At 36.2% G+C, this 111,139-nt stretch overlaps 5 protein-coding genes across 9 annotated transcripts; 2 read left to right on the top strand and 3 right to left on the bottom strand.

The window, feature by feature from the left end:
* Positions 1–18,523: 18,523 nt before the first annotated feature.
* On the top strand, positions 18,524–43,084 carry LOC101889546 (trifunctional purine biosynthetic protein adenosine-3). The gene is made up of 10 exons (XM_005187817.4): positions 18,524–19,022; positions 36,930–37,177; positions 37,242–37,891; positions 39,433–39,655; positions 39,752–39,914; positions 39,982–40,240; positions 40,310–40,561; positions 40,637–41,434; positions 41,494–42,602; positions 42,681–43,084. The coding sequence occupies exons 1-10, from the start codon at positions 18,843–18,845 to the stop codon at positions 42,858–42,860; spliced, it is 4,062 nt and encodes a 1,353-aa protein (XP_005187874.1). The 5' UTR covers positions 18,524–18,842; the 3' UTR covers positions 42,861–43,084.
* On the bottom strand, positions 24,866–25,952 carry LOC101889372 (pupal cuticle protein). The gene is made up of 2 exons (XM_005187816.4): positions 25,797–25,952; positions 24,866–25,652 (listed from the first exon to the last, which is right to left on the bottom strand). The coding sequence occupies exons 1-2, from the start codon at positions 25,806–25,808 to the stop codon at positions 25,047–25,049; spliced, it is 618 nt and encodes a 205-aa protein (XP_005187873.1). The 5' UTR covers positions 25,809–25,952; the 3' UTR covers positions 24,866–25,046.
* Positions 42,882–44,281, bottom strand: LOC101889196 (dnaJ homolog subfamily C member 28). Its single transcript, XM_005187815.4, has 2 exons — positions 44,088–44,281; positions 42,882–44,026 (listed from the first exon to the last, which is right to left on the bottom strand). The coding sequence occupies exons 1-2, from the start codon at positions 44,166–44,168 to the stop codon at positions 43,049–43,051; spliced, it is 1,059 nt and encodes a 352-aa protein (XP_005187872.1). The 5' UTR covers positions 44,169–44,281; the 3' UTR covers positions 42,882–43,048.
* A 2,897-nt stretch (positions 44,282–47,178) lies between these two features.
* On the top strand, positions 47,179–65,581 carry LOC101889712 (translocation protein SEC62). 4 transcript variants are annotated; one of them, XM_005187820.4, is made up of 4 exons: positions 47,179–47,347; positions 58,278–59,120; positions 59,179–59,456; positions 64,985–65,581. In XM_005187820.4, the coding sequence occupies exons 1-4, from the start codon at positions 47,315–47,317 to the stop codon at positions 65,064–65,066; spliced, it is 1,236 nt and encodes a 411-aa protein (XP_005187877.1). In that variant the 5' UTR covers positions 47,179–47,314; the 3' UTR covers positions 65,067–65,581. The 4 variants fall into 4 exon arrangements, with proteins under 4 accessions (XP_005187877.1, XP_019893857.1, XP_005187876.1 ...); XM_020038298.2 differs by lacking the exons at positions 47,179–47,347; positions 64,985–65,581 and adding exons at positions 54,579–54,831; positions 59,554–59,769; XM_005187819.4 differs by lacking the exon at positions 47,179–47,347 and adding an exon at positions 54,580–54,831.
* Positions 65,582–70,517: 4,936 nt separating this feature from the next.
* Positions 70,518–85,420, bottom strand: LOC101890207 (sodium channel protein Nach-like). 2 transcript variants are annotated; one of them, XM_005187822.3, is made up of 10 exons: positions 85,130–85,420; positions 84,557–85,066; positions 81,044–81,241; positions 76,304–76,769; positions 76,130–76,248; positions 75,913–76,067; positions 73,323–73,385; positions 73,131–73,240; positions 71,017–71,131; positions 70,519–70,941 (listed from the first exon to the last, which is right to left on the bottom strand). In XM_005187822.3, exons 2-10 carry the CDS (start codon positions 84,676–84,678, stop codon positions 70,817–70,819), a joined length of 1,473 nt encoding a protein of 490 aa, XP_005187879.1. In that variant the 5' UTR covers positions 84,679–85,066; positions 85,130–85,420; the 3' UTR covers positions 70,519–70,816. The 2 variants fall into 2 exon arrangements, with proteins under 2 accessions (XP_058986065.1, XP_005187879.1); XM_059130082.1 differs by lacking the exons at positions 84,557–85,066; positions 85,130–85,420 and having other exon boundaries at positions 70,518–70,941; positions 81,040–81,207.
* Positions 85,421–111,139: the final 25,719 nt, after the last annotated feature.

Genomic DNA, 111,139 nt, shown 5'->3' with positions numbered 1-111,139 from the left:
TAAATTTTATTGAATGAAAGGAAAAAATGTCGGAAATAGCATCAAATTTTAGAATAAGTTTAGATTTGTTCGAATTACTCACCTTTGGCATGAAATATGGCCATCAAACAGTCAATGAAACCGTCACACGCTGCCCGAAAGTTGCGCTGTGGTATTTTGGTTTATTCCTGGCAAAGCGCTTGCTTGAGGTGATCGAAAATTTGGTGTTTTTTAGTGCCAACCTTGCTTTCCAAAATACTCCAGACACAATAGACCAACGGATTGGTATCCGGAGATTATGGTGGCTGGAAATGAAGCAAGGAATCTCATTTTGTAACCGTTTGTTTGTTTACAAACTGCTGGACAACGAATGTTTTCTCATCGGAGAAAACCAAATTCGGCAATTCATCACTTTCGACCAAGGGAAGCAACTCTTTAGCTTTTTTGAGCCTATTTTCTTTCTGTTACGGCTGTTTACCCCGAGCTCATTTTTCAATATGAAATATTGCGATATGTTCAGCTCACGAGCGATTTTTCGGCCACTGTAACGCGGGTTTCGATCAAGTCGCTTCTTTACTTTTTGAACCATTTCTGCTGATGTTACTGTTTTCTTCCGTCCACTTCCTTGACGTCGGGCTACGCTACCAGTATCACGGTAACGAGCGATGGTACGAGACACAAAAGATTTATTCACATTTAAATGCTGGAGTGTAGAGTAGAATGGAGATTACGAGATTTTAAAGTTGAACAATTTCAACATTGACAATTGAATAATTTCTTATTTTTGTGTAAAATAGAAATGAATAATACATAATGTTTGTAATTGGAAAATTAAACATTTGTTCAATTTGTACAACATTTAGTTTGTTCCAGAACGGGAAGTATAGCTCTGTTCCAGAACTCCAAGAATGTAAAACTTTTTAATACGATACTCTATTTTTCCATAAGATATCGAAAAAAAAATGCAAAACTAGTAGATTCTTACAGGTTCTGGTACAGAACACTCATTAGTTGGTAGATGTTACGATATAGACCTGGCATATTTGGTTGGCACGGACGTAGGTAACGCTGTCAAAAATAAAATATATGGCACTACTTTCTTAATTATAGGTTTCGTCGACTCGGAAACAATTAAAATTTGAGAATTATTTTAAATAAAAAGATAAAAATTGTACATTTATATGTGTATTTCTTATAAAAACACAATTTGTATAATTTCCGGAGGCCAATTACGGAATTTATTCCACTTTCAATTGGAATTCGTTCCTGTGACATGCCTGTAAATTTAAAAAAAGGACTCTGAAGCTGGATTCTTGCAGCTTCAAATTATCTAAAACAAATGCTAAACGTTGTTTTTTTATTTCATGTCTATTTCAGGCATATCACAGGTAAGGATTCGGTAGGAAGTGATTTCAATTTCGTATCTAGCTTCTTCAGAAATCGTAAAACGCAATTTTTTTAATTTTTGCAAGTGAAATTGTATTTTTATGGAAACTTGTGACTTCAAAACTCTTTCAAAATACTTTTAAGTAATAAAGATTAATGACAAATACACAATTAAATTTATAATTTTTATATTTTTATTTAAAATAATTTCCAAGTTTTAATGGTTTCTTAATTGACGAAGTCAATAAAGTTAATAAAGTGCTGCCACATCATTTTTTTTTTTTTTGAAAATCAGAACTTAATTTATTCATCTGTAAAAAACCAAAACAAAAAGAACACTCAAAAAAGAATTTTGTACAAAAAATTATGTAATTATTTTAAAATATGTGAAATATGTATTGTGGAATGTTTAACCAATTTCTATTTGTAATTTTGAAATGCCATAACTTATTTTTTCGATAAATGCTCTCATTTCTTAGGGATGGAACACATTTCATCGTAATTCTGAGAGTGATTTGAATGGAACAAATAACAAAAATCTTTGTTCGCTCAGAACTATTTGCGTCGGGAATCAAGTAGATATTCACGGTAGAAGAATATAGATAGATGCATCAACGCATGCGAACATTGATATGTCAAAATTTTTAAAATGTTTTGCCAAAAATAAGTAGGTTTTTATATGTTTTCTTATACAACGCAAATCGGAGCGTGTAATGTTATGTATTTTTCAACAATTTTTACAAATGTAAATGATTTTTCATTCAAGATTTTCAATTTCAAAATTGGTATGACAGTTCATTGTCCCAGCAGCTGTGTCGATGTGACTACCTGTATTCTTCTACCATGTAGATATTTCATAATTAATTGTCGAAAAACGAATAGAGAGCGAGTCACGTGCCATATGAACTTAGCATTAGAAAACACTGTAGAATTGGAATTATGAAAAATATTCTGTTTAATGTGGCGTTTCCACTGCACTTGATTCGCTCTCTATTCGTTGTTTGGCCCTTAACCATGAAAAAACTATCTAATTCTTCTCACAAAATTTCCTGAGCGAACACTCATATTTGTACGTTGTTCAAATCAAATCACTCTCAGAACAACGAAAAATATGTCCCATCCCTAACAAATGAGAGCATTTATCGAAAAAATAAATTATGACATTTACAAATTAAAAATAGGAAAATTTAATGCAATTTTAAAATTTTTTGGGAAGATTGAAAATTATGAATGAAAACTACAATGTTGTACATACATTCAAACGAAAGTACATTTTGTTTTCTCTCTCATCATTGCGCACCATTTTGTCCACGAGTTGAAATTTCCACAGAAAACTGGAAACAAAAGATGCAATATTTTCAAAATGTTTGTGTCGGCAGAAAAAAAGTTTAACAAGTGTCTCTCCAGCAGAATTTGAAAGTAGAAAAATACTAAAATATGTCCAAAATGTCAACATTTACACAAAAAGTTGAAAACATGAATGAAAATTGTAAAATTAATGATATAATAAATCTTTGGGAGGAAAACAATAATTCTTCTATTCATATTAGTGTGAATTTAATGTATTTTCGTATAAATTCCCATTTAAATTAAACAAACAAAATTTTTGAAAAAAGGAATTATTTTACTATGAATTACGAATCGTGCCGTATGAACGGGTTAATTCGTGTACGTGATTCTGAGAGCAAACAACGTCATTCAGTTTATCGTGTGAACATGCTATAAAAGAAAGTTTTTTTGTGCGAAAATAAATTTAATTTTGTTAATTTTTACGCACAATACATGGTAAAATTAAGAAGGTAAAGTCATGCAATCATATGTTTACAATTTTTTTCTTCAAAATTATTCATTTAACAATATCTCATTGTCAACATTTATATTTATAATTCCATTGTATATACATCAATCCATGGTAGAAGAATATAGGTAGACGCATCGACGCAGCTGCTGGGAGAATGAACTGTCATACCAATTTTGGAATTGGAAATGTTGAATAAAAAATTATTTAAATTTGGAAAAATTGTTTAAAAACGCTTTTTATTAAAACCTCCGAATGACGTCGTATAAGAAAACATATATAAATCTACTTATATTTGAAAAAAAATTAAAATTTTTGACATATTGATATTTCGAAGCGTTGATGCATCTACCTGTATTTTTTTACCATGCATCAATCAGAGATGGAAACCTTTTTTTTCTAGGCTGTAAGATTTGACAAGGTAGATTTCAGAAAATGCAGAAATGGATGTACTTATTTGAAATGACTTTACCTTCGTAATATTACCACGGCACAATGTTGAAATTGATTCCCCAATTTCACTGCGCCCATATTTTTGGAAAGGATTACTCTCATTTTTTCACCACGTTCCACGTCTTTTCCAGCCAATCTTTGTTGGGTGGTTTGGAAAGGACTACTCTCATTTTTTCACCACGTTCCACGTCTTTTCCAGCCAATCTTTGTTGGGTGGTTTCGAGGAATTTAGTTCTTGGGCAAACTGTGAAATTAGTCACAATTCTGCAACAACAAAATTAAAATAAAAATAGATTTTGTCAACTGAGAAACAATTAAAATTTGAAAAATATTTTAAATAAAAATGTTTCTTATAAAAACATCATTTTTAACATTTTAAAGTTTTTCTAGAAACGTTTCAAAATCACAAGTTTCCATGAAAAAATAATTCTACTTGCAGATCTAAAGTGGTTTCATTCCGAATAAAACTTCGTTTTAGAGGAAACAGTTTACGGAATTAATTTCACTTTCGATCGGAATTCGATACTATAACATGCGAACTGTTTTACTCCGTATTATATCATGGTAGCATGCATGGTACAATGAAGTAAAGGTAACCTCATTTCAAATAAGTATTCCCAAATCTGTATTTTCTATAATTTACCTTGTTAAATTTCATTGCATAGAAAACAGTTCCCATCTCCGATTTTGTGTATATGCTATGAATTTATGAATATGGATTTTGGCAAAGGAAAAAAATTGAAAAAATTGTAAACATATGATTGCATGTCTTTACCTTCTTAGTTCTACCATGCTACCATGTATGGGTTCACGTTTTAGTATATCTCCCAAATAACGGTACTTTCCGATATTAAGTCAGTTTTTACAATTAAATTGTCTAAAATGTTCGTAATGGGACCAGAGATGGTCTGTTTGACAGTTTTATAGGGTTTCGACTGTCGAAAAGTATAAAAAAGTACAAAACGTCGTAAACTTCTAAAACATCCAATAATCCCACATAATTCGTCCCAAGTTGGTTGATAAACTTTTAGGTCGTATAATGGAAACCTCTCTTATTTTAATTAGAATAGTTTCCCTGTGCAAGTCTCCCAAATCCAGCAAAGTTACTTTAGAGAGCTTAAAACCTGAGGCTGGCGTTTTGTTCCAAACACATAAAACTGTAAAGATTGAACAAAATGCATATTATCTTTTAATGTCTTAAGCAGGCTGACGGCATGGTAAAAATCCATCAGCAAATTTATAGGAATATGTTATTCCGATATCGCGAAAAAATAACATTAAACTGTGGAGAAAAGCAACAAATATGATAAATATGGGTTCAAATGTGTATATAAAAACCAGTGAAAATCCTATTAAAGTGTCCCCTATGTTACATTCATAATAGAAGAATATAGGTAGACGCATCGACACAGCTGTGGGACAATGAACAGCCAAACCAATTTTGGAATTGAAAATGTTGAATGAAAAATGATTTAAATTTGTAAAAAAATTATATTTGAAAGAACATTTAAAAATTTTTGATATATCAATGTTCCCAAGCGCTGGTGCATCTACCTGCACCGAAGAGTACTTGCAAGTCTCTCTCATTAAAAAAGTGCATAAAGAGAAAAATCATTGCTCGCTTATAATTCGGGAAGGAGGACAAAGTGAGAAATCTCACTTCATGTTGATATTTATTCCATTTCGATCATGACCACTCGATTCCAGAGTTAAAAATGGATTTAGAACTATTTTTCTTCGAGGATTGTCTAAACTGTTGTATTATTAGTTTCCATTTCACTTCATATTGTTACCGGCGCAATGACATCAATGCATCCAATAAAAAATCTGTTCCGATTGCTATATTCGATGTAAAAATTCTTATCATATCTTCGCAAATATTTTTCTGGTGGTCATTGATATTTTCAAGATTTTTCGTTGTTTTTCCAAGCAAACAACTTCACATACATAGTTAATTTTTTCAGTCTATAATCAATACGAGAATTTATGGCAATATTTTTCAGACCCCCAATCAACCAAAAAGTAAAGGTTATCAGTTTAAAAAATACGTCCATAGAGATAGACTGCAATTATATTTGCAAATAAATGCATAATTACATCAATCAATGTAAAAATATTTGTTTTTTTTATTGAAACTACTATGTTTTTGTAAAAAATTTGTAAGAAAATAATAATAATTTTAATTAAGCCTTATTTATAGCGATTTTTCATAAAACGCCTTATTTGGATTTGCCAATTTTTCGCAAAACTCGTATTTAGGTGTCGGTGTAAACCAGACATTGCATTTACCTACTTTACCAAAAGTCTCTTTAGGGTTTCCCACAATTTATTACTGTTCTCCTAATCTAAAAATAGTTTTTATTTTTTTATAAATTACTTAATATTATTTATACGCATCTCCATACGTATGTAAATATGTTTTTTGTTATGCTTTATCTTTTCGTAATTACACAAAAGTCCATATAATATGGTATATTATCAAAATGTATAATTTCCTTTTCTTTCACTGCAAGGTTTTGCGAGAGTATGACGTCGAGAGATTCTCTATGTAAAATATCAAAACAGTGTGAGAGGCCAGACACTCTGTACATAATTTAGCATAAATCAAGATTAACATGTGTAGGGAAATTGTTGTTGTTACATAGCGCAACCAGCTCTTGCACTCCATTTTCAAGAGAGAGAGCCTATAAACTACACATGTTTTTTTTACACTGGCGAACAAAAGTGGTGAAATATAAAATAAAATATGATACAAAAAGTATAAATTGAAATATTTTGAACTTAGCCAAACAAGTTAAAAACTTTTGCAGAAATAAATGAGCCCAAAGAATTTAAGTTTGTATAAAAAATAATTGGTGTCTTTAATAAAGAAGTCCATTAGAAAAGTTTTATTAAATGTACCGAATTCCGACCATGGGATTCAAAAAACGAAATAATATAGGTTACAACATATTTATATTTGGGTTTTCGCATGATTGGCTCCATTATAATCCGGAAAGTAATAAGGTGTTGAGTTCGATCAGGCAAAAATTTTAAAATCCTCCACCATGGTAAAACATAATTATCCCCCCACCTTGAAAAGGATGGTATATTAACATTTTGTTTCCGTTTGTTACATTCCTAAATATTCGTCGTATACCTCATAAAGTATATATATTCGTGATCAGAATACAATTCTAAGTCGATTTAACCATGGTACAATAAAAAGGTAAGGTAGAGCTAACAGCTGATTACAATTTTTTTTAAGTGTGCCCGACTTCTGTCAATTTTGTGTATGTATTTATTATTTTGAAAAATTAAGAAAAAAATATTTTCACAACCAATGATTGGAAGACACATGAATTGCGGCTCGCGCTTTAAAGCTATTAGCCAGTATAGCCATGAAATTGAAAGATTGAACAGTTAGGATCATGTTTTTGAGAGAGAAATCCAGACATTGCATTCATTTTTCGCTATTTAACTCATTTTAAAAATGAGGAAAAATATGAAAAAAATGAAAACAATAATTTTGAATGAGTCTGACAGAAAGCGGGCAAAGCCTCAGGGCTGTATTTTTGTAGTTATACGAAGCTGTTCTACCTCCTTATTGTACCATGGATTTAACAATGTCCTTCTGTCTGTTGAAATCACGATACAGACCACATTATTTGATGTAGAGCTTCAAAGTTTAGCAGAACAATTTATATAGTGTCGAGGATGGTTGGTATTGAAAATGAGATATATCGGTCCACGTTTTGGTATAACCGCCATATTTTCCACGGATTTCTCTAAAAATTGGTATATGTAGGTCATTATGGGTTTTAACTCCAGTGGCGGAACATTATATGCACAGGGTGAGATGAAAAAACTGCAACCAAATTCAGACTGCCGTCATTTCTAAGCCACTCGCCCTACAGCTGTTAAAATTATTCTAGCGACAGCTCATTATATTGTTTACAAGCGTACAAAAGCAATTTGGTGATTAGAGTGATAGTGTGATTTCTTTATATTTGGCTAGAAAACCACAAGTGCTATCGTCAGAGCACTCCAGCGTTTAAATGTTACCGTGTTACTCGTTACCGTGATACTGGTAGCGTAGCCGACGTCAAGGAAGTGGACGGAAGGAAACAGCAACATCAGCAGAAATGGTTCGAAAAATAAAGAAGTGAATTGATCGAAACACGCGTCGCAGTGGCCGAAAAATGTCTCGTGAACTGAACATATCGCAATGTTACATTCGACAAATATTGAAAAATAAGCTCGGGATAAAGCCATTGAAATTCCAAGAAGTGCAAGAACTTACACCGCAACAGAAAGAAAATAGACTCAAAGGAGCTAAAAAAAAAGCAAACAAAATGATCGTGTTTACTTGCCATAGAGGTCAGCTGAAAATGTGCACCTTCGGTTGGCCACCAGAACTCAAGCGCCAGCCATTCTTATGCCGTGGGCCGCCATAAGAGCCGCTAGTCGCTCTCCGCTCGTATAAATCGACCGTGGCATCAGAATAAATGTCGAATATTATCGCGAAAATATCCCGGAGAGTGTATTAAAGACTTGGGCACGAAAACCTTTTTGGCCGCAGACCTTGGACATTCCAACTGTTATGATAGTAGGATCTAGTGCGATTCAATCCAAACACATAAATTTGAACTGACACTTAGTATCCAAATTAATTTCCTTCCAAGCACATGAACTTGAAGGAAGCCGCCTAGATAGTAATTAAAACTCTTAGTTTAGTCACTACAAAAGACGACTGAATTTTCTTTATTTCTGGCTGTCTTTATATACAAAATTTCTTAACATAATTAATTAAAAAATGCTATTGATAAATGCTGATATAAATTAATTGTAATGTAGGTCGGATACTAGTAGACATTAAATGCTATGTAAGCAAAATAAATAAATGTGTTAAAGAAACTTAAAAACATTGCAAAAGTGAATGAACCAATGGCCAATGAACTAAAATAAAGAAAATTAACTGTAACAATAAAATAGTCCAAATATGTGATATAATAATGCTGTATAAGCAGTTTTAAAACTTATAAATATGTAGGTGTGTTTGATTTTTGTATTTATTGTTTGTTTTGGTAATTAAATCTAAAGTATGTTTATAGAACAATAAAAAAAAATATTTATGTATGTTTTAACATTCTCCGCCGCGTTGACATTGTTCAATGATTGCGCCTGGGTTGGATGCATGTGGGAATGACTCCATTGTAACATCGATTGTTGATTGATGAGATCTTATAGCTGGTGTAGGTATGAATTGAGATGGCTTCTTAAATTTTGTGTGGATCCTCCAACTCAGCAGGCCAAGTAAAATAAGAATGCAGCAAGCTAAAGATGCGTAGCTAAACTGCTTGATGATGTTGATTTGATGAGTGAATTAATTGTGGTAGGTGTTTTAGAGTTGATTCATGCAACTGTTTTTGTATATTATCCAATTCTTCTTGATGAATCTTGTAAGAGGTGGTATTGGTATTTGTTGAAACCTTTTCAATTTCCTCTTGTCGACTTATATATTGAATGCCTTTCAATCTTACATAGGATGTATGTAAACTACTGGAAGCTGCAAAATGTCCATGTATCGTAACAAATTTGTTTTTTATTACGCAGGTAGGACCAATTTCCATTATTCCGGAATTTTTAATGATGATGAGGTTGGTTTCAGATCCGCATACCATTGAAGATTCAATATCGGCTGTAGTAGCAAAGATCCATTTATTTTGATGATGTAATTGACTCCAAACTGCTGTTCCAGTAATTTTGTGAAGACGGCAATTGCTAGTTGATTGGTTATTGAAGATATTGATCTCGCAAGGGTTAACAAGTGCATTTTTCTTGAGCTTTGACTGCTGATTTCTGCAAATATATTCATCATCGTTTGGTTTGAGGCAGCTTGAAATATCCTCTGATTTGACAAGAATATATTCTTCTCTATGTGCATCGGTAGATATGTATTCCGTTTCTGGTTGAATGGCGATTAAGGTGTCATTTTGTATTGTTGGAACTGCAACTATTTTGAACAACTCAAAAAACTGTTGGTTAACTAAGGGTATCTTCACTTCAAAAATGATTTCATATTTTGTAACTGCCCCTTTGACACTCATAAGCTTATAAAGTTGAATCAAATTGTCACCTGATGTTGGCAACGCATGTGAAATTGGAAGATTAGCCTTAATGACACTAATTTCTTCTTTCAATTGTTGAGGAGCCAATAACAGGGGACTTATTTTTCCATGATGAGTATCCGTAAGTACATTAATGATTTCGGCCTGTGTTCTCTGTAGCTTTATTGCGGATAACATCAAATGCGTTGATAGAAGTCCAAACAGTTGAGAATTGTTGAATTGGGCGGATTCTTCAGCTATATCGTTATTGTGTTTGTCAATCATTTTCAAAATCTCCCGTATTTTTTGATGAGTGTTAATCTCATCTCTTTTTATAACATTAATAGTTGAATCAATTATTGAAGTCTGATTTTTCAATAGACTGATTATGTGGTCCTGTTCGCCTTTTGCCTGGTTGATAGTCTTTGACATTTCTTCCGCATAGTCCGTATCGAGAACGCCAAAAAGTGAGTGCGCAATATTCCCAATTATGTTGAATGGAGATCTTTTTACACGTTTGTTGATGAATAATTCTTTGTCTTGTAGTAATTCATTTTTCGTCTGCTTCAGGTTGTTTACAAAAATGTTGCACATCTCATGCTGATGCATTACATGGCACATTTGCTGCAACGTTTGTAAGCCGGATGCCAATGACTCTATTTCCGAAACAAAGGGCTTTAAGTCATAATATACTAACATCTTCCATTCTGCTGTATTCAATTTCATTGTTCCTAACCCTTCAAAATACAATCCTGGATCATTATGAAATTGTGTAACTTTCAAATTGTTGCACAGGACCATAGGTATTAGGAACAATGTTAATAATACTGATAGTATTATAGGACTGTTTGCAATTCTCACTCTTTTTGCCGGAATGACATCTCTTCCATGTTCATCTGTTACCGATTTTTTCTTGTGGGAAATTGTGCTTTCTTGAGTTGTATCTTTGTCAATTATAGCATTATCATGATCTTCTGGAAACAGTGGTGCTAGTCGATGGATGGCCCGCTTGAATACCCCGGTTTGGGTTTTTATTTCAGCAACTCTTACAGCTCCGTCATCACCGAAAAATACGTTAAGAACTCTCCCTAATGGCCACTTCATTGGAGGTAGATTGTCTTCCTTTATAATGACCATATCTCCTTTTCTAAGATTGGGCATCTTTTGCCTCCATTTGTTACGTTGCTGGAGTTCTTGTAGGTACTCTTCCGACCACCTTTTCCAGAATTGGTGCTTAATATGCGAAATTAACTTCCAGTGTGTTATTCTGGATGTTTTCGAAGTTTCTGCTCTACTATCTACCTGCGAAGTTAGAGCTTCGCCGATTAGAAAATGTCCCGGCGTCAATGCATCAAGGCACTCTGGATCGTTTGAAAGAGGTGTGAGCGGACGCGAATTTAAAATAGCTTCGATTTCTATTATTATTGTCTCTAATTCTTCATGAGTAAGTGTTTCCGTTGAAACACTACGGACCAAGAGACGTTTTGCGGACTTTACTGCAGCTTCCCATAAGCCTCCGAAATGCGGAGCTCTTGGTGGAATGAAATGGAACTGTATGCCCTTGGAACTTGCAGCTGATAAAAGTAGCTCTTGCGCCTTGTCCGAATATAAGGTTTCAGATAATTCCTCTAAACTATTTTTGGCTCCAACAAAGTTTGTAGCGTTATCGCAATATATATTTTGGCAGTGACCTCTGCGAGCTATAAATCGTTTAAGAGCGCCAATGAATGATTCGGTTGATAGGTCCGATACGAGCTCCAAATGAACAGCCTTTGTTGCAAAGCAGCAGAATACAGCGACATAAGCCTTTGTTGGTCGCTTGCCCCTGACTTTGTAATGGATCCAAAATGGCCCACAGTAGTCGACCCCAGAGTTGATAAATGGTCGAGCAGGAACTACCCTTGTTGCTGGTAAATTTCCCATTATTTGTTGATACAGTTGTGGTCGCGCTCTATTACATTTTATGCATCTTTGAACGGTAGACCTTGCTGTTATCTTGCCTTTTATTGGCCAGAATCGCTGTCTTATTGCGTTTAACAAGGCTTGAGCTCCACAATGTTTATTTTCTTCATGAACTGTCTTAAATAGCAATTTCACCAAAGGATCATTATAAGGCAATATCATTTGGTGTTTCGCATCCATTTGTAGCATAGCATGCTCCAACCTTCCACCAACCCGAAGAATGCCTTCATCATCCAAAAACGGTGATAAACTGCATAGCGAGCTATGCTTATTAATCTGCTTTTCAGCCTTCAACGCGTTGATATCAGCTGCAAATTCAGATGATTGTACGGCTTGAATTATTCGACGAAGGGAGTCGTCTAATTCTTTGGAAGACACTGCTATATGTTGAGGCCGGTGTGCCTTTTGCATACGTGCATTGCTGGTGAATCTAAGCACGTATGCCAAAATTCTTTGTAACTTCCTGAATGAATTTTTGTGCTCGATCATATGTATTAGATGCATGTCAGAAGTTACTATTGACGTCGTAGCTGAAGTCTTTAACTCCATGCTATTTGTTATATCCTCCTGCGGAGAGAATTTGGTCGGCCATAGTTCTTCCTTTCCATGAAGAAAAACTGGACCATGAAACCATAATCGGCATTTAGAAAGATCAGCTGGCGAGAGTCCTCGGGATAAAATGTCGGCAGGATTTTCTTTTGACTTAACGTGGTTCCATTGTTCTGGCAATGTTAAGTTTTGTATGGTGGATACCCTATTAGCCACAAAAGTCTTATATACGTTGGACCTTGATTTTATCCAGGCGAGTACTATTTCAGAATCAGTCCATAAAAACATCGGATTATTCTGAAGCCTTAGGTCATTTTTCACCCTGGTAGCCAGTTGAGCTGCTACCACTGCGGCACATAGCTCTAATCGTGGTAGAGTTTGTTTTTTCAAAGGAGCTACCCTGGATTTAGCACAGATCAGACGTACGACGACTCGTCCATCTTTTCCAATAAAACGAATATAAATAGCCGCGCCAAAAGCTCTTTCCGATGCATCGGCAAACACATGCAACTGGGTTTTCGTCGGGATCTCTCCACAGAATACATGTCGCGGTATCTTAAAGTTGTTGAGACCTTCCAATTCCCTTCGAAATGTTTTCCAAGTGGCACAAAGTTTTTCGGGTAATGCTTCGTCCCAATCTAATGTATGTTGCCACAGCTGCTGAATAAATATTTTTGCCTTCACCACAATCGGTGCAAGTAGGCCAAGCGGATCAAATAATTTTGCTAGTTCAGACGTAACTACTCGTTTTGATATGATTTCATTATGATCAATGTTCGTTTTTACACAAAATTGATCTGCTTGCGGCATCCAATATAATCCCAACGTCTTTATTGTTTGTGATTCGTTGAGATCCAGGTTCACTTCTCGATCGCTATGTGGTATGTCCTTCAGCAATCTTGGTGTATTGGATGACCATTTCCTTAGAATGAAGCCGTGTTGTTTCAAGATTGTTATTAACTCCTTTTGTATTTCAATAGCTGTACTTAGGCTATCTGCACCGCCGAGACCGTCATCCATATAAAAATTATCTTTCAGCATTTGTGAGCCTAATGGATAACGCTCCATGTTCTCGTTTGCAATCTTTTGTAAGCATTTTGTAGCCAGATACGGTGCTGAACGTGTCCCATATGTGACCGTATTAAGTTTGTAATAACTGACTGGATGGGATGGATCCTCTCTCCAGATAATTAGCTGATACCTTTGATCATCGGGATGCATTAAAATTTGCCTGTACATCTTTTCAATATCGGTTGTGAAGACGAATTTTGGCAATCGAAACCTCAGCAAAATAGAAAACAATTCACTTTGTACGATTGGTCCTGTATACATTAGATCATTTAACGATTGACCTGATGAAGTTTTCGCTGATGCGTCAAATACAACCCTAAGTTTTGTTGTTGTACTATCGGGCTTGAGAACACAATGATGCGGAATAAAATATTTAGGATTTGATACGGTACACACGTCAATCTTTTGCATGTGTCCTAATTGTTCATATTCTCGCATAAATTTAATGTACTGACTTCGGATATCTTCCTTCCGTAGAAGTCGGCGTTCAAGGCTCATAAATCGGTTATAAGCCATTGCATGTGATTTCCCCAATGCTGTTGGAGATTCTTGAAACGGAAAGCTGACGATGAAACGACCATTCTGATCCGTCTTAACATGTTGATTGAAGTGAGATTCGCAAAGGGTTTCTAATGGAGACATGACCTTTTCAGTTGATTCCACTTCCTCAAGTTTCCATAATTTTTCGATAGCTTGTTCCAGTGATGTTTCACTAAAAATTGCGCATGTTAGCGCTGCTGATGTGTCGTCCGTTGACGATTGTTGAACTAAACCACCTACAATCCAGCCAAGCGCAGTATTTTGGAGTATGGGTTGATGACCATTTAGTTTTATTGTGCCTGGTTGCATTAAACTGAAGTAAAACTCAGCTCCGAGTAAAATGTCAATTTTTCCTTGAACGTTAAAATTAGGGTCTGCTAATCTAATATTCTTGGGAATTTGCCAGTTTTGTATATCCAAATCATGATTTGGTTGCGGAGGTATAATTGTGGGCAAAACAAATGCTTCCAAATTTGTGGAAAATTCAGAATTGCTTGATAACATTTGTATGTTTACCCGATGATAAGCCTTCTTCTGAATCCTTCCGACTCCGGAAATAGATAAAGAGGCATCTGCTGTTCTAAGTGACAATTTTTGTATGAGTCTTTCCGTCACAATGTTCACTTGCGAACCCGAGTCTAACACCGCTCTAAATTCGCCTGACATACCGTTAGTCGCTTTGATGATGACTCTAGCCGTTGCTAGAATAACATTTTTCTGATCTTCCGCTGATGCCGAAGAAACTGCAGTAACGTTGACTGGTGCGATATCGATTTTTGTTGGTGGTGATTGATTTGAGGCCTTCGGCGACGGTTGAGATTTTTTTTGGCAAATGTAGCAATGTATTGTGCTTATTACTACATATTTTGCAGTTGCCAGAAAAACAAGTTTTTGCTGCATGGTCCGATTTGAAACAATTTACACACAATTTATGTTGCTGTATCCATTTCAATCGCTCACCTTCTGTCATTGCCAAGAACTTCTTACAATGATAAATTGGATGGGAGTCGTTCTTGCATAGTTTACAACTCCTGTGATCCTCCACTGATGTTACGGACGAAACAGTTTTGGTTAAACCCTTGTGCGTAGATGCCGCTTTTCCAATCGATTCCATTGATTCGAATTGAAGTTCCAAAAATGAAAACAGCTCTTTCATAGTAGGAACTTCCTTCGGATTCGCCAGTGATTGCATGAATCGTATGTACAGAGCGTGATCCAATTTCTTTGTGATCAATTGAATCAATAGAGCATCCCAAGACGTTGTGTCGATTTGAAGATTGTTGAGGGCTAGCATGCATTCCCTTGTAGTGTCATGCAGAGCCTTGATGGAGGCCGTTGATGAAGTTCCATTTGGTTGACTCAAAATCCGTTCTACTAGAGTGGAAACAAGAACCCGCTTATTGTTATAACGTTCTTGCAGCAACATCCATGCCGTTTTGTAATTATCCTCTGTCAAGGATAGATGACTGATTAGTTTGCCAGCCTCGCCAGACAAATTGGTTTTGAGATACCACATTTTTTGAACACTTGGAAGAGACTGTTTGTCTACCATCTCCAAGAAAAGTTCATAGAACTGACGCCACTTCAAACAATCCCCATTGAATTGAGGAATTGTTACCTTTGGTAGTGGGAGTGAACTGTGTGCTATAATGTCACTCCCTAATTGAGGTGCAATGGTCACGGTTTCGCTGCATTTGTCTTTCAAGACTGCAAGTTTTATTAAGTTGTCTTGTACCGAATCTTCCAGCATATCGTAGTTTTCTTGACTTAATCCAATTTTCGATGGATCTTCAATCTGCTGCAATATTTCATCGTAGAGCTCCGTTATTTGATTCCATAGCTTTTTTATAGTATCTTCTTTGATGCTATAAAATTGCTTCGGCTGTTCCGCTTCGATTGTGCCCAAGCCTTGCAAGTGACGACTAAGGGCACTCATTCGAGCATTTATCATTCTGACAAGCCCATCAACACGGGAAGGTATTTTGTCTCCTGCGACAACTTCAGTCGATTTCTCTCTCAAGGTGGGAACTGGCTTACTTTTGGCTGACCTCAGTTTCTTTATTTCCGCGTCTATATATTCCATTGTTGAGCTGAACTTCTCTCCAATCGTTCTATATAGATTCCGAGCAATATACGGATCATCCTCTGACAATGATGGATCATCGCGAATTCTGTTTTCTGCCTTCTCAAAATTCTGCCATAACAGCCTTAGTTCATCAAGTTTGCTCTTGTAGAACTCTTCCGTTCTCCTTTCAAGAGGTGCCTTCTTTATAGTAGAGACGAATTTTTCGAAATTGCTGCCTCTTTCTTCTTGCTGAGAAATAAGCTCTTGAACGTTTGCCATTATTGTTTGTTGATTTATCAGCGAGTAGCAGCAGTTGTTGTATGATGATTAGTTACCGGCAATTTCCTCCTGGTTTTCCTCCAGAGCTCCAAAAGGGGGTTTTTGAAATTGGTACACCTTGTGGATAACGTCACCAAAAAATGTTTCGGTTTAGTTATCGTCAGGATCACGTCTTACGATTCAAATCCTTTACCACTTGTGGGGCAAAAGGATGTGTGTAAACGATCACGTCTTACGATTCAAATCCTTTACCACTTGTGGGGCAAAAGGATGTGTGTAAACGATCTCGCCGGGGCCTCCAAAAAAAAAAAAAAAAAAAAATGTTTTGATCGGGGTCACCAAAAAATGTTATGATAGTAGGATCTAGTGCGATTCAATCCAAACACATAAATTTGAACTGACACTTAGTATCCAAATTAATTTCCTTCCAAGCACATGAACTTGAAGGAAGCCGCCTAGATAGTAATTAAAACTCTTAGTTTAGTCACTACAAAAGACGACTGAATTTTCTTTATTTCTGGCTGTCTTTATATACAAAATTTCTTAACATAATTAATTAAAAAATGCTATTGATAAATGCTGATATAAATTAATTGTAATGTAGGTCGGATACTAGTAGACATTAAATGCTATGTAAGCAAAATAAATAAATGTGTTAAAGAAACTTAAAAACATTGCAAAAGTGAATGAACCAATGGCCAATGAACTAAAATAAAGAAAATTAACTGTAACAATAAAATAGTCCAAATATGTGATATAATAATGCTGTATAAGCAGTTTTAAAACTTATAAATATGTAGGTGTGTTTGATTTTTGTATTTATTGTTTGTTTTGGTAATTAAATCTAAAGTATGTTTATAGAACAATAAAAAAAAATATTTATGTATGTTTTAACACCAACAGGACAAGATAAAAAATACTTTTTAAATTTTATTTAAAATTTTATTAAATGAAAGCTTAGATTTGTTCGAATTGGTCACCTTTGGCACAAATTATGGCCTTCCAACGGCCAGTGAAACCGTCCCACGTTGCCCAAATGTTGCTCTGTGGTATTTTGGCACATTCCCGCTTGCTTGAGGTGATCGACACTTTGGCATTTTGTAAGGCCAACTTTGCTTTCCACAATACTCCAGACACAATAGTCAAACAGATTGGTATTCGGAGATTTTGGTGGCCATTGGGCGCTGGAAATGAAGCGAGGAACCTGATTTTGTAACCATTCTTGGGTGGTGCGATGTTGCTGAGTCCTGTTGGAATGTCCAAGGTCTGCGGCCAAAATGTTTGGGTACCCAAGGCTTTAATACACCCTCCAGAATATTTCCGCGATAATATTCGGAAATTATTCTGATGCCACGGTCGATGAATACGAGCGTAGAGCACTCATCGGCTGCTATGGCGGCCCACACCATCACACAGGCCGGCGCTTGAGTTCTGGTGGCCAACCGAAGGTGCACATTTTCAGCTGACCTATTTGGCAAGTTAACACGATAATTTTGTTTGTTTACAAACTGTTGGACAACGAATGTTTTCTCATCGGAGAAACCTAATTTGGCTGTTCACCACTTTTGGCCAAGCGAAGCAACTCTTTAGCTCTTTTGAGTCTATTTTCTTTCTATTGCGGTGTAAGTTTTTGCACTTTTTGGAATTTCAATGACTTAACCCTGAGCTCATTTTTCAATATTTGCCGAATGGAATATTGTGATATGTTCAGCTCGCGAGCCATTTTTCGGTGGTTCTCAGCGGTTTGATGAAACAGTCAGACCAGCCATAAGGTATTATGTCAAAAAGACTCTCATCGAAGAAGCTCGCAGAAATCGGTTGCAAGATATCTATCTAAGGCTTTCTGCCCGGCTATCTCTAGAAGAAGCATCAGTTCCTTTCCTTGTCTTCGATATAATAAAGAGACAATCGATTATCGTAGTAAAAGCTTTTACATTCTTGCAGTTCTGGAACAGATCACATGTTTGTAACCACATTTTATTTCATTTTTTTATTCCTTTAATAATATTTATAAAAAAAATACATGTGACACAAATAGCTCAGCATAATTTTGCTCGCTACTATAGTTTGCTTTTCATGTTGTTATCAGCTGCTGCCTTTGTGTGTACAGTCGTTGTTGTTGACAACATTTCCATTGGAGCGATCAGCAACAACAAGCATCTCCAACAAGTGTAACTTGAAATGTTATTTTTGTATTTGTCTCCCCGATCGGCCGATTGTCAATCAGCCGTGGGTTTATTGGTTTTACTGTATGTGCGTACATATGTGTTCACTGTCTGTCTGTCTGGCAGTGTTCCTAACAGAACTGCTACCAGCGATTTGTATGGTTAATTGACTCCCTTAGAATTTAATAAAATTTAGTAGAAATTTGAGCATTGCTCAAACCGGTACTCTCGTGCGCTGAACATATTTTTTTTGGAAACGTTTTCCCCCATTTGAAAGCGAACAAACGCAAGCAGGCAAAAACGTGTGTATCTTTTGCGTCGAGACATTTGTGTTGTGTTCAATTTTTCGAAAAGATAAGCACGTGGGTTGGTTGTTTTAGAAGCAAGCCGGTTGGGTTTTTCGTTGTTTCCAAAAGGAGTTGTGCCAAACGAATATATATTTCGTAGTTGAAAACTAAAAGAAAAAATCTAAAATTCTTTAAAAAAATCGAATAGAAAAACAGAAAATGCCTGCTCTTGGTAAACAAGTTTTGGTTATTGGCAGTGGCGGCCGGGAACATGCCATATGCTGGAAATTGTCGCAAAGTCCATTGGTTTCTAAGATCTATGCCTTGCCCGGTAGTTTTGGCATTGATAGTCTGGACATTTGTCAGAATTTGGAGGGCGTTGATGCCAAAGATTTTAAGGTAAGTTTTGTTGTTTTCAAATATGTTAGTATAGAGTCTAGACGTCCCTACAAGACTTTTATTTATTATTTGTTTTTGTGTGGCCATGCGACCATGCCAAACCGTCTGGGTGACTCTCTCTCCCTCTTCATTCAAAAAAGAACCGGTTTTCTCTATGCCCGTTATTGTTGTAAGAAATATGTCTCGCAGAACGTTATGAGAGTGTTACGCATATCCCACCTACCGGTCTCATTGAGTAACAATATTTTTTGCTAATATGTGGGCTCCGACTGACTGACTTATTTTCTTGTTGTTATTGTTATTCGATTCGTCTCGATATTATGCCCAATTTTGAAGGTCGTCTTAATGGATTCAATAATCATTTCTTTTCTGAAACTTTTATGGAGTGTTTAAATAATTTGTATCTTTATTTATATGATCGTAAATAATCTTAATAAAAATACTAAAGGTTACAATTCCAAAGTCAGTGTAAAAATAGCTGGCCTTAAATGTGTATTTATTGATTGACTTCCAAATATTAGCATTGACATCTGTTTAGGTACATTTCCATAAAAAGGGAATAAATACCTAACAGTTTGTTTACATTTTACCGGATTTAAATAAATGCGCGCATAGAGGAGATTGACCCGGCAAAAACTCTAATGTAAACATAACACACATAAGTCTTTAAATAACCCAATAATCATCGTTGCATTTTTCCCGAGGTGTATGAACAATGTGTCGCGGTAAGGCCAGCCACTATCTTTATTTGCCATCAAAACATAATTCTTTTTAATTAAACGCCAGAGAAGAATGTGACCTGAGTTCGGTTCCTATGTGACCTTTTTAAATTTGCCTTGTATGTATTTTGCGAAGAAACATATCATGGTAGAATCAAAGAGATAGTATCAATCATGGTAGAAGAATATTGTTAGATGTATCAACGCTTGGGAACATTGATGTCAAATTTTTTTTAAATGTTTTAACAAAATTAAGTAGATTTTTAATTTTTTTATACGACGCAAATCTGAGGTTGTTATAATATGCACTTTTCAACAATTTTTACAAATTTTAATAATTTTTCATTCAACATTTTCAACTTCAAAATCAGTTGGACAGTTCATTGTCCCAGCAGCTGTGTCGATGCGACTACCTGTATTCATAAAATAAATATTTTTTTATGTAATTGTCAAAATTAAAATTTTAAGTCCCTCCTAAGATATGAGCTTGCAAGCAATTTACATTTATTGCCAACGAACTATTTATTCCTTGTACCGGGAGGATTTTCTCTCTTTCGAGCAAATTTTGCGAACAGTAAAATCTAGCACGAAAATAGCTGTTTCGCAAAATGTATTCGTTGCACTTTTAACCTGTTGAGAATACCAAATAAAAATTACAATTTTTATAATGCAATGGTATTATACAACGTTGAATTCATGGTAAAATTATCAAGGTAGTCTCATGTAATCATACGATTGCAATTTTTTTTTTGATGTCCCTTCATTGTCAAATTTATATTTTATGGTTCTTTCTTAAATATATAAGTACAGCTGTAAAGATATTTACAGTATTTTGCTGCAGGTAGGAAAAGTATGAAAATGGACAATATCGCGACTTGTTTTTGTTTTATAATGCTGGAAAAATTCATTACTGGAAATTGTCAGCATAAAGGTGCAGATGCATAGAAGAATTATTTCTTAATGCTTTTTTGTAAAAGTGGAATTGATGTTAACATCGCGTTCAGATACAACGTTTTAAATATTAAATACATAATTAATTTAACCATACAAAAATAGATCTCACGACCAGATTTATTTTAAATCCATTGCGGAATCTACACACTAACCATGCTACAATAAGGAGGAAAAACAGCTTCGTAAAACTACAGAAATACAGCCCTGAGGCTATGACTGCTTCCTGTCAGACTCATTCAAAATGATACACAACAAGTTGTTTTCATTTATTCAATATTTTTTTCTCATTTTTAAAATCAGTTAAACGGCGCGAAAACGTATGAAATGTCTGGATTTTCTTTGAAAAATATGATCTAAATGGTTCGATCTTTCAAATACATGACAAAACTCGCATTCCGCAATGTATGCGTCTTCCAATCATGATTTTAAAAATATTTTGTTTTTATTTTTCAAAACAATAAATACATTCACATTAGTTGTGTTCCAGAACCTGCAAATTAGTACTAATTAGCTCTAATTCTGCTACAACGCGTTCCCGTACTCCAAAAACTAGCAAAACTTGCAGCTCTCTCGAGAAAAAAATGGCGCTGAGTGGTGCACATTTCTGCTTGTTTTACCTACATGAATTTGGCCGAGCAGAAATGTGCATATTGTAAATTTGACATTTAATTGGCAGGGCTAACAAGGTTGAAAAATGTATTGATACGTTTCAATAAAGAAAATGATCAAGTTGAAAATTAAAGGAAAAACTAAAAAAAAAAAAAAACTAAAAACAAAAAGAGAAAATATGGAGCAACTGATGTATATTCACTTTTGGATGATTCCAGCAGTGAAGAGGACTGGCTGAATGAGGAATCAGATTATTAATTATTATTATAAATTATTAATTTTAACTTATCGTCTTCAATACTCATTTTTTAAATGTTGGCGCTCTTTTCAGTAAGGTTTCACCAGTCCGATTTAGGCTGTTTACTTTTGGAATTTTGAATTTTGACGTTTTATCGCATTTCTGCTAATTTTCCGTTCCCTTATTTTTTGAGCAAACCTAAATGAGAATGACATTTCGAACTGTTCTCTCTTCTGCTAGTTTTACTACTAAAAAAGTACTGGAACACAACTATAATTGGCAGAAGTTGGGCACACTTAGAAAAAAATTGTAATCAGCTGGAAGCTCTACCTTACCTTTTTATTGTACCATGGTTCCAACATCCAACTTGACATTCAAAACACTAAACACATATGGTCTGCTCCAGAACTGCAAGAATGTAAAAGTTTTTACTACGATAACCGATTTTCCCTTTATGATATCGAAGAAAATTGCAAATCTAGTAGATTCTTGCAGGTTCTGGAACAGATCAATAAACTGGCAGGCAATAAAAGTGAGTTTTAAAGAAATAACGGAAATCCCTGAATGCAAAAATGTATGCGCAATCAGACCCTTCGGAGAATCCTTCAGTGACCTCACTGACATTTCTCCAAATAGAAATTGGTTTGGGCTCACTATGGCAAAATGGTCAAAGATACACTTTTGTGGTGTACATATCTGGAAATAGCATCGAAAATTCTATTATACCGCTTTTTTTCAATTCAAATTTATTGAGTCTTTTTTTAACACGAAAATTTACAATTTTGAAGTGAAGAAAGAAATGCTTAAAACTATAATGTTTTGTTTTAATGACTAAAGCGTATTTTCAGCGTCTGGCTTTACTAAAATTTGTAATTAAACTAAGTTTGTATATCGTGCTTGCTTCCGGCACTACAATGTTTGAGAGCATGTCTCATATTATTTACCTTAAAACTAACTTAACCTAAACCTAACCTACACTTAATCAACAGAGATGATCAATCGAAAGATTGTTCATCCAAGTTGTTAACTAGCCCCTGTGAATTCCACGAGAGGTGCTAACGTAAAATTCTGGACACTGAATATCTTCCAGAGACATGTACAAGTTAATACCCAACGGTGAGACGTAATTAGTATTTTCAAACGTGAAATTAGATTCCTTATTAACACATTCCTGAATAAGCAAGTTTGAATGCATAAAAGCCCTGTTGGTGTAGTTTTTAATTAAACGAATAGCATATACTGATATTGGGGTATATATACCGATTTGAGAAACGCTTATTATGGTACTGAAAAATTTTTCCAACGCAGAGACGAAGTATTGTTCTTTCGAATATCTCAAACTCTTTCATTACCGTTGGAGAGATTGGGAACCATATAGGTAGTGCGTACACCAGTACAGGCCTAATGCTAGTTTTGTAAAGCATTATCTTTGTTTTCGCCGGTAATACCATATGCCTTACCTAAGTATTCATATAGCCACTCTAATGTGAAATTGGCTTGGAACCACTGTGGGAAAATGGTTAAGGATGCACGTTGGAAAGAGCATCGATATTGCTATTAGTTCACCTATTTTTCGCATAGTGGGCCCAAACCAATTTCTCCTGAGAGTAGCCATATGAAATATAAGTCTGGCCAATGTGCAATTTCCAGATGGGTTTGGTTAGTAGCATTTTTGATGCTCTTTTCAAAAATGGAGACCACAAGTCCGCATCCTTAACTACTTTCTAACAGTGGACCCAATCCAATTTCTCCTGTGTAGGTGATAAAAAAAATCAAACTCCATAATTTTTACATTTTTTTTTTAATTTTGTTGAATGAAAGCAAAAAAATGTCGGAAATAGCATAAAATTCTGGAATAATTTTAGATTGGTCAACTTTGGTAGGAATTATGGCCTTCAAACGGCCAATTAAACCGTAACACGTTACACGAATGTTGTTCTGCGGTATTTTGGCCCATTCCCGGCGAAACGCTTGCTTGAGGTGATTTTGGTGGCCATTGTGCGCTGGAAATGAAGCGAGGAACCTCATTTTGTAACCATTCTTGGGAGGCGCGTGCTAAGTGCGATGGTGCTGAGTTCTGTTGGAATGTCCAAGGTCTGCGGCAAAAATGTTTGCGTGCCCAAGGCAGAATATTTTCGCGATAATATTCAGTATTTATTTTGATGCCACGGTCGATTAATATGAGCGGAGAGCGACCATCGGCTATTATGGCAGCCCATAATATCACCATGGCCGGCACTTGAGTTCTGGTGATCAATCGAAGGTGCACATTTTCAGCTGACTTCTTTGGCAAGTAAACACGATCATTTTGTTTGTTTACAAACTGCTGGAAAACGAATGTTAGCTCATCGGAGAAAACCAAATTCGGCAGTTTACCACTTTCGGCCAAGCAAAGTAGCTCTTTAGCTCTTTTGAGATCATTTTCTTTCTGTTGCACTTTTCGGAATTTCAATGACTGTACCCCGAGCTAATTTTCAATATTTTCCGAATGGAATATTGCGATATGTTGAGTTTACGAGCCATTTTTCGGCCACTGCGACGCTGGTTTCGATCAAGTCGCTTCTTTACTTTTCGAACCATTTCTGCTGATGTTTCTGTCTTCTTCCGTCTACTTCCTTGACGTCGGGCTACGCTACCAATATCACGGTAACGAGGGATGGTACGAGACACAAAACATGTATTCACATTTAAATGCTGGAGTGCTCTAACGATAGACACTTGTGGTTTTCCAGCCAAATATAAAGAAATCACACTATCACGCTTGAATTCCATCACGAATAACATTTTTTCTGGAAAATTCTCACCAAATTTTGTACGCTTGTAAACAATATAACGAGCTGTCACTGGAATAATTTTAACAGCTGTCGGACGAGTGGCTTAGAAATGACAGCAGTCTTAAGTTGGCTGCAGTTTTTTCATCTCACCCTGTATATGGGAGCTATATCTAAATTTTAACCGATTCTCACCAATTTCAATAGGGTTCGTCCTTGGGCCAAACAAATATTGTTTAACTCAGAAAGTGATTCTATGAAGATTCTCAAACGTAACTAGCTTCCTTCTCCATGTTACAAACAAATGTCATAATACCCTTACCACTATGTGCTGTAGGGTATAAAAACAGGGTTTGATTTTATTTTTTTAATTGACCTCAAGCCTAAATAAATGTAAAGAAAATTTTGAAAACTTTTTTGATTTAACATTGTGGATCTTTTCAAGAATCTTCCCTGATTATTATATCTTGGTTGCACATTTGTCGGTAAACCTACTGATATTTCCAAATTTGGTCACTTAGGGCTTGAGATAAAATATTTTATTAATATTACTTTTTTTTTTTCAAAATACTGTTTATTTTTTATTAAGAAACAGACATAAAAAATTTACATTATTTTGCACATTAAAAAAAATTAAAATAATTACATTAATCGCTCGTTTTGCTTTGCATTATGAGTATTTACAGGGCTTCGCCAAATATTTACAAGACTCACTGGACTACGCACAACCAGTTTAGAAATTATATCTATTATTCGATTGATATTGTTGTTGATGACGAGGTGGCAGAACTTTTTCGAAATTATTGAATGAAGCCTGTTTCAGTTCACCCGTATAGTAGTCCTTCTCAACATAAGGATGGGTACGAATATATTCCAGGGAACGTAAAATGTAGTCCGGAATCTTGGGAATATGATCACCAACGGGATGATAACCAGTTTCATCGGCTACATAGGTGGTCTTGATTTCAATACCCTCGGGTGAAATATAGGAACTGGAACCCTGTTTGGTACCATCGGCCGAACCTTGTTCGGCTTGTTTAATGCCATTTGTGGTTTCGAATTCGTAGAAATAACTGCCATCGGCTTTGATGTCACTATCACTGTGCACAATTTCGGCATCCTTGTCGGAATTGGAGGAGTAGCTAGAGGTCTTGTAATTGTTGGTCTGGTAGTTGTTGTTGTTGCCAAAACCATTGTTGTTACCAAAACCATTATTGTTGTAGGGAGAACGTTGACGACGTTGATAATTTTTGTTAGCAGCTTCAACCATATCCTCAAAATATTTTGGTCTTGCCGAATAGGCTGAGACCAGAGCCAAGCTGGACAATAAAATCAGGCACTTTATGTTGACACATGCACATGAAAAAGACAATAATTTGTTATTATATTTCAATGATTTTAATTTTCTTATTTTTTTAAGTCTCTCTTTGGCACTTCACTAATTTAACTTTTTTCCATTTTGCAATTTTTTTTAAACACTTACAAAAGCTTTCATTTTAATTTTCTCAAACGCAACGATTCCACAAATTTAATTTTAATTATTAAAGTCTTGTTGTTTCTGGTTCCGCATCCACAGTGATACTGGATTGCATATTCTAAAGTGTTAAGGTTTTATATCACACAACACCTAGTTGGCGGCAGATCATATCGATTCACTCATTCCTCCGTGGCATTCCATCCATTTGGTGGTTTATTCGTCAACATCTTCTTTTTTTTTGCCGGCCATAAATAACAGCCAATTTTTATTGTTGTTGTACTGTGATTTGGGTAGGAGGGAGTCTTTTCTTGGCAAAATTTCTTCTCGCTTAACAATTTATTTGTTTTGTAGCAGCCTTACCAAAAACTCAACCACTTTTCTGCGTCAAAAGTTGTTACTGCTTTCTGCCATTTTTTGATCTGTTCTATTCTAAATGGTCGAATGACTGACCGGGCATTTCTAAATTTGCATATAAAACTCATCGGATGTGAGGAATTATTATATCCATAACGGTAAGAGAACAGCAAAACATACATGCCACAACTAACCAATAAAGGTGTTGTTGTTTCGTAGCCGGTTTCAATTTCCCCGCAAAAAACAACAGCTAAACCACAAATTCTCAAAATGCCTAAGAATCTCACCCGCACTTTTTCTCCAACTGGAGTGATGTGAATGATCACACAATTCAATGTCACGTCGAGCACTAGGCTAGTTAAGATAAATGGAGGTAGATGTTATGCTGATGCTGATTAGATGCTTATTGTGCTTTACCTCTCTATTAGTCACAGGGGAATTAAGGAACGTCTGGAATGTTGTATGGGGGTACACTGAGGATAAATTAAAAAAATATATCATTTTCTATACGAAAATTTGTTCGATAACAATATTTCTATACGAAAATTTATTCGATAAAAAATTTATTCGTTGTTCGATAATAAATTTTCTATGCAAAAAGTTGTCCGATAACCACTTTTCTATACGAAAAGTTGTCCGATAACAACTTTTCTATATGAAGAGTTGTTCGATAACAACTTTTCTATACGGAAAGTTGTCCGATAACAACTTTCCTATATGAAAAGTTGTCTGATAACAACTTTTCTATACGAAAAGTTGTCCGATAACAACTTTTTTATACGAAAACTTGTTCGATAACAACTTTTCTATACGAAAATTTGTTCGATAACAACTTCTCTATACGAAAAGTTGTCCGATAACAACTTTTCTATACGAAAAGTTGTCCGATAACAACTTTTCTATACGAAAAGTTGTCCGATAACAACTTTTCTATACGAAAAGTTGTCCGATAACAACTTTTCTATACGAAACGTTGTCCGATAACAACTTTTCTATACGAAAAGTTGTCCGATAACTACTTTTCTATACGAAAAGTTGTCCGATAACAACTTTTCTATACGAAAAGTTGTTCGATAACAACTTTTCTACACGGAAAGTTGTCCGATAACAACTTTTCTATACGAAAAGTTGTCCGATAACAACTTTTCTACACGAAAAGTTGTCCGATATCAACTTTTCTATACGAAAGGTTGTTCGATAACAACTTTTCTATACGAAAAGTTGTCCGATAACAACTTTTCTATACGAAAAGTTGTTCGATAACAACTTTTCTATACGAAAAGTTGTCCGATAACAACTTTTCTATACGAAAAGTTCTTCGATAACAACTTTGCTATACGAAAGGTTGTTGGATAACAACTTTTCTATACGAAAGGTTGTTCGATAACAACTTTTCTATACGAAAAGTTGTTCGATAACAACTTTTCTATACGAAAAGTTGTTCGATAACAACTTTTCTATACGAAAAGTTCCTTGACAACAACTTTTCTACACGAAACCTTGTTCGATAACAGCTTTTCTACACGATACGTTGTTACATAACAACTTTTCTATACGAAAAGCTGTTCGATAATAACTTTTCTATACGAAAAGCTGTTCGATAACAAATTTTCTATGCAAAACGCTGTTCGATAACAACTTTTCTATGCAAAACGCTGTTCGATAACAACTTTTCTATGCAAAAAGCTGTTCGATAACAACTTTTCTAACGAGAAGTTGTCCGATAACAGCTTTTCTATACGAAAAGTTGTCCGATAACAGCTTTTCTATACGAAAAGTTGTCCGATAACAGCTTTTCTATACGAAAAGTTGTCCGATAACAGCTTTTCTATACGAAAAGTTGTCCGATAACAACTTTTCTATACCAAAAGCTGTTCAATAACAAGTTTGCTATACGAAAAGCTGTTCGATAACAACTTTTCTATGCGAAAAGTTTTCCGATAATAATGTTTTTTATACGAAAGGCTGTTCTATAACAACTATACTATAGAAAAAATTGTTCAACACGATAGAAATTTTTCTACTCGAAAAGTTGTTCGATAACAATATTGGATTAAAAAACTGTTTGATAACCTCTTACCGATAAAAAAAAAATTATTATGACAAACACTTTTGTGTGTGACAATTTTTACGATAACAACTTTTCTATACGAAAAGTGGCTCGATAACAACTTTTCAATACGAAAAGTTGTCCGATAATAACTTGTCTATGTTTCTATGTTATCGAACGACTTTGTGGTGGTTTGATAACAAATTGTCTATACGAAAATTAGTTCGAGAACAACCTTTCTATACGAATTTAAAATCTACATACTATTTCTTCAAGTGTATTCATTTCATTTATTAACTTTGTTGTTCTTGATATGCTCTTTTGTTGTATTCTTTTGGGTTATGATATCAAACAAATGTTGTTAACATTTAACATTTCATTAGGCGCTCCTTTTGTGTACGTAAATGTTTTTTTTTTTTAAATAAATTTGGTAATTAGTTTAATGTTCGTGTTTCAGAATAAGCTGGAATTTGAAATTCATTTAAACGGTTCATGTTCACATCACAAACATGAGATACAAAAACATACTTGTTTAAAAGATACATTCAGAGTGATTGATAGGTAATGTGGCAGGGGATGGATATCTGTCAATCATTAGTAATGTCTAAAGCCTGAATTCCTTTTCGTATAAAAAACAATTAAATCAACTGCGCCTTTAAGTCTCTAAAATAAAAGTTTAGGCTTTGTTCAATGTGAGAGATCAGTATATAGGTTTCAGGGGAACAGATTGGATAGCTCTTTCGTATGCTTCCGTAAGAGGTTTTTAGAAGTGTTTGTAGGACAAATATTTTTTCGGATTTCTTAAAGACTGATGTCAATTGTTTCCTGCTCCAATATTCCTCAGCCCGATTCGTGTGTTTCATGTTCTAAATGTGGCTCCCAGAATAATGTGACATCCTCTCTTATTTGAAAAATAATTAGAGTTTTGGCGCCCAATCTACTATTTTTGAACATAAGATGCAAACGTTTCGTTTTCACGCAGTAAATGGATGGGAATGAAAATTCTTCTAAATCTTCATCTTAAGCTAACAACTTGCATTTTGTGAACGTGTTTCATCCAATATATGGCATTTATGTTTGATGATCCTCTTCTTTGGATATATTTCGGTTGCCTATTTTTTGGAAGGTATCATAATCAACTTAAGATGGATTCAGCGGCTGTTCTGTTTGTAACTTCGATTTCCCGCAGTAAATGGGTGGAAATTATAAGTCTCCTGAATCTTCGTCCAAAACTAAATCGCCCGGTGCAAGGTCAACAAAGTTGCTGAATATTTCCTGGTTTCGTTATCTAACAAAGTATCCCTTTCTACTGGATTGACCATATCTTCTGTGTTTTTATTTGGTGCTTGTGATCTCAAAATCGTTTGTATGTTGTTAACGACTTGTAGATGCAATACAATTTGCAGCTTCTTCATTGGTGAATCTATCTGTCCTATCCGAATTAATGATTATGTTGATATATGTCTATGGATAATTTGCAGTTTTGATTACTTTTACCTTAATTCACTGGCTGTTAAGGTTTGGAATAAAGGGGGACCTAGCAGACGAATCATAGACAGAACTTTATTTTACTTATGTTCCCGGTCAAATGGAATCTAAATCCTTATAAAATCCTACAGCTATCGCCGTATTGAATAAAATTTCCAGTTTTCGTTCAAAATATTACGAGTATTTACATTTTTAGAAGATTTTTAGGATTTTTTAGTTGCGTTCCACATCCTAAGGAATTCATATTCCTTATATGTCTAAAGAAGCTTATCATTTCTTGGACATCTGCTATTAAATCTTTTTAGCTAAAGCGAGCTATTTTTAAATATGTTTCTTTATAGGTTTCATTTTTTCCGCAGCATGATAATACCTCTGAATCTTCGTGCAGAGTTAAATCGAAAGTTCCTCAACAAAAGTTGTAGCAATATTGTCTATGGTCTCGTTATCTAACAAATTTTCCGTTTCCACTAGATTGCGATACATGTCTGCTTCGAATTCCTTTACAGTCGATGACATAAGGCAGTAAAAAACTCTTTTTGTACATGCACCTTTGTGCTTTTTTATATTGTGGCAACCGAATATCGCAGCATTTTTTATCTTCTTTGCTAATCAATGATATGTGCATAGGTGTATAAAGTTTGTTCTCTGTCTCCTCTCCTTATCAATGATTCTTACATTATCGAAGTCTGCATAATATCCCCACTGTTTCATATGCTGATATAAAGCTATGTTTGCTTTCCCTTTTTTAACATCTGTTTCATTTTATTTATTCTCACACACAACATCCTCTTCGTTGTCCCCACGTACCCTCTATTGAATGTCTCTTTTTCACTCTCCTCTGTCTACTTCGACAGCATCACTTTCTTTATATTTCTCTATTTTCTTTTGTCGAGAGAACACTTGTTGTAATGTGTGTTTTGATAATTTCATCTCAAAAATGAGTTCCTGCACTACTACGAAAAGCCAATGTTCAGAACAGGGAGGATAAATTGCAATGGCCAACTATATTCTAAAGAAACCTTAAGGGGGAGAAGGGCTTATATTGCTGCAGATTACAGGACTTATAAGGCATGTTTGAGACTGTTTCGTTATGTCATACTGATGTACCCAGCTTCTGAGAAATTCGCTCTTTGGAAGTAACCAGAAATATTTTGGATGGGTTTGTATGCAGACCAGTCGGTTCAGCAAGAGATCTTTAAATTTGTTACAATATGCTTTGTTAAAACTTCTAACTATCGTCGGAACCATGTAGTGAATATGTTTATTTACAACTTTGATTTTTTCCACTTTATCTTCGGCATATGACTTTTTTTACATTATATTCTAAATATCACTGGAGTCTTTCTAATCGATTACTTCGAGCGCTACGAAAGTTTATTTTTTGACTACATGGTTCTTGCCCAAAATAAAGAATTTTTAATAGAAGGCCCAGAATAGATAACATTTTTTACACACATAGAGAATATAAACTTGGATTTTCGATCCGGTGGAAATTGAGTCTTTGCTGGATAAAGAACGCATAGAAAATATTGCAACAACATTTATTGACCTTGCAACAGGCAAAAGCAGAGGACTGCTGGATTTAGCTCTGAACGAAGAGTTATCATTACCACCAATTTACTGTCAAAAAATCAGAGTTATACAGAAACAAAAATAGAAGACCAGAAGACCACGAAGATTCAGAAGAATTGTAATTCCCATCCATTTATTACGGGAAAATATAAAAAATAAAAAAGCATTCAAAAAAAGCTCCCTCCCAAAAAAAGAATATTTAACAGAATATGTCCAAGAATAAATAAACCTCTTTACACATATAAGGAATATGAATTTCTGGGAAACGCATTACCTAGTTCCTCCTAAATATCTTCTTAAAATTCGAATATTGCTTGTTATATTTTGAACGAAAAATTTGTAACTTCATTCAAACGACAGCGGCTATAAAATTTAATAAGGATAAGAATTGAGAATCCAGTGTTGACCTTGCACCGGGCGATGAGAGAAGATCACTAGAGTTGGCTCTGGACGAAGATTCAGAAGAATTATCATGTCCACCCATTTACTGCGGTAAAATGATATTATAAAGAAACATGTTGAAAAATAACAGAAGATGTCCAACAATAAATAAACCTCTCTACACATATAAGAAATATGAACTTCTTTAAATAAAAACGAAATTCCTAGTTGCTTTATAGACGTATGTAAATTCGTATGCTGCTTGTATTATTTTAAACGAAGATTTTGTTTGTAACTTTATTCAACACGACGACAGCTATAGGATTTTATCATGGTACAATAAGGAGGTAGAACAGCTTCGTATAACTATAGAAATACAGCCCTAAGACTATGCCCGCTTCCTGTCAGAATTATATAAAATAATAGGCAACAAGTTTTCATTTATTTGATATTATTTGTTTATTTTTAAAATGAGTTAAATAGCGCGAAAGATGAATGAAATCCCTGAATGTTCTCTCAAAAACATGATCCTGAGTGTTCAAATATTTAAATTTCATGGCAAATCTGTTTAATATTATTAATGCGCGTCCCGAAATTTAAGTTTCTTGCAATAATTGATTTTGAAAATATTTTGTTTTTATTTTTCAAAACAACAAATACATACACAAAATTGGCAGAAGTCGGGCACCCTTAGAAAAAAATTGTAATCAGCTGGGAGCTCTACCTTACCTTTTTATTGTACCATGGGATTTTATAAGGACTTAGATTCGCTTTGTTCGGGAAGATATGGTCAATCCAGTGAAAATGGATACTTTGCTGTTTGACCTTGCACTGGACGATGGCAGAGGACCAATTGATTTATCTCTGGACGAAGATTCAGAAGAATTATCGTATGCTGCTTGTAATATTGTGAACACATATTTTGTTTGTAATTCAACACGGCGACAGCTATAGTATTTTATACGGATTTAGATCCCTTTGTCCGGGAACATGAGAATAACAAATGATCCGTCAGTTAGAACTTCCCACTTTTTTCGTAACATTAACAACCCCTGAATCAAGGTCAAGTTGATTGTGATATTTGCTATCAAAGTAAGCTACGAAAATATATCCAAAGAAGCGGAAAATGTCAGTACTAAGGGAACATTTTAATTCATAAGAATAGACCATGCTTGGAATAAGTTGACAAAAAGTAAGACATCTTTTAAAATTATTCAAAAGAAAAGGTACTATCTTTAGTTGTTTGATGTTAAATAATATTATTGGCGTTAAGAATTTCAACATAGGGAAGCATCACACATAGATTTCATGTATTCAGATTCAGAAGAATTATCATTTGTCCCCATTATCATTTGTCCATTCAAAAGCGAAGGAGCTATCTTCGATTATTATGCTGTTGAAAAATATTACATTATTTTTCCCAATTTGAATACTGGTGAATTTTCTATATTTAATACCAGACACGAATCACTTAATATGCATGAATACCGAGAGAAGACCAGCTGAGAGCCACTTTACTCTCTATTGTTTCCTCTCTCCCTATTCAATTTGCTTTATTTCTGTGATAGACTTCCGTGAACAATATTTCATTTAGTCTGGGTTTTATCTTTGCCCATTACGTAGTCTTCGTTACAAAATGATAGTCGTAAACCTATTTTGTTTCTCTTCTACGAAAAATAAAAACAAACATTAATAAAAATTATTTGACAGATTGATGATGATGATGTGATGAATATTTTCGAGTTGAAAATAATTTTGCGTTGATTGATCTCTTTTGGAATTTGGGAGTGGAAGGAACGAACGTAACATATATACCTATTTGATTTACAAACCTTTTTTGCAATTCACAAATATCTTGGGGTTCAATCTGATTTATGTCCACATAATAACTATAACATTTTTGCGGAAACAAAAATACATAGTTTAGAGAGAGAGGGATAAAATATGAAAAAACCAACGCAAGACCAATGAACTTTTTATTTGTGGCAACGCCAAAAGATTTATAGTTCAAGCATAACAAATTACACGTTTTAAAAAAGATTTGCTTCCATTCAAAAAAACGAAAATAGTCCAGACCCTGAACTTGAAATAAAAGTCATATTTGCATAATTTGGATATAATTCTTTTTATTTTGTGTTTCGTTTGCATTAGTTTCAATTTGTTTTTAATTTAAAATAACTTTCTACAACTTTCAATTCTAGTTTTGAAATAATCGGCTTATCTTAAGTTTATTTTTAATGTTCAACATTCCAAAATTTAATTTCTTAAAGTATTTCTGGGATGATTTCATTCATTGTTTTTTGTTTGTCATCGCCGCCGCAATGCTCTACTAGTAGTCTCATAAAATTAAACTGTTGATGACAAAGTGTCATAAAATGTCTACTTTTTGCGATTGTTTTAATTTTGGAATTCCCAATGCAATTTAGCGTGGTAAGACAAATTCATGTTGGATGTACCAGTCAATCATTAAAATAAAATATCTCTCAATTTACCGTTCGCAACCCGTCCATTTTTGTATAGATTTAAATAAAATTATTTAGCACCAATTGTTTCTGTGTGTTTCTCATCAAAAAAAATATGATGTTTATTAGAACAAATTAGCGATATAAGAAAATATATTAAAACAATTTTTGCGCGTGGGAATATTTTTATATTCTTTTGTTTCAGACCAAGGGTTCAGACCAATGTATTGCGAAGGTAAATTTTTATTACTAAATTAAGGAGAATAATGAATTTACATTAGTTTTATTCATTAATAGTATATCTGACCAAAAATGCTCATAAAATAAGAAAACAAGGGGCCCTGTTCCAGAACCTGCAAGAATCTACTATTTTTGGAATCATTGTTTTCCAGGGTCTAGCTAGAATTCCTATTAAGCTTATAGACCTAAGTTTTTATTAAGCTTATAGACCTACGTTTTGTAAATAAAACCAGTAAAGAAAGTCCTAAAGTCTGGCGGGGCCTATTTTATGATACCCTACACCACTTAGCTAATTTACTTGAGCTCCACATAACAATTAAAAGTTTTTATGGGAGAATTCATGATTATAATTATAATTTAAAATTCAAAGGACAAAATATGCCGAAGCATTTGTATCTTTTAAATTCGGACTTGTATTGCCCATTTGGTGCAAAATTAATTTGAAATCAGATAAAGGTATATATGAGAGCTATATCCAAATCTGAACCGATCTCGATGAAATTTGACAAAGATATTTCTGAGCTGTATTTGATATATTTCCCTGAATATCGTTGTTACGGAGTGCATATTACAGCTGTGGGTAACAAATACAACAAATCGGATGAACAATATATATGGGAGCTATAGCTATATCTGAACCGATTTCGATCAAATTTGGCATACTTATTTTCAGGCTTAATTTGGTTGTATGTGCAAAATTCCATACTATTCGGGCTGATATTACACGTTTGGTGCACAATAAAAGGCAAATCGGACGAAGATATACATATATGGGAGCTATATGTAAATTTTTACCGATTATCTCCAACTTCTTGGGCCAAACAAATGTTGTTTGGAAAATTTCATCTCAATCGGATAATAAATGTGACCTGCATTTTGTTCACATGAATACATGGACAGACGGACGGACAGACAGACGGACTTACATGCATAAATCAAATCAGAAAGTGATTCTATGCAGATCATCAAAAGGAACTATGGGTCTATCTCGTTTCCTTTTGCCTTTTACAAACAAATGCACAAATACATAATACCCTGACCACCTTGTGGTGTAGGGTATAAAAATGTTTTTGGGTGATTTTTGTTGACTTCATCCGGGGTTGCGAATATACAAGGTGAGATAAAAAACTGCAACAAAGTCAAACACCATAATTTTTACATTTTTTTTTTTAATTTTATTGAATGAAAGCAGAAAATGTCGGAAATAGCATTAAATTTTAGAATAAGTTTAGATTTTTTCGAATTGGTTACCTTTGGCACAAATTATGGGCTCCAAACTATCAATGAAACCGTCACCCGCTGCCTGAATGTTGCTCTGCTGTATTTTGGCCCATTCCCGGCGAAGCGCTTGCTTGAGGTGATCGACACATTGGTATGTTTTAGTGCCAACCTTGCTTTCCAAAATACTCTAGACGCAATAGTCCAACGGATTGGTATCCGGAGATTTTGGTGGCCATTGTGCGCTGGAAATGAAGCGAGGAACCTCATTTTGTAAAAATTCTTGGGTGGCGCGTGCCGAGTGCAATAGTGCTGAGTCCTGTTGGAATGTCCAAGGTCTGCGGCTAAAATGTTTGCGTGCCCAAGGCTTTAATACCCCCTCCAGAATATTTTCGCGATAATATTCGGCATTTATTCTGATGGGTCGATTGATACGAGCGGAGAGCGACTATCGGCTGTTATGGCGTCCCTCACCATCACCATGACCGGTGTTTGAGTTCTGGCGGCCAACCGAAGGTGCACATTTTCAGCTGACCTCTTTGGGAAGTAAACACGATCATTTTGTTTGTTTACAAACTGCTGGACAACGAATGTTTTCTCATCGGAGAAACCCAAATCGGAGAAACCCAAGCGAAGCAACTCTGGGAATTTCAATGGCTTTACCCCGAGCACATATGTTCAGCTCACGAGTGATCGTGTCGCTTCTTTACTTTTAGAACCATTTCTGCCGATGTTCCTTTTTTCTTCCGTCTACTTCCTTGAAGTCGGGCTACGCTACCAGTATCACTGTAACGAGCGATGGTATGAAAAAGATTTATTCACATTTAAATGCTGGAGTATTCGTGGCTATTGTTAGAACACTCCAGCATTTAAATGTGTGGCTTTCCAGCCTAATATAAACAAATCAGACTGTCACGCTTGAATTCCATCACGAATAACTTTTTCTGAAAAATTCCCAAAATGCTTTTGTACGCTTGTAAACAATATATTGAGCTGTCGTTTAGAAATGACAGCAGTCTGAAGTTGGTTGCGGTTTTTTCATCTTACCCTGTATATACCTATCGGATGATGGGGATAATAGTAACTTATTTTCATACCTTGCGAAAATAAGAAATGGGATGGTTTTCTTATGAAATTTGGTATTGGTCTTAGTTTATGGTACCCTATATTTTCAGGGCTTGTACCCTGCACCCGGAAAATTTCTGTTTGCTGTAGTGATGTTGAAATATATCCTATATATTTTAATTTAGTTTCTTAGATCTAGGGCATCCCATTTTCTTACTTCCTTTGAAATCTCAGCAATGGCAGAGATATTGAGCTACGTCTAGCCAAATTAATTAATATTAATATTGTATTTTATTTCCTCAATTCCAGGCCATCGCAAAATGGTGTAAGGAAAATAAAATCGATATGGTTGTCGTTGGTCCCGAAGATCCCTTGGCCAATGGTTTGGGTGATGTTTTACAAAGTGCTGGCATAGCCTGCTTTGGCCCCGGTAAAAAGGGAGCACAAATTGAAGCTGATAAGAAATGGGCCAAAGATTTCATGATACGCAACAATATACCCACAGCACGCTATGAATCTTTTACCGATTGTGCCAAGGCCAAAGAGTTCATCAAGACGTAAGTCCTACAAAATACAAATATACCAAAAGATGTGGGTGTAAGATTGCATTTTATTTTCCAGTGCCCCCTACAAAGCTTTGGTTGTTAAGGCCGCCGGTTTGGCTGCTGGCAAGGGTGTGGTGGTGGCTGCCAATGCCGAGGAAGCCTGCCAAGCTGTCGATGAAATATTGGGTAGCAAAAAATACGGTTCAGCTGGCGAAACATTGGTTATCGAGGAATTGCTGAGCGGTGAGGAGGTATCCGTCTTGGCTTTTGTCGACAATCATGGTGTACAGGCAATGCTACCCGCTCAAGATCACAAGCGTCTGAAGGAAAAGGATGAGGGACCCAATACCGGTGGCATGGGTGCCTATTGTCCCTGCCCTCTGATCACACCAGATGCTTTGGAATTGGTGCGGACAAAAGTTTTACAACAGGCGGTCGATGGTCTACGCTCAGAGGGTATTGATTATAAAGGTGTTCTTTATGCTGGCATGATGTTGACACCAGATGGTCCCAGAGTTTTGGAATTCAATTGCCGTTTCGGAGATCCTGAGACACAAGTTATTCTACCCCTATTGGATTGTGATTTGTATGAAGTGATGATAGCATGTTGCCAAAACAAATTGAAGGATGTCAATTTGAAATGGCGCACGGGTGTAAGTGCTGTTGGTGTGGTCATGGCCAGTGCCGGCTATCCGGAGACTTCGACCAAAGGATGTGTAATTGAAGGTAAGAGAATGTGATCTCACGTATTTCAATACTACTGTGGCTAGATGTTATGAAACTACAGAATTTTTTTTCAAATTTAGGCCAAGGGAAACTAAATAAAATCATGTGTGTCAGTTTGCTAGTGAGAGCAACATATAAATCTCTCTCCTCTCAACAACATCTCCAACCCAAACCCCACAATTTTGGATTTTATTATAGACTGTTTTCATTATGGAACACTTCCAAGTTTTACAGCTAGTGAGGACCCTTCCAAGCACTTGCATTTCTTATGGACCTTCTAACAAGACTCCATTTTTATACCCTACACCACACAGTGGTGCATTTGTTTGTTACATGGAGAAGAAAACGAGATAGACTCATAGTTACTCTTGAGGTCTTGAGTCTATTTATGCATGTCAGTCCGTCTGTCCGTCCATGTATTCTTCTGAAGTTGCAAGTCTCATTTATTATCTGATTGCGTTGAAATTTTCCAAACAATATTTGTTAGGCCCAAGGACGAACCCTATTGAAATTGGTGATAATCGGATTTCGGGTTCAACCGATTTCGGGTTAATTGTGCACCAAATGGCCAATATCTGTCCAAAAGTCCTAAATTTTGGTATATCTGACCGAATTGAGAAGAGAAGCAAGTACATCGAATTCAGAGAAAATCGGTTCAGATATAGCTATAGCTCCCATATATATGTTTTATCCGATTTGGGGTTTTAAATCCCTCACATGCGTAATTTGCACTCCACAAGAATGTGTTTTGGTACCGAACATCAGATACTGCTCGAAAATACCTCTGCTAAATTTTATGGAGATCGGTTTAGAATAGGATATAGCTTCCATATATATCTTTATCCGATATCCGGTTTATTGTGCACCAAATGGCTAATATCAGCCCAAATGGACTGAATTTCGGCAATTACGACTGAATTCATCCTAGAAACCAGTACTTCAAATTTGGTGTAAATCGGTTCAGATATAACTAAAGCTCCCATGTTTATGTTTTATCCGATTTGGGGTTTAAAGTCCCTCACAAGCGTAATATGCATTGCACAACAATGATATTTTGTACCAGATATCAGATACAGCTCCGAAATAAGTGTATCAAATTTTGTAAAGATCGGTTCAGATTCGGATATAGTTCCCATATATATCCTCAACCGATTTCGGGTTAATTGTGCATAAAATGGCCAATATCTGTCAAAAAGTCCTGCATGTTTGGTACATCCGACAGAATCCAGTTTATCAAAACTGGCTGGAACGAGAGAATTTAATAATCATGATTTTTCGTAGTATTCCAAAACAATATCGGTGACCCAATTTATGGCACTTTACCTTGTATAGCCTGATGGAAGAAATCATCCTCCTATCTGAGATAAGGAGTTCTCCTCTGGTACCCTTTAATTGCTCATAAAGAAAGCCTCCAAATTTGTTAGGGTAATGTCTATTACCACCTTTACTCTGTTTTGAATGAAAATTGCAACACCCCTCCAATCCATAATGTTTCCCCTATATAATCCGTAATACTTTCCCTTTTTTATTCCTCTTTACAGGCATTCCAGCCAATACGGCCGATCAAATTATATTCCACAGCGGTGTGGGTGTAAATGCTGATGGGAAATTCGTCACCAACGGTGGACGTGTTTTGATTGCTGTAACACTTCGTAAGGACCTTAAACTAGCCGCTCAAGATTCTACTAATATTTGCCAGAATATAACATTTTCCGGCGCCGGTGCCCAGTTCCGTACTGATATTGCCGAAAAAGCCTTTAAATTGTAATTATTGCACAATGAATTAAAAAAAAGAAATAAAATTTTGTACTCACTTTTATAATAAATTCTCAATTCTTTTTCATTTCATGCAAAATTAAGACAAAAATCTTCCCAACCTTCTCTGTCCTACAAGGATAGCGGTGTGGACATAGATGCGGGTGATGATTTGGTTCAACGTATCAAACCATTGTCACGCGGCACTCAGAGGCCAGGTGTTATTGGGGGCTTGGGTGGTTTTGGTGGTCTGTTTCGTTTGAAGGAGGTAATATGGGGGAGCTTTCATATTCTTTTTGGTCCTTTTTGTTAATTTTTAATTCTGACATTTCTAGTTGGACTACAAAAACCCCGTAATATGTGAAGCCACCAATGGTGTGGGTTCAAAGATACAGCTGTCCCTTGCCTTGGGTACCTATGAGAATTTGGGTTATGATCTCTTTGCCATGTGTGCCAATGATATTTTGGAATCAGGTGCTGAACCAGTAGCATTTTTGGATTACATTGCTTGTGGTAAACTGCAGGTGCCAGTGGCTGCCCAAATTGTCAAGGGTATATCTGAGGGTTGTCGTGCTGCCAAGTGTGCCTTAGTGGGTGAGTTGGCCTCTCATTATTTAGGTTGCAAATAGATTTTTTATCTGTGTTTTCTTTTTCTGGAAAAAGGCGGTGAAACTGCTGAAATGCCTTCGGTTTATGAGGTGGGAAAATATGATATTGCCGGCTACTGTGTTGGTATTGTGGAAAAGGGCAAGGAATTACCAAAATATGAACTCTATGAAGAAGGGGATTTGTTAATCTCATTGCCTTCCTCTGGTCTCCATTGTGGTGGCTATAATGCTGTTCTATCAAGTTTACAAAATCAAGGTGTTGATCTGACGGAAAAGTCGGAATTCGGTGATAAACAAAAGACACTAGGTAAGCAAAGCTAGGGGGCTACAAAACTGAACATGATTTTCAAACTAATACGTTTCTCCTCTTCCCAACAAAAAGGTGAAAATCTGGCTGAACCCTCCCTTCTCTATGTCCAAGAAGTCTTACAAATGTTGCGCAGTGAGACTGTGAAAGCTGTAGCCCACATAACATCAGGTTTAATTCCAAACGTTGCCAGAATTTTACCCTCCAAATATGAAATTGCTTTGGATTTCGGCGATCTGACTGTACCCGAGGTATATGTTTGGTTGGCAGCCAAACTCAAGTTGTCAGAGGATACGCTTTTGCAAACGCTTAACTGCGGTATCGGTCTGGTGATGATTGTCCACAAAGGTTCAACAGCTTGGAAATCCATTAAGGGTGCCAAAGTCTTGGGTGTTGTAAAGCGTCGACTCAACTCTTGTCCAAAAACTCCACAAATTGAAGTCAAGAATTTCGTTCAGGCTTTGGAAAAACACAAAAAAAATTGGATTGACATGGGTGATGGTGAGCTGTCCGAGCCAAACTATCACGAGTTGCAGGGCCAGTTGATTGTCAATGCCGAAAAGCGTCCAGAATCTTTTGTAGCACAAAATGGCAGACGTTTGACCGAAGTTCCCAAGACATTTAAAGATCCCATTTTGATTATGGGTACCGATGGTGTGGGTACAAAGATTAAAATTGCCCAACAGACGGGACGCAATGGTACTGTGGGTATTGATTTGGTGGCCATGTGTGTCAATGATATTCTATGCAATGGTGCAGAGCCTTTTACATTTGCCAGCTATTATGCATGTGGTCAGTTGGATGAAGAGTTGGCCGAGGAAATTGTTGATGGTGTGATTGAGGGGGCCCGTCAATCAGGGGCAAGTTTAGTGGGTAAGTAAGAATTGTCCTTGAAAAAAAAAATAGAAAATTATAGCTTCTCTTCTGTACAGAATCTCATATCTCGGAAGTACCCGTATTGTACAAACCCAAAGTTTACGATTTGGCTGGATTCTCCTTGGGCATTGCGGAATATGAACGCATTTTACCTTTAACCGATAAAATCCAACCAGGCGATGTTCTGATTGGCTTACCCTCCTCTGGTGTCCACAGCAATGGTTTTAGTTTGGTACATGCTGTCATGAAATTGGCTGGAGTAACCTTTGACGACAAAGCCCCCTTTAGCAATCTCACATTTGGCGAAGAATTCCTGAGACCCACAAAAATCTATGTGAATGCCTTGAAACCTCTCATACAAAAGGGATTGGTCAAGGCGATGGCTCACATTACAGGTGGTGGACTGACAGAAAATATTCCTCGGGTCTTAAGAAAGGACTTGGCTGTACAATTAAATGCTGAAAAATTCACCATACCACCAGTTTTTGCCTGGCTTGCCCAAGAGGGTAATGTCAAACCAGAAGAAATGCAACGCACCTATAACTGTGGTTTGGGCATGGTTTTGGTTGTGGATCCAAAACACGAACGTCAAGTTATGGAACTAATAGAGTTTTCTGAAAGAGCTGCCAAAGTGGGAGTTGTTAAGCGCCGAGAAACAGTTGTCTCACCACAGGTGCAGGTGGATAATTTTGAAAAATGTTTAGAGCACACAAAACGTGTTATATCAGCTCCACGTAAACGTGTGGCAGTCTTAATATCTGGTTCGGGAACTAATCTACAAGCCTTGATCGATGCCAGCAGAGATACATCACAAGGTCTAAATTCAGACATTGTTTTGGTAATATCGAATAAGTCCGGTGTTAAGGGTATTGAGCGGGCGCAAAAAGCCGGTATACCAAGCATAATTATTAGCCACAGAGATTTCAAGACCCGCGAAGCATTCGATGAAGAAATGTCCAAGCATTTGTTGCAAATGAAAATAGACATTGTTTGTTTGGCTGGATTTATGCGGGTCTTGAGTGAACCATTTGTTAAGCTGTGGAGAGGTAAATTGTTGAACATACATCCCTCGCTTTTACCCAAACATCCAGGACTACATGTACAGAAGAAGGCTCTGGAGGCCGGCGACAAGGAATCCGGTTGTACAGTACATTTTGTTGATGAGGTAAGGCTAATGTTTGTTTTTTTTTTCTCTTTATTTCATTTTACTAATGTTTCTAATCTGAAATTTTGGCGTTTCCAGGGTGTTGATACCGGTGCCATAGTCGTGCAATCCTCTGTGCCCATCTTACCAGGAGATACCGAGGAAACTCTAACAGAGCGTATCCATTATGCCGAATACTTTGCCTTCCCGAAGGCCTTGCGTTTGGTGGCCAATGGCTTGGCCCGTTTAAACAAAGATGGCAAAGTGATATTTGCCTAAAGAAAGACAATACAAAAAAGATGTGTTAATATAAATTAAGATGTTATTTTTACAACAATTATAATAATAATAAAGAACAATTGTTTATATTTTCGAATTAAGAAAGAAAAGTAAAATATCACAAACTACATTCAAATGTAGGTACAACTATCACATTTGTAATTCCTTCAGGTGTATTTGGACTCGTTTCAAAACCATGAACCAATAAATGAGAAAAAATCCGATTTGCCATGGTTACTGGTATTACTGGCTGATTCTGGGCGGGCTTGAGGTCTTTTTTGATTACATGGCACAGAGGGGTCCTTGAGTATTGCTTCACCAATTCTCTGTAAATTTACACGAAAGAATTGATGATCAAATATCGGTACAATTAAATTGTATTTATCAATATTCTTGTTAATTTGTTTCACATCGTAGGCAAAGTTTTTCAAAAACTCCTGCCATTGATTTTCCTCCATTTCATTTAGCGGATATTCTCCATAATAGATTCGTTCCTTTTTGATTTTGCTTTTCATGTCATCCAAAGCCTCACGTATATCCCGCTGTAACATAATCCATTCGGGAGTGAAACCATTATCGATGAGAATTTTATTCAGTTTATGTGTTGTAAAATCCAAATAGGGATTTTGGGTTTGAGCCTGGGTCAACGGTTTACCGGCACAACTTAAATTATTGAAATCACCACGTGACATAGCCTCTTGAATGTAATCCTCAACCAAACGATCGAAGCCATATTTAGTCTTGATGGCATGTTTCTTGAAGAATGTACCCTTTTTCATGACCGTCTTTTCATCGGCCTGCGACTTGTCGATGCGATGTTTGAGTACACGTTCCTGTGCCTTCATGGCCTTAATTTGTTGATATTGTTTCTGGCGTTGAAAAGGATTACCAACACCGAGACCATCAAAGGTTAAGTATTGGCGATGTTGGGGAGCAGTGTGGCGAATATCAGGCACCTCTTCCTCCTCATCTTCATATATGCCACGACGATTTTTGGCAAACTTTTCCTGCAGCACCTTAAAGGCTTCATCGACTTCTTGGAAACGTTCAGCGGAAGCTTCGGGTAGACCCGAATCGGGATGGACTTTTTTTACCAATTCTATGTAGGCTCTGCGGACTGTATTCTGGTCTGCTGTCTCTTCGACGCCCAGGATGAAGCAACATTTCTTTGGATTCAGAAAATACGTTTTTAAATATGAATTGTAATAAGTAAAGAGCAGTGCTTACCCTGTAGAGCTCTGCTCTTTTGATATGCATATGCCTCAGTTGTTGGCCCATTCTAGGGAATAGTGCTAGCTTTGCAAACATTGGAAACGTTTTTGTAATTGCTTTTATAATATTAATTAAATTTTTGAAAAATTGTATTATTATTTAATTCAAGAACAACAAAAACAAAACACGACTGCCGAAGGGTTCTAAAAATCGAAAAACCTCTTCTGCAGGGTTCTAGATATCGAGAAAATCCTTCAACAGGGATCTAAAGGAATGAAAACAATTGTTCAACAGGGATCCAGAAACAGATTTTTTTAATAAAAAACTAGTAACGGTTAAAATTTTATAGCATGTTTCCATTGGAAACCGAACAACGTTGTTCGCTCTCAGAATTACGTACACGAATTAACCCGTTCATACGGCACGATTCGTAATTCATAGTAAAATAAATCCTTTTTTCAAAAATTTTGTTTTTTGATTTTAATGGGAATTTATACGAAAATACATGAAATTCTCACTAATATGAATAGAAGAAATTATTGTTTTCCTCCCAAATATTTATTATATCATTAATTTTACAATTTTCATTCACGATTTCAACTTTTTGTGTAAATGTTGACATTTTGAACACATTTTTGTGTTTTTCCATTTTTAAATTCTGCTGGAGAGACACTTGTCAAATATTTTTTCTGTTGATAGAAACATTTTGAAAATGTTGCCTCTTTTGTTTGCGTTTTCTGTGGAAATTTTAACTCGTGGACAAAATGCGTACCTCGAATGAGAGAGAAAACAAAATTTACTTTCGTTTGAATGTACATACGCCATTCAACATTCTAGTTTTCATTCATAATTTTCAGTCTTCCCAAAATTTTTTAAAATTTCATCAAATTTTTCTATTTTTAATTTTTAAATGTCATAATTTATTTTTTCGATAAATGCTCTTATTTGTTAGGGATGGGACATATTTTTTCGTTGTTCTGAGAGTGATTTGATTTGAACAACGTACAAATATGAGTGTTCGCTCAGGAAATTTTGTGTGAAGAATTAGGTAGTTTTTTCATAGTTAAGGGTCAAACAACGAATAGAGAGCGAATCAAGTGCAGTGGAAACGCCACATTAAGGCCTGTAGGAAAGTTAACAACTAAAAAACATTAAATCAGCAGTGCTCAAGAAGAAATATCTCTTTTCAGTCAAATTTCTCTTTGCTTATTTAAATCAAGAACAAAACAGTGTTAAATCATTATTTATACAAATATTTTTTATCCATTTGCTTTATAAATTATTTTGGCAAACATTCTTGTTTAAAAACAATTAAATAGAACCGTAAAATATAAAAAAAAACAGAATTTAATTTTCTCTTAAATTATCTCTTTTTTCTCTTCATGTTCTAGAACACGGTTTTGAGCACCACTGCATTAAGTACATCCGAAAGAAATTCGCTAAAGAAAACATTTTTATATAAAAGTATCTGAATTTAAACGTGTTCCACTTTAAAATACAAATACCAGTATTACCGTTTGGATAATGCAGTTAAAATTTTCAATGAGTGGGTGAGGCCATTATATGGGGGCCATACCCAAACGGGAACCCATATAAAAATACTTATTGCGAGTCTTATGTGCGTCATATGTGCGATATAGAAAACCCCATTATGAACTACAAATGCCAAATTTTGGGCCAATCCGCAAAAAAATTGACTAAAACCATCAAAATACTGAAAATCGAGAGGTAACGTTATATGGAGGCTATACGAAAACATGGACCTATATGTACAATATTCCGCCACCGGAGCTGGAAACCATTACGAACTACAAATGCTATTTTTCAGACAAATCTGTGAAAAAATGTGGTAAAAAGGTTCAAAATACAGAATATCGGAAGGTACCATTACATTTGGCTATACAAAAACGTGTACCGATATATCTGATTTTCAATACCAATTATTTTTGACACACTGCCAATTTTTGTGCCAAATGCTCTTCTCTCATATAATGTGGGCTGCATCTTGATTTCAACAGACAGACGGACTTCGTTAAGACGACTTAGAATTTTTTTACATGGAACCATGGTACAATGAATTCAAGGTAGGGCAGAACTACCATATGATTTAAATTTTATGGCTTAATATGTCAACTTCATTTGTTTATGTGTGTGTCTTCTTTTCAATAATAAGAAATTGTTCAGAAAATATTCAAATTCGGGTGTATTCAAAATGCTTATTGCAACGAATGCATCGACAAAATCTACAGTTTTTGTCGCGAAATAAACCATAAGAGATATATAGAACATGATATTGAAAAGAAATTTTGACCATTCATTCAGTTTTCGCGGTTTTAAATTATTTATTCAAAATCAATACAACAAGTTCTTTGCTTTTTTATTGTTTTGATAGTAATTCTGACATTACAAGCCAAACAGGTAGACCTCTATACATGCAATTTTTTCAAAGTTGGCCTACCTTCTCTTCATTGTACCATGCATGGAACAATGAAAAGAAGGTAGGCTATTTTGAAAAATGTTGAAAGTAAACTTGATGCACTGATTTTGAATAAATAACCAAAAATCACGAAAATTGAATGAAAAATCAAAATTTCTTTTCAAAATCATTTTCTATATTTTCTTAAGATTTCTTCAAGTTCTGGTTCAGCGTAGGTGTTGATGGTTTAATGTGCAATTATTTTAAATTTGGTGTAAAATTCAGTTACATTAGCCTGAATAGCCTTTTTAACGGAGCACGTATTTTGATAATAAATTGCAACCAGTTTCAGGTGTAAGACAGTTTGATTGAACCAGTTTTTTTTAAAGAGAAAAGGCTACTTCACTTTAATTCCAAATGTAAATGTTTCTTTGTTATAGATAGCTCCACTAAATAGGCAGATCGGTGTGTGTCCCTGGTCCCGCCCGACTTCTCCCCTTTTCAAATAACGCTGTTTATTTTTTCAAATACGATTTCCCGTAACACCAAAATAAAAAAAACGTCCCAAACGAAAACGCAATCAGCTGGAATTTACGTTACGTTGTACAGTAATCCTCCCCACACAAATGTCGATAGCATCCAATAAGAATGCATGTTATCGATTAAGTGCAGTGCAGCGGTAATCACCAATACATCAAGACCCCTCAAAACTACATAAAAACACGAAACAGAAACACGCAGTGTAAAAATTTGTTAAAAAAACTTATAAAACAATTTTAAAATAATTTTTAAACCATAAATATTGCTGAATTGAAACATTTGAACAATGTCGGAGAAGAAACGTTCCCGTAAACGAAAGGTAAAGCTAGGAGCAAGTGAACATTGTGAACACTGATCGGAGTGGAAAAATATGTTACAGAATTTCTTTCTACGAATGAGAAATTTTTGGATTTTGTCGGAGATGTGGGGGGGAAATTTTCGGTGTTTATCAATTAACATGGAATATGGAATTGATGACGGTGCCAAAATAACAAATTTGTTGTTGTTATTTTTGTTTTAATTGGCATTGCGGCAGTGTGTTTTTGTTTTTTAATAATTGCAAAAGATAAATAATATAAAATTTGATATATTTTCCATTGGAAAAAAGACGGGAAAGCAAAGGGGGAAAGTTTTTCCCTAACCGATTTTTCTAAAACAAGAGCAACGTAAATGGAGGGCATCATTTTAACAACGAAAAATTGTCTTTAATTTGTTGTTATGGTTGGATGCCGCCGCTTAATGTTTTGCTGCTGGGGGGTTTCATTAACAAAACAAAAACAACAACACTTAACGCATGTGGTCTTGCAGTGGCTATGTCACTGTGTGCGTGAAACCTGAAGTTTACTTTTTTATTTTGCTTTTGATTTTCTTTGTTTGGATCCTGGCCACCAGCAGACAGTCTGCATCCCCGCCCGCTTGCCTGCCTGCCAACTATTTGTTCCCCATAAATGAAAACTAATTAAGGCTTCTTTGTTTGAGATGACACTGAATTTTGGGGTCATCATGTTTATATTTAGAAAGTATTACCTATACCATGCCTTTGCACGAAAGAAATTAAGGTCTGATTTAAATATTTTTATAAAGGCCGATGGTGTGGTATTTAATGAGTTGTAGGTATAGAATAGCTGCTGACGTTGAAGAAGAATATGGATATGGGGATATGTTTTTGTAATGACACAATGGGAGATAGTTGTGGAAAGTGCATGTGCATATCAGCATTTCAATGCTTTAATTTGAAAATGAGTTGCTCTATTCGAAGACCTCCCTGTCTACTGTAATCCTTCTGCGGGGTATACTTCAGAAAAAAAATGAATAGAGAGGGTTATTGCTGTTTTTGTACATTTGGATTTTATGTTCGAACTCTGAAAAGTTGGAAATAGAACCTCAGTGAATTGAAAATGGCAGTCATGGATGAAATGTGGATGGTCCCCAAGAGGCGTATTTTATATGGAACTCTACCATTGTAGAAAGCCTCCCTGCTGACTAGGAGATCTTTACGCAGGTCTGGGAACATGTTCAATTTTTTTATAACTCATTTTACATCTTCCTTTTCTTGACTGGGAGGAATACGGGGTGAGATAAAAAACTGTAACAAAGCCAAAAGCTATAATTTTTACATTTTTTAAATTTTATTGAATGAAAGCTAAAAATGTCGGAAATAGCATCAAATTTTAGAATAATTTGAATGTTGCTCTGCGGTATTTTGGCTCATTCTTGGCGAAGCGCTTGCTTGAGGTGATCGACACTTTGGTATTTTTTCCAAAATACTGCAGACACAATAGTCCAACGGATTGGTATCCGGAGATTTTGGTGGTCATTGTGCGCTGGAAATGAAGCGACGAATCTTATTTTGTAACCATTTTTGGTTGGCGCGTGCTGAGTGCGATGGTGCTGAGTTCTGTTGGAATGTCTAAGATCTGAGGCATTTATTCTGATTCTATTCCACCAGTAAAAGCGGAGCACAACCATGGCCGGCGCTGAGTTCTGGTGGCCAACCGAAGGTTCACATATTCAGCAGTTGTCTTTGGCAGGTAAACACGATCATTTTTTTGCTGAACAACGAATGTTTTCTCATCGGAGAAAACCAAATTCGACAGTTCACCACACTCGGCCAAGCGAAGCAATTTTTTAGCTGTTTTGAGTCTATTTTCTTAATGTTGCGGTGTAAGTTCTTGCACTTTTTGGAATTTCAATTGCTTTACCCCGACCTTTACCTCATTTTTCAATATTTCCCAAATGGAATGTTGCGATATTTTCAGCTCACGACGTTGCTGTCTACTTCCGTCCACTTCCTTGACGTTGGGCTACGCTACCAGTATCACGGTAACGATCGATAGTACGAGACACAAAAGATTTATTCACATTTAAATCCTGGAGCGCTCTAACGATAGACGGGGATCCGAATTGAAGTTGAGAGTTCGGTTGGATCACCCCTGTGCCACTTGTTTCGTACGATACCCAAACACAACTCCGGGAGATTCCAACAAAAATGGTTACTTGAGGGGGATGTAATGTCCCTTACCAAATCTAGTCTATAATCTCAGAGAGGAGAACAAGATCGCCCATCTCTATGGCGAAGTATGACCTAAAACTTGTGTGTGTATCATCACAGATCACTGTAGCTTGAAAGCCATGCCTTTTAAATAGATTAGCGACTTGTCAAGATGAGGAAGAAATTGTGACAGCCGAACATTCGCTCTGCCACTGACTAAACTCTCTTCAATGTGAGGTACAGGCTTGTGGGAGAACAAATAACACACGATCTGTTTTCATTGTCTAACACAGAGCCCTTTAACCTAATCTAGGTGAGGTTAGGTTGAATAGAGGTGCGAAACAATCGCCACATGTCCTGGTGGACATACATCACAAGGCTTATGGTGCCTTGACAAAATTTCTTAACTGTTTTACTTCATTTACCATGATCTGGTTAAGCTCTGGTACGGAGTCGTTCCCTAAATATTGGGATCTAATATTTGCAAATGCTGGGCATTGGCAGAGAAAATGCTCCAATGTTTCGTCATCTTCCTCGCATGCCCTGCATATGCTGTTTGCTGCACATCCAATTTTATACAGATGTGCTTGTAGGCCCAGATGCCCCGTAAGGATGTATGTTTCCCCGCTAATCCCTTTCTTACCTAGTAATAAAAAATTAATCGTTTTTGTCTCATTGGTCTCGCCCCAAAGAATTTTTGTGGTTTTCTGTAAGCCTTCACTATTCCATAGGGATATGTGGGCGTTTTTTGCCCTAAACTAAGTCATTAGTTTTATTCCTAATTATTTGTCTCTTATAAACACTAGCATCTGAAAATAACATAGAAATAGCTCTCGATTGATGGGTAAGTGGACTTTGATCTCAAACAGGAATGCATCTAATTTAAAATGTTCCATTTTTAGCTTAGTATTTTTTAGCAGATTTCGAATTTTGTTTGGCGTTATCAAAAAAATATGGTAATTCAAACACTGAATTATACTTCCGAATAAATGAAATTGATAAAACGAAAGTAATATTCTTCGTATAGAATATTTAATGATAGTCAATCAAGTTGTTGTGATGTGTGTGCGCGACTGACACATAGTACAACAAATAAATATGTGCAGATATATGAAGAAATTGATTGATAATTAAGTCATTTGCTATCTCAGACCGCTGGATGATACAAAAATGAAATCAAACTAAAGGTCACAAGAAGTAAAAGTTAAATTTTAGTGTTCGAGGAGGGCATACATGTCGATGCTTTTTTGGTGGGGTGATGAATGATTGATTTATGAAACCGTGGATCACCAAGGTTGAGTAGTTTTATACTCCCAGTTTCAATTTTAAAAGAAAATATGATTAATCGTTGAAAAGTACATTTGTAGTTAATATATTTTTTGGAAGATTTCTTATTTATTAATTATTTTGCTGTTTAATAATTTATTGTTGTTGCTGTAGTAATGGTTTCCCCATTAGGTTATATTTCAATTCAATTTGATAACTTTCATGTCCATTGTGTTGAAATAATAAACACGAAATAAATAAAAGAAAATAGAAAATATAAATAGTTTTCGAAAGTGGTTGATTTGACAAGTGGATAACATTCTTAAGTACCACCATCTTACAAACAAAACTTATTACCAGAGTGCATTTTCTAACCACTTTTTGACAGTCGTAAAAGTATAGTCAATTTCCAGCCATTGAATCTTCTGCATCAGTTTAGCGCAGCAAGGAGTACACTGAGACTATAAGAAGTGGAATAATGGTACTTTTTCGCGTTCTGGTCATGCATGAATGTTGAACATATGAATAAATCGAATATCGCGAAAAGGTGATTGAATAAATGATTATGTCCAAATCTAATTACATACACGTAATGATATATCTAATAGCCGCTTAGCTTTTAAATTTACAGAGCAAGTGCCATCAAATAGAGAGGCATTTTTGATTGCAATATAGCGTTAAGGCAATGTGAGACTTCATTAAACTTTGGTGGCTCGAAAATGAAACCGTCACACGCTGCCCGAATGTTGCTCTGCTGTATTTTGGCCCATTCCCGGCGAAGAACTTGCTTGAGGTGATCGACACTTTAGTACCAACGGATTGGTATCCGGAGATTTTGGTGGCCATTGCGAGCTGGAAATGAAGCGAGGAACCTCATTTTGTAACCATTCTTGGGTGGCGCGTGTTGAGTGGGATGGTGCTGAGTCCTGTTAGAATGTCTAAGGTCTGCGGCCAAAATTTTTGTGTGCACAAGGCTTTAATACACCCTCCAGAACATTTTCGCGATAATATTCGGCATTTATTCTTATGCCACGGTTGATTAAAACGGGCGAAGAACGACCATGGGTTGTTAAGGTGGCCCACACCATCACCATGGCCCACACCATCTGCTGACCTCTTTGGCAAGTAAACACGATCATTTTGTTTGTTTACAAACAGTTGGACAACAAATGTTTTCTGATCGGAGAAAACCAAATTCGGCAGTTCACCACTTTCGGGCAAGCGAAGCAACTTTTAACTTTAGCTCTTTTGAGTTTATTTTCATTCCTAACCATTATATGGTGGGCAGAACTTCGCCACCCAGACTTGTAAGGAACGATGTGGGTGATCTAGAAAGAAAGATCCAACGATAAAAGAGAGTGCCTCTAGAACAAAAAGCCAATCAGGCAGGTCTGGATAGCATTCGTACTGATGCAGTCGCTGATGTAGTTAACAATTACAATAAAAGTGTCATCCTCCAGATTAGTTCTGGCGCAATTACGTTCAGGATGACGTAGTCGTCTAGATTCGTATTTGGCACGAATTGATGAATATGTGCGGAACGTCTACGCAATGGTGAGACAAAGGCCCGCACAATACGCTGTCAAACCTACCCCACTCGCTCCTGATAATCTTTGGTTACAACACGCGAAAGCAGCCAAATTTTTGAATCTGGAGTTGGAACCGGATCAGCAGAAATCAAACAAAACATGTGTAGCTTTTAGAACAGATGGAGTCATGGGGAGGCACCTATTGCAGTTCTCTGTTTTGAAGTACACTTCTTGGATATGAGAATAGTAAGCTTTTTGCGGTTTTGAGGGGAGTCTTGGGTTAAATACCCGATCTCGATGCTCTTTAGACTGTCGATTTTTCAGAGGCCCTTAGTTATCCAAACTTCTCCATATTAGTCCCCACATAAAAAGGATCCCCTTATGCGGGGGCTACGCCACCTCGTGCCCATCAGTATTTTAGGTTTACAGTCAATGTACCGACTGTATTCCAACGGAGCTTCGTTGATATCTGGACACCTCAACGAATAATAGGTTTAGTAACCGACCTCTGTCCGTCCAAAAGTCGATGACGCATAAAAACCCCCCATCCATTGCAACTGAAAATCGTCGGCAACCTAGACAAACCACGGTAGTGCTGGCGCAAATACGTTCAGGATGGCGCAGTCACTTTAGTTCGTATTTGGTAGCCAACTTTTTGAAGCTTGATTAAGAACCGGATCAGCAGTAATCAAACAAAACATGTGTGGCTGTTACACAACAAAGCTGGGGTCACATTTTTGTAGTACCCTTTTCTCGGTAATGAGAATAGTACACGTTTTGCGGGACTGAGGGGAGTCCTGGATTAAATACCCGATCCCGCTGCTCCTTGGACTGTCGAGGCTATTTTTCGGTGCTCCTTAGTTATCCAAACCTCTCTGTATTGGTTTCACACATGAAAATGATTCCTTAATGCCTTAGTGCCCATCAGTATTTCAGTTTTACAGTCAGGGTAACGACTGTATTCTAACCGACGTTTAACATCGTCGGGCAGTACCGATAAGCCCTTGCGGTATCATTGGCTTTTGATGCGAAATATATATACCTCTGTAGATTGAATTCTTATATCACTTGGATACTACGCTTCCTCGCAATATAAATTATATTTTGTACGAGATATCTTAGAACAAGAAATATCCTTGTTAGGTTTATTTCAATTTGATTTAGACTTAGTCTTAACTCTCCTATCATTTCCTTCAATCTACTATACTAACTTATACAAAGTCCTATGTAAACATAAATTTGACACGGGAAACACCTCCGCTAAATATCCAGTCTGGGTTGTATAGGATAACATATAGTTGACAACCAGACATGATTTATGTCCTTACATCATTAGTTTTCTGGCTAAAATTTGGTATTTCTTCTTTTTTTTAAATTGATTAGGACCAGTATCTGAAAAATGTTATTGTCTTTATTTAATAATTACACACAATAATATAGTAATCCATCATAGGCGCTTTAATTTGCTGATAACCGAATACCACATCACTAACGTGTGAAGTATTCGTAGTCTTTTGTTACCTCCTACACGAGTGAGTTTGTTTATCTACGTCATTTCATTGTGGCACATTTATTTCCTTTTTTCCCTCAACTTTTTCTCTACATAAAAAAAATAGCCCAAAGACAGTTAATCTTGGCCCAAAAGCGTTGTCGTTGTTACTGTGCTTTTGACCACGTCACTTAAAACTAGTTTCCAAAGAAAAAAAATACCTCAAGCCTTCCCCTTTCCAATGACTTGTTTAACAAACTATTGACAATTATGGGCTCTCTGCTCATTTGATGGGGAACTCTCTCGCTCTCTCTATCTGCCTTTGTATTTTGTTTCTCTGTTACGGTCAGGTGCTCCAACATATGATCTTTACAACAACAATATGCAACAAATAACTGAAACACCACACTTGTTGGTGTTGTGCTGCTTCCACCTTTATTCATTCATTCTTGTTGTTGTTGTTATTGGTATTGTATTTGTATTGTTTATCGTTAAAGGGGAAGTCATTTGGGGAGAAAGTTTTTGTTTTCTTTAGCTGCAATGCCAGCCAGTGGAGTTGCATTGATTTTATTTTCTAAAAGAGATAGAGACACATCTTGGAGAGAGTGTAAAAATGTAAACATCAAGAGCAAACATAAATTGAGACTTAAGTACTCTTGTGGTTACTATTTTGTTGTTGTGGTTTTTCAAGTGTGGTTGTATTGGGAAAGTGGGGTTTTTTTCTGTTTGGTTGGTTGGCTGACTGGCTGGCTGGTCATGATTCAGTGATTACTTTCAAACATTACACAGCGCTCGGTAGAGTAGTTCCCTATTACGTTTCAGTATTTCTACAGTGATTTGTTAAAAAAAACGCTTTTGGATGTTTCGCGATCATTGTTAAATTTTTTGTTGTTGATCTCTTCAGGAAGAAAAAAAAAAAATAAGCGCTTTAAATTGAAATAAAAAATATATAAATAAAAAACAACAACATGTCAGCTGAAGAAATAATTGAAGAGGGTGGATACAATGTGGTGCCCGAAGATGAACCGGTTAATATCACAATTTTTTAAAAGTTTTATGAACTGCTCTTTTAACAACCACTTGAAATCAAAAGCCAACTGTTCAAATACCAATAATTTGTGTTTGTTTTCGTTGTTGTTTTTCTTTTCATCTCAACAATTGCTTGAGAATTTTCGCCATAGCCTGGTGTATTGTTGTCGTTATCAAGCAAAGACGACAACGTGTCATATGTTTAAATATAAACACAGCCACCTCCTCCACCAGTGCCAGGCTGCCAACACCAGTTTTTACTTTTTGTTTCAATATCAAGAAAACGTTATTGTTGTCTATCGTCCCAATCCCTTTACCCCGTTTCAATGGCAGTGGAGTTTTGTTTTTAGTTGCCAGCCAGCCAGCTAGCCTAGCACCTAGCAAACGTGCAGCTCATTACCATAAGTTAATTTGTATTCTGAGCGAGTGTATTGAAATAAAATTTTGTCAACGGATGTACCCACTAGGATTTGGAAATAATATTTGGTGACGAAAAATACCTACATAGAAACAACAATAATAATTCTAAAATCAATATGATGGATGACGATGAATTGGACATTGACGATTTGGAGTTGGATCTGGAAAGTGAAGATGTAAGAATTGCAAAGCAGTTGTGAAATACAGCCACCTTTAGATTTTGGGTTTTGCCAAATGTGTTTTTAAAATTGCATCAGCTTCTCGGCCACACACAGAGATCTGTTACAAATGGATGAATGTTGATATTTTCAAATTGAAAATGTGTTTTGAACGTATTTTATTGCCTGGCTTATGACTAAAGTCTTCAAAATAGTAGGTGACTGGAAAATTATGAAGGAAATTTCTGGAAGACAAACATCTTGAGCTAACTTGGTATTCGGATACAGAATGGAAGAAAAATCATTGAAAAATAAATGGCAACGAGTGAAAAAATCACGGTTTTTGGGATTTTCTAAAAATTTACTGCTGCAATACAGAAAACGTTCTAAATCCAAATTAAAAGACGCTGGTCCTTTTGCTTTTCGAAATAAACGCGGTCAACGAGATGTAGATTGCTGCAGAGCTGTATACATGGAGTAATATAGAGGAAACCCATGAGAGAATAGTTACTTGACCAGAATTTCATCCATTGATAATGCATTTATGGTCGAAATATGTATCAGGATCAATTAATATTTGGCCTTCATAGCTAATTTTATGCAGGACGAACATCTACGCAACAAATTCATTATTCTTCTTGAATAAAAATATAAAGAAGAGTGCCATTACAAAAAAGTAATAGTGCCAACACCAGTAGAACTATTATATGACATTTGGATCTTTAGTCAGGAACAACCAAAATATTATAACAAGAACGGATTGTAGGCGGATTGTAACTAAAAAGAGTCCAACAGCCTATGGAACCCTATCACAAATTTTGCCTCGTCTTTACAGAGGGATATCGAATACATATAGATTTCTACGAGCAGAAGGTACTATCTCCATCACCAGATCTTTGTGGCTTCGTCTAGCTCTAAAGCACCGTTAATTTGGACTATCCAGTTGCCTGCATAGTAAATGATTTACCGATAAGAGGTGTCATTTGGGTTTAAAAATTACTTTCTTTAGATATTGGTCGACTACTTATTTTATGATAAAGAGGAAATTAGAAAAAAACTATATCCATTTTTAAGATCTTGACTCAGTGATGGACGTTGAGCGTAGACCTTCAAAAGAAGAAATCGTAAGGTGTTTAATCATAAGATCTTGGTGGCCATTTTGTTCAACTATTCGTTCCGTGAACTTTTTCTGTGAAAGAACAATGGTTTCGTAAAGTCCAATGATCCTGCCGGACCATAAGCCACGCCAAACAATCACACATCAGGTATAGAGCGGCATTTTAACAATGTCTTTTGGTTTTCCAGAACCCTGATTAGGTAATTTTGCTAATTGACGGAACTACCGAGTTGGAAAGTGGCCTCATCAATCAACTTAATTTTTTCAAACTGTGAACGCAAGAAGGCTACGATTTTTGTCGTGAACTTAAATATGTTCAGTTTGTTGTTAAACCGTGTATTATTTCATTTTTAGTAATGGAGTGGTTTCTTCTTGTCAAATGTCGGGAGCTGTCACTTTTAAAATATCGGGTTATTCAAACTAACACTTCTTGTTGCCCCACCGCATTTTACGCCATAAGCACATATATAAGCTAAAGACTCAACACAGCTTATTCCACCACGGCGCTGATGTGGTCGACCTTGCTAAGCCGTAGCATTGGACCACCTACATGAGGAGGCCTTGCTAAGCCATGGCATTGGAGCATCTACATGAGGAGGTAAAAATCCTTCCCGTACGTCAGAATAACCATATACTTTCGTTGCTTGTGCGATATCGTGGGAGTCATCCGGATCATCACATGGTGGATAACACTCCTACACCCAGACGTGTCAGGAAGGACATATATGATCTAGAGAGGGATGTCCAACACTAAAAGAGAAGCCTATCTGAGTTGCAATAATGCTGGTGCAGGCGCAGATACTATCAACAATTAAAGTATGAATACCGTCCTTGTAGCCCGCCACCCCATTGCAGCTGATGAAGATGTGCGAGACGTCTGTCCGGCGTTTTACAAAAAATCTGAATATCACCGCTCTCAGAAAAAACGTCCAACCTTTGCAAACACACACCCGCTGATAAATTCCCAACTTTCAACATATAGTCATAAAAACCAATATTAATGTGTCATTGAATGTGGGTGCTCCTTCCACTCCGCAATTTTGAATGCAGAGAGAAAAGAGTCTCGAGAAAAGGCACATCCACTTGTTTTGAATTTCGTTTTAAAATTTTCAGGATCAAAAAGTTCCTTATTAAACATTGGATGCACTAGAGGACGTTGAACAGACTTTTACAAAATTAGCTGTAATATAAGATTTCAGATTCTTTAGGTTTGAAAAGCCCCCCACAAGAAATTAAATTGTGAAGTACTCGCTTTGGTCCCCTCTGAAACAGTTATTTTTTGAAACTTTTGCATTTAAAAAATGTGGATTTTTTCCAATTGGGCGCCACGAATGATTTCTGTGTACGCTCTACAGTCTGATGTTAGAAAACCTGAAGGTTTTGTGTTTTTTTTCATCTGAATTGGATACAATTAGTATTGTAAACGTTTAGCAACCCTTCCCTTGAAAGGGTTTCTTAGGGGATAAAACAAATTTTCTTAAATATTCAATATTCGGGTAGTCCTTTATTTAGTATGTCCCCATAAAACAGCATCGAAAATTTGTAGATTCTTTAAGAACTGAGTGAAAATATCGTTGGTAAATATTTCATATTTAAAGGCACATTGATAAAGCTTGCAAACTTAACTCTTGAAGGAGTATATAAAATGGTTTTTCGATCGATTAGAAAAATATTCAACACACTTTACATCGCATTTAGGTAGTTTCCTTTTGTCAATCGATTTCTAATTCCCCCTTCTTTCCTTTTCCAGGAATACACCGGCCCCGGCGAAGAACCAGTCGTAGAGAAACCATCCAAAGATGAAATCAAGGTTGCCAAATGGATGAAGAAAAATGTCAAAACTAAGAAAACCAAATTCTTGAGTCACAATGTGGAATATTTCACATCGAGTAAAGCCATTGATGCTCTAATGAAATCGAAATTTGCCGAAGGCTCAACACCCTTGTTTACAACACGTGAACAGGTGATTGAGTTCCTCGACATTATGTTGGAGCACAAATTTTTCCATCGAGCCAAAAAGGTACCAATTAGTATAGAGGGAGCAAGTGGTGGATCGTCAGCAGCTGGCAAGAACAAAGAAGAAAAGAAAGACAGCGAGAAAAAGGACAGTAAGAAGGAAGAAAAGAAAGATGCTGCCGTTGATTCCGCAGATGCTGGAGAATTGAGCGGCAACAACGGTGCCGGCAGTGATGAGAATGGTGGCACCTCCGCCACGGGTGAAAAGAAAGAGAAAAAGAAACGTAAAATCCGTTTGGATATGCATCCGGAACAGGTGTTTGTTGATGGCTCTGAGGCCTATGTTTGGATATTTGATCCCATACCCATACATTATTGGATTTATGGTTTGGTATTGTTACTGGGCGCCATTGGCATTTGTATGTTCCCCCTGTGGCCACCAATGTTGCGCAAGGGTGTCTACTATCTATCGGTGGCAGCTGCTGGTTTCCTTGTTTTCATTTTGGCTTTGACGATATTACGTTTGATCATTTTCACCATTGTATGGGCTGTCACAGGTGGCAAATTGCATTTGTGGATATTCCCCAATTTGACAGAGGATGTGGGTTTCTTTGCCTCGTTCTGGCCTTTGTATGAGGTGGGTGTGGAGTAAATAGTTTCCAAGGCTTTTTCAATATTTTGATTTCTTTTTTCAGAGCAAATATGTGACCGCCGACGAAGATGAAAAATCCTCCAAATCTAAGAAAGGTTCCAAATCAAAATCCAAGAAATCCAAAGAGAAAGACAGCGACAACGAGGACAATGATGATGTGGCCCCCGACACTGAACCCTTGGAACCTGAGAAAATCGAGGAAATCAAAGAACATGATGCCGATGTTTTACTGAGACGTCGCAATGTCGGCGGTGGTGGTGGTGACGACAGTGGCAGCAGTAGTGCCAATGAGGCCCAACAAGAAACAGAATCTGCTAAATGGTGAGCATTTTTCGCTAGAATCTCAATTGAAGAAAATAAAATTATGGATTTTATTTTTGTTAATTCAATAATATTTATTTATATTCCATTAATATAGAATTAGAGAAATGCAATTTCTAACCCCCTCTGTCCCTGCTTATTTTAACCATGGTCATGTGTTCCTTTATTTTATTTTTGTTTTTCATTTAAATGAATAATGCCTTTTAATTTATGCGCTTTCTTCGAAAAAATGCATGTCGGTTTTTATAAAAAAAATAATCAATATATTAAATAATATATTTAATACTTTATTGAATAAAAGCTTTGAAAAATATTGATTTATAAGACATTATTTATTGGCTAATTCACGATTTTAGTAATAGTTTGTAGATCTTCAGTATCCATTCGTGAAAGTTTTCTGGATAACTTTTAAGGGGGATTCATTATCATTGCATTTTTTAAATTAAGTTATTTGTTCAAACCAAAGGAGAAGGAAAACCTTTCAGACACAACAATACAATTGCGGTATAAGACTTTCTAAAAAATTGCGGTATAGGATTTTCTATAAAGTGTAACTTTTTAAGAGCTTCAGGCAATAAAAAAACACAAACAAATAATAAAATGTTCAAAGAACATCTCATGAAAATATTGACCACGACTGCGCCTCATATGGTCCATCCGCTTAGTCCAATATTGGCATTCTCTTTCCAACATATCGGCCGGTATCTCGCCTTAACACAGCCTCACAAAAAATAGTCTAAAGCGGTTAATCGTACGATCTAGGCGGCCATTTGACCGATCCCGAACGAGACATAAAATATTCAACGAACTCGTCGCTTAATAAGACCAATGTTACGTATATGACTGATCCGAAGAGATACGCTGGACATTTTGACCGACAATTTGTTGAGCTCCCTGAGAGCTATGGGTCAAAGCGAAGAGTACTACATCATACCGGATTTCCTTTCGCCAAGGAGTCACCATAAAGATGGGTGATGTTGTAAATGTTATCCGAAACGCTAAGTCATCCCAGACAACTAAGTTCGCGACCTGTTGAAACAGGTTGAGTACCTGATAAAAGTTCGCAACCACTATCTTCTCGAAGCCTCGAAAATTAGCCAGTTGTTCCCGCTACTGAAGCCAGACAAGAATAACAACAAAGGGGAATCATACAGTCTTATTTCGCCTTTTTCGGCAGCAGTAAAGACTTAGAGATCGTAACGTACGTACGGATGAATGTACGATTATGGCTTCGTCTGGTATTGCTAACATATGTGTACGGTGTCTGTTTCGCGGAACTTGCCACCTACATCCACGCGATGAATATGAAAATATTCACCACTAAATCAACGTCCACACTCTTTTCCACATGCGGAGATAATAAGAGAGCCGAATGTGCAGGTCGAGGGAAATACTGGGTGAGATTAAAAAATCTGCAAGAAAGTCAAACGCCATAATTTTACATTGTTTTTTATTTTTAATGAATGGAAGCAAAAAATGTCGGAAATAGCATCAAATTTTAGAATAAGTTTAGTTTTGTTCGAATTGGTCACCTTTGGCACAAATTACGGCCTTCAAACGGCCAATAAAACCGTCACACGCTGCCCGAATGTTGCTCTGTGGTATTTTGGCCCATTTCCGGCGAAGCGCTTGCTTGAGGTGATCGGCACTTTGGTATTTTTTAGTGCCAACCTTGCTTTCCAAAATAATCCAGACACAATAGTCCAACGGATTGGTATCCCGAGATTTTGGTGGCCATTGTGCGATGGAAATTTGTAACCATTCTTGGGTGGCGAGTGCTGAGTGCGATAGTGTTGAATCCTGGTGGAATGTCCAAGGTCTGCGGCCAAAATGGTGCTTTAATACACCCTCCAGAATAATTTCGCGATAATATTCGAAATTTATTCTGATGCCACGGTCGAATAATACGAGCGGAGAGCGACCATTGGCTGTTATAGCGGTCCACACCATTACCATGGCCGGCGATTGCGTTCTGGTGGCCAACCGAAGGTGCACATTTTCAGCTGACCTCTTTGGCAAGTATACACGATTATATTGTTTGTTTACAAACTGCTGGACAAGGAATGTTTTCTCATCGGAGTAAACCAAATTCGGCAGTTCACCAAGCGAAGCAACTCTTTAGCTCTTTTGAGTCTATTTTCTTTCTGTTGCTGTGAAAGTTCTTGCACTTTTTCGAATTTTAATGGCTTTACACCGAGTTCATTTTTCAATATTTGCCGAATGGAATATTGCGATATGTTTAGGTCACGAACCATTTTTCGGCCACGAACAGCTGTCGGAGAAGTGGCTTATAAATGACAGCAGTCTGAAGTTGGTTGCAGTTATTTCATCTCTCCCTGTATATGTGGACGGTTCAACTATCGCGGAGCTTACCAACTACTTCCCCGCGAGGGGATATGAAAATATCCGAAAGTAAATCAACGACCACACTCTTTTACAAATAGTTTGCGGAGATAATAAGAGAGCTGAATGTGCAGGTCGAGGGAAATGTAATACTGACAACGAATTACCTCTTGATCCAATGGATCACATTCAACAGCAAGTTTTTCGCGCAAGCCACAGCTATCAACGACAAAATGAAAAGTAGGAACAAGGTCAACAAGGCACTACCCGGCAGCACTTGCGGTGCGGACAAGGAGACCCTGTTGATCGATAAGTCGGTCTGTGATCAGCTATGCGCCCCCAAAGTGGTCTGCGAATACAAGTGCTACGCAATGGAAGAACATCCAAACCTTCCTTCCCGTATGTCAGCGTACTCATATGTTTTTCGTTGCAGTACCTGCTTGGATGTTATCGTGGAAATCATCCGAATCATCATATGGGGGATAAAACACCCCCACCCGGAAGTGTCAGGAATGACATACAGGATCTAAAGAGGGAGTTCCAACGCCATAAGAGAGAAAGAGAGAGAGAAGCCTATCAGGCAGTCACAGATGCCATAAACCGCTACAGTATGATCATCCCACCCCCATCCATTGGACCTTAAAATGTCTGCTGAATAGACAAACCAGGCTAGTTCTGGCGCTTTTACGTTCAGTAGTCGTCGAAAATCGTATTGGGCACGAACTAACGAAGATGTACTAAACGTCTGCCCGGGGTGTGACACAGGCACCTCTTTAATTGCTCTGCCAAACGTACCCCACTCTATCTAGAGGATTTGTGTATACAGCCTGCCAATGTAGCCGAATTTTTGAACCTGGGGCTAAAACCAAATTAGCAGAAATCCAACAAAATATGTGAAGTCGTTACAACAACTCAACGACGACTCAAAAATGCTTTAGTTTGTCGAATTGTGGTTCCATGCATGGTCTACATAAGGTTGGCCAGTAAGCCTATCTGACAACTATGGTTGCCGTCAAAATAATTATTTTAACAGTTTTGTGGAATATTTAGCATTTAACTGTTCAGAATCTCCATGAAATTGGCATTACAACTCCATACTGCTATACATCTCTCATGTACCTAAAGAATTTGCTTTTATGTGATATCTCAATAGCCCAAAAGTATTCTCGAAGCCGTATATTTGTTGTATAGTCCTATAATTTTCATGGTTGAGGGTTGGAACGTGACTTATCATATTCACATTAAATGCATGCAAATTACCCTAAGATATGCAGAACAACGTAGTCTAATTTTCAATGTGGTCAACTAATAGGAATCTATTAAATATAGATTTTTGTTAAGCCCATGTGTGTTTCTAAAAAAATAAATAAATGAGTTGTGATTGTATAAAGATCGCAGAATTAGAAATGAGAGAAAAACTATATTTTCAGAAAGGAGCTTTCACATCCGAATATTTACTTTTGTATGTTGGAATGATGAATTGAAGAGACAATAAATTGTAAAAGACCATTTGTAAATTTAGAAAATATGATCAAAAGTTACTGCTTCCTAACCTGCAAAGCAGTTGATAATTGAAATTAGGTCCAGAAATTCCACAGACTCATCATAATTGGCGTTAATGACTTACGAATCCGATCTAACTTTCATAGCCTTTCTACAAATTGGTGATTTTTTTTTTTTTTGAAAAATACGCAATCGCAGTCTTGACTTTTCTTTCAGTATTAGTTGTATTCGTTAAAGTCGGTCCAAATCTTAAATCCTGTTCGCAGGCTGGTTGCGTTGTGTTGTGTTTCGATGAAATTGAGAAGGACGGTTACATTTCGCACATGCAGACATTAATTTGTATAGATCGGTCGAAAAATGAGAAAGCCTTTTGACAATGGTAACCGTGATTTTGAACATGCTTACCTTATTAGCATTAATAGTTCGCAATCTAAATCCCTGTTAGTTGATATATGTCCACGTTGGGTAGGCCCTCATAAACAATACCTACCGATATAGTTGACAGAATTGTCTGGAATTTGTGATTTGACAATTGTATTCCATATTTTGAAGGTTTTACAGCCGAAATTATGACTTTAATTTAGCATTACTCATTCTTAAAGGGTAGGAAATGACCTTAAAGACTCGTAGTATAGCTTCTTCTTTCAATATAACGTACATTCAAATGAACTCTTATTGAAAAATAGTTTTTTGTAAGAATACCACGGAATATTTTTGGAAATAGTATAGAGGGTATATTAATTTTGTCATTCGGTTTGTAATACCTCGAAATATACATTTTAAACCCCACAAAGTATATATTCTTATGTCGATTTAGCGATGTCCGTCCGTCTGTGGAAATCACTCTAGCTTCCGAACGAAATGAAGTAGGTTGATATAAGGTCCACGTTTTGGTATAGCCCACATATTATGGTACCTCCCTATATTCGGTATTTTTTTTTTGATTTTAGTTACATTATTCACCGATGTTTTTCTCATTTGAATATTGTAATGGCTTTTGACAAAAGTTGCCTATGCAGGTCCACCTCGTCGTATAGATCCTAATATAACGGCTATATTCTGTATTTTAAAGATTTAAACAGAATTTTTAAAGGATTTTTTTTTTTGAAAATTGCCAAATTCATTCCAAATGGTAGAGGCTATTCAAAGTTCGGCCTGGCCGAACTTACTGCTTTTTTATTTGTTGTACTTGCTGTGGAGTTTTTCGTCGCTAATATTAATGCAAAATTCTTTCGTTCGTTCTATACACCTTTCGTCGATTTTGGATCCCAAGAACGATCGGTATGTTAGGGAAAAGGGATACTACATCAGATAAAATCATTCTATTATTTTCCTTGATCATATTTCTAATTTTATTTTTGAAAGCCATTGAGTCCTGAACATTGTATTTGATTTTTTCGGTCAGATTCCGGAGGAAGTTAAACAATCGTTTTGCATGAAAATGTTTTAATATTTTTAATAGAATATTTGCTTTTTAAAGTATAGTATTACAAAAGAACAAAAAAAAAAAAATTACCGCGTATGCCTGAAACTTAGGTCTGCTTAATTTTTTACAATTCCATAATTCAATGGATTACACAAAACACTGTTTTATATTCTTAATTTATTATTTTCAAATTTATTCTATTTTGTTCCAAAAAAGTCGATTTTTTCACTAATTCTGATCTTTTTTGTATTTACAGTTCACACAACGAATCAGAATCTGAGTCGTCGGATGGCAAAGACTATGAAATAATCAATTCAAGTGAAGTTGACAAAAACTAATGACGAGTGAGTGAGTGGCAATGGAACTCTAAGCCGATGTTGGATTCTCTCTCTTCAATTTCTCTTCAAATCAGATCAGACATTGTTAACCAATAAGAGAAAGCAAGAAATGAACTTCACTAAAAGATTAGTAAAAATGAAATAAAAAATTGTAGAGAAATAAAAAAAAACAAATGTCGTCGTAAAGGAATAAAAAAAAATATTGACACCCACACAAACACATACGCATATAACACACCACACATTCGTATATGTAATTGTAAATTATTTGGCTTAAATTGTAATACATATTTTAAGCTAGGCTCTCCACCATCCCCACCCCCACTTGTTCCTCCAGACACTCACTAGGTTTTTAGACTACTCTACTCATTAACTAAAACGTTTTATTGGGCTCTCACACCCATAATGTCTCTCTCGCTCTCTCTGTATCTTGGATCTTGTTGTCAAACACTCTCCTAGTTGTCTATGAAAGAAAATATTGAAAGTGGATTAATTCGTTAAAAAACTAAATTTAATTATTAAAAAAAAGAAAAAACAAAAACTTGAATGAGAAAAATGATGATATTTTTGAAAGAGCTTTGTATGAAAAAGACGTAGAAGCAGAAGAAGTAAACAGCGAAACGCAAAAAGTGATTGATTTATCTAGCAAATTTTACTCTTTTTACTTTACTTTATTACAATATATTAGGGAATTCAATTTTAATAAATGAATAAAAGAAATACAAGCATACATATATAAAAAATTATCGAAAAGTAATCTAAAAAATTAAAAACAATGAAAAATGCATTTCTCGTAGATCAGCAGCAGCAAGCATTTGAGTTCTTTGTTGCTTTGGTTTTGTTTCCGGAAGACATGGGGTGGAAAGATTCAGGGGTCTAAATTCTGCATTTAAAGTTCATATTAAAATCCAAAAAAAAAAAAAGACAAAATCATAAAATATTGATGTTAATGTTTTCAAAATTACTGAGCCTCTAATCAGAGCTCTACTTTAATCCTTTTTATGAGTGAAGTTTCAGTCTAGATTATTTTGAATTACCAGAAATGAATTTCCACTGAAGAAAAGAAATTTAAAATAATTCATATAATTAATTGTTAATCTTCGGAATAATATTACCCCTTAGACCTTTCGATCACATGTCTTCAACACCTTCACATCCAACAAAAGCCAACCAATTAAATGATTTTATATAAAAAAACTTTCCAATTTCCTATATTGATTATTATTGTTATTGACAATTTGTAACCACCATCCTTCCTTCCACCTCTCCGAATATGGGATATCTGAATTTTATTGCAATATTTTTACAATTTTTCTTTAATTTTTGTTAAATTTTTTTTTCAAAGATATTATTTTTTTTCTGATGGAAAATAAGACATGTTATATTTTTTGTTCTAGTTTAAAAAACAAACAACAATAACAATACATGATGAAAATCTTTTTTAGTGAAATATATCAATATAATTTAAATGATAAACTTTAAAACTATTTAGCAACACAAAACTAAATAAGAATAAAAAGTATTTCATAAAAAAAAAAACAAAAAAACTATAAACTTTGTTTATATTAAAAACATATGGAAAATTAAAAAAAAAAAATAAAAAAATATTTACAAAATTACAAAACTGTTTTATTTTAATGTGGATCTTTAACAGAATATTTATTCATCTGTTGGTAGAACGTGAATTTTTCAAAGATTTTTTTAAAGGACCATAGAATATATTATTGTGGCAAAGAATATATTTTAAGGACAAATTAACGCGGATTTTTTATTAAGGACCTACAGAATGCGAATTTTTCAGGAATATATTTTTTACGGATCGTGGATTTCTTTTTGATTTTTTTTTGAACGAAGGATTAATAAAAATATACATAAAAAATATTCACAAAATTACAAAAATGTTCTATTTTAGTGTGGATTTTTAAAATAATTTTTATTCAGATACCAACAAAACGTGGATTTTTCAAAGTTTTTTTAAAGGACATTCTTTGGTCCCTTATGACAACAAATATATTAAAAGAACAAATAAAACACGGATTTTTTGTAGAGTGATTTTTTTAAGAAGCAACAGAACGTGAATTTTTAAAAAATATTTTTTCAAGGATTTTGAATTTTTTAACGATCGATTTCTTCAAAGACCCACGAAATTTTGATTTTCAAAAAATTGTTTCAAACAAGGAATATTTTAAAAATATTTAACAATTATTTTTTTAAAGTGGATTTTTCGAAGCATATTTTATGGCTTTTTTAAAAAAATTATTTTATTTTTATGGGCCAGCTAGATGTGAGGTTTTAAGTAGTATTTTTTATTGGCTAGTCAAACCGTGGCTTTTAAACAACATCTATTCAAGGAACCATATTTTTTGATGAATCAATCAAAAGAACATTTTAAACAGTTTTTGTTGTAGCAGCTCATACTGCTGTGTTCGTTCTGACTCCTCTCAATCGGATTCTGCTTCTAAGTCCAGTCTCAAAAGGCAACTTGTACGGATTGGGTCCACAACGATACTGGAGTTAGTTGAGTAGGTTTGGCTGGGCAGGGTGTCATGTAGGCATGTGCCACAAGCTGGGCAGATGTTCTGCACATCGCTATTAATCCGTGCCCAATACGAATCGAAGCGGCTTATCTTAAAAAAAAATTACTCGGGGTTGTCGGGGCAGCTCTCGCTCTTCAAATGCGATATAGGCCTGTTGATCTATCTCTCTAGATCATGAAGGTCTTTCCTTACGTGCCTGGGCGGAGGTTGCCTAACCAACAAATGGTGATTCGGATGGCTTTGTCTGTAATTCCTATGGAAGTATTGCATTGACAGCATTTTATTATGCTGTCGCACCGGTAAGATCTTCGCCCCCCTCATGTAGATGGTCGACAGGTGCCATGAGAAGGCGGATTGCAAACCGTAAAAAACAAGTAAAATAGTATCAGTCGGTTTTGCCAACAGATCTATACCCCCAGCCTTGAGTTATGATTATTCAAATTGTTGACCCTTTATGGGGGAGTTTCCCAAGCAGTTGGCCAATATTGTCCAATTCGTATCTGACCTAAGACTGATAAAAATATTACAACTTGCAGATTTGGACTATATCGACTACTTCCTGTACTTTATATGAGATATGTGCAAATTTTTGGAAAATGTGGATATATGTGTGACGTAACAGATATAGCGGTCCAAAGTATTCCATTTTCATACCTCATCTAATACAGATAAAATATTCGTATGTGCAAAATTTGATGGAAATCGAAAAATAATATCCAGTTTTATGCGAAATCATAAATGTTGACAAATTACAAATTCATATCAGATTTCTGGTTGAGAGAAATATTTAGATATAGCAAGTTGTAAAGAATCGCCGACTTGTTTCGCAAGTAATGACAGATAAAACGATTGGAAATTGTGACTCTTTGTGGGTGAGGTACAAGAAGGGGTTCGCAGCTATATATATCATCTTCACAACAGATCCTGCCTTAGCAAAAATATTTGGATGTGTGAAATTTGAAGAGAGTTGAGTTGTTTTTCAAAATCGTCTGTGGGGGAAGTACCAGTAAGTCGAAGTAATGGGATGTGTGAAATATAAAGCGAACCTGATGCTTATTTCGGATTTTATATTCGTTTTGGTTATTTAAAACTTTTGACCCTTTGTGGGGGTGCTACCAGAAGGAATGGTTCGATATCTACCATCTTTATAACAGATCCTGTGTTGATAGAAAGACGATATGTGCCAAGTCTGAATGGAATCGGTTGTTAATTTCGTGTTTTATGAAGTTCTTGAATATTCAAAATGTTGGCCCTTTGTGAGAGAGGTTCTAGAAGGAGTGGACCGATATATTCCATCTTCATACCAGATCTTGGTTTAACAAAAATATTGTGATGTGTGGAATTTTGTTTATTACATTACATTTTATAAGAGTTATAATTATTCTTTTGTGGGGGAAGTACTGGATGGAGTGGACCAATATTGTCCACCTGACCTAGGACTGATGTAAATATTAGGGTTTGGTTGAAGCAAAATTGGATTATCCTTTCTTTTGCTGTGCTTTCTATATTCTTTGAAAAATTTGACATTTTGTGGGGAGGTACCAGAATGATATTGCCCATCTCCGAACTCTATCTAAGTTTAACAGTAATATTACGATGTACTACGTTTGAATCAAATCGGATACTCCCTTCGAGAGTTATGGTGCGCACCAGCCAGCAAAACAGACAGGCGGACGAACATCGCTAGATCGACTCCAAATGTCTTGAAACGGATTTGGTCCAATGAGACCTAGGGTCTAAAAGCGTTATTTCGATGAGGTACGTTTTGACCGTTTCAAATGATATATACCCTCTGTAGCCATATGGCCGAAGGTATACATTTTTTTAGATTGTAAAATGTACAAACGATATTTGATTTGGTCAATAGTGATGCCATGGCTCGGCTTTCCTGTTCCTTGGCTTCATCGTTGTCGGTCATAGCTCTCATTCCATCGAATGAGGAATGAGAATCGCCCACGAGTGACATTTAAAAAGTAAAACGCCATGCGCGTCTTCGCCAAGAACTTTGTATTTATTCACTTTACGAATGTAATGCCAATGTTGTGGAGAAATAACCTGCCAAGACTAAGAAGCCTTGTACTTGATTAATTTTTTTCGGATGTTCTTTTAAATTTAATCTCGGGATTATTGTATGTTCTCTTCTTAGACTTATATTTTTTTAGTTGGGACTCTTGTTTTTCTCTTTTATTTTTATACCCTCTACCATACTATGGAGGGTATATTCATTTTGTCATTCCGTTTGTAACTCATCAAAATAATTATATAAGAGCCAACAAAATATATATTCTTGATCAGCGTAAAATTCTAAGACGATTTAGCCATGTCCGTCTCTTTATCTGTCTGTTGTAATCACGCTATCTTTCGAAGGAATTAAGATAGAAGGCTAAAATTTTGCACACATGTTTATTTTGCCAGTAGGCAGGTTAAGTTCGTGAATGGGCCAAATTTTCATATAGCCCCCATATACGGTACCTCCCGATATTCGGTATTTTGATGATTTTAGCGACTTTATTCACCGGAATTGTTTCATATTTGGCATTTGAAGTTCGAAATGGATACTACAGCCTGAGACAGAAAATTGTCTGTGCAAGTTCAGGTCTTCGTATAGGCCCAATATATCAGTACCTCCTTTTTCGGTATTTTGACGATTTTAGGTACAATACTCACCGAAATTGTTTGAGATGTCGTATTTGAAGTTCGTAATGAAAGCTTTTGCTGTACAGAAAATTGTCTATACAGGTCCAGGTCTACGTATGGCTCCTATATAACGGTACCTACCTATGTACGGTATTTTGATGACTTTGGCTACATTCTTCACCGTTTATTTCAAGTTTCGTATTTGAATATGGTAATGGCTTGTGACAAACAATGCCTATGTAGGTCCACGTCGTATAGGCCCCAATATCATGGCTATATTCGTTAATTTTAAGATTTTAACAGAATTTTATAAGGATTTTATTTTTTGAAAATTTCCAAATTCATTTGAAATGGTGGAGGGTATTTAAAGTTCGGCCCGGACGAACTTACAGCGTTTTTACTTGTTATTATTGCACTTTAGTTTTTTTCAGTAGTTCTTTTCATGGTAAAATTAAAAGCTTTTAAGGAACTACAATCTAATAATAATCGTTTCGAAAATCTTGTAATTAATTTCCTAAATAAAAATTCTAAATATGAGTTAATTGCCATGAAATTGAATAATAAGTGTTTTCATTTTTAATTCCTGCCAAAATATGCCTTCACGGCATAAAAGAAAACCCTCAGTGTAAAGTAGTAAATAACTTCGACCAAACACAGGACACTAAATCCCAAAAAGAGGCCAGCTGTGCCGCCAATAGAAACTGCAAAAGAAAAACTGATTATTAATGGAACGTCTTCAGATAAGTATAAAATAAAAAAAATCGACATTAACTTACCCATCAAATCGGTAAATGAGAAAATTATTTGACGCTTCAGACGATAGGTGGGTAAATTGATCATGGCGAAGAGGAGGCTATTGCCACCCACTAAATCATTGGTCTTTTGCATGTGCTGTAGGAAGGAATTTAGATTAGTTTGTAATTTGAAGAGATTGGGAGTTATTGAGGAAAAACTAGAGGGGAATCATGGTACAATGATATCAAGGTAGGGCCATGGTACAATGATATCAAGGTAGGACAGAACTACCATATGATTTCAATTTTTTTATTTTCTTGGCCTAATACGTCATCTTTTTTGTTTATGTATGTGTTTTCTTTTCAATAACAAAAAAATTGTTCAGAAAACATTCAAATTCGGGTGTTTTCAAAATGTTCATTTCAACGCATGCATCGACAAAATCTAGAGTTTTTGTAGCGAAATAATCCTTTAGAGACATATAGTACATGATTTTGAAAAGAAGTGTTGACCTTTCATTCAGTTATCGCGGTTTTCAATTATTTATTCAAAATAAATGCAACAAGTTGTTTGATTTTTTATTGTTTTGATACTAATTCTGACATTACAAGCCAAACAGGTAGACCTCTATACTTGCATTTTTTTCAAAGTTGGCCTACCTTCTCTTCATTGTACCATGAGGGGAATGATCTTATTTCTAACACAAATTGCAGTTGTTTGTGGAAATTTGGAGTCTTATATTAGGTTTACTGAGTATACAGAGAATACAGGGTGAGATGAAAAAACTGCAACCAACTTCAGACTGATATCATTTCTAAGCCAATCGTCCGACAGCTGTTAAAATTATTCCAGAGACAGCTCATTATATTGTTAATAAGCGTATAAAAGCATTTTGGTGAGAATTTTCCAGAAAAAAAGTTATTCGTGATGCAATTCAAGCGTGATAGTGTGATTTCTTTAAATTCGGCTTGAAAGCCACAAGTGGCTATCGATAGAGCGCTCCAGCATTTAAATGTGAATAAATCTTTTGTATATTGTATCATCGCTCGTTACCGTGATACTAGTAGCGTAGCCCGACGTCAAGGAAGTTGACGAAAGAAATCAGCAACATTAGCAGAAATGGTTCGAAAAGTAAAGAAGCGACTTGATCGAGTGGTCCGCCTCGCAGTGGTCGAAAAATGGCTCGTGAGCTGAACATATCGCAATATTCCATTCGGTAAATATTCATGAGTTCGGGGTAAAGCCATCGAAATTCCAAAAAGAGCAAGAACTTACACCGCAACATAAAGAAAATAGACTCAAAAGAGCTAAAGAGTTGCTTAGCTTTGTCGAAAGTGGTGGACCGTCGAATTTGGTTTTCTCCGATGAGAAAACATTCGTTGCCCAGCCGTTTGTAAACAAACAAAATGATCGTGTTTCCAAAGAGGTCAGCTGAAAATGTGCACCTTCGGTTGGCCACCAGAACTCAAGCGCCAGCCATGGTGATGGTGTGTGCCGCCATAACAGCCGATGGTCGCCCTCCGCTCGTATTAATCGACCGTGGCATCAGAATAAATGCCGAATATTATCGCGAAAATATTCTGGAGGGTGTATTATAGCTTTGGGCAAGCAAATATTTTTTTGCTGCAGACCTTGGACATTCCAACAGGACTCAGCACCATCGCACTCAGCACGCGCCACTAAAGAATTGTTACAAAATGAGGTTTCTCGCTTCATTTCCAGCGCACAATGGCCACCCAAACCTCCGGATACCAATATGTTTGGCTATTGTGTCTGGAGTATTTTGGAATGCAAGGTTGGCACTAAAAAATACCTAAGTGTCGATCACCTCAAGCAAGCGCTTCGCCGGGAAGGGGCTGAAATACCGTAGAGCAACATTCGGGCAGCGTGTGACGGTTTCATTTGCCGTTTGAAGGCCATAATTCGTGCCAAAGGTGACCGATTCGAACAAATCTAAACTTATTCTAAGATTTGATGCGGCTTTTTCGACATTTTTTGCATTTAATCAATAAAATTAAAAAAAAAATAATAAAAATTATTGCGTTTGACTTTGTTGCAGTTTTTTATCTCACCCTGTATATTGGAATCAAAATATTAATTCGTTTCTCAGCTCCCTTACCCTTTTTTAAATCCTTGACTTCATTGAGGTACTTACATATTTTGCTCTCTTATTCACAATGGCATCTCGACAATTCTGCACGCAATAACACGGAACTGTATCCCTGCCACCATCCTTATTGACTTTGTACATTTTTATAAAATAGTCTACATTCCGAAAAGTAAAAAAAATAATAATAAATAAAATGTAAAGAAAGATATGACTAAGCTCTTTTGGAATTAGACTCACCTGCATGCTGCACAAAACAATCGAGGAGTGTGCGATAATCACAAATGGGTTTGGGCTTAGCAACTGTAAAGAAATTGACACATTTATTTTAGGAAAATTAAGTTTTAGCTCCAATTGGATTGTTGGGAGGGGGGTATGCCCTGATTTACTCTTCTTCGTCGGTAAATATTTTTATTATCTTCTTAAGAGTCTGAAATGCTTTCATCGATATTCGCTGTTTACAAGGTTTGTGATAAATAAGAATGATCTGGAAGTGGAGGCTACTGGAACCAATTTGGTCACAATTGGCTTGCTGACCGACGGGGTTGAAACCGCAGGTTACGGCGAGTAGGTTTAAATCGTTGACGATTTATTGGCCTCGGGATGTGGTTTCTTAGTGGACCTCCCTTTTGTCAAAGCTGAGCTTGAAGAAGACCGCCGAGGCTATGGTCGTCATCGTTTCTACTTTTCTGATTCTTTCCCCTCCGTAGTCTGTGAGGGGTCTCGGCCAATAAACATGTTGCAGTATTTTACTGACAGCCGAGGTTATGGTCGTCACAGTTTCTACCTTCCTGGCTTTGTGCCTTCTGCGCTTTTGTTGCGGGTATTTTCGACTCCGCGGGGACAGCACTTGATTACATCGTTGGTACGACAAGGGGGTTTGTCTTCCCATCAGCAGCTGCGTCTTGACCGCCACGAAGTCCTCAGCGGAAGTTTGGCCCATGAGTTTGCTGTCCTTATTGAGATCAATAGATGGGAGAGTGAGAGCATCTGAATCAAGGGAACAATGTGGCAGTTTCGAATGGTCTTTCTCGAATTTCCGTACTACCTAGAGTTTCATCATGATCAAGATTCTTTCCACCTTCGTAATCTGTGAGGGATCTAGGCCAATAAACATGTTGCAGTATTTTACTGACCGCTGAGGTTATGGTCGTCACCGTTTCTACCTTCTGTTGTGGGCGTTTTCAACTCCGTGGGGACAAAACTTGATTCCATCGTTGGTACGACATCCATTAGCAGCTGCATTTTGACCGCCACGACGTCCTCAACGGAAGTTTGACCCACGAGCGGGCTGTCCTCATTGAGATCAATGGGTGGGAGATTGAGAGAATCTGAATAAAGAGAACAATGTGGCAGTTTCGAATGGTCCTTCTCGAATTTCCGCTCTACCTTGAGTTTCATCCTGATCAAGATTCTTTCTCCCTTTCTAATCTGTGAGGGGTCTCGGCCAATAAACATGTTGCAGTATTTTACTGACCTTTTATAACTTCCTCTTGCTGTGGCCTCTTTTGGTTCGACGCCTTGGTGGGCTCCTACATCGATGAGTTCCTACATCGATGGTGTATTGCGTTGGAGGACTGTCTCAATATTACAGCGTGACCTCACCTGAATTGCATGGAGAGTGTTCCCTGCGGTTTTCTGTCAAGTCATTTTGACAAGTGCATGACGTCAAGTTCCTGATCAGATAGAGATGACTTATCACAAAATCAGAGGGAACACTCCCTAACTAAGTCTCAGTACTCTCAGTGGTCCAAGCGAGCGGACAACTGTACACTTTATAGTTGAATGCTGTCGCAAATTACGTCACGGCACGTCTTTAGTGAATCGTCCCCGGCTGAATTTAAAATCATGTAATTTGTCTTCGTTGCTTCGTTGTGCAAGGCCGTTGCTTCGATAGAAGCATCTAAGTTCCAGGGAAAGTGTACCTTGCGTTTTCCTGGGCGTCTCAATTCTTTTTGACGAGTGGAAGACAGCGACGTCAAGTTTCTCATCAGAAGGTTTGAGTCGTCCCAAAACCAGAGGGAACACCCCCTAACTGAGTCTCAATGTTTGGGGTTTTTTCCAAGAAGCCAGATAACTGTTCTCTTTCTTGGTAAATATTGTCACAGATAACGTCAAGTTACGTCATGAGTGAGTCGTCCCGCCCGAATTCAAAAACATGTAATTTGTCTTGTCCAAGGTCGTTTGGGTGTTATTGGTTTTCTGTCTTTAATGTTCTGCATGGGATTTTTGGACAATGGTAGAGACGACGTCCGCCTCCATACCATGGTTAGGACTTGGCAGCTAAGCAAGTTACTCACTGAGGCACTCAAGTAGCAAAGCAACAGTTCGAATGCAGTCGGTACCCTGACTGCAAACCGTGGAGCACTAATGGGCACGCTTTACATCACACCTCTGCTAAACCAACACAGTTTGCTGGTTATTAATGGGGCTCCAGTAGTTCGCCTCGTTGGACCAAAGGTCACTGGTACTAGGATATTTGGTCCGAAACTCTCTCCCTGGAAACCACTGAGGTGTCCGCGACTGTTTATTTAATTCGCAGCTACCCAATATATTTACTGGGAATTCTGATATCCGTAATCCTTTCGACTTTTTTTTGTGGGGCTATGTTAAAGCTCACGTCTATATAGACGAGCGCGCTTCAATTGACGCTTTGAAAGACAGCATTGAACACTTATTTTTGGGATACCGGCGGAAATTTGGAAATGAAAATTTCAAACATTTTTTTTTAACTTTTCCTGTTTTATAACTTTTTTAAAGCTCTTAGGAATCACCCTTTCAAAGAATTTGTCTTGTTTAAGTGCATGGCTACAGAACAAAGTTTACTTACTTCGATTTGGATAGAAATGCGGTATACACTTGCAGATATCATAGACCAAATTTAAACGACATTCCTGTATGCAGATATTCTTTGAATAGACCGGGTAATGGGTTAAATTGGATTCATGTTGGAAACGGCATTTACGTTGTGATATGGTGGCATCCCTGGAGAAAAGTGAAACACACAATTATTACAAAATTCCAAAAAACTTTACAAAATTCCATACTTCTCAAAACCATCCTCGGTAATGATTTCCATGCACTCAACATCCACCTGCAAGGGTTCATTGGTGTAGCCCAAATTATGATCCACTTGCATTACTTCAAAGGCACTGTGAAGAAATCCCTGTAGGAAACGATACATATTAGTTCCCATAATAATTCCCTAAGACCACACTTACATCAATGGGTTTATTACCAAATCCCAAGAAGTTATAACTCACATCACTGTCAAAATAGCTGCTGTGCTTCACCTCCAACACATTCTCCACACCCTTGACATCATTGTAATTCTCCGAACCCCAAATCATATATTGTGAGGTGAATTTTTCCGACAACATTGTATTGGTCATATAACACAGACCATATTCGGTTAATATTTGCCGAGTCTGTATAATAATATCTCCTGAAGTGCCACGAATTTTATCTGTGGCAATGGCTAAATCTCCTTTGGTCCGCAGGGTATTGTCACCGGTCAGATTATAAATGAGTTCTTGATAGATATTTGGTGTCAACTTCAGACGATCCAGGAGAACAATGATGTTACGATTATTGGGAATATTACGGAAATTATGATAAGTGGAATTGGCCAAGTGCTCGAGAAATTGATATAGGTCTTGGAATTCGTTTTCATTCAAATTGTGTTGGCTGAGTGGTAGGAGAGAAATTATATTAGAAAAAGGTGACTAAATAAAGATGAGAGTACGAGAAAAAAAATAAAGATGAGAGCGAGTGATCCATAGAAAAATGTCGTATTGTGTTGTGAGGCAATGGAATGTAATAGTGGGCTACTTAGGGCTCGAAATTGAATACCCAATCACCTGCTTACTTAAATAGTTCATAGCAAAGACATAAAGCTATAAAGATTGGACAATATGCATGTGACCTATTAATGTTTCGATCACACAGCCTGCATGGCGTCGGCTTTGAAAATGTTACAGAAATATGTCTTTCCGATATGGGCGAAAAATGGCGGAAAACATGGTCTCAAAAATCTATTCCAGACCATTTCTGTGTACATAGAATCGATAAAAATCAGAGAAAATCCTATAAAAGTATCAGTTCTATTATATTTCAACATTATGCTATTCCACGATATGGTGATATAACATACTACCTACGCCATCTATTGAACCAAATCAACAATTAAATGTCCCATCTTATTATATATGTCATTGTTCATGGTAATAAGGTTTGTGTCGAAATTATTATCTGATGGTCTACACCCCAGATTTGGATTTAGACTTTTGTCTTCAAAAATGAAATGAGTTTGTGTCGAAGATAAATTGATGATGGTGTCACCTATTGGTAATTTTAGGAATCATTTCAATGTTTATTTTGTCAAAATCTCCAAAATCTACCGCAAACAACTTTTTTTTAAATTCCAACCAATACTGGTGCCCCAACATGTACTTGTCGCCTTTACAGTGGATGCGATTTGTGAATTCAAGCAAAAATAGTTCTAAGGTTTGTGCCGAAGATAAGTCGATCATAGTGTCACCTTGTAGTGATTCCATCAACTATTTTTTATTATTTTTTCAGAATACCCATACTTTATCTACTTACAACTTTTCGACATATTATAGAACTGGCTTGCAATGACGTTGTAATATTAGAAAAAATAAAATTTCAGGAACTGTGTTTAATGACTTTCGTCAAGATGTCCATATTATATTTACTCACGAAGCTTCTTAATTTAACCCAATGCAGCGTGTAGATGACTTCCTAACTGTGGTTGAATATGTGAATTCAGACAAAATTACAAGCTAATAATTGCTTAGCACTGAGGTTTCACGATAAGTGAATAACAGCAGAAAGTGTTCTAATGTGTTTGGCAAGAATACCCATATCCTACCTACTCACACCGTTTCTTCAAGTTTGGGTACGTTGCTTAACTATATTGCATCCGAAAATGATGTAGGGTTGTAATGCGGACTATACTCATCAATGTGTTTGCGTAGAAGGCAAGTTTATTTGAGCGCCACCAATTTTGTAGATTTCACTATGTACTGGCGTCTGAACATGTTATTGACTGCTGTAGGATATGTGAGTTCAGACAAAAACTACAAGCAAATAGTTTTTCCGCCCTGAGGTTTGTGTCAAAGATAGAACTGTTTTAATTACTTTGTGGTAAAATCCCCATATTCAACGTACTCATAATGTTTTGACATGTTCTGTTTATCTGTACTTTATTGAGTGGAAATCGCGTGCAATTCCGTATTTATCCTAAACAAAGAAGGACAGTTCCAGGAATGAGTGTTTAAAGGATTTCGTCAAAGTTTCCATATTTTACTTACTCGCGAAGCTTATACCTTGCATTTGCGATCAAATCTCAGAAGATAAGCTTGTTACAGCCGCACAATATTCTACCTATCCGCAAAGTTTCGACATATTTTGGAATTGGTCATTGGTACTGAGGTTTGGGTCGAAGATAAGTCGATAAGTCGCGCCATATCGTAAAAATTCCAATAACTGTTTTAAATACTTGGTGTCATAGCCCCCCATATCCAACCTACTCACAACTTTTCGGCATGTCATGGTTTTCTCTTTTCATATGAAGGGAAATACAGTTCAAATCACATTTTATGCTAAAAAGAAGAGAGTTTCAGGAATGCATTTTTAATGGATTTTGTAATAGTTTCCATATTGTGCTTATCAACGAAGCTTCCAGATTTTACCTATTATTAGCGACCAAACTGTATGTGACATGTGAGAATTCAATCAAAGTGACAAGCAAATAGTTCCTTGGTACTGAGGTTTCAAGAAAGATCAGTGTTTTGCAGCCATAACATGAACCAGACAGTGGGTGGGTAGAATTTCCATATTACACCTACACCCAACGTTTCGTCATGTTTTGGAAATTGGGTATGCGTCGGAGATAAGTCGATGAGTTAGCGTCATCTCGTAGCAATTTCTAAAACTGTGTCAGAATCCCCATATCCAATCTAATTACAACGTTTTGGCATTTTATACTTCTTATATGAACGGAAATGGAGAGCGACGAAAGGTGATTACGATTTTTGAAGTTTAATTTCGGCAACAGATGATAAAATCAAATTTCAGCACCATGTAGCAGGAACTGTGTGGGTAAAATTCTCATATCCTACCTACCCACAACGTCTCGACATGTGTTGGAAATGGTCATTGATTGAGAAGTTTGTGTCGAAGATAGGTCGATGAGTTAGCACCATCTCGTAACAATTCCGAGAGCTGTTTAAATTACTTTGTATTAGAATCCCCATATCCAATCTACTAACAGCGTTTCGGCATTTTATACTACTTATATGAACGGAAATGGCGAGCGAATCAAATCGACTGAAGGCGATTTCGATGATAAAATCAAATTAACGCACCATGTAGCAGGAAGTATTCCCATATCATCGGTTCTGAGGTTTGTGTCGAAGTTAAGTCTATGAGTTATTCCGATCTCTTAGCACTGTTTTAATTACTTTTTGTCACAGTCCCCCTATTCCATCTACCCACAACTTTTTGGCATTTTGTAGTACTTAATGAACGGAAATGGGGAGCGAATCAAATCAACTGAAGGCGATTTTAATTTTTAAGGGTAATTTTGACAACAGATGGTTCGGCATTTTATACTACTTAAATGAACGGAAATGGTGTGCGAATGAAATCGACTGAAGGCGATTTCGATTTTTGAAGTGTAATTTTGACAGCGGATGATAAAATCAAACTTCAGCACAATGTAGCAGGAACTGTGTGGGGAAATATTCCCATATCCTACCTGCCCACATGTTTTGTAAATGGTCATTGGTTCTGAGGTTTGTGTTGAAGACAAGTCGGTAAACTAGAGCCATCTCGTTACAATTACCAGAAATGTTTAAATTAATTTGTGTTAGAATCCCCATATCCAATATACTCACAGCGTTACGGCATTTTATACTTCTTATATGAACGGAAATGGTATGCGAATCAAATCGACAGAAGGCGATTCCGATTTTTCAAGTGTAATTTTGACAACAAATAATAAAATCAAATTTCAGCATCATGTAGCTGGAACGGTGTGGTTAGAATTCCCATATCGTACCTACCCATAATGTTTTGACATGTTTTGTAAATGGTCATTGGTACTGAGGTTTGTGTCGAAGATAAATCTATGATTTAGTGCCATCTCGTAGCAATTCCCAGAACTGTTTAAATTACTTCGACAATCATTGCATATTTTTTGGCTCATATGTGAATAAAAAGTGGTAAAAATCGATACTTTCACAATCAGGATACCATCGCGAAAAATAGATTCGAATTTTATGTTTTGAAATACCGAAAGTACATTCTGTGTGTCCTATATTAGGCAATATTAGGCTAAATTATTCTAATGGAATAAAATTTTAATAAATCCGAGATAATATTAAAAAAATAAGACAATTTAGAAGAGTAAAATACAGTTCAAGATAAAAGCTCCTCTAATAGGTCAATGATTGCTCTGTTCTAGAACTGCAAGAATGTCAAACTTTTTACTACGATAATCAATTTTTCCTTTCTGTTATATGGGAAAAATTGCAAAAATAGTAGATTCTCGCAGGTTCTTGAATAGAGCATATTACTACATTAGTTATGTTATTTTTAGACCCAAAAAAATCTATTAGGAGTTCATTGGGTCCCTTATTTTATACATTTTAAACAATACGACAGTTTACGCTTGCTCTTTCCTCACACACATCCCCTTTAGATCAATGACACATTTTTCAACAATTACGAAAATGTTCCCTTAAATCAATCTCTTTTCGAATTGATAATGACATCTCAATGCTGTGATATATTGCCAAACAAAAAAGCAACCACCCAGCAATAGCCATTATCACACCATTCTCATCATCCTCCACATTGTGATGACCATTATCATCATCATCACAACGAGAGCAACGAACAACCCGAATTATTTTGTTGATTAACACACCTACCGGCTATACGCTCGTACTCGTTCCTCATCTAAACGTATTAATGGACATATGGTCACACTGGGCATCGTTGTGTTCCAATAATAAAAATCTCGCTCGAGGCCAACGACGGTACTCTTTGTATAATAACGATCAACAGATTCCAAACCGATTTTTACGCAAAAAAACATCGATACAATTAGAAGCGTCAACCAGAGGCATCTGTAATGGACAGGAAAAATTGGTAGAGCAGTGAATTAGGAGGTAGGGTAGGAAACAATAAACATTAGTAAGTTTTAGTTTTTGATGATGGAAGATAGTTGGTGGCTAGTGGCGGAGTGATAATGGTTGGCTAGCGTTTCTGTTCTTGTGTGAGAATTGGAAACAAATATCTACATTGGAATACATTAAGTGGGGTGGAGGGGCTAAAGTTGCATTATGGTGTATGTAGAAGGGTGAAACGGTTTGGTAATTTTGGGAAATATATTTAAAAAACAACATTAGTTTTTTTTTTAAATCATTCGCTAGGATCACTAATTTGAACAACGAGCTTCAAAATAAATTTGAAGCCATATCGAACCTATCTAACGTGAATCTCGTCAAAATATGTTTGAAGCTATATCGAAACCATTAAACTTAGATTCCTACAAAGCATTTTTGAAGTAGAATCAATAGCATCAAATGTGGATTTCTTCAAAATAGGTTTGAAAGTCTCAAGTGCAATTAAAGCCTAAAATTTGGATTTAATCAAATTTTTGTCAGAAATCCTACTAACCTCTTCAAACGTGGATTTCTCTAAATATTTTTGTAAACATGCATGCATAAATGTTGACTTTTCCAAATTGTTTAGGGCGTATCGGAACCATTAAGATAAGATTCCGTCTCCAGTTAAATAAAATGAATTTTGGTAAGTTATATCTATCCATCCATATATGGGTTGAAGCCAATTTGTATTTTAAGTTCTGCAAGTCGTAATATGCTCCCGATATCAATGAGAGACCTTATATCCATCCTTAAAAAAATATTATAGGCCATTTTAATTCCAAAATTGTAAATGAGAATATCTTTGGCCCAACAGTCGGCAAATTCAGTCTCCATGGTTAATCATCTAAAGATGGATTGAAGTTGATAAACTTCGCAGCGGTTAAAAACATAGCAATTAGGAGTGCCAGATTTATACATCTCGATAATCGAGCTTGTAGACTCGGACTACTACCTTGTTGCAGGAAAGGTGCGTACGATTATGTTGCAAATTTAACGTAGAAAATACGATCGGATACAACACGGAAGTAGGACATCGGTATGCTGCAATCAGAACAGATAGGCACAGCACATTCCACTCAACTGGCCCGATTGCCTAATCAAAACACTTCTAGTGCCAATAACATATCAGCAGAATGTCAAAATATTGCGCACTCCGTGCAAGCAGCCCCAAAATCAGTACTTGGATATAAGAGACCTCCACCAAGGAATCCATGGTATGACCAGGAGTGTCGTGTTGCTACCAAAGAAATGCGACATAAAGGGCTACTTTACAATCCGTAGCAACGCGTTGCACACGTGAGAGGTATCGAGAGAAAAGGAGAGAGAGGAAAAACGTCTTTTATGTAGGAAAAAGAGAGAGATGAAAAAACGGGAGTGTGACATTTTTTCATTTTTCGAGGTGTACAGGGACCAGAATGAAGTCCGAAAATTCTACCAAAGAGTAAAGCATCAAACTGATGGCTTTGGTACAGACAGATAGTGTCCTCAGGATAAAGAAACAGCATTTTTTCAAACTGTTGCTATCCAATAGTAGTGAAGTTGCCAACGATCCCAGATCGAATCTCATAGTATGGTATTGTATGTATACTAACTGCACAAGATGAGGTAAAGACATAAATAATCCGGCTAAAGAAAAAAAGGATCTGCTGTGAAGATGGGATATATCGATCGAAATTTTGAATACCCATGAAGATCATAAAACGCGAAATTCACATCCGATTCCATTCAGAGTTGGCATATCTCAATATTTAAATCAGAAATCGGACCATTTCTGCTGGTACCTCCCCCACATAGGGTTGACGATTTTGAAAAAACAAAACGCTCAAAGAAAAGACGTCAAGGAAGTGGACGGAAGAAAACAGCAACATCAGCAGAAACTTTTCGAAAAGTAAAGAAGCGACTTGATCGAAACCCGCGTAGCAGTGGCCGAAAAATGACTCGTGATCTGAACATATCTCAATATTCAATTCAGCAAATATTGAGAAATGGGCTCGGGGTAAAGCCATTGAAATTCCAAAAAGTGCAAGAACTTACACCGCAAAAGAAAGAAAATAGACTCAAAAGAGCTAAAGAGTTGCTTCGCTTGGCCGAAAGTGGTGACCTGCCGAATTTGAAACAAAAGCTGCCAAAGAGGTCAACTGAAAATGTGCACCTTCGGTTGGCCACCAGAACTCAAGCGCCGGCCATGGAGATGGTGTGGGCCGCCATAACAGCCGATGGTCGCTCTCCGCTCGTATTAATCGACCGTGGAATCAGAATAAATACCGAATATTATCGCGAAAATATTCTGGAGGGTATGCTAAAGCCTTGGGCACGCAACTATTTTGGCCGCAGACCTTGGACATTTTAACAGTACACAGTACCATTGCACGCCACCCAAGAATGGTTACAAAATAAGGTTCCTCGCTGCATTTTCAGCGCACAATGGCCACCAAAATCTCCGGACATCAATCCGTTGGACTATTGTGTCTGGAGTATTTTGGAAAGCAAGGTTGGCACTAAAAAATACCAAAGTGTCGATCACCTCAAGCAAGCGCTTCGCCGGGAATGGGCCAAAATACCGCAGAGCAACATTCGGGCAGCGTGTGACGGTTTCATTGGCCGTTTGAAGGTCATAACTCGTGCCAAAGGTGACCAATTCGAACAAATCTAAACTTATTCTAAAATTTGATGCTATCTCCGAAATTTTTCTTTCATTCAATTTAAAATTAATTAATTAATTATTAATTATTAATTAATTTAAATTAATTTAAAAGAAGAATGTAGAATGTAAATGTTGGACTTTGTTGCAGTTTTTTTATCTCACCCTGTATACAGAGAGAAATTGAGATCTTTTCTTAGTTCGGCCTATGGAACAAACGTTTTCTTCTTCCTTATCATACCACCCCCCTTTCCAAAATTGTATCCCTACCCTATTAGTCCCTGTCCCCCCTAACTTTAAATTGAGTTATTTTCAGTTTGACTATACATTCATGTGGTCAGGCTACTGTCCGTATGCTTTCGGGGGAGTTTGTTGTATTGGCCTTTAGTTGTAGCCAAATTTTTGGGGAACGCTGACCAAAAACGCTTGTTGTATGACCAACTATTTACACAACACCGTTTTGTGAGGAGCAAAGCTGTTCGCAAAGCCACAAATGTATCTACATAGACATAATGGTGCGTTTCAAAGGAAAATCGGAATACACATGCACACGCACATTTTTGAGGCTACATTTAATGGAGAAGGGGTGGGGGTAGAGGGAAAGAGAGAGAGGCTGTGAGTCCTGTACTTACTTTTCAATTGTTGTTAGATCTCCTTTGACCACATATTTCAGACCGTGTATGTTACTATCCTCGAAATAGGCCGCTATAAAAGTGATAATGGTTTTTGTGGTTTTATTCGATTTACTGGCCATTTTTGGTGGTGGTGGTGGTGCTGGTGGCACTGATGATGTTGTTGGTGTTGCTAGTGGACAAATGGATGTTGTAACCACCTTTACAACCAACCGTTTCGATGTGGAGGCTTTTAAGTGGTCAAAAGTACAATTTTGAAGTTTTGTTGCTGTTGTTTTTGTTGTTGTAACTGTTGTAATATTTTTAGACAATCCTGTAGTCCATTTGACCAAGGGTTTGATAAATGTCCATTTTTGCTGGAGCAATAAATTTTGTTGTTGCTGCGTTTTATAATTCCTCCATATGAGATTTGCTGACAAATCGCAGATTTGTTTGGTGTTTCAAATGATTAATGATTAGCAAAGAGGATCGTGGAAATATCAGGCCCAGTATAATGACACAATAGGACAGCTGGAGGGAAGGCAAAACGGAAATTACTCTTTTTTTTTTCAAAATATTTTGTTTTCAAATTACCTTTATAATAATTTTGGCCAGCTGGACAAGCAACCAGAACGTTATTAAGGCAATGAAATTAAATAGACTAAAGAAGCCTTCTTTAAATGTCTCACTTATATAGACCATGACCGGAATATGACCACATTGGCAGCGTTTATTTCCAGTCATAACATTTATGACATTTGACAACCGTTCGGAAAAGTGCAAATAACTTAGCCAAACACATTGACTGGCATGCCGCGTGTGGGTGTGAGTTTTTCTGACATAACACTTTGCTGTGGCAGACTTACTCCTTCCTCATCACCACCTCGCCACGCTCAATAAAAATAACTGCAACCACCCACATCCTTCCTCACCAAAATGCCTTCCTGAGAACCTAAAATGACTACAAATACAAAATGATTATGGCCATGGCTGGTGTCTGACATGAAAATGTCATAACATAACAATAATAATTGCTCATATTATTGTTATGATTATGGCCCCCGCTCTGCGTTGTAGTCGTGTTATAGTAGTATTAGTAGTTGTCGTAACAATGGTGGTAATGTTTAGTGTCTCTCTCTTTTTTTTTGCTACTCAATTGTGTTATAATTGTTAGACAATTTCAAAATTAACCTCTATTATTGCAGTACATGCACATACATAGACGTCCGTACATATGTAAGTAAATAAATAATGAGAACAAAATTCTAAAGTCAAAAATCATGTCAGAATTTAATGTAGACAACAAATTTTTGTTTTCATGTTTTTGGGACATTGGGGCGTATGATGGATGGAGTTGGATGGTTGGGGCGTATGATTGTTGTTAATAAAGAACTGAAAATGATGTGGGACAAAGAGGCGTATAATGATCCATAAGCCAAGCTTAATTTGTTAGGTACTGAGTAATAGCAACACACAAAAAATAATTACGGGGAAAATCCAGCAGATTATGAAAATTGAGCTAAAAAATGAAGACACGTTGGACAAGTCCCCTACTTTTCCACACTTTTTTAAATTTCCCGATTAAAATTCTTCGGAATCCATGCATTTCAGGTATATTGTTTCTTCGGCAATATTGTAGATAAAAATACGAGGAATATTTTGGTCCGTAACGTTAACCCTCAATCGAGGAAAGAAAGTCGCCTTTCTGGTCATTTTTTGAACATTTTATGGAAAACTCCCTATAAACGGCTTCGTAGCAAGTCAAAATCTATATCTATAAAAGAGGAAAATGTTTGTATGTTTGTTTGTAATTTATGGACTCGAAAACCGCTGAATAGATTTTCCTGAAAATTTCCATATATACTGCAACATCGCCTGAAAGTAACATAGGCTATATACATTTTTGAATTTCCACTTGGAACTGGAGATATAGCATCAGAATCGGAGGTACCTCCCAAAAATTTAGATTTTATATGCACATATCTATTGATTGGTTGAAGATACAGTCTCCAAATTTGGAATACGTAACGGAATTTGAAACAAAAATAAGTTTGACAAATTATATGCAAATACGCTCAGATTTGATTATAGCTCCCATATATATTTTCGACCGATTTCGTTCATTTGATGCCTCAAACACAATATGAATGTTCGATTCCAATGCAATTTGGAATGTGTGACGGGATTTAATCCGAAAATAAATTTGTCAAATTATATTGAAATCGGTTCAGATTTGGATATAGCTCCCATATATATTTTCGGCCGATTTCGAGCATTTGATGCACCAAACACGCTATGTATCTCCAATTTCAATGAAATTTGAAACGTGTGATAGATTTTATCTAAAAAATTGATTTCCCAAATTATATTGAAATCGGTTCAGATTTGGATATAGCTCCCATATACATTTTCGGCCGATTTCATGTATTTGGTGGACCAAACACGACATGTATTTCCCATTGTAATGAAATTTAAAATAAGTAACGGAATTGGGAGCCAATATGAATTTGTCAAATTAAATTGAAATCGGTTGAGATTTGGATAGAGCTCCCATATATATTTTCGACCGATTTCATGTATTTGATGCATCTCTAATTTCAATGAAATTTGGAATGTGTAGCGGAAATTAAAACAAATATACATTTGTCAAATTATATTAAAATCGGTTCAGATTTGGATATAGCTCTCATATATATTTTCGACCGATTTCATGTATTTTATGCACCATACACGATATGTATGTTCGATTCCAAAGAAATTTGGAATATGTAACGGGATTTTGATTAGAAAATAAATTAGTCAAATTATATTAAAATCGGTTCAGATTTGGATATAGCTCCCATATATATTTTCCGCCGATTTCACATATTTGATGCACAAAACACGATACGTATTTCCGATTCCAATGAAATTCGGCATGAATGGCTAAATTTGGTACAAAAATAAATTTGACAAATTATATGCAAATACGCTCAGATTTGATTATAGCTCCCATATATATACTCAGCCAATTTCACATATTTGATGCAGCCAAAGCGAGAGAGACAAAATCTGGCACCAGAAAAAATTGCCAAATTATATTGAAATCAGTTGAGGTTTGGATATAGCTAACATATATATTTCGGCCGATTTCATATATGTTATGCACCAAACATGATATATATGACCGATACCAATGAAATTCAGAATGTGTGGCGGAATTTGGTTACAATAACAAATGTGACAAATTAATTGGAAATTAGTTAAGAGTTGGATATAGCTCCCATATATATATTATCGGCCGATTCCACATATTTGTCGCACCAATTTCAATGAAATATGAAAGGTGTGACGGAATTTGGTGTAAAAGTAATTTTTTTTTAAATTATATTTAAATCGGATCAGATTGGGATATGATTTTAATAAGAACCATTGACCCACAACGCCTTAGGCTAACACTAAAAAACAACACAACAATTAATTTGAAATACGCTTATTACGGCGAAGTATGTTGCTACCTCGAATTCACTAATTGCAATAGAAATGCCACTTTACTTAAAAAAATTGCAGTTTCCTGCACGCTTGGTATTTGCTAAGAAATAAATAAATCCAAATGACAAACCCTTCGTGTATGCATGTCATTTTACTGCTTTTGTAATGATTTTGTTTATAAACGCATTAAATTAGTGCAATATTTTTTTTTTAATTTTTAAATTTGTTTTTCTTTATCAAACATATATTCGTAAATAAAATTTTGAATGCATATAAAATCAAAAGGGGTAGCGAAGCGCACCGGGTTCAGCTAGTATTCTATAAAATTATTTGCCATAAAATTTTATTATAGATCCTAGAAGACATCTAAGTTTAAATCAAACCTTAACAACAGGAGTTAATTTAAATTAAAAGCACAGTTACTTTGTGTCAGTTTATCCAAAAATATACAAAGCGTCATTTTAGAATGGTGAACTAAAGGCAAAAATATTTCCCCATTAAATTCACTATAAGTCACCAAGGAATAGAAATCTCTATTTTCACTGTATATAAGAAAAGTGTTTGCATTAATATTCCCAACAAAAGCATTAAGTTCGGCCGGGCCCTCCACTATTTGGTACAAATTTGGCAATTTTCAAAAAAAAAAAAAAAAAAAAAAATAAATAAAAAAAAAAAATAATAATAATAAATAAAATCCGTTAAAAATTATGTTAACATCTTAAAAAATACCGAATGTAGCCGTATATTAGGGTCTATAAGACGACGTGGACCTAGGCATAGGCAACTTTTGTCAAAAGTAAAAGTCCATTTATAATGTAGCAAAAAGCAAGAGGGTTATAAAACTTGAACCTGCACAGACAATTTTCTGTCATATTCTGTAGTATCCATTACGAACTTCAAATGCGAAATTTGAAATTGTTCCGGTAAATAATGTCGCTAAAATCATCAAAATACCGAATATCGGGAGGTACCGTTATATGGGGGCTTTACTAAGACGTGGACCTGCACAGACAATTTTCTATTATAGGCTGTAGCATCCATTTCGAACTTCAAATACTAGATTTTACCAAAAAAAATGTATATTTCGAGGTGTTACAAACGGAAAACTTAATATACTTTCCATACTGTGGTGGAGGGTATAAATGTGACGGGGTAAGTCAAGCAGAAATAAAGCTAAAAGAAGAAGACAAGTGTAATGGCATTTTGGAAGTTTACATCACAAAGTAGGCTAATAGAGATGGCAAGTTCCGATTAAGATTCCTCGAAATCCGTGTATTATAGTGTCTTCGGCAATATCAAAGATAAACATTTTAGAAATATTTTGATCCGAAACGTTAAACCTCAATCAAGATCCTAAAAACTCCTTTTAAATGGCTTCGTAAGTCAAAATATTCTACAAAATTATTTGCCATTTAAATTTATTAATGGTCCTGGAAGATGTCAAAAGTCTAAATCTTACCTAACCTTCATATAAATCAAAAACATATTTTAGGGTTAAAGTCACACTTTGTGTGAGTTGTGCAAAAAACTTCAATAAATCGTCATTTTAGAAGGATGGTCTCGAAGAAAAATATCTTCTTCATTAGAGGCAAGGAAAGGAAAAGCCAAAAGTCGGGCGGGGCCAACTATATGATACCCTACACCAATATGCATAAAGAGTGAGATAAAAGAAAAACTGCAACAAAATCAAACACAATAATTTTTATTTTTTTAAATTTTTTTGAATAAAAGCAAAAATATCGGAAATAGCATCAAATGTTAGAATAAGTTTGGATTTGCTTCGAATTGGTCACCTTTGGCACGAATTATGGCCTTCAAACGGCCAATGAAACCGTCTCACGCTACCCGGTATTTTAGCCAATTTCCGACGAAGCGCTTGCATGAGTTTATCGACACTTTGGTATTTTTTAGTGTCAACCTTGCTTTCCAAAATATTCCACACGCTGGAAATGAAGCGAGGAACCTCATTTTGTAACCAGTCTTGGGTGGTGCGTGCTGAGTCCGGAATGCCCAAGGTCTGCGGCCAAAATGTTTGCGTGACCAAGGCTTTAATAAACCCTCCAGTATATTTTCGCGATAATATTTGGCATTTTTTCTGATGCCACAGTCGATTAATACGAGCGGAGAGCGACCATCGACTGTTATCGCGGCCCACACCATAAGCTGGCCGGCGCTTGAGTTCTGGTGGTCAACCGAAGGTGCACATTTTCAGCTGACCTATTTGGCAAGTAAACACGATCATTTTGTTTGTTTACAAACTGCTGGACAACGAATGTTTACTCATCGGAGAAAATCAAATTCGGCAGCTCACCACTTTCGGCCATGCGAAGTAACTCTTTAGCTCTTTTGAGTCTATTTTCTTTCTGTTCTTGTACTTTTTGATTTTCAATGTCTTTACCCCGAGCTCATTTTTCAATATTTGCCGAACGGAATATGGCGAAATGTTCAGGTCACGAGCCATTTTTCGGTCACTGCGATGCGGCTATCGATCAAGTCGCTTCTTCACTTTTCGAACCATTTCTGCTGATGTTGCTGTTGTCTTCCGCCCACTTCCTTGACGTCGGACTACGCTACCAGTATCACGGTTACAAGCGATGGTTTGGGACGAAAGATTTATTCGCATTTGCTGGAGTGCTCTAACGATAGCCACTTGTGGTTTTCCAGCCAAATGTAAAGAAATCACACTATCACGCTTGAATTCCATCACGAATAACTTTTTTCTGGAAAATTCTCTCCAAAATGCCTTTGTTCGCTGGAAAACAATATAATGAGCTGTAACTGGAATTATTTCAACAGCTGTCGGACGATTGGCTTAGAAATGACAGCAGTCTGAAGTTGGTTGCAGTTTTTTCATCTCACCCTGTATATCTTCGTGCGAATTGCTGTTATGGTGCACCAAATGTGTAATATTAGCCCAAATGGAATGGAATTTGGCACGGTTAAGATATAGCTAAAGGTTCCATATACATGTTTCATCCGATTTCGTATTTTACTCCCTCACACCCGTAAAATACTCTCTATGTGGAACCAACTATCAGATACGGAATAGAAATACCTTTACCAAATTTTATTAAGATCTGTTCAGATTTGGATGTAGCCCCATATATATCTTCATCTGATTCCACGTTTATTGTGCCTAAAAATGGAATATCTGCTCAAATAGGATGAATTTCGATGAATATCGTTTCAGACAAAAATGCCTTCGTCAAATTTTGTAGAAAACGATAGTAACCTGCCAAATATTAGTTCCTTTCGGAACTAACTAACTAACGAACATATATTTTTAATTCTCATAAATTCCACAAAAAAATTGAGCTACATATAGCTCTACTCTACTAAATAGAGCTACATATAGCTCTACTATATATGCAAATTGGAGTTGGGTATCATAAAGTCGGTTCAGCCCGACTTTGGATTTTCTTTACTGGTTTTATTTAAAATTGTCAAGTGGACAAAACTGAGTTTTGTACTTCTCCTACCCTTAAAGTTAAATCTCGGGATATTTCAGAGCTCCGTACCATATGTGACCACTTGCCAAATGTCGATTCCTTACTGTCATGAATTGATAAATTGTACCTTTAAAACATTTTTGTGGCCTAAAAGTACAATTTTCTAAAAATCACGACATTTCTCACACACAAGTGACTACAATGCCAAATTGGCAGTTTCCATGCCCTTAATGTAGGTACAAGTAGTTCCAAAAAAATCCCGGATTATCACAGCCAAAACTTATTTTCAATTTAAGAAAAGTGTAAAAAGGCGATAAAGGAAAAGGCAATCTTTCGCTTGGGATGTAGTTTCGATTCTATCCTGCTCAAAGGATCAAATTTACAGAGGCGAGAACACAACCTTATGCTGCGATTGTTAATTCGATTCAGTTTTTATTTAAAAATATTTTCCTTAAGTACTACAATAGCTAATTTAAATTAACCTAACCGCAGCCACACAATTTTTCTTATCTATTCTAATATTGAATGGAGAACAATGGCAAGGCAGCTTGTCCCTTCATTCAAGTGGTCTTGGCTGTGTGTGTGAGGGTCGCAACCTTTATTATCTTACACATCGTATGTGAGAGAGGACAAGATCACTGGCGGCCTGGAAATATGTAATTTTAGAGAATTTATTTTTATACTCTCCACCATGGAGGGTATATTCTGTTTGTCATTCCGTTTGTAACACCTCGAAATATACATTTTAGACCCCACAAAGTATATATTCTTGATCAGCATAAAATTCTATGTCGATTTAGTCCGTTTGTCTATCTGCCTGTGGAAATCACTCTAGCTTCCGAACAAATTGAAGTAGATTGATAAAATTTTACTCAAATGTATGTTATGTCTGCAGGATTTTTGGCCTTGAAAATGGGGCATGTAGGTCCACATTTTGGTATAGTCCCCATATAACGGTACATCCCCATATTCGGTATTTTGATGATTTTAGCGACATTATTCACCGGAATTGTTTCAAATTTGGTATTTGAAGTTTGTAATGGATACTACAGCTTATGCCAGAAAATTGTATGTGCAGGTCTACGTTTTATAGCTCCCGTGGTACCTCCCCATATTCGGTATTTTTATGATATTAGCTTCATTATAAACAGATTTTTTTTGAAGTTTCGCATTTGATTATTGTAATAGCTTGTGACAAAAGTTGACTAAGCAGGTCTACATCGTCGTATAGACCCTAATATACGGCTACATTCGATATTTTTAAGATATTAACAGAATTTTTAACGGATTTAATTTCGGCCTATCCGAACTTACAGCCTTTTAACTTGTTTATTGCTAAAAATTTCCATCGTCTCAAACGCACAAAAAAGTACGTACAAAGTATTTTGTACACAAAAGGTACCTTCAGTTTTTAAGGTTGCGCTTTGAATGGAATTTGAAATTTCGAGTTCTCTGTGGTTGGATTTACTTCTCGCAAAAGATGTAAATTGTTGGTATAGCTGCCATAAAACGGTACCTACGGCTTTTCGATATTTTAAAAGTTTTGGCAACGAACCAATATTCTTCCGCATAAGTATGTCCCCATATAACGGAACTTCCGACGCTTGAGGGATTTTGAGGTTAGCCGATTTGCCATAATTGAAGTCTCTACAGGTTGGAGGGTATAAAATGTTCGGCCCGACCGAACTTAACATTCATCAGATCTTGACTTTGAAATCGGTCAAAATATTTTACGCAAATACAAATTCTTACTCTCAATGCTACTTAACTTTAACCCTTCAAAAATGGCATTCATTAAAAGTCCATGACATTTACACTCACATAAATTATATATCTTTTTCTCATCAAACTGCACAACTCATCCACATTTTAATATTATTTCAAAATTTGACAAGAGAATTTCCTGTAACTCCTTCGGGGGGAAATATACAAACAACTATTTTTCACATTTAAAATGAAATTCATTTGAAATGAGAAATCAATTTCGATCTTTTCCCCCCAAGGGCAGAAAGTGATTAATGTATATATTTGTACATATGTATTGTATCTGCCGTAAGGCGGAAACATTTTCGAATGAGTTTGGGTTAATAAATTAATTGCAACCTTTAGCGTTATTAATTGCTCATGCAATTGTAATATGAAACTACTACAACTACATGTGACAACAATTCCCGCCAGGATATCATTTCCCCGAGGAGGAGCCATTGATGCCGTTCATGTTTTATTTACAAATTTCACTCATTTTTAGGAGATTTTCAAAAGTAATTTGCATCGCTGCATCTGCATATAATTAACAGATTACAGCTACGCAAATGATGGAAGTGTGTAATAAAGCTAATTAAAAGAAGTAGAACAAATATACATCGTCATACTGCCGCTACCTTTTTACCTCATTTTCACTTAGATTTCCTTCCACAAAAAAATATGACAAGTTTTTTATTTTCCTCGGAATTACCGCAGTTGATGCATTCGCTTGAAATTCATTTCACTTATTTTGACGCACACTCACACACACACATCTGCATATCATATGAATTTCAATGGTAAAAATATATCCTATATATGTAATTATACGGTGGTATGAGTGTGTGCGTTCCAGGATATAATTGTGTATTAATGTGCACGCTTGTGTTTTAAAGTTCGTCGGATAACCTTGTGCATTGAAACCGCAACTTGACATTGTCGCTTTGTATGTCAAGTTGAGAGAAACCAGGATATGCATTAAGGCAGTTCGGCGTTTTTCCACAGAAATCCTGTAGAACAAAGGAATGAGAAATTAAATAAAGAACAAGTAAAAAAGCAGGAAGTTCGGCCGGGCCGAACTTTGAATACCCTCCACCATTTGTAACGAATTAGAAAATATTCAAAAAATAAAATCTATTGAAAATTCTGTTAAAATCTTTAAAATACCTAATATCGGAAGGTGCCGATATATGGGGGGATATATGCTATTGTGGACCTATATAGACAAATCCATGTCTGGGGGTAAAGTACTCACAAGGAACTCCTTGTGTGGATTTTCAGATAATTTATTGGGAAATGTGGATAAAATCATCAAAATCCCGAATATCGGGGGTACCGTTATATGGGGGATATACGATATTGTGGACCTATATAGAGAACTCTATGTCAGGGGGTAAAGTGCTCACAAAGAACCCCTTGTGTGGAATTTCAGACAATTCCGTTGAAAAATGTGGCTGAAATCATCAAAATACCGAATATAGGGGAGTACCGTTATATGGGGGCTATACGTTATCGTTAACCTATATAGAGAATTTTCTGTCGGGGGGTAAAGTGCTCACAAAGAACCCCTTGTGTACAAAGAACCCCTTGTGACCATTCCGTTGAAAAATATGGCTAAAAACATCAAAATACCGAATATCGGGGGTACCGGCTATACGATATCGTGGACCTATATAGATAATTCTCTGCTGAGGTGTAAAGTACCCACAAGCAACTCCATGTGTGGATTTTCAGACAATTCCGTTGAAAAATATGGCTAAAATCATCAAAATGCCGAATACCGGGGGTACCGTTATATGGAGGCTATACGATATTTTGGACCTATATAGATAATTCTCTGCCGAGGTAAAGTACCCAAAAGGAATTACTTGTGTGGATTTCAGACAATTCCATTGAAAAATGTGGCTAAAATCATCAAAATACCGGATATCGGGGGGTACTGTTATATGGGGGCTATACGATATCGTGGACCGATATAACCCATCTTCGAACTTGACCTGCCTGCAGACAAAAGAGAGATCTGGGCAAAATTTTAGCTTTCTATCTTAATTCGTTAAGCCTGTAGCGTGATTACAACAGACGGACGGACGGACAGACAAACGGACAGGGCAAAATCGTCTTAGAATTTTACGCTGATCAAGAATAAATATACTTTGTTGGGTATAAAATGATAATTTCGATGAGTTACAAACGGAATGACGGACTTAATATACCCTCCATACTATGTATGGTGGAGGGCATAAAAATATAAAACGCTACATAGTGGGATTCTGGTTCCGATTTTATATTGTAGAAAACAATATAATTATTTTCAAGAATTGAATTTTCGGGACGAAGCTAAAATAGCTTAAGTCTCAAAACTATTCAGAGAAAAAACAAGTAAAAAAGCTGTAAGTTCGGCCGGGCCGAACGTTTAATACCCTCCAACATTTGGTACAAATTTGGTAATTTCCAAAAAAAAAAAAAAAAAAAAATAAATAAATAAAATCCGTTAAAAATTCTGTTAAAATCTTAAAATACAGAATGCCTACACGATGACGTAGACCTGCATAGGCAATTTTTGTCATAAGTTATTTCAATATTTAAATGCGATACTTGAAGAAAAATCTGTTTATAATGTAGCTAAAATCATCAAAATACCAATTATAGGGGGGCTACACGAAGACGTGGACCTGCACACACAATTTTCTGTCATAGGCTGTAGTATCCATTATGAACTTTAAATACCAAATTTGAAACGATTCCGCTGAATAATGTCGCTAAATTAAAATACCGAATATCGGAAGGTGCCCCTATATGGGGACTAAATGAAGACGTGGACCTGCGTAAGAAATTTTTTATCATAGGCTGTAGTATCCATTATGGACTTTAAATACCAAATTCGAAACGATTCGAGTGCATAATTTTGCAAAAAATCAGAGAGAGGTAACGTTATATGGGGACTATACGAAGACATGGACCTGCATAGTCCATTTTCTGTCATAGGCTGTAATACCCATTACGAACTTCAAATACCAAATTTGAAGCAATTCCGGCGAATATTGTCGCTAAAATCATCAAAGTACCGAATATCGGGAGGCACCGTTATATGGGGGCTATATGAAGACGTGGACTTGCACAGACAATTTTCTGTCGTAGGTTGTAGTATCCACTAAGAACTTCAAATGCCAAATTTGAAACGATTCCGGTGAATAATATCGCTAAAATTACCAAAATTCCGAAAATAGGGAGGTACTATTATATGGGTGCTATATGAAGACGTGGACTTGCATAGACAATTTTCTGTAATAGGCTGGAGCATCCGTTACGAACTTCAAATACCAAATCTGAAACATTTCCGATGAATAATGTCACGTAAATCACCAAAATACCGAATATGAGGAGGTGCCGTTATATGGGGGCTATACCAAAACGTGAACCTATATCACCGATTTTCAATACCAAAAGTCCTGCAGACATAATACACATTTGAGTAAAATTTTATCAACCTACTTAATTTTGTTCGGAAGCTAGAGTGATTTCCACAGACGGATGGACATCGCTAAATCAACATAGAATTTTATGCTGATCAAGGATATATATATATATATATATATATATACTTTGTGGGGTCTAAAATGTATATTTCGAGGAGTTACAAACGGAATGACAAACTTAATATACCCTCCATACTATGGTAAATGTATGAACGAGATAATGTTGCAACAAAATCTAAGTAATGGCTTCCTTGCAACCTCTCATCCATCTCTCCAACACGTATTTCTTGTATCTACTGCTACCCGTACCTTTATTTTCAAGCCTTCAGTATTGCTTATCAATTTCTTCTCTGGCAGATTAGTTCAGCTTTCTAGCAGAGCCATCTTACAGACCTTGGATAGCTTATTCTTCCACCGTTGCAAGCGCTCATAATTTCCTTTACTCCAGACTGGCTTTTTCTGGCTGCACCACTTTCACTATTCATCTTTATCTTGCTGACAAGTTGTGTTTTTTGCTTCCTTTATCTAATTGCTTCTGCGTCGTGGATGACCATCTGTCTTCAAATCTGTGGTATACATCTCATTCATGACTCTTACTTTTCGACATGGGTATGACATTTTGCTTCATTTTCCATTTCGATTTTTGAGTTGTTGACAGCAGTTCCATCAAGTCTGCAGGACTCGATTCTGTCTCTTCCCCAAGTACTTCAATTTCAGTAATGGGGTCTAGTACTCCAACTCTTTCTTATTTCCTGGTACTTTCTGTTATTTTCGTAGCGAACTCGTAACGTTCTGTTTCTTACCAATCTCCTAGATTTGCAGCGAACACTTCAAGTTCGGTTTTAGCTACAAATCTTGTTCTCTTTGAGCTACACAAATTATCAGTAAGTTCTCTTACCACTTCCTTCAAGGCCTTGCCCTTGCTGCATCCTGCCTCCTAGTTAGTTGCTAGTTATTCGTCGTTCACACTTCACGTTCGGTTTCAGCTACAAGTCGTACTCCCTTTGAGCTATACAAATTACCCTTGCGTTTTGTCTACTGGTTAGCCGCTATTAATTCGTCCTTTGTTTCCTCGGCTACACTCAGATCATTATAACTTTCTCCTTTAGATTCGTGACAAGTTTGAAGGCATCTTCCTTTCCAGTTTTGTGCAATATCAAGGCAACCTCCATTGTCTTTATATCATCACCTTCGATATTTTTCTTCTCTATCTTCTAGTTTTGCAGCCAACACTTCAAGTTCAGTTTTGAGCTACAAGTCGTACTACAAATTACCCGTAAGTGTTCTTACTACTGCCTTCAAAGCCATGCCCTTGCGTTGCCTCCTGGTCGTCCTTAGTTTCTTCGGCTAAACACAGATCATTATTGACTTTCTACTTTTGATTTGTGGCATGTTTAAAGGCATCTTCCTTTCCCCGTTTGTGCGATATCAATTGCCTTGGTATCGCCTTCCATATGTTTCTTCTCTATCTTCTAGATTTACAGCCAACACATCAAGTTCGGTTTCAGCTACAATTCGTACACTATTTGATCTAGACAAATGATCAATAAGTTATCTTACTACTGCCTTCAAAGCCATGCCATTGCGTTCTCCCTCCTGGTTGACCGCTAGCAATACGTCCTTAGTTTCCTCGGATACACACAGATCATTATTGAGTTTCTCCCTTAAATTTGCGTCAAGTTTGAAGGCATCTTCCTTTCCAGTTTTGTGCAATATCAAGGCAACCTCCACTGCCTTTATATCATCTTCCATATGTTTCTTCTCTATCATCTACTTTTGCAGCCACCACTTAAAGTTCGGTTTCAGGTACAAGTCTTACTCTCTTTGAGCTATATAAATTACCTGTAAGTGCTCTTACTACTATCTTTAAAGCCTTGTTTTGCGTTCTGTCTTCTGGTAAGCTCGCAATTTGTCGGCTCATCAGGCATATTTGGTGTGGATGATGGCTTACAAGGGTCGTTCTCTGGAAAGTAGTATATATTTCGAACTTATTGCGAATTAGCATATGCGAATTAAACACTAGAAACTCTCCAAGTTCGACACAAGTTCTATTAGCAGATCTTTTTCACAGCAACACACAGAGCATTATTGACCTACTCCTTTAGATTCGTGACAAGTTTGAAGGCATCTTCATTGATTTATTGCTTTAGATTCGTGACATGTTTGAAGGCATCTTCCTTTCCACTTTTGTGCAGTATCAATTGACTTAGTATCGCCTTCCATATGTCTCTTCTCTATCTTTTAGCAGCCAACACATCACGTTTGGTTTCAGCTACAATTCGAACACTATAGACAATTGATCAATAAGTTATCTTACTACTGCTCCCAAAGCCTTGCCCTGGCGTTCTGCGTTCTGGTTAGCCGGCAGTAATTCGTCCTTAGTTTCCTCGGCTACACACAGTTCATTATTGACTTTCTCCATTTAATTCGTGAAAATGTTGAAGGCATATTCCCTTCTAGTTTTGTGCGATATCAAGGCAACATCCATTGCAGCTACTACCATCCGCCTATTTTCCTATTCGGATGTTATGTCGACCACTTGTTTTCTTAAGCGACATACTTCTTTTTAATCTCTAAATTTTGAGCCCGCATGACTTCAAAGTTGACTTTAACATCTTCTGAGTACAACCTCACTGTTGCAATCGGCAGTCTTTCTCTGATAGCAGCGGCTGATCTGGACTTATTTAGAAGCATCTATAAAGACCGCTTGGATCGTGTTTTACGTCCCAATCCGCTTCTGTGGCGAACTTCTATTCTAATCCACCATGTTGTATCAGCAATAACCATCAGCAATTTTACAGGATCAGGAACTTTTAAATATTTTTAAATTTACCATTTAATATTACTACAAGTTCAACGACCTTCCTGCAATAAAACAGTTACAAATGTAACTAGCCCTTCGTCTGTGTAGCATTCGTATTTTTTTAAAAAATCCCATACATTTTCTCAAATTCATTTTTATGATTGCGATTTTTGCATTGCACTTAGACATGTTGCACTTTTCGGGTTTTGTGTCTTTTTTTTCTGTGCATTGTCGCTTTTTTCTTAGTCTGCTTTATGGTCCTACTTCGCTGTGTGGTGTTGGTCATATTTTGTCCAGGATTTTTAAGTGCATAATTTTTTTCTGCTGCTTTTGCTAGCTTATTCCCTGAATTTTATGGTTTTATGGTCATACATTTGTTGAAAATTTATATTGTCACTATGATTTAGCAGCTCATAAAGTTTTATGACCATTATTTTTTTAAAAAATATAAACCTCGAATGCTGGATGGGGATTTATTAAATACTTTTCACTTGGAGAACGAAAAAAAAGGAAATAGTTGACTGCCACTTGTTTGTCTCCCTCTCTCTCCTGGCATTGGCGTAGTTAGTCAAATATTTCCATGGGTTAGATATCCCCGTATCGCACACACTTTGAATTTGGACTTCAAAGAAGAAATTTCCATAATTCCACTTTTAAAAAACAGGTCCAAATCCGAATATATCATAAGTGGTAATGAAAGTCTTTTTCAAACTTCTCATACATGTTTTTTTATCGTTAACACTTTTTGTTTTTTTCGTTAGATTTTTTAAAAAATAAACTCCTGAAGAAGTTGAAAAACCCGACGAAAAGTTAAATACGTATTATTTTACTGAAAAAAATTGTTTCCGATTTTTATACCCTCCACCGTACTATGGAGGGTATATTAATTTTGTCATTCCGTTTGTAACTCTTCGAAATACTCGTGTCAGACCCAACAAAGAATATATATTCTTGATCAGGCTAAAATTCTAAGACGATTTAGCCATGTCCGTCTGTCTGTCTGTTGTAATCACGCTATCGTAAATGGGCCATGTAGGTCCAAGTTATCATATAGCCCCATATAACCGTACCCCCCGATATTCGGTATTTTGATGATTTTAGCTACATTGTTTACCGGAATCGTTTCAAATTTGGTATTTGAAGTTCGTAATGGATTCGTAATCCTAAGTTAAAAAATGAGCCATGTAGGTCCATGTCCTCATATAGCCCCCATATAACGGTAGCCACCGATATTCGGTATTTTGATGATTTTAGCGACATTATTTAGCGAAATCGTTCCAAATTTGGTATTTGAAGTTCGTAATAGATACTGCAGCATAAAACAGAAAAAGGGCCATATAGGTCCAAGTCTTCATATAGCCCCCATATACCGTACCCCCGATATTCGGTATGTTGATGATTTTAGCGACATTATTTACCGGGATTGTTTCAAATTTCGCATGTGAAGTTCGTAATGGATACTTCAGCCCATGCCAAAAAATTGTCTGTGCAGGTCCACGTCTTCGTATATCCCCCATATAGGGTATTTTAATGATTTTAGCTACATTATAAACAGATTTTTTTCAAGTTTCGCATTTAAATATTGTAATAACTTATGACAAAAGTTGCCTATGCAGGCCCACGGCGTCATATAAGCATTTGGCATTCTTAAGATATTAACAGAATTTTTAACGGATTTTATTTTTGGGAAATTGCCAAATTTGTACCAAATGGTGGAGGGTATTAAAAGTTCGGCCCGGCCGAACTTAAAGTTTTTTTACTTGTTTTATTATAAAAATGCATGCTCTGTTAAGACGACGAATCTCATTTTTGACTCAGTGAGTGTAGAAGATGAAAAAGGAAGGAACAACCTTATTCTTTGGATGTCGTTCAATTCTAGATCCGGCTTGAAGGATAAATTTAAGAAGGCGAGAAAAGAAACACAACCGTTTCGTTAGGGTATAGATTCAATTCTCGATCCAGCTCGAGGGACCAAATGTAGAAAATGAGAAAGGAAAGAACAATCTTATTCTTTGGATGTGGTTTTAATTCTGGATCCGGATCGTAGGACCAGATGTACGCGGAATAATATTAGCACCGTTTGACTATTTTTACTACACTGATTTATTCGTTTAAAATAATTCTTGAGTACTACTTATTATAATTTTCCTTGACTTAGTCTAGCATAAAGTGTAAGAGAGAGAGAGATAGAGAGAGAGAAAGAGAGAAATAGAGACATACAAATGTACACATGCCTGTGCATCATGCCGCCATAATCCTAGGGGAGGTCATAAACCATGCATAGCTATCTCATTTGTCTGTACTGTAGCAAAAATGATGAAAATGAAGGAAGAAATAGCGACTCTTTTCAAAATGGTGTGTACTATTATTGAAACAATGAATACATTAATAACGGAAGAAGCTATAGATGGATTATATATGTTCGCTACAGAAAATTTTTTGGGCGGGGCTAGAGCCGTAAAATACGATTCAGGCGTTCATAAGTGGTATTTTTAGATGCTTATAAAGAAGCCCTGACTAGCTGCTGTTAGAGGAAGTCAGCCGAATGTAACAGCGATAATGTGCTCGGAAGATGTTAAGGCCATCCTTGAAGTCATGCAGGCTCAAAATCAAAAAAAAAAAAAAATCAAAAAGGAAGTTCGAAGGAAGACAGAATCAAGTTCTGATTACTTTAAAGAACTGCCGACCACTCAAGAATTAAAGTGGAAAATGAGGATGCGCTGTAAGCTAAAGACGAAATAGGATGGCCATCTACGACGCTGAAGTAATAAGATACGTAACGAAGCATAAGTTGTCACTAAGATAACTAGTGGAAGTGGTGCAGCTAGAAAAAGGTAGGCTGGAGTTACAGGAAATTATGAGCGCTTATAACGCTGCAACAATAAGCTTTCCAAGGTCTGTAAGATGGCTCTACGGAGAAATATCACACCATTGGCTGTAGAAAGAGGACGATATATGAAGAGAAATTAGACGATAGACAATGGAGTTGATGTGTAAAAGAGACCGGATGAAAAGATGGAGGAAATTGCTGGCTGATATGACTTAACTTCTTTTTCTAACATTAAATTAAATTTTTTATATATCACAATATTTTATTTGAATTTTTCCCCTGCTATTTTTATAAGAAAATATAATAGTGGAGCTATCTAGTGTGGTAAGGATCAATTTTTTATACAGTCCACATTAAATAAGCTGAAGTAATGAGATGATGAAGATGTTTAGTGAAAGTGATGCAGCTAGAAAAGACAGCCTGGAGTGAAAGGAAATTATGAGGGCTTACAACGCTGGAACGATAACCTATCGAAAGCCTGTAAGATGGCGTTGCCAGAGAAATATCACACCATGAGCTGCAGAAGGAAGACGACATATGAAGCGATTCAGCTTGGAAATTAAAGTCGGTAGAAAGAAGTTAGGGTCTTTAAAAGAGACTGGATGGAAAGGTGGAGAGATTCCTGGGTACTATGACTTAACTTTTTTTCCTATATCAATTTAACTTTTCAACTCCTCCACCATTTTGAACGAATCTAGAAATTTTCAAAAAACAACATTCCTACAAAATTCTGTTAAAATTTTAAAAATATGTAGCCGAATATTGCCGTTATATTGGGGTCTGTACGACGTGGACCTACATAGGCATTGTTTGTCATAAGCCATTACCATATTAAATAAACGGTGAACAATGTAGCTAAAATCATCAAAATATTGTATATAGGGAGGAACTGTTATATGGGGGCTATACGAAGACGTGGACCTGCACAGATAATTTTCTGTCTTAGGCTGTAGTATCCATTTCAAACTTCAAATACAAAATTTGAAACAATTCCGGTGAATAATATCGCTAAAATCATAAAAATACAGAATATCGGGAGGTACCGTTGTATGAGGGCTATATGAAAACGAGGACCTACATGACCCATTTACGAACTTAACCTACTGGAAAAATAAAAATGTGTGCACAATTTTAGCCTTCTATCTGAATTCTTTCGAAATATAGCGTGATTACAACAAACGGACAGACAGACGGACATCGCTAAATCGACTTAGAATTTTACGCTGATCAAGAATATATATACCTTGTTGGGTCTGACATGAGTATTTCGAGGAGTTACAAACGGAATGAGAAAGTTATGGCACATTTTCCCATGAATATGTCTAAAAATTGGGCTCTAATGTTTCCTTTATACTAAGGTGGAGGGTATTAAAAGTTGGGCCCGGCCGAACTTAATGTTTTTTTATTTGTTTTTATATCCCGTGTATATCCATCTGATTATATGCTGTTTCAGTCTACAACTCTTACCTATAGTGTTCTTGCAGGAATGCGTTTAACTCTCTTTAAAGAATTGTGGCCTACGCCAATGTCTCTCGATGATTTTAATGGATTTTTTAACAACTGTTTTTTTTGGTGTTGTTTGATAATTGTTTTAGTGATGTGTTAAAATAGTCATTGTTTAAATGAATGTTTCATAACGTACAACATAACGGGATAAATGGATTTGGCGGATTGTGTTGTTGGTATCATTCATTTGTCACCAACACTCACACTCACTCACACTCTCTCTTTCTCTCTCTGTCTCTCTATACCTCTTTCATTTATTTGGCAGGACTTTACCATATACATATGCCAACACACACACAAACATACCTACATTCATTTAGTTTTCAACAATTTCATTACAATTTCAAAATGCCATTTATTTTTGTGAAAATTCAATGAAACGGAAGCGTCGATTTTTATGCTTCATAAATTTGTTAATGGGTTTGTTGACATTTTTACACCCAGTAGCCAGTCGTAGTAGTCGCCCAGCAGGGCCGAAAATGCACCATGGAAACGTAGCGTGAAGCTCTTTTAACTGGGAATCCATCCAATTTCATTCGACCGTTATCCGCTCTGCCCTACGGGGAATTATGCTAAGCTTAACGGTTTGTTTATTGAAATTGTTTAGATATTGATAAGATATGGTGGCTAATGTATTTCGAATCGGAATATTAAAATAACACCAACAACAATAACAACATGGTTAGAGAGAGAGAGAGATATTCCTATTGATAGTTGTTTGTTTAGCAAACAAATCAGTGGATTAATGGATGGTTGTGTTGTTGTAAATGGCCACTAGGGGGCTGGAGAGGCTATATGTAAACGACAAAAACAGAATGTGAAATGTTGAAAATATGTGCATATGTATATTTTCTATGCTTTGGATAATAAAAGCTAAGTTTATTATTTGTTTTTGCTAAAATTCAAATATTTCTGTTGAATTTTAGAGTAGATGAGAATATTTGTGATATGTAATGAATATTGTATGTATTTCCAGAATTCCAGAATTTTAAACTGAGAGACTTCGATTAGTACACTAAGGAAGGATGTCGAAGGTTCCAATGTTCACTCTTTGCCTGTCTAACACTGACTGACTCTTTCGCAAGTACAGGGTGAGTCAAAAAAAACTGCAGCAAAATCAAACGCAATAATTTTTAAATTTTATTGAATGAAAGCAAAATCTGTCGGAAATAGCTTCAACATTTAGATTAAGTTAAGATTTGTTCTAATTGGTCACCTTTGCCACAAATTATGGCCTTCAAACGGCCAATGAAACCGTCACACGCTGCCCGAATATTATTCTGCGGTATTTTGGTCCATTCCCGCGCTTACTTGAGGTGGTGACTATTGTGCGCTGGAAAAACGAAGAACCTCATTTTGTAACCATTCTTGGGTGGCGCGTGCTGAGTCCTGTTGGAATGTCGGTCTGCGGCCAAAATGTTTGCGTGCCCAAGGCTTTAATACACCATCCAGAATATTTTCGCGATAATATTCAGCACTTATTCTGGTGCCACGGTCGATTAATACGAGCGGAGAGCGACCATCGGCTGTTATGGTGGCCCACACCATCACCATGCCCTGCGCTTGAGTTCTGGTGACCAACCGAAGATGCACATTATCAGCTGACCTGTTTGGCAAGAAAAAAACACAATCATTTTGTTTGTCTACAAACTGCTGGACAATGAATGTTTTCTCATCGGAGAAAACCAAATTCGGCAGTTCACCACTTTCGGACAAGCGAAACAACTCTTTAGCTCTTTTGAGTCCTTTTTCCTTCTGTTGCGGTGTAAGTTCTTTCACTTTTTTGAATTTCAATGGCTTTACCCTGAGCTCATTTTGCAATATTTGCCGAATAGAATATTGCGATATGTTCAGCTTATGAGCCCCTTTTCGGCCACTGCGACGCGGGTTTCGATCAAGTCGCTTCTTTACTTTTCGAACCATTTCTGCTGATGTTGACGTCGGGCTACGCTACCAACCAGCGAGCGATGGTATGAGACACAAAAACTGTATTCACATTTAAATGCTGGGGTGCTCTAACGATGGCCACTAGTGATTTTCCAGCCAAATATAAAGAAATCTCACTATCACGCTTGAATTCCATCGCGAATAACTTATTTTTGTAAACAATATAACGAGCTGTCACTGGAATAATTTTAACAGCTATCGGACGAGTGGCTTAGAAATGACAGCAGTCTGAAGTTGGTTGCAGTTTTTTCATCTCACCCTGTATATTCTTGATCAGCGTAAATTTCTATGTCGATTTAGCGATATCCGTCCATCTGTGGAAATTACTCTAGCTTCCGAACGAAATGAAGTAGGTTGATAAAATTTTACTCAAATGTGTATTAGGTCTGCAGGACTTTTGATATTGAAAATGGGTCATGCAGGTCCACGTTTTGGTATAGCCCCCATATAATGGTACCTCCCTATTTTCGGTATTTTGGTTATTTAAGCGACATTATTCACCGGAAATGTTTTAAATTTGGTATTTGAAGTTCGTAATAGATACTACAGCGTATGACAGAAAATTGTTTATATTCGGTATTTTGATGATATTAGCGACATTATTCACAGGAATTGTTTGAAATTGGAAGTTCGTAATGGATACTACAACTTTTGACAGGTTCAAGTCTTCGTATAGCCCCCATATAACGGTATCTTCCGATATTTGGAACTTTAACGATTTTAGCAACTTTATTCATATGAATTGTATTGGATACTACAGCCTAAACCAGATAATTGTGTGTGCAGGTCCGCATTTTGGTATAGCCCCCATATAATGGTACCTCCCTGCATTTTGATGATTTTAGCGACATTATTCACTGGAATCGTTTGGAATTTGGTATATGAAGTTCGTAATAGATACTATAGCCTATGACAGAAAGTTGTTTGTGCTGGTCCACGTTTTGGTATACTCCTATATTATGGTACCTCCCTATATTCGGTATATTGATGATTTTTTTTTTTAATCAGAAATGTTTCAAAATTGGTATTTGAAGTTCGTAATGGATACTACAACCTTTGAAAGATCTAAGTCTTCGTATAGCCCCCATATAACAATATCTCTCGATATTCAGTACATTGATGATTTTATCATCGGAATTGTTTAAAATTCGTTCCAATCGGTGGAGGGTATTAAAAGTTCGGTCCAGCCGAACTTACAGCTTTTGTACTTGTTTGTTCGATCCTAGGGCTTTTGATAGAAGTGGTGAGAGCCCCTGAAGGCACTTGTCCGGCAAGAACAAAATCGGAATCACCAGTATGAGACTGTATTCTTCACGTTATGCTTCTCGTTGTTTAAACAATGCAATATAAAATATTAAGCTATAGCTAAAAATATTAATGTTTAACAGTATTAAAATTTGAGCTCAATATTATTTGCACCTCTGTTCACAACAAAAAACCTTCCTTTTTGAATAAATGTTGTGCAAATTAAAAATCGCCTTCCTTGTATTGATGCATATTTTCCAATATTTTGTATGTAGCCCTGCAACGAAAATTAATTGCAACAATTTGTTCAAAAAAAAGTTTTATAATTTCATGATTTGCTTTAAAACTTTGCTGATAATGTTAAATTTATCGAAACATTTCCGGAACTTTTCTTTTTGCTACTTCGTAATCAACATTGAAGTCATGGAATCTTTTCAAAACTGCCGGCGAAAGAGGGAAATAACTTTCTATTTAAATATAGTATATTCGACATTGAAAATTTTATAATTATTACAGGGGAGTGTGGGCTATACGCCTCTTTTGTATTATGTAGCAATACCGCTGAGGGTACATTTTCTCAAAGGCCAAAAGGAAACTTAAAATAATTGCGTGTTTTAGGGGAACAATTGTGTACCTCACTCACAAGCTAAGAAGAGCTGGTTAAAAAAAATATTGTAATGCCCTAGGCACAAATAGAATGCGTTCAACAGTTTCCCTCAAGAGAGAGAGAGCAAGTGAGGAAGGAAATAGCGGAGAGAAAAGAGGAGGCCAATAACAATGCAAGGTTATTTTTAAACTTTCTTTTGCTTTAAAAACAATCCGGAAAAGAAACTTCAAGGATAAGCGCACATATATGAAAGGTATTGAAAAGGTTAAAAGAAAATGTTCTGTGCCCGCTCATTTTCACTCAACAGATAAGGGGTAATATGGAAAATATGGAAAATGTTGTTGAAACTATTCAAGTTGTAGTAGAGGAAGGAGATGTAGAGAGAGAGATGGAGAGGAGGCGGTTGTTGAAGTTATATGAAACTTTACAACATAATTCATTTATAAGAGTTAACAAAAGCAGCTGTATAAACTTACTTAAAAATTTTCATTAAAAATAGCAAAGGAAATAACTTCATAATATGATGGCAAGGCGCTCATATACACCTATGTATGTAACTTAAAAACAGAAGATTATTAAACAAGTATTTGCAATGAGATGAAGGATGTGTGTCAGTTAAAGTCAGGACAATGTATTTTAAAATTAAAAGGAACTCTGGTTTAAACATTGTTAATGCATGACATATTTATCCCGCAAAAACAGCTGATCTGCTTGTAGCTGTCAAAAGGGTTCTACGACCACTCGGAATACGAGTTTCTGGTCAATAATAAAAAGGCCATCTAAATTCACAAGTGAGTCAATGGGAATGTGGAAGAAAGCTCAATAATGGGCGGATTCTAGGCCAATTTCAGCGTTTCCACCTAAAATTAAAACTGCACTGTTCTTAAGGTTCCATAGGTCCGATGAATATAAATAAATAAATTAAAAGCCCTGAAAAAAAAAAAAAAAAAAAAAATTGAAAAATGGAAAACTAATGCTAATGGCTGTCATATAAAAGCGATAACGGAGGGGAAATTTGCCATCCAAGTACAAATAACATAGTTCCGTGCATGGTAGAATCTGGAAGGAATCTCATGCTAATGACTGATTGTAGTTTTTTTTTTCAATTTATATACCCTACACCACATAGTGGTAAGGGTATTGTGTCTTTGTGCATTTGTTTGTAACATGGAGAAGGAAGCGAGATAGACCCATAGAGACTTTTGAGGATCTCCATAGAATCACTTTCTGAGTTGATTTATGCATGTCAGCCCGTCTGTCCATGTATTTTTGTGAACAAAATACAGTTCGCATTTATTAGCCGAACCAGATGAAATTTTGCACAAATCATTTATTTGGCCCAAGGACCAACCCTATTGAAATTGGAGATAATCGGTAAAAATTTAGATATAGCTCCCATATATATCTTCGTCCGATTTGCCTTTTATTGTGCACCAAACGTCTAATATCAGCCCGAATAGTTTGGTATTTTACACATACAACCAAATTAGGCCTGAAAAAAAGTATGCGAAATTTAATCGAAATCGGTTCAGATATAGCTATAACTCCAGTATATATATTGTTCATCCGATTTGTTATTTTTGTCCTCCACAGCCATAATATGCACTCTGTAACAACGATATTCAGGGAAATATATGAAATACAGATCAGAAATACCTAAGCTAAATTTTATCGAGATCGGTTCGGATTTGAATATATCTCCCACATATAACTTCGTCCGATTTACGTTTTATTGCGCACCAAACGTCTAATTTTTGTCCTCCCCACCCGTAATATGCATTCCGTAACAACGATATTCAGGGAAATATATGAAATACAGCTCAGAAATATCTTTGCCAAATTTTATCAAGATCGGTTCAGATTTGGGTATAGCTCCCATATATATCAAATGGGCAATACAAGTCCGAATTTGAAAAATACAAATGCCTCGGCATATTTAGTTCCTTCGAACTTTAAATTATAATTATAATCATAGCGTGTATGATTGAATTCTCCCATAAAAATTTTTAATTGTTATGTGGAGCTCTACTTAATTAGCAAAGTGGTGTAGGGTATCATAAAGTCGGCCCCGCCCTACATAAAGACTTTCTTTACTGGTTTTATTCAATACTGCGTGCCTAAGGATGGGACGTAAGCAAAGAGACGACTGATGAAATATAAATAAATAAATTAATAGTCCTAAAAATCAAAACAAAAAAAAGTAAAAAATTAAACGTTTAATACCCCCACCATTTGTAAAATTTCAAAAAACTTCCGGAAACTACCACTTAAATGAAAACTGTTATATGAAGGCTATACGAAGACGTGGGCCGGCTTACAATTTTTTTTTTCATAGGCTGTAGTACCCATTACGAACTTCAAATACCAAATTTGAAACAATTCCGGTGAATAATGTCGCGCAAATCGGACAGAATACCGACAGAAAATTCTCTGTGCAGGTCCACGTCTTTGTATAGCCCCCATATAACGGTACCTCCCGATATTCGGTATTCTGATGATTTCAGCAACATTATTCACCGGAATCGTTTCAAATTTCGTATTGGAAGATCCTAATGGGTACTACAACCTATGGCAGAAAATTGTCTGTGCAGGTCCACGTCTTCGTATAGCCAACATATAACGGTACATCCCTTTATTCAGTACTTTTATATTAGCGACATTATTCACCGGAATTGTTTTCCATCCTATTTTGGGTTAATATTACACAATTGTTGCACAATAAAAGAAAAATCGGACGAAGATATATGTATAGCTGTATTTAAATATTGACCGATAAGTCCCAATGACCCTTGGCTTGGCTTCGGAAAATGAAAACATATCGTGTAGAATTTGCTTCCTCATAAGCCTATGTTAAACACCGAAAAGTGTTAGACAGTGACAGAATAACTAGTTGTCACCCTACTTAGAAGCTATGATCCTTATATTGTCTTTGATTATTTCCATTACAAGGCCTGCTTTCGCCATGAATTTGAGCAATTTTGATTTCTTCCCAAAGAGTACCGGAATTTCCTTGCATTTATCCCGAAATAATATATCTCCGTGGCTTCGCCGAGCTCTCGATCTCCAATTCGTTTGATTCGGATCCACGTTTTGCCAATTCATTCATTACCATATATGTTTCAGTGGCCTGAAACCCAGTGCATTCCTATACTCCAAAACTACCAAAGATTTAATAATAAATGAATTGTTGCAAAAATCGTCAGGCAAAATCCCATTATTGTTGTTTTTATAAAAACAACGTTTGTTTATGAGTGGAGAACGATAGTAATGTTTACCAGGGGGTAAGGCAGGGAATACCTAGGTTTCGGAAAGAGCCACCAATCCTCATCAGTTCCCTTGTTTCTTGTCTGGGATATTCTCCCCAGAAGTTATTTAAAAAATAACTTCTATGACAAAAAACATTTTTTACCCAAGTGACGAGATCGTAAGCTCAATAGAAGAGGAACAAAAGAATTACATAAAACGAAAATTCTTTTGGAAAATCTTCTAAATCTTACAACCGCACTTATAAACATTTACATCTTTCT

This window comes from Musca domestica, unplaced genomic scaffold (genome assembly GCF_030504385.1).
Source record: "Musca domestica strain aabys unplaced genomic scaffold, Musca_domestica.polishedcontigs.V.1.1 7, whole genome shotgun sequence".
In the NCBI taxonomy this organism is placed as follows: domain Eukaryota; kingdom Metazoa; phylum Arthropoda; class Insecta; order Diptera; family Muscidae; genus Musca; species Musca domestica.
The sequence above is the reverse complement of the archived record's forward strand: the minus strand, read 5'-3'. Positions and strand labels throughout refer to the sequence as shown.

What these genes read in the sequence shown, in the direction of transcription:
- LOC101890207 (XM_005187822.3), bottom strand. Translation starts at nt 84,678, where the DNA reads ATGGCCAGTAAATCGAATAAAACCACAAAAACCATTATCACTTTTATA. An exon ending in TTGGTAATAAACCCATTGAT is followed by an intron (nt 76,249 to 76,303) that starts GTAAGTGTGGTC and finishes CGTTTCCTACAG; the next exon opens with GGATTTCTTCACAGTGCCTT. An exon ending in ACCGAGGATGGTTTTGAGAA is followed by an intron (nt 76,068 to 76,129) that starts GTATGGAATTTT and finishes ACTTTTCTCCAG; the next exon opens with GGATGCCACCATATCACAAC.
- LOC101889712 (XM_005187819.4), top strand. Translation starts at nt 54,772, where the DNA reads ATGTCAGCTGAAGAAATAATTGAAGAGGGTGGATACAATGTGGTGCCC. An exon ending in TGGTGCCCGAAGATGAACCG is followed by an intron (nt 54,832 to 58,277) that starts GTTAATATCACA and finishes TTCCTTTTCCAG; the next exon opens with GAATACACCGGCCCCGGCGA. An exon ending in CGTTCTGGCCTTTGTATGAG is followed by an intron (nt 59,121 to 59,178) that starts GTGGGTGTGGAG and finishes TTCTTTTTTCAG; the next exon opens with AGCAAATATGTGACCGCCGA.
- LOC101889546 (XM_005187817.4), top strand. Translation starts at nt 18,843, where the DNA reads ATGCCTGCTCTTGGTAAACAAGTTTTGGTTATTGGCAGTGGCGGCCGG. An exon ending in TGATAAACAAAAGACACTAG is followed by an intron (nt 40,562 to 40,636) that starts GTAAGCAAAGCT and finishes CCCAACAAAAAG; the next exon opens with GTGAAAATCTGGCTGAACCC. An exon ending in CAGTACATTTTGTTGATGAG is followed by an intron (nt 42,603 to 42,680) that starts GTAAGGCTAATG and finishes TGGCGTTTCCAG; the next exon opens with GGTGTTGATACCGGTGCCAT.
- LOC101889196 (XM_005187815.4), bottom strand. Translation starts at nt 44,168, where the DNA reads ATGTTTGCAAAGCTAGCACTATTCCCTAGAATGGGCCAACAACTGAGG. An exon ending in AAAGAGCAGAGCTCTACAGG is followed by an intron (nt 44,027 to 44,087) that starts GTAAGCACTGCT and finishes CTGAATCCAAAG; the next exon opens with AAATGTTGCTTCATCCTGGG.